General features: G+C 32.1%; 5 protein-coding genes, 3 long non-coding RNA genes and 1 other non-coding gene across 17 annotated transcripts; 4 read left to right on the forward strand and 5 right to left on the reverse strand.

The window, feature by feature from the left end:
* Positions 1-307: 307 nt before the first annotated feature.
* On the reverse strand, positions 308-11,744 carry LOC105320050 (cell death abnormality protein 1). Its single transcript, XM_066077715.1, has 7 exons — positions 11,648-11,744; positions 6,974-7,099; positions 6,332-6,472; positions 3,087-3,227; positions 2,529-2,666; positions 2,040-2,177; positions 308-1,332 (listed from the first exon to the last, which is right to left on the reverse strand). The coding sequence occupies exons 1-7, from the start codon at positions 11,742-11,744 to the stop codon at positions 1,031-1,033; spliced, it is 1,083 nt and encodes a 360-aa protein (XP_065933787.1). The 3' UTR covers positions 308-1,030.
* Positions 11,745-14,462: 2,718 nt separating this feature from the next.
* On the reverse strand, positions 14,463-17,480 carry LOC117692899 (uncharacterized). Its single transcript, XR_010711495.1, has 3 exons — positions 16,550-17,480; positions 16,259-16,393; positions 14,463-15,542 (listed from the first exon to the last, which is right to left on the reverse strand). It is a non-coding gene; the product is annotated as an uncharacterized lncRNA (long non-coding RNA).
* Positions 17,481-33,440: 15,960 nt separating this feature from the next.
* LOC105319987 (serine-rich adhesin for platelets) lies at positions 33,441-45,974 on the reverse strand. The gene is made up of 16 exons (XM_066077716.1): positions 45,835-45,974; positions 45,481-45,709; positions 43,621-43,749; positions 41,968-42,094; positions 40,836-40,963; positions 40,603-40,674; positions 40,097-40,189; positions 39,835-39,879; positions 39,619-39,726; positions 38,832-38,879; positions 38,358-38,675; positions 35,962-36,450; positions 35,679-35,768; positions 35,364-35,456; positions 33,807-33,891; positions 33,441-33,444 (listed from the first exon to the last, which is right to left on the reverse strand). Exons 1-16 carry the CDS (start codon positions 45,880-45,882, stop codon positions 33,441-33,443), a joined length of 2,106 nt encoding a protein of 701 aa, XP_065933788.1. The 5' UTR covers positions 45,883-45,974.
* Positions 45,975-46,311: 337 nt separating this feature from the next.
* Positions 46,312-48,778, forward strand: LOC105319986 (uncharacterized). The gene is made up of 4 exons (XR_004603926.2): positions 46,312-46,451; positions 46,633-46,779; positions 47,107-47,235; positions 47,546-48,778. It is a non-coding gene; the product is annotated as an uncharacterized protein (transcript).
* A 2,948-nt stretch (positions 48,779-51,726) lies between these two features.
* On the forward strand, positions 51,727-60,840 carry LOC105319988 (uncharacterized). Of its 2 annotated transcripts, XM_034483284.2 has the most exons (12): positions 51,727-51,865; positions 52,057-52,125; positions 55,643-55,717; positions 55,848-56,076; positions 56,524-56,652; positions 56,961-57,048; positions 57,143-57,255; positions 57,364-57,417; positions 58,617-58,682; positions 59,251-59,319; positions 59,652-59,739; positions 60,632-60,840. In XM_034483284.2, the coding sequence occupies exons 3-11, from the start codon at positions 55,646-55,648 to the stop codon at positions 59,726-59,728; spliced, it is 897 nt and encodes a 298-aa protein (XP_034339175.1). In that variant the 5' UTR covers positions 51,727-51,865; positions 52,057-52,125; positions 55,643-55,645; the 3' UTR covers positions 59,729-59,739; positions 60,632-60,840. The 2 variants fall into 2 exon arrangements, with proteins under 2 accessions (XP_034339175.1, XP_034339176.1); XM_034483285.2 differs by lacking the exon at positions 52,057-52,125 and having other exon boundaries at positions 51,786-51,865.
* Positions 60,841-79,675: 18,835 nt separating this feature from the next.
* Positions 79,676-82,168, reverse strand: LOC117693113 (ATP-dependent DNA helicase pif1-like). The gene is made up of 2 exons (XM_034483283.1): positions 80,477-82,168; positions 79,676-79,768 (listed from the first exon to the last, which is right to left on the reverse strand). The coding sequence occupies exons 1-2, from the start codon at positions 82,166-82,168 to the stop codon at positions 79,676-79,678; spliced, it is 1,785 nt and encodes a 594-aa protein (XP_034339174.1).
* Positions 82,169-92,204: 10,036 nt separating this feature from the next.
* Positions 92,205-97,815, forward strand: LOC117680624 (uncharacterized). 7 transcript variants are annotated; one of them, XR_010711818.1, is made up of 4 exons: positions 92,205-92,751; positions 93,449-93,555; positions 95,799-95,951; positions 96,078-97,815. XR_010711818.1 is itself a non-coding variant. In XM_034483288.2 (3 exons), exons 1-3 carry the CDS (start codon positions 92,385-92,387, stop codon positions 95,868-95,870), a joined length of 546 nt encoding a protein of 181 aa, XP_034339179.1. In that variant the 5' UTR covers positions 92,205-92,384; the 3' UTR covers positions 95,871-97,815. The 7 variants fall into 7 exon arrangements, 4 of the variants coding, with proteins under 4 accessions (XP_034339179.1, XP_065934620.1, XP_034339178.1 ...); XR_010711817.1 differs by having other exon boundaries at positions 92,205-93,555; XM_034483288.2 differs by having other exon boundaries at positions 95,799-97,815.
* Positions 97,816-118,192: 20,377 nt separating this feature from the next.
* Positions 118,193-123,386, reverse strand: LOC117693114 (uncharacterized). The gene is made up of 6 exons (XR_004604373.2): positions 122,949-123,386; positions 119,824-119,898; positions 119,361-119,595; positions 118,714-118,842; positions 118,435-118,522; positions 118,193-118,335 (listed from the first exon to the last, which is right to left on the reverse strand). It is a non-coding gene; the product is annotated as an uncharacterized lncRNA (long non-coding RNA).
* A 17,267-nt stretch (positions 123,387-140,653) lies between these two features.
* On the forward strand, positions 140,654-141,928 carry LOC117691133 (uncharacterized). 2 transcript variants are annotated; one of them, XR_010711496.1, is made up of 3 exons: positions 140,654-141,029; positions 141,540-141,647; positions 141,742-141,928. It is a non-coding gene; the product is annotated as an uncharacterized lncRNA (long non-coding RNA). The 2 variants fall into 2 exon arrangements; XR_004602909.2 differs by having other exon boundaries at positions 141,540-141,643.
* The last annotated feature ends 2,251 nt before the right edge of the window (positions 141,929-144,179 follow it).

The following is a 144,179-nucleotide window of genomic DNA, read 5'->3' on the forward strand; positions in this document are numbered from 1 at the left end:
CCCCCACTTTTTCTCGCAGGAAAGATTATTGTATCTAAATTTACCTTGAAAGATTGAAAAGTTGGATTTAGAAGCATACTAGCTCCCCCCACGGATTAGGAATTTCATGATTTTGGAAAAAAAAATTTGGGTAAGTAATTTCTTTTTTTTTTGTGAAGTATAGGCATACCCCCCCCCCCCCCCCCTCCCCCCACGGATTAGGATTTCCATGATTTTGGGAATTACTTTTTTCTCAATATCTCTGAGGATCAGTCTAGCCCCCCCCCCCCCCCCCACTTTCAATTTGCTTCCGACGCCAGTGAAACCGGATTTGCATAAAAAATGTATACGACAAAAGTTGTACTTAATACATAATCTATTTTTAAATTTGTTTTCCTCGAAACAAACTTATGGGAACAAAATAATGATTAAAGGACAAAAAATCAAGGAAATGCATTGGAATACCATATTTATAATTAAATGTTTCGAATTATATCAAACTAAATTTATTATAACTATACTATTTAGGTTACAAGAGGAAATAAAACATATTCATATCAACTTATACAAAGTTGTACGATTTCCTTAATTATCCAATATAGAAAGCTTTTTGTACAAATCAGGAATATTTGTCACGGAAGTTTTCAACATGTTAGAATGTGTTTGATACGCACAAGAAACAAACATCATTTCCAAAATACTAATGATATTCAAAGTACGCAATAGATGTTGACAAATTCTATCAAAAAAGTGTATTTATGATTATAGTAACAAAATAAAAAAAATTAAGCTATTTTTTCAACCTTGTAATCTTATCTAGGAGTTGTATTTGTACAACTCAGATCACGTTGATAAATTAAGGGTTTTCAAAGATAAGTATTGGATATAATATATTTATGATGTCGGGTATTATGACACAACTTTGGAATGATATCATAGGTGGAAAATGGTGTAAATAACTTCTTTTGCAATAGAAATGAAAATAAAAAAAATAAAATTTGAGAAAAGTGCAAGCGTTTGTTCGAAAATTAATAGATAATTACATCACAAATTAATAACTATTGTGTAAATTTTCGTATGCTTCCGGATTATTGCCTCTGAAAACAAAATGGCTCTCAAAGTATTGGCTAGATCTGATGTCGTTTAACGGGCATGCCACGTACGATGATGGGTATCGAGATTCCTTGGCTCTCTTTTTCCTTATTATTTGTAGTTTTACCGTGAAAGACACGCAAATCACAACGAGAACAAATGAAATGCTGATCCCTATCACGAGGTCTTCTTGATGTTTCTCCATGAAAGATTTCTTAATGTTAACATTTTCATTGAAAGCGCCAGGTACAGTTAATGATTCTGTGGATAAAAAGTACACAATGATTTCGACAGGATTTAATAAGAGAACTTAATTTTCTACAAACATTTAAGCATTGGAAAAGTTCAAATTTTGAGATTTCAAGCAAAATGCATTAAATAACTAATCTTATTCTCGGAATTCAATAATCTTGGTCATTGATATTTGAGGGCAAAAAGAGCTTTACAGTTTAACAAAGAGTAGAAAATAAAGAATGCAGTGTATCTTGATGTTAAATGCTTCATGATATTGTATGCTCGATGTACTTCCCAGTACAGTTACACCGGCGCTTGTATTTTTCACCATAACTTAGATATGAACAGTGTGTTAAAAACATGCTACAAAAACCATTTTTACAGTCTGAAACCAATTTTGAAGATTGTTATTCCACAAACACGCATATGTGTACTGTTAACAGAGAAAAATTTGCCCCCGTTTTATTTTCTACCCTTTCACCCTCGTTGTCATCGGGCGAATTTAGGATTGGGCGAATTCCAATGTTCCAAATATCCCTATTTAAATACGACTTTGTCTTTGCGAATTCAAAAACCGTGTGGAAGTAAAGAGGGGCGAAAATTAAACAGGGCTAAAAAAAACACTGTATAAAGTATTTCACTTTGCAAAAATAGAAAGGTTTATAAAGGTTTACGAAGGACTTAATTAATATGTTTAAAATACTCTGCGGGCAATGTTCTCCAACAATTACAACCTTGTTGATACATAATACATCCTTGGGTGTGGTCGCAAAATTCTTCAGAGCAGTTGCACTTTCGCCGACATAATTCACCATAGCTTGGATATCTGCAGTGTGCTGTACAATTTACACCATAAAATCCAGCAGAGCAGCCTATATTAATATACGGAAACATATCACAGTCTTCAATGGACAAAAATATTTTGTAATATATTTGCTGTTTAAATATGTAAATTATATTTTACTAAGATATAGATGATTTTATATGACATAGTTTAGACAATAATAGACTTAATTTACAATAAGATTGGGAAACATGCGAAAGACTTGTACAAATCCTTCTCCTGAGTAAAGGAAATCGGAAATGTGCAAATTACAGAGAGGCCAAAAATACCAAGAAAACTTCTTTTTAAGTAGAAAAAAAAACCAGTCGATGAAAAACACAAATTTATCTTAACGTTCTTATTAATCGATTTGCATGTAATGATCTTCAAAATTTACAACCTTGTTGATACATCATACATCCTTGGATGTGGTCGCAAAATTGTTCAGAGCAGTTGCACTTTCGCTGACATAATTCACCATAGCTTGGATATCTGCAGTGATCTATACAATTTACACCATAAAATCCAGCAGAGCAGCCTATATTAATATACGGAAACATATCACAGTCATTAATGAAATCAAATAAATGTCAATGTCTTTTATTCAATCTCAAACACAGGCATTAATAACATATGTGCATTTTAATAACCATAACTAATTACATGACTGCTAAGAATCTAAACACATTGTGATAAGCAACGACTAATCATTCAGTCAGTTTTTTTTCAAACTTTATTGCTACTAGGATATACTATAATTAAACAAAACACAATCTACACGAATAGACAAGTTTACATAATATACGTTTAAGTTATATACAGATTGTATGCATTATCAAATTGTTTCTATTTTGTATGAATATCTAATCTGCTCGAAAGATCTTTTTACCATTAAAACGTTATTCTAGTTTGAAGTTCTCCTTAATCGATGTGCATGCAATGTGTTTTCATATACAACCTTGCTTTTTATTAATCCTACATCCTTCGATGTGGTCGCAAAATTGTTCAGAGCAGTTGCACTTTTGCTGACATAATTCACAATAACTTGGATATCTGCAGTGAGCTGTACAATTTGCACCATAAAATCCAGCCGAGCAGCCTATATTGAAATATGAAAACCGTCACAGTCTTCACCAATATTTTAAGAAATGCTTGTTTTTTCTGTTAGAATACGTAAATTATGATTTTCCTAAATATTGATAATTTCATTTGTTGATGACGTTTACTCAGGGTTAAATAATATACTGATGATAATGAAAAACCATATATTATACAGTTATTGATTGGGTTTAAGGGCAACATAATTATAAATTGTTAGACCTGAAGGTGTTGTCGGGGGCCAAGAGCCGAGGGCAAAACTTTCACTTGCAGATCCAACAATTCATATGTTGCCAAAATCCCAGTCAATAACTTTTTTGCTATACCCCTCACTTAAAATGTTTGCCTTAAAATGCCTGCGACGCCATATTTCGTATCATATCAAACGACAACTCTTTTTGCAATTAAGTTTGGGTATTTCGGTTTTTTCGAGTTCGCACTAAAACTAGTTAGCTGTGACGTAGAGGTCAAACAGTTTCAATGTTGGTCCGAGAGACAGGTAAACATCGAAATTGTCTGACCGGTTGAAATAACATACTTTTTTTTTTACCTTTTAGTAGTAAGAATTATACAGAGGAATATTTATAAGGGTATGACAATGTATGTTACAGACCTTTCATTGTAGTGTTACTTATCACTTTCAGAAAAGTTTGTCAATGACGTATTTTTAAATTTTTTAAAAGCATTTTTTTTAAAGCATGGCGCGCAGACGTTACCACAGTAATAAATTTTGCTATATATTCACCAAAATTGCGCAACTCTAGATACAGATTAAAAATTCAAAACAAACTTCTGGCAAAATATCCTTTTGACAGCCTTTTAAACAACACTTTATATACTATCTATTAGCAAAAAGCAAAGCGTGATATTTTGTTTACGTCGATGTTACACATAAGCTTGAATATTAAGCCCGGGCCTTTTCACTTCCTCCGAAAACAACACGAATTAAAAATTCAAATGACCTCCCATTGTTACAAAACTGTGATAGTCAGACATCTTAAACATTGTTTTAATGTCATAAAAAGTCAGCTTCTGTCTTTGGCGAAAACACCCCAAATTCAAAAGGGGAATTCGGAAGTTACATTGCTTTAGCCATGTTTTGACGTGAACCTTAAGGGAAGTACTGTAGTGACACCTAAATCTTGAAAAGTTAAGAAAATATCTTTAAATTTTACACAATGGTTGAGGCTTTCTTAATTGTAAAACTAGTACAAATAATTAAATTCTTTAAAAGTTTAGAAATGACCGTGGCACTAAACATATACAAAACATTTTTTCAGTAGCAATTTTAATAATTTTTCAGTCCAAATCTGCTCATATTTTAAATTCCTAACCATTTTTGAATTAATTAGCATGTAAGAAAAAACTATAAAATGATAACATTAAAACATTCATAGTTGAAAAATACTTATAATAATTCAATACTGCATAAAATGTATATGAGGTCAATGATAAAAAGTTTACGATATGGGGTTTTATAGCGTTTTTTAAGCAATTTTCAATATTTCTGCATTGTTTATCATACGATAATCTTATGAAACAAGTTAGATTAAACCGACAGAAAACATGCAAATTTATATTGACTAACAAATAAAATCTTAACTTATATCATTATGGTACTGTCAAAAATGTTCCAATGAAAAACTAGAAACTTTTATCCGAATGTCCTCTGTTTTTCTATAAGTCCACAAGTCTTAATTTCATAATACAATAAAAATATCGTATGTTATGGCAATAATTATTTCTTTTATACATACTTTTGTGTTTAGCGCAAATACAAATTCCAAACGCAGGCGTAGAGGCGTATGTTAAAGAATAAATAACATTTGCTCCCTAAGGACGTTGTTTACTCAGGGTTTAAGTTCTCATATTCCGATTGTTATAAAGTTCAACGTCAGGAGCAAAATCTGTTCTTAACACTAAAAGTATCTATGAAATAAATTATTATTGACAAACCATTCGATATTTTTACTATATTATGGAAATATGCTCAAGCAAAGTTGGACTTTTAGCAAAACTGAGGAAATTCGGACTACAATTTTCAGATTTTGTTTTTCACTGAAATATTGTTGGTAGTACTGTAATATTCAAAGTTAAGATTTTATTTGTTATTTAACATTATTTTGCATATTTTCTGTTGGTTTTATATCACTTTTTCGTTTAGATATTCGAATGGCACACACTAGAACAATATTGTAAAATGCTTAAAAACGATAAAAGACACCATACCTCAAAATTTTGATCATTGACCTCATATAACTTTTATGCCTGCAGAGTCAGATCAATATTCCTAGTTTATTGCTATTAATGTTTTTAGCATTATCATCATTCAGTTTTTTGTAAAATTGAATCAAAAAAGGGTAGGAATTTGAAAACTGATAGAGGAAATTCGGACTGTAATATTTATAAAAAATGTAAATGAAAACTTATTGCTTTGTGTCTGTTTAGTGTCACTGCCATTCATAAACTGTATTTCATTTTTAAAAGAGTTAAGAAATTTGTATTATTTTCACAATTAAGAAAATTTCATTCATGGTGTAAAATTTTTAGGGACTTTTCTTAAATTTTCAAAAAGATTCAATGACCATTATCTCAAAAAGTAGGTCATTGACCTACTTTTTTGAAAGTTAAAAATAGCACTACCATGATAGGTATTTCACACACAATAGATGGTTTTTCATTATCATCAGTGGGATTTTTTTTCATTCTGAGTAAAGGTATACTTTAAAAAGGCAAGAACCATTTACATTTCTGCTAAGGATATTAGCACAATGTAATAAGCAACAATTTAATAAAAATACGGAAATTTATCACAGTCTTTAATAAACATAAACATCAGGGAATATATTTGCTGATTTAATATATACATTTTGTTTCCTAAGATATTAATGATTTCCTTTTACTTAAACGTAAGTGTCGTTAATTGGTTTAATTAACTTAAGCAGCGGCTAATCATTCAGTTTTTCAAACTTCGTTGCCACTAAATACTTAATCTTAATACTCTTATAAAAAAAAAACCACAATCTTAATGTATAGACAATGTTTAAGTAGATATACGTTAAGTTACATACAAATTTCATGTTTTAATTATATGGAAGATACAACCTTGTTTTTGATATATCAGACATCCTTTAGTATGGTCGCAAAATTCTTCAGAACAGTTGCACTTTTGCTGACATAATTCACCATAGCTTGGATATCTGCAGGGTGCTGTACAATTAACCCCATAAAATCCAACAGAGCAGACTTTAATATAAAAAAAATGTTCATTGCCATCATTTAATTTTAAAAGAATTGAATGTTGATAACTCTTTTATCAATTTTATTATGTTTTACTTTGAGAAATAAAACTATGATGTCCGTTTTCAATGTTTAAGCGGAAACGCCTAGTCAAAGACATGAATAGTATCCAAACATTCTCGAAGGACACAAAATTACGTAAACGATGCATATTCTTAGGTTTATTTAATCATCATTTTTAATATCTTCAACATCAATTTACATTGTATTAATCTATCACAGACAACCAATTAACAAAAGAAATTATTCCAAGATATCTTCATTTACACATACCTTCTTTCACTCACAAGATTGACAAGATGAAAACAAATCTATAGGACATTTTTCGGTAGGAAATTCCTTTAGATGCTTTCAAAAATTATCAGAAACCTCGTAATTTTATAGCAAAATCATATGGATACTTTTCTGTTGTATGTATATGCAAAACATTACAAGAATACATCATACCTTGTTGTTGGAAACATCCTATGACATGATCGCATAACTCCTCAGTACAGTTACACTGGTGCTTGCACTGGTCACCGTAATAAGGATATATACATGGTGTTGACCAATTGCTACTACTAATGAATCCTGGAAATAATTTTAAACACTAACTTAAACAAATAACTTCATGAATATGTATGCCACATTGTCAAAAGAAAAGAGTTTTCAAAGATTAAAAACCGTTCATATTGAAAACTTACTTTGTTATCTTATTTTAGGTTGAATCTAAAGACAAGTACATCGATGCCTAAAGTTTAAAGGTTTATAAAGTAACCCATCCTATTAAACTCTCGCAATCTTATAAACAAATTTGTACGCAACATCATTACAGATGTATCCTTGTTGATACTGTTTTTAGGGAAATATTCGCCCTCGTTTTATTTTTGCCCCTTTCGGTCATTATGCCACCTAGCGAATTAAAGGGACTAAGACCCGATTTGACTTAAAATTTTCAATTTTTATTTTCCATTTTCAATGTTTATTATCGTAATTATAAATATAGCAATTTATAATATCATGTCAAAATCTGAAAGTCAAAAATGAAGTTTTAGGCAAGATACGGAATTCATAATTCTTTGTTTTGTAAACCAAGCTCGAATATTGTCATTTTTACATATGTGTTGTATTGGCGTAAGTTTCAATCAAATGTAACTTTCTTTTGTTGATAATAGTATTGATAAAGATATTGAGTTAGTTTGAATTGTTTTTTACAGGTCATTTTGTCCAAGAAATGGTAATGCTACCCATTTTATTTATTGTAAACAACAATAAGACTCGAGCTTTGTTTACATAACCATCAATCTTACCTCTGTATCTCGCTTGTAACTTGACTTTAACATTCGATATTTTGGTCAATCATTTAAAATGCACCAGTTAACCATTTTATACATAAAAAATAAAAATAAAATTTTTGATCTCAAATCGTGTCCAAGTCCCTTTAAAGACTGGACGAATTACATTGTCTCATATAATCTTTTTTTAAACACACCTTTGTTTGGGCGAATTCAAGATTGGGCGAAACCGTTTGCAAATGAAGAAGGGCAAAAATAACACGGGCAGAAAATATCCCTGTATATTGTTATTCAGACATCTTAATACTTTCATCGGCTTAAGATTTTCAAATTTACAATTTTTCACCAAAAAATACGTTTAAATTTTTTTTTGGAAAGGTGAATATTTTAAAACTCCAAGAGGTATTCGAAATCATGACTTACAGATTCGTAGTAAACGCTCGAACCCACTGTGCTACGCTGTTAGGTGACAACTGTGGGAAAGAATTAAGCTATTTACAGAATTACACTTGATTTTATTGTATATTTCGGTAAAGAGTACGACACAAAATGGAAGTACCCCATACCACGTTAAGTGCAAAAGCAGGTGCCGGGAAATAGGCGTTAATTAAAATTCTAAATTTTGAACCTGGCTTTCAGTCTGTCATTTTGTTGATATTACACTTTAAAAACGAAATACGGAATGACACCAAAAAACTATCAAAGGTATATTTAAATCACTGTGACGATCGATAAGATACCTAAACGCTATTACAGGAAATGGTATATTTGTAAATAAACTTCGTCCACAAGACAAGTCACTTGTTCACATGTGTGTCCTAAACTTCCTTGTACATTCGACAAATAGCTGATGTATTACGTACCACTATACATATTCAAGAGGGTAGGATATGTAAAATGTGCGATTACAAATTTGAAATATATGATATTTAGGGATTTTCCCGAGATAGATTTTAAAATGTAAATGACGTCGAGGTGACCTAGGTATTCAGCCAGCAGTAAAACTTTAGTTGTACATGTAACTATTGAAACATTTATGCACCACGCACGTTAAATATCAGATACTGGTGGATAAATTGATCTAAGTTCATAAAACATGCATTTGTTCACATGCCTCAACGTGCATACAAATATCCCAAACGAAACTATGACGTAAGCGCATGTTAAACATATCAATAATATTGAATGATATGAAACGATTTTCATTCCTATACTTTTAATAACAGATGTATGCATTGTTACGTACATTGTGTTCTTTTTTATAATTTTGAAATTAAACAATGCGTTGATTTTTTTAGGTAATTGTTCAGAACTTAAGTAACATTTAGAGCAAACAGGATTTGCAGACTTCCAGACTTCCCTAAACGTTTTTAAAACTTTCTATCTCTCAGAGAATAAAAATATGATTGCGAAATAAGAATATAAACATGAATATCCTTTCTTTTAGTGGGTGAAACAGTAAATTGTTCAATGTATTTTTCTGCAATACTTGCTACATGTACCTTCAGCCTTTAATGAATGATATGCATGAGAAAAACATTAATTTTTTTTACAGATATGTCAGCTTAGCTAACAGGTGTTCATGATGCAAATTTTTGATATTTCATTTATTATCTCCAAAGTAAAAGTCCTTCAGACTAATTGGTTCAAACATTTTGATTAAAATGTTCGGATAGTCAACTAGTAATAAACATAGTTTAGGAATGTAGTGTAAACATACCACAACTTATTTACATATATACAATATAACACCTAAACCTTTTGCTACATTTTCAACAGTTATTTTATTCAGCAATGATTTTGGTCCAGTCATAGAAAGGTCAATAACCAAATGGAAAAACTATAGTAGTAAACGATAAGTAAAAGATATCTGACAAATAGATTTACGTTTTAATTGAGTATGATAATTTCAAACGTTGCTTTCTTATTTTATCCATAGATGTAGAAATCTAATTTTATACATAAATGTAGAAACATTTAATAAATAACTTGAGTATATTTCTATCCTTATATCCATAAACGGAAGAAAAAGTTTTGTACGCTAATGTAAAAGGAAAGCTTAAGGAATTCTACTTTTAAATGAAACACGAAACATTGTAACTCTTTTTCCTCTTCAACTGAATCCCAATTAAAAGCACCTAAAATTAAAAAAAAAAGGCAAAAACATCGAAATAACACTCGAAATTAAGGAAAGAACCGTATGACACGTACATGTACATAGGAATCTAAAACCTTGCATTACAACACTACCCCTATCATCGTACGATCAAAAAAAGAAGGAGATATACAAAATATACAGAAAGATGTACGGCTAGATTGAAATATTCATGTTGTATTCATTATATGCGCATAGCAATGTTATTTATTCAAAGATCAATTAAAGCAATATGAGCTGCATTATTCATGTTGAATTTTTTTCTTTTATTAAAATGTTTTTTCTACTGAAATGACAAAAATATCATGGTTTTTGAAATTTCTGTTAGCCATATTTTTGTGAAAAAGGCCGTTCAGAAGCCTTATTTGGAGCGAAATTGAATTATTGTCGACCTGTACAAAAATTGATTTGCTTTATATTCCTTAGAAAAGAAATATTTCCTTTGACGAAAATTAATGCTCTTTTCAAATCTTATTTATCATAAAAGTTTCAGTTATGTGCAGACCTATCATACTAGCAGTTTTTTGCAGCAAAATAAAAATTAAAAAAATACAGCTCAGATTGCTTTAAATAGGTATAGAAGTAATTCTTTTTGAAATTACCTTGAGTGAAAACTTCAAATGTTGTAATAAAACATGTAGCAATAGCATATTCCATTATACCAAACGAAAAGTGAATTAATAGTATTTTGAAGAGCTGTGGTAATACAATAAGAATATTTTCCTGTTGAACAAATTGTTTATTTTTAATAAGGGACGTCAGGCAATCAGTCAATCATTTTTGAAGGAATAACAATATACAGCTGTATCTCTATTTGTGTGTCTGTTAATATCAAGAATACACCTTCGTTTTTTCATCTAAGTAGGATTTTACATATCTATGATGTCTTTATGTTTTTCAATATATAGGCCACGGATATATAATTATATAAAATATATGATAGGTCAGTTGTACAGTTATTTCATAAATGCACCATTTTGTATATATGACTATTAAAAGTTGTGCCATTCATTGTGCAGGATAACCAATCCAGTGCCAAAGTAACCTGTCTGTACCCGTCTAAATAGCAAAATCTGGTTATGCCACACTTCCTTGAATGCATGTAACCACTTAAATCATGTGAAATTTTAGTCAAGTTTAAGTTGAAGACTCACTTGACAGTTGTGATTGTAGCCTTGAAGAATGACAGATTATAGGAAAATGATAATTTTAACAATTTGGATATGTTTTCATTAAACGTTATAGAATCTGATTGACTTGAATAAATACTAATATTTGCTCTGTACATTTTGATGTTACCAAGCATGTAAAACTGTAGACCTAACTATGGATTATCAACCTTTCAATTGAATTTTTCACGGCTCTGTCGGGCTTTTTTTTAACATTCTCAAATTCAGGATCTAATTCTTTTTTAAAAGTGGGAAATCCCCAGAGATATCTTCTACACCTATACATTAATAATTTTAGTATTTATGAAAAGTAAGTTTATGATTCATTATGGGAATTTTAAGACGAAGCAAGCACCTGACAAACAAGTTGATTAAACAGGACTATCAACAGTCTTGTTTGAAGTCACTTTTTCGTAAGTTCTATGGTCGATACAACGACCTTGTCAGCAAATACCATCTTCCACTGGGTCGCATACTGACCGACATTTTTCATACTAATTGTTAGACCATAATTAATCACCTAATTGTCTGCGGATTTTTCTGATTTCCCCGATGACGACAAAGAGCACACGGCGGGTGTGACCGGTCAGCAGAGGATGCTCACTCCTCCTAGGCATCTGATCCTACCTCTATCTATTTGGAGGTCCGTGTTGCTTTACTTAGAATTAATATTTCGTTTCATGGATTTTTTAAATGGTTCAGGGTTTGTTATTGTCATTTTTTTTATGTAATTAGATTTTTGCCTAAAAGAACATTTATTTGTTAATTGTCAGGAGTGACCGAGGACAGTCATAAAGGTATTCAATGTATAATGAAGAGATATTAAACAATTTTAAATCATTTTAAAATGGTTAGGTGTGTATTGCTAGATAACAATGGAAGTGGAATTAACCAAAATCACATTATTGACACATAATAGAAAGTTGACCATTTTGCACCTTTAAATGTTTGAAGTTCCTTTGATGAAAAGAAGATAATTTAAATATTGTCTTAATATGTACTGCAAATAATTCATTATTTTTTTTATTTCAAAAAAGAGAAAGTTTAGAAATATATTCACTAAGATGTTTGTATGGATTATATCATTGTTTCTGTACCTTTACCAACATCTTTACAATCTAAGCGCCTTTGAACTTTAATTAACCTGTCCCCAAATCATGCAATCCCGATCCCAACTCAGATAAACGTGTGTTCAGCTATGTTAAGAACTCGCGTTATTTAGAAGAAATTGTATAAACCCCTCTCCTTATTTATGAGGCCTTACGAGAAATTGTATTTCGGTAATTAACAAACAAGGGAAATTTCAAATAATGTGCAAGCTCTACAAAGATTACTGAGAGGGTCTGGATCGAAAATAGACAAGATTGTATTGTTGTTTATGTAAATTAAAGTTTACATGTGTTATTTCAGTAGCCTTCTTTTATGAAGATTACATGTATGTATAGCAAAATTAAAGTGTTGAACTGAATGTCCACACATTTTAAAGAATAAACATTTGATAATGCCTGTTCTAATAATACTGAAATTGAAACTATTATCAGCATGAACAAAAATAACTATTTTTTTTATTTTCGTGTTATCTTTAGCACAATAGTTTGCTAATTATGTCACATTATTCAATTTCAGGGTTGTTTAAGCAGTAAATGGTCCATTGGAGACACTTTTTTTGGGGGGGGGGGGTGTCTGGTGTTGATAGGAAGTAGGTACTCTTTGAATTAAATTTGACATTGATAAATATTCATCATTTCAGGCATTTGTTTTCTTATCAACTGCATTGCCTCCTTTTAACAAAAAGACAGTAGAGAAGTACATGTAGTGTGCAAGAAGAATGGTCAATTTCCATAAATTCCAGATCATTTAAGAAATAAGGTATCATTCTTTTTAATGTATAATGGATATAAATACGGGAAAACATATACAAGTATGTTTTAAACGCCTTCCAGTTGATTTCAGTCGGATTTGTTTTCATAGTAAAAGTAGTAACCTAGTTCTCACGAGGTCATTGTATTCATACGCGGTTCAAGCGTGACGTCTTGACCCATGCTGCTGGTATGCAGGAATAACAGCAGATTGTGCAAACAGTGTTATAAAAGGGAAAACATTTACAAATGTAAATATTACTGAATATCACTAAAAGTCAGAAAACACTAGTTTTATGAAAGTTTGCAACAGAAGAACAATCTCGATAGTATTTGTCAAGTGGATTATTATAATAAATTTTTGATAAATTTTTTTTTCAAGCTTTTTTTAACTATTACAAAAATTAATAATATATTTATTTATGGTATATGTATCGATGGATATTTGACAATTGCGTAAATAATAGTACATGTTATTAAAAAGAGGTCAAATGATGCACACTTTTAAGCAAAACAATCATTCCATACATCATTTGCTTCAAAGGTTTATGTTTGAAATGCATAGAAGAATAATATATACCAGTGAAAAGGAAATTAATTATCAATAGAAGACAGCCACAAATGCTCAAAAGTAGACATGTAAATTGTATTGAACAAAGTGTAAAGTTAAATAATTACAAATGTATCTGTCATTGCTAGGAGTTTTTTTTAATATGAATATTGAATTTATAAAGATGACCAAGTCGTTTTTCATCACACTTACATCACATTAAAAGTAATGAATGGATATCGAATCACCTGAAGAAATTTGTCAGATCAACTTTATATTTAGAAATAATTTGATGAAAAAAAATAGAACAATATTTTATCATTTCGACATTTCTTTAAATTTTCAAAGTAAAAATATGCATTCTTTAATTTCTCTGTTTCATCTGCATTATTTGCAAATATTTTAAAAGAGCAAATAGATGTTATCTAAGAATATTATCAAGTTTTTCAATGAAAAAACAAATAAAGTAGGCATAGGCAAATATATCCTATCCCACAGCGTCTAAAAAAAATAACAACAGAGTTAATGGGCAAGCAAGTTGTAGTCATACTCTTATTTGATAAAATGGCTCAAATAACATGAAACAAAGAAATAACGTTTTTCTAAATAACTTAACAATTTCTGCTATACGTAATGATCATGTAAAAAGCAAACGTTATAATAAATTATATTCTAAATTCACATAATAAAATTATTTTAAAATTAAAGTTTGATTCATTTCCATGTTTTCTATAGAACTATATCAAATTAAAATATCAATTAAAAAATTGAAATAAAAGTAAAATCAATACAAGTTTTATTACTATTTATAAACATTTGTTTAATTTCCTCGAAGAGAGCTGACTTAAACAAATGACAATAAAAAGACCAAAAAATCCAGGAAATGCATCAGGATGTCATATCTTTAAATACATTTTTGTAGTATTGCTTATGTAAAAAGGTTTTGGAATGTTACAAAATTCAATTCGGAAGATAGCAAATTTAAGACTTCGCAACGGCACAATTATCTGACATGTGATAACATAAGTGAATCAAAGTACTATAGTACTGACGGGAGTTGATTTATTTATTATTATTCATTCCAAAATCAATGATATGTAATTTTGCATGGCAAGTAGTTCATTGCTGTATTTCAATAATCACGCAATTTTTGATTCTTTTATGAATTCTCGTGCTTTTCCGACAAGAATTCCAAGCAAAAGACAAAAACCGAATATAAATCATGTTGTGTAAAAATAATAGATATAATTAACGCCATAAAACTCAACGTTGTATCAGTAATCGAAAAACTTCTAGAAAATTGTATCAAAGCAATTTTTTTTTTATCAATTCTTATTTATAATACATATAGGAATACATATGACTGCAAAAAATATCTAAATCGTTCGTATCATTTGAAATCTGACTATTTTCAAGGTACTCATAAATACGTTTCCTTCAAAAATAATGCTTCTGAATACTACATCAAATTTATTGTTTATCTTCAAGATAGAACCAAGTTTTTTCAGCGGTGATGTTTAAGCTTACATGTAGGTCCAAACACTGTTTTAACTTTCCTTTTCCCAGAATAACTGCATAGGAATATTGATTAATATCAACTTCCAAAAATGAGATAAATAACCTCTTTTGCAGTACTAAAGAGTTTAAAAGAAAACAAGCGTTTCATTAAAAATTAATGAATTTGTACATAGTGAATTAGAAGGAGTTATTGTAGCGGGTATTTTCGTATGCATCTGGATCGTTTCTTCTGTTGACAAACAGACTCTCATAACTATGACCAGACCTCATGCTGTGCATTGGACACTCCACATATGATGATAAAGTTTGAGGTGTATCTTCTTTCGTTTTCTTTGTTCTGCGAAGTTTGATTATGACGGAAACACTGACGACAACGAGTACAACTGAGATGCAGATCCCGATCACATACTCTGTTTGATGTTTCTCCATGATCGTTTTATTTGTTATGTTAACATTTTCATCTAAATCTCCCGGCACCGTGAACAATTCTGTGAATAAAATACCCACATATTTAGAGAGATCTTGATATAAGACATTTTACATAGATATATGCTTAAACAGTTGTATTTTGATATTTTATGCAATGTGCACAAAGAACAGAACAATCTAATAAGAATTCACAAATGCTTCTTACTGGTATATATATTAAAAATGTCAGTATAATCTTTTTTGATTAAAGGCAGAATAAAAAATCTAATAAAAAAGTAAAACACTATAAGAAAATCACTTTTTTGATAACTAGCTCACTTTTAAGGCATACTGTTTCAATTCTCTGAATTTAGTGACTAAAATAATTTACTTTGCTTAGAGTTTAGATCTGACTAAAAGAAATTCTAACAACAATTACAATATTTGTTTAATATGATAAGTGAGGGTGGTTCATTATATTGTATCCTTTCTTTATCTGGCAATAAAGAGAAAAAAACTCAAAGAAAAAATTTAATTCCTTTTTCTGCCCCTAGAACTTATTTAGTCAAGGATATTATTGTGAATAAGCTTATTTCCTTTTATTTGAATTAGGTCATTAACACAACACCCCCAATTGCAACAACTAAAAAGCATTTGTTTCATCTATATGACCCTATGTTCATTGTGAATTTGATTTACATGTAGTATTACATTTATTAATTATCATTTCAACATAAAATACATTTAAAATATTCATAAACAACATTGTGTAGAATATGACAAAAACATACTGTACCTTGCTGTCCTGTACATCCTGTAATATGATTGCATAACTCCTCAGTACAGTTACAGCGGTACTTGCACTGCTCACCGTAATAAGGATATATACAAGGTGTTGAACAATTGCTACCACAAAAACCATCAGGACAGCCTGAAAAAAAGTTTTCAAAGAAATTTGGTAATATATGTCTTTGCACAAATTGTAGATTAAAACTTTAATAATTCTTCTCTCAATTATATCAGTTTTAAGGCAGTACTAGTATACGTATTGTTATAAAATAGCACTATTGATATTGATACTTCGTACATCCTTCGATGTGATCGCAAAATTCTTTAGGGCAGTTACACCTTTGCTGACATCGTTCACCATAGTTTGGATATCTGCAGGATGTAACACATTTTCTCCCGTAGAATCCAACAGGACAGCCTCAAATGAAGCACATAAATTTATATCAGTTATCATTTGACATGAAAGATTTAGAATATATTTTTATTTTAAAATATTAACTATGTTTAACGTCGATAATTATCAATTAAAAAACGAGATTTTGTTTCTTTTAGACGCTGATTTACGTTAATGAAAAGCATTCGCCTATTTTTGTGGACGCAACCAATTATATAATATTATTTCCAAGTATCTATATCCGAAGGTATGCGCCGACTGGTTACTTATTTGAACTTCATTGACACTAAATGCTTCAATTATCAAAATTAACTAAATCTAAAGACGTGTTAACTAGTCGCATATTTGTTAAACACAGCAACCTTTTGAAGACAATGGGACTTTTAAGATACAAGTTAATCATTGTTCATCAATTCCTGAATGGGGTGAAAACAAAAGTGTATCAATATGTGTAATGGTAGTTTAAGGTAGTAAAGCTATACTGTAAACGCGAAAAACATTTTGAAGATTTTAAATTTAAACATTTCGTCCGTTAAAGTCTACTTGTTTACTTGTACAGTTTGAATGATTGACAAAAATCAAATGTTGGAAGTCAAGCTACAAGCGAGTAACAGAGGTAAGATAGCATTGATATGTATACGAAGCTCGAGTCTGATTTTTTTTCCAAATAAGAACAGAAAATGTCCTTTCTTTGATAAATCGACTCGTGTCAAACAAGATTAACCGATTCAATGTAAAAAAAAAATATCAACAAAAAGCAACACTTGATCGAATTCATACCAATATCACACATATAAACAATAACAAGACTCGAGCTTTGTTCACATAAAAGTCGAATTAAAACCATCCTCTCTCCTTACACGATGCAACGACATTGTAAGCAAATCTTCCAAACCTGCTGACTGACTTTTATAAAAACTGTTGCTAAACCACAATCAAGCACCTGACTGTTTACGGATTTTTCCGTTACCCCAATTACGACAAAGAACACACGAAAGGTCAGCAGAAGATGCTCCCTCCTCCATGGCGCCTGACCCTATCTCTAATGTCATTTAACAATCGTCAGAGTCTGAAAGTCATCTTCACTCGACCTTTACATTTGCATAAATTTAAATTATCCAAACCAATCACATACATTCTTTAATTTGTTTGAAGAGAAGTTAAAACTCTTAAGGTGGAATAACACACCTGGAAAAAGTCACTCAAATTAACATGATATTATTTGATAATGAAAGATATAATGATAAATAAACTGAACATATGTCAGATAAGCGAAAAATTTGCAGTTTGGGGATAAAAAATGAATATCTTAAATAATTATTTCAGTAAGTAACAACAAAAGACCCTGCGGGGCTCGAACTCACGATGTACAGATCACAAAATACTGTGGTTTCATCAATATTCGTTGAATACCAATTTTCATGGATTTCGTTGTTTAGTTGATCCACGAAATTAAATGTTCATTGAAGAGCGATTTTTATTAACATTTTGTATTGTTAGGGTCATCGGCCACGAATTTACGTATCCTTGAAACTGTGATTTTCACTTTATCCACGAAAATTGATGCCCTTGAAAATTAATGAAACCACAGTAGACCCTTTATCCACTCGGCTATGGAGTAAGTTACATGTTAAAGTCGATAGAATACTTTTAATATAACGAAATGTCATTTCGATCAGCGGTCAGCCATTTTGTGATGATGTGTTATTCCACCTTAAATACTGGACGTCATAGAAAACAAGCATATTTTTTAAAATCTCTTTTCGATTGTCAGTTCTAATAGATTGTTGAAAGCAGTATAAATCCTTTGCTTAACCTTAATGCTTAAGAGCATGTGGGGATGACCTCCTATCGATACCTCTTCAACCCTGCCGAGTGAAATGAGAAGGAGGATGGCTTTAATCAGACTGTTTACCTAACAAAGAATTTCAAACTCTCTATAGTAACTCAATTTGTGATTTTAAAACTTTTATGATTTATTACAAATATTCATCTATACTATTCCAGCTACATATAGATTCTTAAAATGGAAAGTTTTGAGCTCATATCGTGTCGTTTAGGTTCCTTTAAGTCGATGTTATATTGTAAAAAAATGTTATTATGTAGGCATAGTATGTAAAGTCATACAGCATATACCTTTGTGCTTTGATAAATGCATATCTATTTTATTATTGTAACCTGACATACATCACATACAGTGTATGTTAACATGAATCTATTCTAAGGTTCTTGCAAATCAATTTTGCAGATAATAAAAAAATACAACCTTGTTGATGGTTTATACATCCTTCGATGTAGTCGCAAATGAAGCCATCGGAGCAGTTACAAAATTGCTGACATAGTACACCATAATTTGGATATATGCAATGCTTTGTACAATTTACACCGTGAAATCCAGCTGGACAGTCTAAAATGAAACATAGAAATAAACTATTGTTATTATTTGATCTAACCGTTTTGATTGTAAATTTTCTTTTACTATGTTATACAGGTGTTTACTTTAATAAAATACATTACAGTTAATATTGCCTTTTAATCATTCCTAGATTCTCATTTAAATGGATACGAGGAATGTAGCTTTGTTAAGGCTGTCCAAAGCTAAAAATAATATATCGTAAAACTGTACAGTTTTAATTAATGAGAACATACTCTAACCAGACAAATTTCTGTAAATCTTTATTACATAAATTAATGCGACATCCAACACTAGACTTCATGCCTTTTTGTCATCTGTTATGTACTTCTTAATCACGTTACGTTCCTATCGTAACACGGCAAATGTTTACAAAAATTGCACCTGCGCTTGATATATGACATTTAATCTGAAATATCTTAATGAAAACTCTTTCAAAAGTAATGTATTTTGAAGTTCTTAATGAGAATTAATATCAATATTCCGTTTATATTTTTAAATTTCCAAAATAATTCGCGCCACTTTCAAAATAAGACACATTTTCACTTTTTAAGCTCGATTTTTACATAACTGGGTAAATTGGTATGTTCCCCCAGCATGAGTCACATCGGTACTTATTTGCTTTTCCAATTTCAAAATATACTAAGATTGTATTGATCGTTCATTGGCGCCAAGCGTTTTTTACATGCATTAAACTATCTCTCTATTAGTTTACACGTAGCATGGAGAGTCTCCAAACAAGTAGTTAATAGTCAAGAATCGTGAATTCGATAGGGAAGCCTTTAAATACCCGCGAAATAATTGCATAATATTTTATCTAACATCTTAATTTACCAAGGGAAATTGATAATCGTAAATGCAATTATCGGGATATTTTCCTGTCGTTGCAATATGACAAACTTTAGTATCTAGTATCTATACATATATTATGCTAATGCTGGTCACTTATTCTAACCACATTGTTACTAAGTTCTTAGAAGCATTAAACAAACAAAAGTCAAATGCTAGAACATCCGCATATTTGTAAGAAAAATTGATTTATTGTAAGGTCAACAATAGTAACAACAACAGTCTTTAATGTGGTCGCAAAACGATCAAATCAAATTGTTAAATTAATCTGTGCTGGCCTTGTACTATCACAACAAAGAGAACCATAGGATTAGTCCCAATAAACACATCTTATTGAAAAGTTCAAACAAAAAGATATGACATTCTTATTAAATATGAAGCATTTCTTTTGTGCAAAAATGTAAATAGTAAATTCAAAATGCGATGATTGTGACATCTCTTAAAAATGAAGGATTAAACATCTTATATTTATTTTTAATTGTAATAAGGTCAAAATGAGTGGCATAATTTGAACACTGCTTTCAATTTTATTGCTAATTGGAAACATTTTGTACAGGGGTGAGTTGAATACTTTCAAAAGTAATCTTTTAAACTACAATTACTTTGGATTCAAAAAAGTAATACCCCGGTAGTTACAAGCTGATAACATCAATTTTCAGAAAAAATGTTAAAAATCGATAATTTTCCATCCTGTAATAATGATTACTGGTGATTACTATCGATTACATTAAATGTCGGTTGGGGTTTTTTCTCGTGTTTTGTTTGTTTATTTTTTATGTTTGTTAAGAAAGAAACAATGTTCTTTGACAGGGGTACTAATTTAATATCAAGTTATCAATTTTTACAACCTTTTTTCATTTTACTTTATCTAGGTCTAGATCTAGGTTTTATATGAATCTTAGGTCTTATAAGTACTATATATATTTAATGTGTTTGAGATACTAGTACAAAAAAACACATTTTGTTTTGAACGTATTAAAATTAATTTTAACAGAGAGATATAAAAAATGATAAATCCATGGTGTTATTTTTACAGTTTCATTTAAAGTTACTATCTATATTTATAGTTCTTTTATGAGACTACATACTTATTGTATTTATTTTAATTATTTTGTACTATGTAACACCAATTAACATGTAGAATTTGAAAACGTATAATTATGTATTAACATCGTTATATTTAACGTAACTAAAATACATCATATCTTGATGTTGAAACATCCTGTGACATGGTTACATAACTCCTCAGTAGAGTTACACATGTGATTCCATTGCTCACCATAAGTTGGGTATTGACTTTGTGTTGAACAATTGCTTCCACAAAAACCATCAGGACAGCCTAAACCTGATTTTGAATTGTAGCTTAAACAAACACGTCACACATAAACTGTCAACAAAACAAAAATTTTACAAAGTTAAAATGCTATATATAAAAGCATACGCAAGTGCGGAAAATTGACGCAAATTGTCGTTCAAAAATTTACATCTGGCGTGCAATTTATCATTTTGTCAATAATACTTTTATTTTTTATCATACTGCCAAACCTCATTACAGCAAGGTTTTTGTTGGGTATAAAATGAATTAACACCCATGTAATGATGAAATATTTCTTGTATTGAAAATGACCAAATTTATTGAAAAAAAAAACTGAGAAAAAATCAGATTTATCGAGTCAAGTACACAAACCATGGACAATATAGTAGAATAAAAATATGAACCGATTTTCAAATTTTACTTCAGATATAATGTTAAACATTGAGCCATTTTGAACAATTGGATAATTTCAAATTCATATCACATAATGAATATTGCAGTTATCAAGAAGATCTTAAGCAAATATCTATGAACCTACATCAAACTTTGAGTCCTTGGTGGGGGTGGGGGATGGGGGCAAAAAATGTCCAGGTGCTAAGCAATTGAGAATCCAAAATATGTCAAGATGCTTGCATTTTAGAGAAACCATGTATTTTTATATTTAAGTTCACAAGCATATGAATTATTTTTTAAATCTAAATTTGACCCCTTCCAACATTGCGGCCCCAGCCTACCCCGGGGATCATGATACATGTACGTATAAATTTGAATCAACACTATATGAGAATTATTCCACGCGAGTACAGCTTTTCTGGCCAATTTGTTGCAGAGAAGACAATTTTTAAATATTTTTTTCTATACATTTCTATAAAAAAATATCATAATGACCCTAACTTTCCCCTGGGATCATGATTTAAACTTTGAATTTACCCTACCCGAGAATGTTTTGAGAAAAAGATTTTGAAAGGTTGTTTGCTATAGTTTCCTAAGTAAAATTCAACCACCCCCTCATTCTAGCCACATCCTACCCGCAGATATCATGTTTTGTTGTTTTTTTTTACAAATTTAAATTTACATTACCAGAGAATGCACATAAATATTAGCATTTCTGGCCAATTGAGTATTGAGAAGAAGATTTTTGAAATTTTTTTTGTTCACTAACTCATTATTAACTCCCCTTGAAAAATCGCGTGGTTACGTATTTTCACAATTTTGAATTCCCTTTGCCTAAGGGTATTTTGTGCTAAGTTTGGTTGAATTTGGCCCAGTGGTTCTTGAGAAGATGTTGAAAATTTTAAACTTCTACTGACTGACGGACGACAGGCAAAATCAGACAAGCTAACTTTCACTCTCAGATCAGGTGAGCAAATACTTAATAAAATGACAAGAAATAAAACTCCAAGTTTTTTTTTAAAATACGCAAGTGATCTATTTTATGCCCTTTCTTAAATCTATAGAATTTCATCGTGTTTTTTTTCAAATATATACAACAAACTAAGTAACAGACAACAAAATTGCACCTCAAAACTTTTAAAACAAATTACATCAAGATACAAAACAGCTATGATATGCATTTTTAAAGATAAGAGACCTAAAAGTGAACAAGAAAATAGTACATTGCTAAATAAACTACGACAACAAGACGAGTTCATAAGTCCACTTGAATGTCAATTGACTTTCTGGTACAGTCGACAAATAGCAAAGTTATATATATTAAAGAGGGTAGGATATTTAAAATGATGTGCTATGTAACATAAATGTATAAATACAAGATCAATTACGACCAAAATAAAGTAAATGATACAATTTTGACGTCATAATTGACATGGAGAATCGTTTTACCCCGTACTTTATGGTTTTAAAGGAATTATGCAGAAAATAAACAATTTCTTGACGCTCTATATTAAATCATGAAATGAGTAATTCCGATACCTATATTCAATTTGGCCTCAATTTAAAGAGGAGGTTAAGAACTTGTTTGTTGCCGTTTCTGAAGAGACTGTAGGTATTTAAGATATATTTCATTAGCCAAAAATGAACATGTACAAACATAAATATGACAAAAAACCCCTTTAAGGGGTAAATAATAAATTTCATTTCAGTTGTGTCCATGAAAGGTCTACATAAACATGACTGGAGTTGACGAAAGTGGGAAAAATTTAGCATACAGCAGGCTTTCACCGCGGAAAACTGGCTATAAAAGGGGTTAATACCACTTGCCTGTATTTTGCAAGTATATTTTGTTTATTAAATGTATTTAGATTATATCTTCTCAAAAGGTTTTTGAAATAACCGCATAACCACACAACACGACATTACGGCTAAAAATAAATGAAATAATTATACTGAAACTTTTAAATGCATACATTAATTATCAAAATAGAACTTAATAAAAATGATTTCATGATAAATTACCTTGACTGAAAACTTCAAATGCTGTAATTATAAATGTAGTTAATATTATATCCATTTTATCTAATCAAACGAAAAGTGAATGGAAAGTACATTGCGGAACTATGATATATATGCATATTTTCCTATTTATCTGATTGCTATTTGAAACAAGTGACGTCAGGCAAGAGGTTTTGAAGGAAGGAAATAATAAATATATGGTACTGTTTATTTATCTGTTAATATCAATGCATATGATATTTGACAGATTTTACATATCTATGATACCCTTATATATTATTTTAAATATAAGACATATAGAAGATAAATTTGTCAAGTCGGTGAATAAAGCATGTTTTGTCGATTGTTCAATAATTTCATTGATTGCATTATTTTGTCTATATAACTAAGAGAAACTTTAACAAACAATGTGTAGGATAACTATGCTAGTACCAGGGTATCGTATTCATGTTTGAACCCGTTTACGGCGCATTACTGAAAACTATGCATATACCACATTGCCAAGAATATGTTATTATGTAATCGCTCTATTCATATGCATATATCCCCTTACAGATAATTGCCTTGAGCATTAACAAATTATAGGAAGATAAAAACCGGTCTTCCGTTTCCATCGGAAGATCTTATTGTTTTGGCTTTGGTTTTTTCCTCATTATAATTATTTTTTCCCTTTTTTTACTTACTTTTGTGCACGCAAGTTTTCGGAAATGGCTCGTCCGATTTTCATGAAACTCTCAGATCTGATAGATGTTGATCTGAACCTGATTGGAAATTTTTTATATTGATGACGTCATTTCTGTTTCTGAGATATTGACGATTTAGTGATTTTTAAAGGGTCTGATTGTACATTTAACTCCTCTTAAACGGTAAAAGATATTGAGTTCACATTTTCAGGGATGATAGACGATATATTGTAAATATGGGACCCAGAGGGGTCTAAAGTCTTTTATTTTGTAGATCTTTGCTGAGGGGTATTTTGTAATAGGTTATAGAAGCGGAAATGTTTATCTAATAGTTATGTACCCATACAATATAACGACTTTCTCGTGTGTGGCGTATTTCGCGGTTTTAAGGGGCCAGAAGTTCAAAACTTTAATCATATATATCTAGTAAAGGAAACATATTTTGATAAGCATTTAAGAAAAAAAAGATGCTCAAAATGATGTACTAAACAATTTTTAACCCTAAAATTTCATTAAAGGGTCCCGATAAGGAGATAAGGTGGCGGCCCCTAAAATCTTCTTTCTTGGATATCTTAAAAACGATTACAAATTTGTAAACACTTGTTGTAAAAAATGTGTGTAGTTCAAAGTCACCTTTCATTTAATACCAAGAAAAAGTGGCTGGCCCATAAATTTAGAGACCCAGAGTGGTCTAAAGTATTTTATTTGTAGCTCATTACTGAGGGGTATTTTGTAATAGGTTATAGAAGCAGAAATGTTTATCTAATAGTTATGTACCCATATAATTTAAAGACTTTCTCATGTGTGACGTATTTAGAGGTTTTTAGGGGGCAGAAAATATAAAATTTTAAACATCTTTATCTAGTAAAGGAAAACTATTTTGACAAGCAGTATAGAAGAAAAAATGCTCTAAATGATGTACTCAACAATATTTATCCCTCAAAATTTCATTGAACGGCCCCAATAAGGAGATAAGGGGTTGGCGGCTAAAATCGTCTTTCTTGGATATCTCAAAAACGAAAACAAATTTTTAAACACTTGTTGAACAAAATGTGTGTAGTTTTAGGTCACCTTTCATTTTATACCAAGAAATAGGGAATGGTCCCTAAAATTAAGGACCCAGAGGGATCTAAAGTTTTTTATTTGAAGCTCTTTACTGAGGGGTATTTATTAATAGGTTATAGAAGCAGAAATGTTTATCTTATAGTTATGTACCCATACAATATAATGACTTTCTCATATGTAACATTTTAGGGTTTTTAGGGGCTTTTACGCCCCTTCTAGTTTTTAGGGGTTCAAAACTTTGATCATCTATATGTAGTAAAAAATAATTTGATAAGCAGTATAGAATAAAAGATGCTCAAATGATGTACTCAACAATATTCAACCCACAAAAATTTATTAAACGGCCCCGATAAGGAGATACGTGTAAGAGTCGGCCCCTAAAATCTTTTTTTTCGCATATCTCAAAAACGATTACGAATTCGTAAACACTTATTGAACAAAATTTGTGTAGTTTTAATTGGTCGTCAGCTTTTTTCTCTCCGCCTTCTTTTCTCTCATAAATAAATATATGTACATGTACATGCTAAATATTATGTTCATGCTGGTGTTTGTGTATATTATAATCACATATTGGAAAATCCTTAAATTTAGAGCTGTCAATTTATAAGTTGGTGTGCATGTTATATTTTTTATTTGCTTTTCTTCTTTTGTTTCTTTTGTTTGTGTTTATATGCATATTATTTCACTCAATGTGTTCTGTCCTTTCTCACCCCCACTAAAAACATAAAAAACAAACTTTCACACCATTGTGAACTATTATATATCTATTCTTGCATGTATATTGTTTGTAAAAAAATGTTGAGATTCCAAAAGAAATGTATTATGTAAGAAAGCTGTGAAAGTCATGAATAAAAAACATAAATAAAAAAAAAAAAAAAAAAAAAAAAAAAAAAAAAGTTTTAATTGGCCTTTAATTTAATATGAAGATTAAGGAACTAGCCCCTAAAATGAGGGGTCAAGAGTAGTTTTTTTCAATCAAAGCTGTTACACCTAAAACATAATACTCTCTGATATTTAGAATAAAGACACTCCTTTCCTATAATTTTAAGGGGGATGTCTACGCCAAATAAGTGTCGGAGATTTTTGTTGCATGCATTTGTAACTAATAATAGGCACAGTATTTGTTGCATGCATTGGTAACTAATAATAGGCACAGTATTTAACAATACTCTATTTTTAAGAGAATTTTCAAAATATCAGTCTGCTTCCAGATAACCCCTTATATGTCAAATTTTTAAACATTTCTGTTTTAAAACTCTAATGAAAGTGAAATGTTATAAAGTTTGAAAATGAAAAACAAAATAATCATGAATGAAGTTTGTATGATTTTTTTTTTTTTGGAATCCACATAAATATGAAACTAAAATATTTAAAAATTCTTTTAAGGCAAACTGCTGGATGAAATCCCACAATAATCTGAAAATAGAAACAATATTCGTTGGTTAATTAGATGGAAAAAAGAAATTGAATGAAATTGAAAAATTAAAAGAAATACTGAATTAATTAAAAAAAACTTGGTTTAAAAGATCCTATTTAAGAGTTGTCTTTCTTGATTTTACTTGGTCTCAAATATCTTGGGACCAATTTTCTAATTTAAAAAATTCACGAAGAAAAATTTAAAAAAGGTAAAAGTATATGCTAAAATGTAGGAATAAGGTTAGTAGTGCTTATTATAATGTTTGAATCTGAAAAATTATATTTTTGATGAATGCATTATATTTATATTTAAATCATTAAAACAAAATGTTAGTAGTTACATTAATTTTTATATACAATACAAATTATAAACAACCATATGCATATTTTATACATACATTAGATGTCCATAGTGATACACATGTACGTGTGGTGATTAAAAACATGCTCTTTTTCAAGATTCTATCGTTCCCTCATTTGGCTTGCAAATCCGGCTTCCACTGCTATTGCTAGCCTACCTAGCTATATCTATTTTAATTAAAATACATGAGTTAAGTTTCAAACTTTCAATGCAAGTCTTATACTTCAAATGCTTTTAAATTTGGGAAGTTGGAATCAATTAATACAAGAGATTGTACTACGGAACTTAAGTTTTATATTAATCATGCATATAGGTTTCATGTGAAAATTATCTGCTCAACTTTATCGATAATCCCTCACATATTTATGATCTTCTTTTGCAGATGACATGACAAATATGTATTGTCATTAGCAGGGAAACAGTATTTTATTTCGATTTCACGTTTTTTCTACATAACAGCTGATAATCAATGTTAGTTGAAAGCTTTAATCACGAAGGGAATTGACATATTTTTTAAACGTTTTGGTGATTTCATTCTTATCTCATCTCCCTCGTTAGAAGAGTTCAATTGAACAGTGTATAGCTATTTTGTACCACGACATAATGCTATCAATCCGGAACAAAATGGCGTTTCAAACGGATGGCAGACATATTGTGACGATGTAGCCGTCCACCTTAAGTTATGTTTAGCTGGGTTTTTTATCTAGCAAAATCAAGATTACAAGTGTATCTCGGCTTCTAAAATCGGACGGAAGACCTCCTCGTTGCTAGCAACGAGATCGTGTCTAGTATTATTTACAATTTGCTATATGTTATAGAGTGTTTTTACCTTAGGAATATGGATATTTTTTTTGAAAATCGAATTAGATAGGTAGTTTTACAACAGAAAGTGACCTTTTCTACATGCTTTTAAAGCGGCATAGTCACAATTTTTGTCAAAAAATATTTTTTAACTTAGATAATTACAACACTTCAGTTAGGCATTTGAGTATTTGAGTATCATTTGTTCAGTAATAAGATAGTTACAGGGCTTCTATTTCTCTGCTATGTAAACAAAGTATTTGTTTACATTTTGAATTTTGAAGTGAAAATTCCAATTTTAAACCTAAAAGGAATATGTTAAACGTTAGGAACTGTATATAATATTTCATTGGAAGTATATATTGCGATGCAAACTCCCACTAACTTAGTTCTGCCAAAGCTTTTCAACAACCTCACTCTCATTTTTGCTTTCTCGGGCTGGTTTATCGAAAATGAAAGTGATTTATACAATTGTTTCTCCTCATATAAAATTCAGTTATAGCTTCCGGCACTCATATCACAGGTATTGAAATACCAAAGGTGTAATCAGTTACTCTGGTTGAGGCATTTAACAGGTTATCGGCAAAATGCCTTAATACTACATATATGAGTATCCCTTAAAAATCAATTAAAACAAACATTGAGTAAATAAATATTTGAAAATCTTAAAAAAATATATGATTTTACGTCAGAAATTTTGAGCAGGCCAACATTTGGAGCCAGGCCAAATTTGAGGCCAAAAGCGAGCCCAGGCAAATTTTATTCATGGCCAGACCAGGTTAGGCTTTACATTATACCATGTGTTCTCTATAATCTACATTCTCTGAAAAACGAAAGAAATATTAAATGATGATGCTACAGGAAGATAGCAAATATAAATGACCTCCATATGTAAGTCTTCATACTTCCGGTTGTTACGTATACTTCCCGTGTTTCATTGTACAGGGTGCATGGAATTTAGATATTAAAATGTTTATGTTATTTTCTAAACAAAACCAATAAAGTTTTAGAACAAGATTAGTCTTGTCGATCCTACCTAAAACATATATATACTAGTATGTCGATCGAAACATTTTTGTGCCTTTTACTTTTACCGATTTTAATGGGTGTAAAAAGCTGCCGAAAGCCTTTTATTGTTGGAGGCAAAACATTCTATTTTACATTGTATATGTTTATTGTCACTTGTGACCAGGGATAGACAATTAAAAGTTTTATGATACTTGGTGACCTGCAAATATGGCTGCCAATAAATTTAAAAGTAGTAAAAGGAGATGAAAATCATTTTACTACACAAATTATATTTTTAGCAACAACCATTCTTTCCTCATAAATTTCTTTTTCACAATTGCAAAAGCCAAAATAAACAAATCGATATTTTTTGTTCTCTTGAATATACATGCATGATAATTTTCATAATCTGTTTTATATATTTATTTCAATGTCATAATTACAAAAATTAAATACACATATAAAATGAAATCGATATAAATTACGCAGTAAACAAAATACTCATATCACAATGTTTAAAATAATGTAAAGTTTGAATTATATTCCTGAACAAACATGCCATTGAGAAATGTACAGGTCGGTTGTAGTTGTCATTATCTAAATTCAAGTCGAATACTTTACTTTATTTTAGCCGAGTCTCTGGAATATTTTGATAAAAAGTACACTTAAAATATGCAGTGTTTTTTAAACTTGTTTAACATGTACGTTATTTTTCAAAGCTTTAAAACAAAAATTACAAAAAAGTATATTAGCGCTTCAGTAATCATGTTATTAAAGATTCTACAAAACATTATTATTATTATTCACAAACAATTATTATCATTACAAATATACATTTGAATAAAAAACAAGAGGCCCATGGGGCCACCTCGTTCACCTGAGCAACAATGGCTTTATATGGGTGTTTAAAGGATATTGTGCCATATGGCCCCTTGGTAGAAAAAAAAAGAATACCATAAAATAAATTGTATCCAAATTTTACACTTATTTTCCTATACTTAATCTTTGACATTGTACCCTTATGAAACACCATTTTACCAAAAATAAGATCCTATGCAAGAAATAAAGCTAAATTTTTGGTAGGGGTACAATCTTAACTTTCAATTCCCTTTACATGTATTTTAGTTCTGCCCCCTCACTTTTTAAAACAATCAAATTATATATGAGAACATGCATATAGGTACATATTCATCTTCAACTACATTGTACTAGCTAGTTATTGTATTTTATTAGAAAAAATTCCTATATATGAAAGAGGAAAATTGTACCCAAAGGTGCTCAAATTAATCCTCCGCATTATAAACGATTGTTGTTTACCAGGCGTGAAATCGTGCTACGTTTTATAACCTTACTCACTTGGTCGATAAATACGCTCGAATGAAAAATGTTGGCACGTGATATGTTAAAGAGCTATTACATATATACCGGTAATCAATGCATAGGCGTTGGAACTGGGTGGAGGGCCCCACTTTGTTTTTGCAAAGTTAGATATAGCCGTACTCAAAATCTTTTTTTTTGCTTGTCAAGATTTCTGATAAGGTCTAGCCCCCCCCCCCCCTCCCAATGAGCCTCAGACTGCAATGTTTTGACAGGCATATCGCTCTATTTTACTAAGGCCCACCCTTTATTCAAAATCAACGTTAACAAATCAATATGATTTTCCGCTGTAATTTTTTCTTAAGAATAGCAATAATACATGTATCCCTGTAACAGTAATGTTTTTAACTGTTTTGAAGAGGTCGTTTTTATTTAATTGTGTCTGAAAAAACAACAAAGCTGGTGTAGATTCATCGTATAAGGAGGGGGCCCAAAAAAGTTGTTGCTGCATATCATTCTTTTCTGTACAAGTATTTAACGTTTGGTGAGACATTTCTAGTGATAAATCTAAATTTCAGCATCTATATATAACAAACAATCTCCGTTTAGACTGAAAATGCAGAGCATCTTAACAAAACACGTTGCATTATAATCAACCATAATGTAGAGATCGTACCGAATTACCAAAAGAATGTATAGTATTTATATAAGGAATCATTCTGAGGTGATAATTTTGGTTGGAGCGTTATCAAATCCAATAAAGCCCGGAGGGCTTTATGATAGATTTGATCACACCCCTACCGAAATTATCACCTCATAATATTCAAGAATGATTCCTTATTATTTATATTTATATAATGTTTTGCCATCGTACGATTAAACATTTAGATATAAATAAGCAAACCCCGCTGGCGCCTCAATTTGGCGTCATTTGTATTATGGGTTATATAGTTCAAAATCGATACGTAGTGTTATCACAGGCAAAGACACTGGGTAATGTAAATATAATATAATATGTTCTTAGTGCATCAGATTTTGCTCATTTTGCGCAGGTAAACAATTAACTGTCTGGTTTACTGAAGTCTATATTTGATTCGATACGTAAAAATTCCAAAATACAGGCGATATTTCCCCTCAAGTTAAAAAGTATGAACGAAATTCAAAACAACGTAAAACCACGGTTACGAGTGGAAATGTCATTTAACCTCAATTCACTTCACAAAATCGGCACAAATATGTTAAGCATGTTTCAAGTATCCCTTCGCACGTAAACAGTTGCACAACAAGCAAATACATCTTTGTAAGTTTGACCTATTTGTCATGTGTCAACATTCAAACATGGCTGCTTTATACAAAGAACTTTCGTTTTCGATATGGAATACCGAACCCGAAGTTATAAACTGATTGACCGCGATTATCTCTATTTTTAATTTCGTAAATTATTCTAATTTGAAACAGAATTCGCCGATAATTTTTGCAATTTATATTTTCCTTTCCATAAGAATTATCTATACAAAATTACGTTGAATTTGACTCAGTAGTTCTTGAGAAGAAGATTTTTAAAAATGCACCCACCTTTTTCTACAGTTTCGAGGTTTTCTCCGTTTTAAATAAAGATCGGTCTTTTACTTCTGCAATTTATAATCACCTTTCTATAGGGATGCTTTGTGCCAAATTTGGTTGAAATTGGCCCAGTGGTTTAAAAAAAGAAGTTCAATGTGAAAAGTGTACAGACAGACAGACAGACGGACAGACGAACAGACAGACGGACGGCAGACAAAATGTGATCAGAATAGCTCACTTGAGCTTTCAGCTCAGATGAGCTAATAAAAAACGAAATTTGAATATGTGTCATACATATTAATTTTTCTTAATTAAGTTTATTTGTGTTTATTTTCTTAGTATTCAATATCTAAAAAATGTAAAGATACCTAGTTTTGAACACAAATAACCAAACGTTTCATGCGTTGCCTTTGTTGCATGCATTGGATAACCTTAGATCATAGCTGCTTTGAAGTGCCTTAATAGCAATCAACAGTAAACATAAACGGAACGCTATTGCACTTTCTTATGACCCTGTCACTAAATACCTAATTTTATGATTTTGACCTATGTACCTGTCTTGATTAACTATTTACTGATAATTCAGAAAATTTTGCTTTCCATTCCTATCAAACTAGAACCAGTGCAGCTATATGTCTATAATTTTACAGCTTCGAAATCATCTTTTATACTTGTAACGAATCAAAAGTCACTTTGTATAGCATTAGATATTCATCAAAATGGCACATAAATTACGATTTTCTAGGTTGTCCGGGTAGTGGTGGTGGTGGTGCTCTCCATTTTTTTCCCAACCTTTAAAAATATAGAGACAGCTAAATGTAAAAATGTAAACATGTCTAGAATATTGCATATATTTAATTAGATTGAACACTACAATTAAAAGAGACAATCTTGCATTTAAGTCAATGAATGCATAAGTCATAAATAAATTGGAATAAATTTGAACAATATTTTTTGTTTAAGATTTAGAATTTAAATATCTTTAATCGAGAGCAAGAGAGTGCCAAATACTGCGATGTCAATATATTATAAATGATTTGATATTCGATTTAAGCATACATGTATAACTAAGGTTTCTTTTATAATACCCAGGCGATTTCGTTTGTAAATACAAATTATACAAATTATATAGTCAAAGATTCCTGTGAATACACATACCTTAATATTCCCTTGCCCTGAATCTCATAGTTATGCGAATTGTGTGACAATTATGAAACTTGGAAAACTAATTAAAACTTTGAATTATTTCCTTTTTTCTGTTAAACATAAATAGTTGTGAGTGCAGATCAATGAAAAGTCAAAAATCGGAATAGGAGGGGCAAATACAGAAATATTGCAATAACCCAATGAAATCAACCAATACTCTCAGCTAAATTTGTAACTAGTAAATTATCAAAATATGTATTCAACGGTTATTCAATGAGTTCTTCTGAAATGGAAAAAATAATAAATCCGGTTAGCTACTAAGATGGAGAATGCATAAAATCAAATGGAAATAATTCATTAAATATCTTAATTATCTTATAAAGACACTTTATGATGACTTCAATTTTATGCATTTTTTTTTCAACTTATGTAGCAATTTTCTTTCATCACCTACATATGGAGTTTTTGTCTCTAAGTTAATTAGATACTCTAGGGCACGCTCTATGTATGAACAGTTTTAAAGGCGAGGCAAGCTTCTGACAAACAAGTTGATAAAACAGGACTGTCAACAGTCTCGATTTCAGTCATCTTTTTGTAAGTTCTATGATCGATACATATGATCTATGATCGACTTTGTCAGCAAAAACAATATTCAACTAGGTCGCATACTGACTGACGTTTTTAATATTTATTATTAGACCAAAGTTAATCACCTAATTGCCTACGGTTTATTCCGTTTTTCATATTTTGACAAATAGCACACAAATAGAAATTTAAATTTTAATTTAGACGTTTTATCTTAAATAACTTACGGAGCATTTTGGGGTACATGTATGTCAATTTTTGTAACGTGAGGGTAAGGGGGACGTCTTGGTGCTTCTCTCTTCTTTCTAGATTCTAAAAATAAAGAGAAATTCTACAGTTGTGCGTCATATCATAGTGCAATTCAAGTTGCATTTAAAGTTATACGTACATGTATTTCACAACACCTATTTGTAAATCATTAAATTCTTATGCAACTAAAACCAGATTTGATATTATCAATCTAGAGTTTGAATAAGTCGACATTTGTGCTCTGCTAATTAATGTTGATCAAAATGTTATAAAACGTTATAACTATGAAACTGCTTATTCCTCTAATAACGTAAATGTACAAGTTATCAATTTCTATATTTTGTGACAATTTCTGAAATGGTAAAGAAGACTGAAAAACAATTTTATATTCACTATCTTTCATTGAGTCTGTACATATAGCTATTTCTTCTTATCGAAATGTTTGTTTTATTTACCTGAAAGCGTGATATCCTCATCGAATGGATTGCATCCAGAATTTTGATTGTGAATTAAAACTTTTATACAGAAGATATTGACAGTTGTTTAGATACATGTATCATGCCAACGCTAATCTTTTTAAACTAGTATCTCTTTCGTCGTTAAATAGCTAAACATTCAACAACTCATATAATCCTTTGACCGTTTGAGTTAGTTTTGCATGATTTGTAATCATTCTATACCAAGCATCTATCGTGATACATAATTTTAAGTAAATTAGCAAGAGAGACACGTTGAACGAAAGCAGTCAAGCTTATCCCTTCCCCGTTCAATACTAAACAACAATTCCCTAAGTTTTCTTTCAAATAAAAATACGATACGCATTCCTCTCTGTTACATTAATATTGTATAAATATTCATTAGCATTTAAATTTATTTAGACTCTTTGAAACTTATGTAACGTATATTATCGAAATATGGTTGGTGTAAAATCGAAATTCTTTGAAACAAGTTAACATATTTACCTATATATTTCGCACTAATAAATCGTACAAAAAGGAATTTGACTACATTTACATCAACTCTTATGAAAAAAAAATCGTTTAGTTTGTGCATTATCTTTATTTATTTTACACCTCATTTTCTTTAACTTTTGATGGAAATTAAAATTCCTTGTGGAGGCAAAACATGGATCCCATCTTATCGTTTACTCGTTAAAATAAAAGAGTGCATGGCTACTTTACTTGTCGCTTTTCAATATAGATCAAGCATATTGTAATACAAATTAGAGCAATATCTTTTCATAATTCTAATCTTAAATATCAATTTTGATTTTGCATGTTAAATCAGAATCGTTTGTTTGCGTTTTTTTTATCGTTATCGTTCGTGTATCGTGAAAATGTAGTAAGTTAGTGGTCGTCCGTGTATCCTGCGTAAACATTCGTGTATCATGCATGATCGTTTGTGTATCAGAATCGTGTGTGTCGTTTGTCACCAATAACGTTACTACCACTGTGTCAACATAATACACAATTTCATTATCTGCCTATTGTCTAATTGCCAAAATATTCTGTTAATCAAAATAAAATTGTGTTAACCTGAAGGTGGGGTGTCTTCCTCGAATGGATTGTTTCCAGAAATTGGTTTTAAATTAGTTGAATCATTAGGAGCAGGGTCTTTTTCGGACGTTGCTGAAAAACATTTATATACATAATTTTTTATATTTATTGCACCTAAAAAACAACGAAATCAAAATAATGTGAAAAATAAACAAATATTTTGAATATAATTTTGGTATTCTAATTAATGAAAAAAAAATTCACATCAACTCAGGTAAAAACTATAAATTTATTCGATTTCAAACAATAAAAATTAATCAACTATCCCTCAAATTCATATCATATTTTTTTAACCTGAAGGCGTGGAGTCTTCATCAAATGGATTGATTGCAGATATCGGTTTTGAAGCACAACTATCAGGAGCAGGATTGTCATTTGACAAATCTGAAACACAAATATAATAATTTATATATATTTTATTGCAATTGGAAAATGAAATATCTTTATCATATCATTTTTGTGTTTTCTAATTTGTGAAAAAGAATAATTAACCCGTAAATAAGTTAAAATACATAATTTCAATATCCGATAGTGATCTTTTAATCCTTAAACTATCAAATCAAAACTAAATGTTAACCTGAAACCGTGGTGTCTTCATCAAATGGATTGTTTTCAGACATTGGTTTAGAAGAACTATCATTACCAGGAGCAGGATTGTCGGTTGATAATGTTGAAACAGGAGCATCACCTAATGCAGGAACGTCTTTTGGTGTTGATTTTGCAGCAGCTTGGTATTGTGCAATGGGTTTGGGAACATCTGTCCCATTTTGAGATAGTTGATCAGAAGAACTAGCACTATTATCCAGTGCTTTTGAACCAGAAGTATTTTTCATACTTGTTGGTATTGCTTTTGTGTCATCTATAACAACTTTTTTCGTATCCTCCTTAGTACTTTCAAACGGAGACACACTGATCGACGATGTGTGCGATGCTGAAAATAGATCAGCAGCAGCTTTGTCATTCGATACTTGTTGTGAATCAGGAGCCTCAAGTGATGTGGATTCGGATGCAATGTTCTCATTCGATACTGGTTTTAAACTACGGCCATTATTTGATTTGGGTGGATCTAAACAAATGATATAAAAAAGTTAAACTTAACACATCATTTAATTTTTAAGTTATCTAAACAGGTCTTAGCGTGATATTTTCAATCACTCGAATTAAAAATAAAAAATGACGCAAACGCAGAAGTCAACACAAAACTCTACAATTTAAAACTATCAATAAAAGCTAAGGAAAATACGATATGCCTTTCGGAATCGTAATAATTTTTTTTTAAATTTTCTTTTTCTCTCCATTGCCAATAAGATATTTGTTTTAAAAACACCAAGCCTGTATAAACGTGTATGACTAACAACCGAGATTTCTTTCCGGACCCATTTTAATGGATAAAACAAATTAAAAGTCCTTTGTAATGATTGAGTTTTGGATTAATGGATCCGTATTTTTATAAATTTTCTATCGTTTGATCAATCAATCGATCCCTACAAAAATTGTGAACCTTACAATGCTTACAATGACAAAATGGTAAGGAAAAAGATAACAATAAAACTTTATCCTTGTAATACATTTTGCCAAATTGTGTTCCTTAGAAAGGGTCTTTGAATTTTTTCGTTTCAGATATCATGTCATCAAGGTTTGTTTCATACAAACGTAAGTTTTCATAAATCTATTTAGTGCACGTGACAAAGTAATGACTCCAAATAAAAATTATGATTATACAGTGATGTATGTCACAATGTTTAAATTATGCGAAATATTATTAGAATGTTTAGCAACACTTAAATGTCGTTTGGTTGTGATATTCGAAGTGCAAAAAACCCCCAAAATAGTCAATAAAACTGATTCCTAGAAAACGTTAAAAACAGTAGAAAATTTACGCACTACCCCTTCTATTTAAACCAATTACTATAAATATTAAATATTAGCACTTATTTTCTACCATAGAAAATAGGTACCTTTATTTCACCAGAAAATATTTGAATTACTGTATGCAAAACAAAAAATGAAGTCGGTTTGAAGCCCCCCTTTCAACCTTTTGAGATCGGGTTCGTCCTTTCAAATCATCACTCTGAGATTCAACATCTAGAAAAAGGTGGGCAGTGTATTTTCCAAAAAATTAAGCTCGTTTTCTGCATCTGTCAAAATCCCACCTTCCCTTCCCTGACAGTCATATTCTTCCTTTTTCTACTGTTGTGTTCTTTATGTATTTCAGGTCATTAATGGGAACGAAGATGTTCAATTTTGTGAATTTTAAAAAGTTCATTATTCGTCGTGGCATATACCCGTGTATCGTTTGTGCGCACCAAATCAACTGATGCCTATGTATTGTTGTGCTGACTTGTTGAAAAACATTGTGACAATTAATTTGTGCATGTGAAGTTGAGTTGCTGAACTGTTGAACCTGTGAATTGTGTAAAATTGTACTTGTTTTATTATATCATTTTTATTAAACAATAATTCAACATAAATTGTATAAAATAAGTTTAAGTACTTTAATATATGACCATCCGCGGTAAACCCGGGGTGGTCAATTTCAAACTATAATATTGATGACATGTTGATTGTTGATGAATATTTGTTGTGACTTTTGTTTGAGTGGGTTTTCCCAGAGTTGTCAATGTCATCCCACATTTCATTTATGTCATGGCCAATACTCGCCAAATAAATCTTTAAAAATAATATTTTTGGTAACTTTTCTCTGTGTTAATAAAACAATATAATTAATAGTTGTAGAAAGTATCCATTGACTATTTTGGGACAATTAAATAAGATCACTCAAATGCTTAGCAAAATCGTACAAATTAAACGTGATGTAAAAGTGAAAATTAAGTTAACCGAAAACAAAATATATGCAAATGATATTTTTCAAAATTACTTTATTTTTTAATTTGATTTAAAATACGTAAAATGGCAGTATTGGTATAATCGTCCAAGTGTTTTAAAAAAGCATAATCTTATATAACAACTTACTTTCTTTGAATTTCTTTTCATTTGCGTCTTGACCAGGAATTGAAATCTCCGTAGGCTCATTCTCGGGCTTTGAAGGTTTCGAGGTATTCTTCGCATCTGACTTTATTTGTTGCAAAGAAACGTCAGCTGGCTTTGGTTTTGATAGGCTGTGGTCATCTGACTTTGCTTTCATAATACCTTCAGTATCTGAGTTGGAAGTTGAATTAAGAAAAGTATTCGACTTTTGTGTGGAAGCAGTCTCATTATCTGGCTTTGGTTTTGAAGAAGCGTCATCCACTGGCTCTTGTTTTGAAGCAGTAATAATATCTGAAGTTTGTCCTGAAGTACGAACATTGTCGGAAATGCTTGTAATAATATCTTTATCTGAGTTCAGTTTTTCCAGATCATCATTAACTCTTGGTGTTGAAGATAGAACTTCAGAAGACGGGGAATGAGTAACATTATTAGATATGGTTGCTGAAGCAAGAGCAATACCTATTACCGGCATTGCATTGGACGAAGAGTTTGACACGACAGCGAAATCTGAAAAAATATTTGTCTTTTAATTAATTGCACCTTGCTTGAATTTTCAAAATATATCTGTAGTTAACTGTCACTGTAATAAGATGTCTTATTGAAATCAGAAATAAAACAAACTTTATCGTCAAGTTCCGAACAAACGTCAAATTCAGACACTGCCACAAAACTATGGTTTCTTAAATATTGTTTTAACGATAACATACATTTTATATAAACTTTGAAACAGATTCATGAGCAGGTTGCCACATAATAATGACAACTTTGAGGCAAGCGGACACATGGCATGTACTTTGAATTTATGTAAACATACCTTCAAAAATGACAATATTGATACATGTATAAGACAACATTTCCACATGAAATAAGGAATTTAATCATATATTCCTTTTTTCAACTTAAAAAAAAATATATTTGTCTGTTATTACCAAATGCGTACTTCTACATGTAATATTGTTTCATAAATTTGAAAGCCTTGTTTATTTGAATATATATTAATGATAAGTTTATTTTTTGATAAAAAGAATGAAAAATTATTATGCATAGAAATTTAACAATTGTGTTATCTATTTCATTTACACATCATATTCCAAATAAAGAAAAAAAACTTAATTGTAAGGAAAATCATGTACAAATATCTTATCACAATTTTATATGCTTTATCAACATGATACACAATTTCATTGTTTGCCTTTTGTCTAAAATCTCCAGAATATCATGTAAATCAAAATGAACTTTTGTTTACCTGAAGGTGGGATATTTTCCTCGAATGGATTGTTTCTAGAAGTTGATTCCAAACTAGTGGAATCTTTACGAGCAGGGTCTTTATCCGACGTTGCTGAAACACGTTTATCTAAAAAAATATATATATATATATATATTGCACTTAAGGTCAGACGACACGTTCCTCAATTTTATATAACTTTTTCAAGGAATTTGTTGATGGTTATACACTGGTTACCTTCTTGATCTGGAGCAGTTTCTTTTGAAAGCAAAGGTTCTTTAACTAAAAACAAAATCAAGTAATGAAGTTAATTAAAGATTCCGTAGGCCTTTATTATCCATAAATTCTCAACAATGAATTATCAAACACAGTATCAATTCATTCACCATAAAAACGTACGTATCATTCCATAAAATAAGGTCCCCATGAACAATTAAGCAATTGACAATCAACGAAAACTAATCCATAAAATTGAGTACACTACGTATTTTTGGCAAACCTTCATTTTCTTCATCTACATGTACATCTTCATTTGTATTTTTTTCCATTTCTGCTTTATCATTAGGACCAGTTTCCACATCACAAGTCAGCACTATAAAGTAGTATTCATATACACATACTGGTAACAAATACTTGCAATGATATCGAATTAAACGAATTAATTGATAGGTGTGATCGTATTTAACTCACATGCATCCTCAAAATTCTCGGTCGCATAATTTTTTTTAAGTTAATTAAGCTTTACTGTTAAAGCATTTGAAAAAAAAACTTTCATGCATAAAGCTTTGATATAGTAGTATAGTTAGATTCTTTGGCCTAATTTCCGTGGATTTCGTGGGCCATTATTATCCACAAATTCTCGCCGTCAACGAATTATTAAACACAGTATCAATAATAAAAATGTACATATCATTCCATAAAAAAGGTCCCAATGAACGATTAAGCAATTGACAATCAACAAAACTAATCCATAAAATTGAGTACAATATGTATTTTTTTACAAACATTGCTCTTCATGTCGTGCATTTTCATTTTCTGTTCCATCATCGGGACCAGTTTCCACATCACAAGTCAGCACTGTAAAGTAGTATTCATATACACATACTGGTAACAAATACTTGCAATTTCATGACCATTGGATTGATGAGTAACAGTACTGCTTCGTTTCGGAAGAATCTGATACAACTCAATTAACTTTATACAAGAAGTAGTATTTAATGTTTGAATATAATGAATACCTTTACGAAATCTTTCGAGAATGGGAGAGTCCCTCTTATAAAACAAAATGAAGAACACAATTACACCAGCCAGAGCCAAAGCAAGTATCACAAGGAAAGCCGTTTTGATGTAATCATCGGTGTCATTTCTGAAAAAAAGCATGTTATTCTTTATACATAATGAACAAAATTAAGAAATTAAGTAAACTCTAATCCTATACAAAATATGCATGCTATTATACCTTGTTCTATTTTGAAGAAAGTTTTGGCGAGTCTAATCAAATACTGTAAATTCCTTTTATTACGCGAGTACTTAATTCCGCGATCCCGCTGGTCTGTATCAAATCGCGAGAATAAAAAATCGCGAACGTTCAAATTTTCTCCTTTTTTCTTATAGTTTTCAACTCTCAGAAAATAATGGCGAGATTTTAAAATCCGCGAGGGATGCCTCTCGCGATTTTACGCAGATATTTATTCCTCGCGTTTAATTAGGAATTTACAGTATAGCTATTAAAAAAAGATCATATTAAAATATTTTAATAAGATATTTAATAAGGAAAAAAGTTAGGAGTTTATTTGTCTTTAATTAAGAAATATTTCTTTATTTGCACATAATAATGGCGTGAGAATAACGAATGATTGTCTTACAAATGAATACCTAGTACGAGCAAAAAAAACTGTGCGCATCAGAATGTACATTCATAAAATACATTTTTGTAAAAGATTCTAATTTTGTTTGTAGCAACAATCTTTAGATTAAGAATAAAATGCTTAAAATAGAGAAATCAATACCATTTAGGTTCTGAGACATAGGTATTGGCAACAGATAACTCAAGGCAATTGATGTTTTTGTTTGATTCTTAAATACACATGTACATCTACTTTACTTGTAAAAGTGATATCAAAGTAACAATGTGATATTATCTGCCGAAGATTACAGGACTAAAATGTATTTGCCGGCATTATGTAATACTGATTCTGATAGGAATTTATAAATTCCTAAAATCTAACCCAGATATTTTTCAGGTTTTTTTTTAATTCAAACTGTTTAAATTTGAATTTCATGAAATGATATTTATTGAACTTGAGTAAGAGTATTACAATTAAGTTTCACTTATGTTTTTATCAACATTCTTTCAAAAAATGTACATACCTCAAGTCCTTCTTGGTCACTATTGGTGCTGTTTCCGATTGGGATGATGGTGATGGTGATGGTGATGTACAAACCGGACAAGCAGTTTGTGTCGGTTTTTGATATTTTAGTTTGTAACATCTTTGATCTAAAAGAACAAAAATGATTAGTAACTAGTAATTAGTAAAGAGTATTAGATTTTTATTTTTGACGGAGAGACCCTGCCAAGAGGTAATAAAACTAGGAGTAACAAATTTTACACTTGAAAACAATACGTTTTGTTTCTTCCCGCTGTGCTGTTTGTTTGCTTCATTGAAGTTAAGGGTTAAATAAGAAAATTCTGCTTCCAATATGCTTCTATTATTAGATCAATGAACTTCACCCTGGCACTGGAAATTCTTGGAAACCCTTATCATTATATTCTCCCTCACTACGTTCGTCCGAATATAAAACATTAAAGTGCTAAATGAATAAAAATAACAGATATTACATAGATACGCTGCTCGCTAGCGTTATTTTATTTACACAAAAACACATATTAAACAACCACCTGTCAACCCAAAATCAACATTTTCCATATCATCTGCCATTTTAACTTAAATCGCAACTAGCGAGCGACCTTAGAGTGCCAAGCCACCTCATGGTCCTACTATTTATATTACCTTATCACATGACCCGAAACCCATTCGAGTACGTATGAAAACCCATCACGCACATTATTTTAATAATCATTCACACAGTCTGAGTCGAGATGTGAGAAAATTATAGTTTAAGCACGATCGGATTGCAGTATATTCTCCTAATAAAAGCCAGAGTTCCGCCAACATCATTTATAACCTTTCCCATAGACTTAATTGATTTCTTAACTTTAGTGAATGCTCTTTAGGCCAAAAAAATATTTGTGTTCCGGTTTCCCGACCTACCATATTTTAATGCGCCGACCTTATGACACTTTTTATTCCAAATGCAAATTACCAACCGCAATTGGTTTAAACAATAGAGTCTAAAAAACGCTTGTAACAATTCAATAGAAAACACCACAATCATATCAAAGCGTTTTAAAGATTTTTTTGTGCAGTTTGACAGCACGAATGAAAGTAATCCTGGGGTTCTTTAGCTATATTGTTATAGATGAGATTGAACAAAGAGCAAATGAATGTAAAATATATCCGAACTCTTTTGAAAATGACTGAATATTACTAGTATATATTTACATTCAATTAATATTAATTTTTCTATTCTATTTCTTAAGACAACCGATCTTAATTAATATCTCTCTAGAAACTGACAGGGCTGAAAACTACGCGTCAAGTTCAATAAGTCATTTGATCGATCAAGACTTTCAGCAGCATACAACAAATCCCGGACTGCACGAAATGACGCCAGATTCGCTATTTCTCCTATCTTAGGTTAGGTTGTACATAAATAGTATTTTAGTTTCTTTTACATTCTCTTTATGATAAATTCAATAATGAAGTATATAAATGTATACGTACATGCATAAACATCAAAATGTATTACTTTGATGATCTGCACTGGCTATTTAGGTGGCAACCAATGCAGAATGAACTTACATATGTCTCGTTATTGGATTATGTATTTTTTTCAATGTTCGCTACCTTTATTCCATCGTTAATCACTAAAGAAAGCTTTTCAATGTTGAGGTATATTTACATTTATATGCGTCGGTGGATGGGTATCTAGTTGGACATTTCTCCCTTCCATCAAATTTCAGGCATTCAAATCCATTCTCATAATTTTCCTCAACTCGCTTTTTGTCACTGCTGTATCTAGCACAATATCCTGAAACAAAAATTAAAAGATACATTATATATTGCAACTGTAACCTTGTAATTTACGATGAGAAACAAAAAATATTTAATAGTGGAAAAAATACAAAAATTATACTAATGTAGGTATACCAATATGCCTAAAAAACATCAGGATTTCACGTAGTTAATAAATTGACTTGAAAATTGATATAAATAGACAATTGACCTCTTACATACATACCCCCCCCCCCTCCAAAAGGATGCCATTATTTAAAAGCTAACTGATCAAGTTTTTTCAAGTTCGTTAAGATGAAAGCTTTAAATAACTCTTTGTTATCCAAGTTTCCGGCAACATAAAGACCTGTGCTGTCAATATACAACCGAGCCCAGGCATAAGCCGAGGCTGTTTTATTTCATACAACATTTCGAGACCGAGGAGACTATCATGCAACAGTCACGATAACTTGTGCTTTATTTCTACGCAACTCAAAGCTTTTATATTTCCTCTTATTTTTTTAAAGAGAGATGAACTAGGTCATTTTGAGTGCTGTTCCGTCTAACCCCAAAAGTTTCATAATAAAGATATATGTACACAGGCTACCGGTCAGATAGATATGCAGACGACCTACATATAATATTTTCTTTAAAACTGAATACACCTCTCTTATGAATAAAAGTTTTGGATCAAATTTCTTTCAATGAAAACAGTTATTAATACTATTTTATTTCATATAAGAATAAGCAAATCTGTTAGGGAGGTCCTTGACAAATCCGCATTAAGATCTTTGAAATAAGCATCGTTTTGACTGGAGCTACTTTCATTATCGTTGCTAGAAAAATTGGAATTTCTTATCAGATAATCTGTTGGTGAAGGTATATTGATGAATAATGTCTGCGGCATCTCACTGATTATGTGACGTAAAGCATTCCAACAAGAATAATTTCTGCTTTTTTCAGCTCTTGCATGTACATGTAGTTTGAATTCACCCCTTGGAACATTAATGATGTTTTAAAGAGTACTCTTATTACGTTACGATCTTTAGTTTACATCTACTACCTACCAGCAATCTACATTTCGAGTTTAATTACCTGAAGCCTGTAACTCGAAGTCTAATATATAAATAGTGCCCGTTTGGGAGGGTAACAGTTGAAATTGACACCCCGAGAAAACCATTGTCAACCGACGCGAAGCAAATTAAGAAAGATTTACTGCTTTTATATAGGAATAACGTGAATTCTACAGCGAACTGTACGCGCATAATTTTCGCGCATATGTATGTAACAATTTGTAATGTTACCCGTTGCCAAGTGCGTTGGTAACGCTGAGGGTAATAGAACGGATTATGAACTGCGTCTTCACCAATCAGATTGCAGTATTTAACATGAAAGTATAACAACATTGTTTATCTAACCCTTTAAATACTAATAACTCACTAGATGCACAAAAAAAAGAAAGAAAAAAACCACGCACGCTCTCCAAAATAATTTTTCCCAAATATACAATGATAATGAAACCCGAAACTGTCCCTTGCTACCAAAGGAAGGGTTTGACCGAATTATAACACAGAAAAAATGAAATATCTTACAATGCCTCCTACTTTTTAGATTAAAATGATGTAGAGGCCACGATCTTGTTCAAAAACATTAATAAACTTTTTAACATGTATCACATAACATGTGGTTGATTATCATCCCAATATGAGAGAGAGAGAGAGAGAGAGAGAGAGAGAGAGAGAGAGAGAGAGAGAGAGAGAGAGAGCACCTTGCAAATAGAAAATTGGTGCACAAATCTCCAGTGTCATGGTTTGCCGTTGATTTTCCAAGCAATGATATTGAAAGTTTTCTGGTTCTGTGCATTTTTGTAAACCTGCCAAGCTGTCGCAGTTTTTTCGCCTTGCAGCAATATTCCATTCTGTTTTGTTTTTTGGACAAGATTCAACGTACGAAATGGTTGGTATCGACTCATTGCAACCGTACAACCCTTCGCAAATCTGCGTTTAAAAAAGCTCTAAAAATTATATATTCTTAAAATGTCAAGTCAGTAATTCATGTTCTGTAAATTAATTTGAACAAATAGGCACTTTGTAGAAGTTTATTTTATCTTACTGTACATTACCTGTATGTAAACAGCAAAACTTAATATGAAATAGATGAAGGTATCCATATTTCCTGGATCAATCTTGTAAACAACGAATATTTGGTAAAAAACACACTGTGAACAAAATACATGTAGAAGGCATTATATATTTTATTGTAGAATAACTATCAGCTCGAAAAATAAGCTGAAACCTAATAATTTGTAATAAAAAAAATAAGAATAATAATAATAAAATTCAAACAATGAAAAAAGCTGATTTCAGAGGATCGTTTGAAGTCGCTTAACTTAACTATTTCTATCTTTAAAATGGCATACATTTATAAAACACATTAAAAAATATCATGTTTTGTGATATCTCGAAAGATTCCATAAATAATGGTTTTTTTTTAATTTAATCAACGATATCTTAAATTTAATGAGTGCAAACAATTACATAACAGTCCTAACTTAAAGTGGTAATGAGTTGTTGTAATTCTGTGTTCATCGATTAAAAAACAAACACGTGATCAAAGAACAGATTAACAGGAACTACCAGAAATAGGTCGTTAGCAATCCTTCCGCAATGAGTTATACATAATTCAAAATGGATTTGGAGTATGTATGTGTATTTATTTTTGCCACGAGATTCATATACGGTAAATACTTTGACATTTAGATTCTCTTTTTATTATTTTTTTTCATTAAATGGATATATATTTTATGCCGTAGCCAAAATCTACAATAGAGGTTTTTTTCAACGTCAGGTAAATCAAAATGCTTAAACTGATACAATGTACAATGTAAATATCATTATGACAGGCATGACTCTCTTTTTAGTGTTAACAGAATGTCAAGTTGGTTATCATGGTTTAAATTGTTCAGAACCCTGCAGACATCCTAACTATGGAATTTTATGTCAACATATCTGCAATTGCACAGATGAATTGTGTAACCACAGCACAGGGTGTTTTCAGCAGGTTGAGGGTAAAACAATCGTTTCATTGTCTGAACATCTAATTTCTCTTGTTTAAATATGCATATGTAAATTAAATTTATTTCAGATATATGTATATGTTATTATTTTTAAATGCATTTAATTAGCCTAAGGACGTAAATCCAATAGTACGCTTTTCCTTATCAACTGAGTCACGTTATATACTGCATTAGTTATAAGTATAATTATGGACTTTGCTTATCTGTTCCGTTAAAGGAACAAATATATATATATATATATATATATATATATATATATATATATATATATATATATATATATATATATAGACAATAAGTTTTATATTTTTGTTTTAGAATGTATAGATGGATACTACGGGAAGAACTGTGTTTCTCCGTGTAGATACCCGAACTATGGACAAAGATGTCAATTTAAATGCAACTGTAACATTACAAATTGTAATCACAAAACAGGATGCAAAAGAGGTAAATCTATTGTACCAAAGTCTGGCGATAAGTTATTGATGATGAATTGGAATTAAAAAAGTGTTTTAATGATATCGAACTAAACGAATTGATTGATAGACGTGATCGTATTACCTCACATGCATCCTCAAAATTTTCGGTCGCATCATCAATTTTACCATAAATCACTATTCTTCAAATTCTATGTTTAGTTAGACAGTTCAAAAGAATAGCGAAGGTGTGTAAAGGCAATAGCGTAATTAAATGTTTCAAAATGTTAATACTATATTTCATGTTTCGATAAAATATCTTATTTATATTACATCCTCAGATAACACTACGAAAAGAGTTGATTCAACAGACCTCTTTCAAAAGCACCTTGTAATTTTTATTATTGGCGGATCAGTATTGTTATTATTTATAGTGATAGTATCATGTGCAGTGTGTATTAAACTGATTAGAAAATGCAGAGCAAAAAAGAGGGAATGGGAAGGTAACTTTGATTCTGAATTTAGTTCCTTTTCGTATCACGACGATGCTAACACTAGGGATCCATCTGTCAGGTATTGTGATAACATGGAAGTCCGGAACAACAACAAGTTTGAAATATACGAAAATACAGTTTTTTAAGGAAAATGTTATGTTTCTATATTCACCAATATATGGACGTGTCGTGTCTAACGGTGCAATCGTGTGAAGAGACTTCCTCTTTATTTAAAATTATACGGAAGAAGACTGTCTGTTACTATATATAAAAAATATTTTACATACTATTATGGAAATGTGTTTATTTTTCCTTACAAGCATGGTATGGCGTTTAATATCATTCAAATTTAGAAAATTCAGGAGGGAACATTGTTATAATAATAACCGAATTAACTTGTGGTCAAATACATGTACATTAAAGCCTTCCTCGTTTCTCTAAATGGGAATGCACTTGAAAAGAAGATTTTAAGTGTTAATTATCGATTTGAGAAATAAAAATAACGTTTTGATCTTCCTAGTTCCTTAAAAATTGACTGAGTTTAATTTTGGCTATTTAAACATGCATTTGTTAATCAATGATAATAGCTAGCCAAACACTTGTGCTACTATTGAATTAGATTGATTTATCCTTTATACTGATAGATGTATACTTATAAAAATGTATTTGCAGTTTTCTTATAATTCGAATATAGTTGGGTAACTTTAAAATTAATTATTCATATAGACAGTGTTCGAAAGTTTTGATTTTTTTGCAAGAATAAATCACTTGGTTAGTTTTGATTTTATGTTTAAGGTGTTTTTTTTTGGAAAGGGGGGCGAGGTCGTAAAATTATTAAATTATGTCATGACCTTGCAAATTTCATAAGCATTATCCTAATATTTTATTTACATGTGTTCATTATTTTTTGTTTGATAGCAGGTGTATTTTCCATGAATTTCAAGTAGAAATTGTATTGATTTTTAAAGTATTTAATTGGGTTCCATTTTTCACATCTTAACACTTTAAGGATTCATTTCCTGAACTGATTTTGGCGTATTGTTTGTACATTTTTAATTTTTTGAACTTATAGAAAATGCATTGTTTTTTCCGATTCTGAAAAATGATTATGATTCCATTACGTGGTAATAAAACCATTACTTGAAAAAAAAGCAAGGAACTTTTGTCTTCCTTATTTATATAGTATTATATCATTCTATTGCAAGGTTGCCTGAGGTTTAATTATAGTAAAATGTTTTGATTCCTCTGTGATTTTCTCATAACTATGTTCTAGATGCACAAAATGTTTATGACATTTTGATATGGCAAAGAGACATATTAATCAGAGAGTTTAACTTATATATATATTTGATGATACAGTGTAGCTATATACATTATTTCTTTTGATTTTTTTTTTCACTGGCTACTTATTGAACAGATAAATGTAGTAGCATGGATCGTGTAACTTAATTCACAATAATTTAGGAAAAGCACGGATGCCAACAATAGTCCTTGGCTCCTGGTAGATAGTGAATATTCATTAAAAAATTTATCTGAAAATTATTTGTGGACACCAAACCTATGCAAGCACTTTCCATCATTAATTACCACATAGCTATAATAAATAGCTAGATGTTTACAAATACAGGGCTAAGTGAAATCTTCATCAATATGCTTTTAATTTGATATCAAATCAATTTAAAAAAATTCGAAATGTTCCATACACAAGATGTCCTTCTAAACACAGAAAACGTACTGACTGAACTAACTTTGGTAGGTGCATTAATTGTGTGGCTCTCTGTTGTAACTTTATACTGGGTAAAGCATATCTACATGTATATCCAACTGATTTAAACTAATTTCTAGTGTATTCTATTTCTACACATGTTCTGAAAAAATGAAGGTTTGGGCAGTAGCCTAAGGCATTTCTGCAATTGCTGTTATAAGTTACCCGTGATCTCCATGAATATCTTTAAAGTGTTTTTTGTCATATCGCAATTCAAACAATCCAAATTATTTGTAATTGTCAGAAAAAAACGAATAAGCTCCCCTTTCTGTGTATGGCAGTTAGATTTGACATTTGTATTCAGTTTTCCAGTATAAACTAATTGTTGCTTTACTTTACATAACAGTTTATACTAGATATACCTTTATTTCCTGTATGCACGTACTGATTTCATGTACATACTACTAAGTTTCATTTTGTGTAAATTATCATAATTCATAATAATTATGAGTTTTCTTATACTTGTTTTTTATATCGTTACTTTAACAACAATGCTTTTTTGATGAAATATATATCATACGTAAATTATTAATTACATTAATTATATACCATTGAAAATATGGCACTAAAAATTTCTGCCTTACCTGGACTAATCATGGACCCCGAAACACCTGGAATTTACCCAGGTAAACTACTCTACTTTCGTTTTAGCAAATGTTTTTTTAAAGTAAAAGATATCGATTACGTGCACCCATGCGAATGTTATTGTCATTTAAATTTTAAATCACGTGGCTTTATTTGACCCTTTCAGTTTCGCAGTAACAATCGTGCCTCGTGTTAATAGTCTATTTCAGAGAATCTAGGTACTTGTAGTCAAATATAAATTCTAGAGGTTTATTGATTTTAAACTTTATTTTCATTAATTGGTGCGTAAAACGTGTCCTAGGAATAAATGTGACAATACAAATATAGTTTTTTTTCTGCTGTTGCGACAATTTACATGCGTAGTAGACATCCCCCTAAGAATTAATTTTCTATCCGCGCCTGACCTAGTAATAACACTAATAGTGAAACAGACTGTACTATTTTATGCAGAATGTTCCTTGAAAATGGCTCGATATACTAAGTTTTTATGCAAAACATTCACCCATTATTTTTTTAAAAACATGGTACTGCACACCACAAGCATCAAACATGGCTATGAATTTATTAAGCAGCCCAATGTTTATATTATCAACCACTCTACACGTGGTTGAACACGAACGGTAACTCTGTTTCGAGTATCATCGTTTAATTTAAAAAACCGCAAGATAATGAAATAAGACATACATCTTAAAATATACCTTAAAAGATGTTGATGTTTTAACATAAATCAAAGTAGGATATGATATGAAAATCGACCAGTACTTACGTATTTTGAGAAAATTATCCGAACACTTATACTTCCGCTCGAAATTTCACAGGAACTGAATAAATCTCGGTGAAGTCTCGTGAACTTTCATTCGACAACCTCTGGATTTATTACATACTTAGAAACGATAAAGAAAACATTCCGAACACATTCGCAGGGGTGACGTGGTCAGTGTTTCTTTTTTAATTTCTAGTAGACAAGTAATTTATCTAAATTCTAAGATTTCTCTGAGAAAGTATATCATAATATAAATCCCATGACAATATGAAGCCTTTTTTATTCCTATAAATATCATCTCACGTACGTCTGGGACAGTTGCACCGATATGAAATATCAACGTATACAGGTAATATTTTTCCTAAGACAATATATAACAATAAGTTACTCTCAATGTTACCACGGATATACATTTTTCTAACAGATAACTAAACACATAAAATGTTTATAACAAAAATGCACCGATTCGGAATTGATTTGAACAACAGGAACGCATTGTTGCATGTCGAGAAAAATACCTGTTTACCGGAGGTCAAATTCTTTCTGCTCTGTTCATTTATGCTACAAGTTCAATAGGGCCAAAAAAGCATTACATCGTATACCTCCCACCCCTCCTAAAAAAACTTAAAATATATACATCCATTTTTATGTATGTGATCTTAAGTATCTTTATACTTTTCAATAGAACTTTATTTATCTAAACGGCTGGTTTATGCAACATTTTTTTAAACTGTGCCAGTTTTGTTCTCCGTTTTTTTATTTTGTGTAGAAATTCTACACTGAGTAACCAGTAACAGGTATGTTGAGCCATTCATTTAAATCCCAGCTACATAAGTTTTTTTTTAATTTCTGCAGATTTACCTGCAGGTTAGACTGCCCAAGTTAAAAATAAACTTATGGCGGCTGTGTGTCTTATTTTTTTCTTGAAGTTCCGCTTTCAAAACAGATCAAGAGTCAATTGGAAACACAAAATTACGGGTCAATAAGCATCAAGGGTGGTAGTCTGCGGAGGATGATGGTGTATTTTTATTAACTTGACCGGAAATCTAACTCCGTAAGTCTTTGGAGGTTTGTTTAAAATGATATTTTTTTCCTCGTGGCGTTATCTAAGAAACTATTGGAATAACAACTGTGAGATCTTTAAATATGTTTGTCAATCTATATATAAACCAATCGTCTTTCTTGTATAATAAAAAATTCGGGTTGTATCGATTTTTATCATGGTTTTTTTTTTCAAATCGAAAGTACAATACCAGGGCGACTATGCGAAATTCTTAGATTTGTTATGATTTAATTGCCAGTTTTGAGTACAAGGTAAGATATACATTATATAAAAAATCTTAATAGTTTGTATCGGTTTGTTTTTAAGAAAAATGTGCATAGGTATATTGTCCGCAGGTAACATAGATTTTCGTGACTTTCGTTAATAAATAGTAGTCAAGTTATTCGTTCAATTGATTGAAGAGAATATATTTACATCTTCCTGTGTCTTTGAATGTGATACATTACGAGTCGATTTTGTAATATATAGTCCAATACAATACGTCAATGGCTATTTCAATATTTCATTGCACAATTGAAGTAAAAAAAATTCAGGTAATTTTTAGCTTGAAATATCAACGTTATATGTATCGTCCTTTTGAAGACTTTTTATTAAAATTAAAATGAATCTCACTTTGATTCATGAATGCCAGACTCATATTTCTGACCGTTAAAAGTCTAACAAATTCCTACATTTGACTAATTGTCCATACGTTTTATTCGTACAGTTCATGGAATCATAGTTTATAGACACAGTTTATATCATTATATTAACCTTTTAACAATGGATTATTTTGAGTTGACAATAAATCAGCTTTATAAAAAAAACATTTTGACAATTATATATAATAAAAGGCATACTCTAAAACCTGGCCTGGCCTGGCTTGGCCCTATTGGCCTGGCCTCACTTTTGGCCTCAAACCTGCCTTGGCCCCAAGTTTTGGCCTGGCCTCAAATTTGGCCTCTTCAAAAAATTTTGGCCTCAAATTTATTTTTATATTTTCTTTACTTATTTGATGATTTTTATTGATTTTTTATTGATTTATTTTCAATCCATAAACATCTTACTTGGTGGCTTTAGTGTCTTATTGTGATAGTCTTTTAAAATATTAGGTACAATTGAAAATATAGTACTAACAATGTATATTTATGACCAAAGATATGTCGAGTTATCCATTCTACATTATTTTTATTCAGCGGCGATCAGCCTTTTTGAAATTCTTAAGAACTTATTTTTTTCTTAAGAACGTGCTTTTTGCCCTGCCATTGTATAAGCATGGCATATTTTTGCAATGTATTTAGATCAAACTGCTCTCAGGATTGGACACTATCTATGTAACTTATCTTTAACCAACGACTTGTTTGAGAAAAAAAATATTGGAAGTGGCCAATATTTGTTCTAACCAACACCAAAGGTCACAAAATGTTTTCCTTTGTTCAAATTCTGATAATGACAATTCCCCACTGTTTCCTAAATATACAAGCAACACATGCATGAAACTCTACTCTAACTAGGAGGTGATGATTAATGACCATTGCTGAGTCAAGGTATCGGAGGATGCAATGTTGTTCACAAATGCCATTAATTAAATTAAACCGTGTGAAATGTTAAATGACAGGATAGGCGATGAATCTGACCCCAATGTAGCAGATTAGCGACAGAAAAGATTAATATTGAATTTCTGCTGGGGAGGGAAATTTGGGCTTGATCGGTGTTGACAGGTAATGTAAACAAACTGTAAATTTTAAAGTGCATTACACAGTGACAACAATTTAATGCTATGAACCAGTTTACACATGTTTTGGATATCAATGAGGTTTGTCTCTTAAAATGATGTTTAACATTTAAATGGGACGGGGAGGGGTGGCGACTCTTAGTTTTAAAGTAAATAGCTTTGGTATTGGCATAATCTATTCCTTAACAAAAGTAAGAGCAGTGTTGTACATGCATGTCTTAGGAATTTTCTGTGTGTTTAGACACGGATTAAATTAATCAAACTTGAAAAATCGGTCACTTATCGTATATATTTTTTTTTATATGATTATTCTTTTAACATAAAAAAACACTGAATTTTCAATTTCTAAAAGAAATAAAAAAAAATCCATCAAAATCCAAGAAAATGGAAAAAAGAAATTTTTTTAAATTTGAGGCCAAAAATTTTGAAGATGCCAAATTAGGGACCAGGCCAAAATTTGAGGCCAGGCCAACATTTGGGGCCAGGCCAATTTTGAGGCCAAAAGTGAGTCAAGGCCAACTTTGAGGCCAGGCCAGGCCAGGCCAGGCCAATGGGGCCAGGCCAGGCAAGGTTTTAGAGTATGCCATCATAAACATGCACTCTCTACAATTAGTGATAACCCCATGCTATGCAATTGTTTGTATTGCCTATAAGGACAACAACTACCCCTGTTTCTAAATACATGTCATGTAGTATGGCTATCGATGTAAAACATTTCTTTTCACACTTAACCAGTCTACAATTCATTACTGTCAATGAAATTCAACTGTATATATACTATAAATTCTACATAAAGTTCAACTGTATAAAAACTATTTATACATTAAATTTCACATTAAATTGAACTGTATAAATTCAGTGAATTTTACATGAAATTCAACTGTATATGTACTATAACTTTAATCGTCACTTAAGTATTGAAAGTTAATGAGATGTTAAGCAGTGCACAAGCGTATTGCATATGACGAAAATAATGTGAGAAAAAGAGATTATCGTGTCGACTTGAAAAAACCCCCCATTTATTTAGTGCCTTATAGGGTACTCTATTTTACAGATGTCGCTTCCTACAGTTTTCAAAATAGAGCATGTTTGTTTCGCTAACCTATGGAACATATAACAGAAATGCGATGATGATATTACTTGGTTTTAGATTTTTACATGCTTTGGTCTCTTTTGAGTCACACATGTATTTTGCATGATATTGCACATAGGACACTGTTGTTGTACACATAGCTCCTAAAGTTATAACATGGAAAAGTATTAGCTGTCATCTTTTGACAAACTGTTGTATAAAGGGTATCCGTTTTGTTCGAATAACTTTTCCTAAAGTTTTCAATATAAGCATTCAATTTTACACATAAGCATAAGAAATCGTTTGTGTAAATACATCTTGTATGCAAGATGTGTATATTTTATTTTGTTTTGTGAAATTATGACTAAGTACTTTCGCCTGAATATTGCACAGAGGGAGGCTACATTACCTGTCTAGATAAGCCCCAATACAGTTTTCAAGATAGGAAATTATTTGCAATTTATTTATACAAATATGCACCACAGAAAATTAGCATCATACTTTCAAATTTGTTTTTGTCCACAAAAAAGAAAACGCGGTTTGTTGTATTATTGACAGTTTTCTCTTGTTAACTTTATAATATATTAGCTAGATATTTGCCATAGGCTTTGTAACATCTCTGGTTATCTGTACGAAATATTTTATTTCATTATTTTATAACGTTTATACCAAATCCTACCTTAAAAAAGAATAATACCTTAATCGAATCAATAATTACTATATGGTAGAATAAGTATAGATGATAAACTTTTTAAAACCCTTCCATCCACTTTTTTAATGCTGCATAAAATTTATATAGCTATAATGTTATGTCTGTGGAAATTTGGTCTTCTTCGAAGTGAATACAGTTTAAGCAAATCACTGACTGTTCAAGTGTAAATTAGGAATGGTAATTACTATTCTGATACATGTAGATCCATTTTGTGATTGATAATCACATGGTCTGCATCATAATTAGTCTCTGACTTTTATGTCTTTGTAGGAAATGAAGGAACGAAACATACATATGGAAACCGTTCTACAAATAATAGTTTATATCACATTCATAATTATCCAGGTAAAATACTTTTTCATGTGTGTGATTTTTAACAAATAAATTTTCTCCTACAATTTGTACGTGTATATTTTTTTTCATTAAAAAAAAAAAGAAGGGAGAAAACGTACGTAAAGAATGATTTTCATTTTAGATAGCAGATTGTTCGTTCATCTGTCCACTCTCAACACCAACTATAGAATACGTCACTTCCTGTCCACACAATAAAACAGAATGGGAAAAAGCAGTTCAACGGAAAAACTGTGAAAGTATGGCGCATCATCAAAACTGTACGGAGCCTAAGAACTTTCAATATCATTGTCTCATAAATCATTTGCGAAACGCAACATTAGAAGTTTGTGCACCAATTTACTATTTGCAAGGTAAAATTTTATTTTTTCTCAACCATATTTTGTTATTGTAAAGTCACAACTCTCAATAATGGCGTTCAAACTCTTTACTCAATATGATCACGTGACAAGATGCTTACATCACAGATAACCATTTGATACAGACTGTCGCTTATGTCAATAAACAAATTATAATGCAATAACATAACAGTTTTGATTTTGGTAAAACGTGAATGTGTTTATAAAATGTATGTATACATATTCTTCTGTTCTTACTTTTGAAAATGTACGCAAAAAGAAAGAACAAACCCGTATGAAAAAATAGAATTGTTGTAGATTGCAATTATAACCAAAAAAAGGCATTTTTTAGATTTTAGAAACAAAAGTTAATATAGAGTTTTAAAGTTTCTACGCGACTTAAGGAAACGACAAAAACAAAACTTCTTCAAATTTACACATTCTATTTCACAATGTTTTTAGGCTACTGTGCGTATTATAACACAAATAATAAAGAAATTATGGAGAATTATGACCAAGGATTCGAGTGTTTGAAGTTTCCTGCCGGCGAACGATGTCCACCAAGATACCCATCATCTGAAGCATATAAATGTAAATTTTCCTAAATAGATATTTGAGGCATAAAGATGTAATGTTTTCTAATATGTCCTCTTAAGATTATCAGCTTCATGATGCCTATGATTTGGACTGAGTCTAATGATTTCTAAGTGAATACACATGCAATGTTAGTTATTAGCTCGGATGAAGCATATAAAAGTAAATATTTTTTTCTGCTTGAAATTATAAATGGATATAATATTTTAGGCATTTAATGTAATAATAAATGTCTTTATATTTCTCCAATATTCTTACCGATGCATTTGCCTCACTTTTATCATATTGTATTGTAATTTGAATAGACATACGTTGTTATGTTCCCAAAAACCAACCAAAACCAACAACAACATTACCTATAGCGTCTTCGGCAAATAAAGCTCCTGAATTAAGGTAAAACAATAATACACCGCGTTATGTATATATCATTATAAAGGATGTGCTTTATTCATAATAAGAATTGACATTAAACTACATTCTTTTTCAGCTCAGAGGTGGTTTACATTATATTCATTACCATATTATCAGTGGGATTGGTTGCCGTTTCTTCACTCTTTTTATGGTGGGAGAGAAAGTCAATAATTAGCTTATGTGAAAAAGGTAGATTTTGAAATTATATTATGTGCTTAATATACTAAGTTTTAATAAAACTGTTGACAAACCATTATTCAAGAATACAGGTTAACTTTTTGTAATCTTTTTTTCTAGGATGTAAACCCAAGGACTTAAGCAATCTAGAGAATAACACTCCAGAGGAAACAGGTTTATTTTGTAGTTTATTTGAACTCAAATGTGTTTTTTCTTTTGATGCACCATTGTACTTTTACTTTTAAGAATATGTTTTTTATTTTAAACATGGTCAGCCAATTGACCAAGATGCTACATTTCAAACAATAAAAGAATAAAGTATAAGAACACAGCGTTGATAGGCAAAATGAAAAACAAAAAACATATCTTAACGTAGATAAGTCATGTACAAGTAAATAAATATTTTAAAGTATAAAATCATGCATGATTTGTACATGTCAGTTGGCATCACGTACGTTTGTAAACTTGTATGAAACATACATACTTAATTTAAATTATGCATGTATTTGACAAAACATTTTCACATTTTTTTCTATATGCTATGGTGGCATAATTATGCCAAACTTATCAGATTGTCAAATCTTTAACTGTCTTGTTATATATATGATTATTAGTTATTGTGTTTAAAAAATTAAAACTTCAACTGGTACATACCCAATATCTGACATCTAGATATCACTATATTTTTCTGACGAGCGGACAACGGTTGGTTTTAAAAGCGTAAAAAATGATTTTCTTGCTAGTATAATAATCTTCTGACAAGTCAAAATTACGATCTTTCAACTATCATAGTTGCTAATTATATATATAGTGGCAGAGCTTGCCACCATAAAATGCATTATTCTAGTATACTTCCAAAGTTGTTTGTCAGTTATCAAAAGTAAAAATCTTCTATACTTTAACTATAAAGTATTAGAAGAAAAAGTGTATAATGTGTAATGCATAGTGGTGTGAGCTTTGATAGTGGATTAGGAATATAGTTCCAATTTTAAGGACAGCCAATTTGAAAAATTGAATCAGCTTGGTTAAATGCTATGTTGTGGTTCTGTTAAAAGGGTTTTTGTTTCAGTTTTAAAGTTTATATTTTTCACTGAACGTATAACTGAAAAGGATATTACTGTAACATTTTCTGTCCCACAGATTTTTTTTGCAAGAATTTAATGTTTTTTTTTAAATTTAGAATATTTAATATCAAAATTTTCACCAACTAAGCGTTATTTAATATCAATAACAGTAAAAGAAGGGTTCATTAATCATTTCGTATTGATATACCTAGTAATTAATCATTTCGTATTGATATACCTAGTAAATTTCTTTTGTGATATTGTGTTATTTTGACATGTATTTATGTTGAAATGTAATTTTATTTTAAGGGTTTCTTCCACCCGAAAGCAATGAAAACAACGCGGACTTAAAGGACAAAGATAAGGATGCTAACAGTTCGTTTCATCAATTCGTACTCATTTTTTAATGAAAATAATAGTTATGAATTGTATTTAGATAAATAATACAAGGAAGGCGCTTCAGAGTCTTCTATCGAAGTAATAGTTTTATGAAAAAACAAACTCTTATTAATATCACCGATAGATGGTTTTCCAGGGGTTACATCCCGTTTACTCTCTTTGTTATCCAATAAATTTTTTATTTACTTTTAAAAATGGTAGTGCTTTACTAGTACATAGCAAGCACTGTGTGTATGTGCGTTTTTTTTATTTTCTTGCGTTTAACTGTCCAACGCCTGGGTAAGAAATAAAATATCTTTTTTTTCGTTTTTACAGATTGTGTATCACACAATAAAAATGTCAATGTGAAATTATTTTTAAAATCTCACAGAGTTGTGAATTTTTTTATTTATCATTGATTATAATTGTGGATGAAACAGTTGTCATAAATTAGATACAATAATTACATATTTGTGACATAAGATAAAAAAAATTTGAATACAAACTCTTTGAAAGGCAATGTAATGATATTCTAAATATATTTTCCATTTGGTGATATACATAGACTCCTCGGTTGCATGTAACAGCGAAGAAATCAAACTAGAGGTGACAGATACCAATGAAAGGTCAACCAGTAAGTTGTATCTGATTTGTTAAAAACTGGGTTACTGCTACTTTAAAATAATAACGTAACACAAAACAATTTGTATTATCTAATGTAATGAAATCATTTCTTGATGTACTTAGGGCCGTAGGGATATCCGAGATATCACACCTTGGGTACTTCTAAAATGTTCTGCATTTTATATGTACTCATGTACTACTTTTGAAAAAGTTTAAATAGTAAGATATTTGTACCTGTATTTATCATTTTTATAGTTATAATAAGTTTAATTTAGAGACCGTTGATATCAAAATCCTGCATTAATATGTCATTTATTCATGTTTGTTCTTTTTAACTATCAGAAAAACCGCCACGACCTGAGCGTCCGCCTAGTTTCGTTAAGACTTCTCAACCCTCTAAATACAAATACTGGAAATAAAAAAAATCTGAGTAAGTACTTTTAAGGCATTTTTTTTCAAATTTGGGAAGAATTATCTTTTTGGACAAAATGTGGAGGCATTAATAAAAGTAATTGATATAATATTTTTAAGAAAACAAAAACCTTTTGATAGAACACAAAAGGCAAATAGCACCAGCGTTGGCCGTAAGGGGGAGGGGGTGCGGGGGCGTTGCTGTTCCTTTTACATTTTCCCAAAGCAAACATATCTCTCAAATTACACATTGATCAATGAAATGTTAAGAAATCCTTGTTAGGGCATACCGGTATAACAAAGGTAGCGAAATAAACATTGGAAAAGAAGTTTAAGGTAATACGCACCTTACGGAATAAGATTTCTTGTTAAGATTTCGGATATGTCTAAACCCCCTTTTCCAAATTTAAACTGATACTACATGCTTGCTGAACCATGTTTAATGTTTTAAGACAAACAAACCAGCATTTCTTGACTGATGTTATCATACATAATATATAGATTATTATATGGCATTTTTTATCGAATCCTTTATTGGACTGAGGTCAATGTATATCAGTTCGTCGAGAGCCTTTGGGTTCGAGAGCTAAATGTAATACACAGAGATGGGGGTATAGAATAGCTCCAATAAAATGAACTTTTCTGTTGTTTTTATATCTAATATATTCACTTGGTCAGGTCAATGTACCTGAGAATTGGATGCCTTTTTGGGTCATCGCCATATTTAATGACGGTAATCTCAGTAACGGACAGTCGCTTAATATCAGTGGCTAAGTTTCGTTCGCTATCGGAAGTAAGATAATTGTCTTGCCTAGATGACCAAGCGGTTAGTGCGCTGGCTGTTTGCTTTTGGGAGATTGGGTTCAGAAGGTTATTAATAAGTACAAATTAAATTTTTTTTTATATTTCAGATGGTTTGAAAAAAAGATAACGACCTAAATGGCATGATCAAGCCATATTTAAAGGCTATCGACAATTTAATTGATATTTGGACAATGCTACTAAAATAACAACAGCATGTTTAAGTGACAGAAAGGTGTAAAACGTGATTTGCATAATTATAAGTATTAATACCCATTTCTGCCTTGCAACGCCATTTTTAAAACTGTTTTTATTAGTGATGAATGATTCAATTATCATTTGTGTGAAGATGAATTGTAATTGCTGTATTTAATTAAAGTGTCACGACAAAAAAAATAAACTTTATGAATGTGTTATTTTTTCAGGTGTGTGTGTACTTATCATTTACTTTTGATCAAATTGTGGTATGTTAGATGTTAACATAAGGCAGATAATTCAACAGAGCCGTAGTATGTAATGAGATTTTGTGATCACCTGTATCGGGTTTTCTGCTGCCAAGACATTCGGAGTTTATATGTAAACTCTTCTTTCTATTTTCAATCTTTGCTATGAATTTAAAAATAAGTTCAGACTTGTCAGAAGAATATTTGTTAAAGGTTTGACAAATTCAACTAAAGTTGCAAGATACTGAATGCAGAATTCTTTTCGCCCCGTTTATTTTTGCCTTTCTTCACTTGTAATCGGTTTCGCCCCGTCTTGAATTCGCCTAGACAATGTTGTGCTCAAAACCAGATTATTTGAGATATTGGACTTCGCCTAGATTGAAATCAGGTTGCTGACTACAGTGGCGAAAGGAATCAACCCCCCCCCCCAAAAAAATGGAGCAAATGCATATCATATACGTAGTAGTGAATCAGCTCTGATACATGTGTTTTGGACTAGGCACCATGCGTTTATTCTCCAATACCTCTGTTTTAATTAAAGAGGCATGGTCACGAGTTTGGTCATAAATTATTTTTCCGATTTTATTTACAATGCTTTAGAAAGGCATTTCTAGAAGGCAACCGAAATATGAGTGTCATTTGTTGAGTTATAAGCGAGTTACAGAGCTTGAGATTCTTCGCTATGTAAACAAAGCGATTGTTTATATTTTAAACGTTGAAGTAAAAATTTCAGTTTTAAACCTTAAACGAATGTATTTAACGTTAGGAACTGTTTATCTATGTTTAAAACAAATAAAAAGATAACAAAATAGATAAGCTTGAAATTTTTTTTACTGGTATATTGAACCTATGTAAACATAAACAGTGCACGAGCCTTGTTTATATGACAAAGGAATTGTGAGCCATGTATCTTGCTTATCTTAAAACGCTACATGTGACTCTTAAATTTTATTTCATCATTAGAAAAGCATTTTTAAAGCTTTGTATTAAGACTAGATTGTAAAATAACGATAAAATAACAAAAAAACTGTATAAAGCATCACCTCACACGTCTAAATATTATTATTCATTGCTAAAAAAATAACCAAAAAAAAATTAATAATTTTAAAAAAGCGCCAAACAGTAATATGTATCTTGTCGAGGGGGGTAGCCTACACAGGGGTTGTGTATTTAGAACAAAAACACGGTCTATTTAACATCAATCAACATTTAAATATAAATATGAAGGATATCGAAAAGAATGGAACACGAGACTAAATCTTTAAAAAAGGATTTATATAAATGTTAATATTTAAATAGTTAAAGGAATGAACACGCTGAATGTTTGAATGTTCTCAAACAACTTGCTTATGGTGTTGGTTTTTATAGAATGGAATTTTACAGAAAACTTGCGAAATTCCAGTCAAAGAATTAGACTCAATACGAAGTTAAACAGAAGAAAAGTTTTATTCTCGATAATTTTTAAAAGATAGTGCTTCATCTCAAACGGGAGACCCCCTTGAGCTTAAAATCAAATGTAGATGGCTTCTCAACAAAGTCCGAGAACTCTAAGACTAAAAAGAAATAGAAATAATAATAAATATATATAGAAATAAACGAGTTTTGTACATCCGAAAAAGATCTAAAGCTTCTGTATAACAAATTATATTTCTTCTTTAGAATCTGAATAAAAATCTTTGATTTTAGATGTATGATATAAACAACATCACAGCGGTTTTTTTTTATCTCGTCCCCTATATCAGCCCTCGTTTAGTATCGGCCCGCGCTCTTCGGGCTTAAACCGATACCAACGGCTCGGGCTGACACCAGGGCGGAGGTCAAAACAACAAGTCGATATTCTATATATATCATATACCAAGTGGTGTATCAGCCCTGGTACATGTATACGTGTTTTGGATTAGGTGAGACAGCAACCAAAAACTCGGTCAGATCTGTTTCGCCCTCGAGGCTGGTATTTTTCGGTCTCAGCCCATCGTCAAGGGGTTTATTGCCCTCAAATTTAAACTCCCAAATATCTCTGCTTTGAATAAAATTAGTTTGTGAAAACAAGATTGAATAACAATGTTGAAAAATGAAAAATAACAATTCCAAACTAGCATCAAAAACCGATATGCGTCTAAGTAGGTTGCGGCAACCTACACTATGGTTGTGTATTTAGAAAAAAAATAGCACACTCTTTAAATATCAATCAACATTCAAATAATGGAGGATGCAGAAAAGGGTAGAACGAGACCAAATTATAGAAAACCAGAGTTTAGATTGTAAAAAACTAAGTGGCTAAAGTAATGGACGCGCTAATAAACGTTAGCTTATCAAACAACATGCTATAACAGTACACAGGCAACTATGACCCACGTGAAAATCACGTGGAATTCATGTGAATGTATTTCACGTGAAATTCATGTGAATGTATTTCACGTAAAATTTTTGTGGAAAATGCGTGAAACTTTTATCTGAAATACACGTGAAACACATTCACGTGAATTTTACATGAACAAATTCACGTGAAATTCAATTAACGCGAAATTAAGTTGAAGTTCTTGTGACAATAAATGTGAAATTCACGTGGAGCCCATTTGACGTGAGGCACAATTGGCTGTGTATGGATTTTTATGAATGGAATCTGAAAGGAAACTCACAATATCTCGATGGAAAACATTTGACTCATTATGAAGTTGCATTAGATGGAAGGTCCTCTCTCGATAATTTCGAATTCTAGAAGATATTAGTGCTTTCTCTCAGACGGCAGACTCCCTTCTTCTGTATTTCAAAGGACAATGGTTTGGCACCAAAGAGTCAGGCAACCCTTACCTTTCTAAACACATATAAAAAGGAATAAAACGAACGTGTATTGTAAATCCGAAAAAAATCTATACTTTAGCTTCTTCATAATAAACTATCTTCCTTATATAAAAAGATTTGAATTAAAGTCTTTGATTTTAGATAATAATATAATATAAACAACATCACACTAGTAATATTGTTTTGATCTCGTCGCTGGTATTGTATGGTATATGCAGCCAGGATATCTGCAAGGTTATGCACAGTTGTAACCGAAAAATCTAACCTAACACTCTACAAATCGAAAAACAAAACAATACAAAATAAGAACTGTTCATTTAACATAGACAATGCCACAACATGTTACATTTCATAATTTTCGGTAAAATGTATATAAAATATTCCAAATTCATCATAACAAGGATTCCTTAACCCGAGTTGTACACGGAACTAAAGCAATATTATAACTTTCCTTTGTACATGTAATGCTTTCCTAACTGATAATTTTCACGTTAGTGAATTATTTTGTTTTAAATGAATAAATGTTCTATACTAAAAACTGGATAGATGAATAATATTGATTCGCGAACCTTCTAACTGTTAACTTAACTTTAAATCAATATTTGATTTGAGTTTATGGTTTTTGAAAACAAGAATGTTACAAAAGTTGGTTGTGTTCAATATAATACCTTGTTTACAATGTACTGTACATGTACATGCATATCTGGTTATTTTTGCGTTGATTTATATTTTTCGCAAACAATTGTTCAAAGTAAGAAATAAAAATGTAAAAAGAAATAATTTCTTTTACTGAATGCTGTTTAAACTTATTAAATCTTGAAAGATACTTGCTTTAGTAAATGAAAAAAATATGGATTTTCTTTTCTTTATGGCATTTTCTCAAAAAGTGTTCTGACCAGTAAATTTCCTCAGAAATAAGTGATTGGCGTTATAAAGAATGAATGAATTAAAGGTATTTGTGATTGAAGGGAACTAGGGATACATGTACTCTAGTTACAGAGTTCCGAAGACACACAATCCCTAGCTACATGTACATGTACAATGCATTGCATAAAACCAAAGCCCAATCACGGGTCGCACCAACAAGATATTTGGCAACACTTCTTGCCGCACAGATAACTGCATCTATCTCATCAGTTGCACAGTCTGCTCTAAGCAATACGTTGGTGAAACAGGTGACCTCCGCGGAAGGATCAATAACCACCGCTCTGCCATAAAGACCAAAAAAGTCAAGGAGCCCGTCGGGGAACATTTTGATAGAAGTAGCCACAAATGGGAAGGCATGACAGTATTGACTATTGACCATAATCCTCACTCAGGACAGACGCGGAGAGGAAAAGCAAGGAAAAGTTCTGGATGCACAGACTCAAATCATTCTTTTTTAAACTAGCTACGCTGTATATAAAAATAAGGGTAAGAACCAATCAAACAATTTTACCTTATGAAATTTATGTGAAATCGTAGGGAAACATTTTCTATGCAGCTAGATCATCAGCAAATAATGAATACGAGTTTGTCGCGTGATCGAATCCCATAAAACGCGAATGGCTTATGAAAGATTTGATCACATACACACCCTGAATTAAATCAAAATGATACCTTATTTCTTAAATAACTTTTAACTTTGACAAATTGCAAATGTAATGATCAGTGACGCTTTGTTACTATGTTGACCCGCATTATAAATAGTAGCTGCTTTTCTCGCTTCATAACGTCAGAAGCAAATGTGCTGCCCATCACCTCAGATGGATCAGAAGTGGTCTGTTGAGTAGCAAATATGGTACTTTCTTGGCGCTGAGCATTGAGAACAAGCCGCTGTCATACTCTTGATTGCTTTGTCTATATCCATAGCAAAGAAGAAGCCTTTCATATCAGTCTTCATTTGATTCGTACTGGGATGAGAGAGTTGTAAATGATGTAAGGAGTCCGTGAAGTACTGATTTTAAGATTACATCTTTATTACAACCATGAGCTCATTTGCTTGCACAGATGGCTCATTTCGCTTGATAACAAGCATTCTTTCAGTTGCTATGGTTGCCTTGTAGAGCCATCCATAATGTGTTACACAGAAGCAGTGCGCGAACATGATTGGTTAGAAGGCAAGCTAAAGATAGCTGCACCAACAACGTGACGAACTGAAACCTGGTATCCGATAACAGTTGATAAGAAGGTATATACGCGTGGGCTCGCCAAGATCTAGAATTCTTCACGGCATAGTTTATCACAAACCATCACACATGGTTTACTGTCTGAGAGCGCAACAGTGTCTCAGTGATTGGACTATGTATGGGATGTAGTGTTTGACTGCGTTTCCTATTGACAGAGCCTCTATTTCACAAGGCAAGAGGGCACTTTCGCAGTTTGCATTGAAAAATTCAGAAGGTAGTAGTTTGTTGTCCTCTCTTGAAACGTATAAGTGGCTCCAATTTCAGGATAATGCAAAGCACCATCTGTTACTATCCAGAGAGTGACTTTTGGATGGGATATATGAATGGTTTTAGTGTCCTGTAGAGCTTGTTGGGGACATCGGAACGCTCGAACTAGATCATGAGACCTTTGAGTCTATATCACCTATACCTTCCTCAAGGCCAGCAATGATGAACAGCCAGGTACTTGTATTACTCAAGATAACACTTTGTAGGCACCTACATGTAGGAAGCAACACATTGCTTTCATGTTTGTTGGCAATTCACAAGAAGCTAAAGTAGCTCTGCGGTGAGAGCTAGCACTGGGTGTTCCGTGTTGCCAAACACATCCACGAATTGGTCTTACGTGGTGCAATCACAGTTTGAGGCCGACGACTTGAGGTTGCATCTATTATGAGCGACTAGAACTCATGCAAAATAACAACCAATTGTTCTGGTTGCTCCGCAATAAAGATCATCTAGCAGTTTAACAACTATGCTTTCTTCAAATAAGTCGCCCAACACTCTGCATGTGAGGTCTTCCAAAGCTGTCTCAGACCCAGGCATTCCCTTGACTGAACGTGTATATACTATTACGCCTATAAATGGTGTGACAATACCACAATGCTTCATGGAATCCCTAGCAAGAAGGATTTAGTAGAATACCTTCATGAGATCTGTCACAGATTTCTAATCGACTTTTTAATCGAAAAAATTCACAGGATCGAAAACAGATTTCTTATTTACAGAGATTCATGATGGGAAATGTTGACATCTTTTCTCCATTCGGAAGTACACTCAGAAGACCTCGAACGATTTTTCAACGTTACCATCCGGGTCTGTTGCATTGCAAAACCCCGTAGACGTCTTTATTTTAGCCGTGTATTGAAACCTGATAAGCGAAAGAGGACGTTCTAAAGAAGAGATCTTGTAAAATTTGCATACTCCTGAATGAAGATCGCTTGAACCCTGAGGAATATAAAAATATCAGCAAAATGTGAATCGCGGATATTTTCAGACAGAGTTTAGTAGTAAATGCATTTACTGTTAATTTTGAGAAAATCATATATTTTCTGAATATTAAGATAACCTCATATTAAAAATCTTTAAACTTACATAAAGTATATCTTTTTTAGCATGATTAACAGATTTATCAAGTAAATAACAATAGATAAGATTTACCGTTTTTCGTTTCGTTCCGCTTTCCGTTCAAGTTTTCTGTTCCGCGTTTTAGCAACCCGTATTTTCATACCAATAAATAAACTTCATTCTCATTGGCTGATAGATTTCAGGTAGTTCAGTGGGACAGATCGATATACATGTATATTGATTTTCTTCTATTGTTTAGTAAGTGTATAAAAGGACAGTCTTGTCCCATTTTTCAATGAGTTGTCCGGCAGAACACTCCAGCAGATATAGTCTAGTCAATCTGTCAAAATTTCAGCAAAACTTCAAGAAAATTGCTACAAAGCTAATTACCGCTGAAATCAAAGGTGTTTTAGTGATATTGGTTAACTAGTACTTAGAACTATTCCTAAAGTAAAGTCTATTTCTAAATTCGTTCAAAACTTCTTTGTATTTTCTAAACCAGTTTTTAGTTGATAAAATATCATTTTTTAATTATTTTTTTTTTTATTTGATAAAATAAATCAGAATAAGAATATTTTTTGACAGAGTTTATATTCCTAGTGTATTAATATTTTTGGAGTATTTTTCCACTTTTTGAGACTTAGGCATATTTATTAATATTCCTGAAAAATATTTATTTCCAACCTTTCCCCTGAATTTTTTAAACTTATATTTCTGGCTAATATTCAGATTTTCTGATTTTTGTTTATTTACAAATTATTCATATGTTGAGAATATTATTCAAATACTTCAAATTTTGAGTTTTTCATTTACAACTCATATTATCGCCATAGCTGTTTTCTCATATTGTCATTGTTTATCTTTTCACGTTTCATTTTGTAAGATAAACCATTAATTTTCAATCAGTCTTCTGTTGTCACTCTCTACCAAAGCATATCCAGATATTCGAACTGTAGCCTGTAAGGAAGTCATTGTTCTAGCACATAGCTAGTGGACAATCTGTGACACGGCCATATGAACAGCAGATTGTGTAATGGTTTGCAGGAGCGTGCACTCCCTTCCTTACGACAAATGTATTACGACCACATGTTGGACCTATTAAATGAATGGTCCGATATTCTTAATTATGATATTATTTTGAAGGTTTTATCGGAAAAAAAATTTAAAAAAGAAGAAATTTTTAAAATTTTGATTATAGTCCAATTGATTACACCTTGAATTTTGAATTGAAGTCAACGGGCAACGCTTGTTTTATTAATATATTATAAAAAAAATACTTAAATTTCGTAAAACTCTCTTAGTTAATACATGCATAAACTTTCTCTTGATTAAAATATTAATAAAATGAATCATTTACTGCAGATATTTTGACAAAATTAAAATGCTTTTTTCATTAAGGGTGGATAACTCTTTAGAAAAATTTAAGGTTCAAAATGACCGGCTTCTCATTTGTTGTCAGTCATGCGAATTTGATTCCATTCAATTCCATTGCTATCTAACAATACATATTTTTAAACTAGTTTAAAAGTTTAAATTAGTTTAAAAAATGATTCAAAATTGTTCAATATTCCTTCATTACACATTGAATACCTTAATGATATTTTATGCTATGTGATTTAAACAAAAAAGCCCCCATACACAGAAGAGTTCCACACATTTCGAAGTAAAATAATAAGAAGCGAAAGTTTACCACAAATCTCCGAAGAGAATTTTTTTTTTCAAATAAAAACATTGAAAAGAGTTAAAATAATGCTCTGTGCTATGGTATGGTATGCTATGGTATGATATGATGAATGAGATTCTACGAGACTGTATGCTATGGTATGAGATTCCAATGCTATGCTATGCTATGATATTTCAATGCTATACTATGACATTTCAATTCTATGCTATGCTATGGTGTAAGTTGTATAAGATATGCTTGAACTGACTGTACGGGGTAAATACTGTGTCGTTTTATAAGCAAGTGAATATTTCATAGCCTGAACAGTTTTCCGGGTAAGAATGTCACCTGGATCAACTGTGACTAGTGATGAGTACGGAATAGATGGTTTGACAAAGGTTCTTGAAGTGTTCTAGTTACCAGCATGTCATGTCACGGGTTCAGGGTCTGTATAAGGAACATAATTCAATTGTAAACTTAACGAACTTGACAGAAATGTTCGTCACATGTTGTATCTCTGCCATTCAGTCAATTGAAATATGACTGAATGGTCACTGAATGGTGATTGAATTGCATAACTATGCCATTCAGTCACCTTTCCAGACCATTCAGTTACCATTCAGTTGACTGTGCGTGCTTGCGTAGACTGACTAGGTTGCACTTTATGTTTTTTTATGCGGATCTTGGTTTCCACACTATGTAATATCGGAAGCACAACAAAGGAGCCGCGGGATGGTTTGGTTTCACAGCATGTAGACAGTCATGATCAAGTATATATTTCGAAACATCTACTTCGAAAAAGTCCCCAAGCCAAACGCTTGTAGAGGCTACAGTACAGTGCACATGAGCTTTAGAGTCGCATTGACCAGTGAGTTCTGGGAGATAAGATCCATAAGTGTATATGGTGTAATCACCAAACAGCTCCTGATGATTTTATGGTCGGACCGAAGTATCTTTTGACTCCATTAAAGGAATTCCCATAACGACATAAATATCAACTTTTTTTTATTACAATAGAGTCTCTGAAAAAATGTAAGGTAGTCTCTCCTACAACTTCAAATGTTAGCAACTATCTGCTTGGTAGGCGGACCGGTTTGTGGAGGAGATCTTTCCATTCAGGCTGGTGATGGTTGATGCTTTGATCGTATTGCCAATAGCTAGAGTCAAAAGTTCAGCGTACGTGGGTGTGCTGGTGGAAGACGTTCAAATACGGCAACTCTGATGGACACAAGGTTGCTAACACAAATAACGGTTGGCTCGAAGGTATGCGTCTCTTTCGTGTCCTCAATATCCGAGTCTGTGTCCGAAATATCCTGGATCTGTCTAGCTTTCGCTAAGCATTTGCGATCACTCTCAGGTAGAAAACGGCACTGTCGTGCCGTCCGTCGTTTTTTGATTCGGGGACCTGGTCGTCGTAATACTTGAATCTCGGTTAAGGTTAGTTTTCGACTTCTTCGTCAATTTTGCGCCATGTGATAGGTTCAGTGCAAAACTTAGGTCAAGGGATAACAAGTGAACAAAGTTCTGTTTCCAGTTTTGAAGGAATTAACTGTCTCTGTTTTAGAAATATACCACTGTTTTGTTGCCCAATGTGTATTAGCCATGTTCTCGAGAAGACGGATTAAAATAGCTCCTGCGACTACACCAAGCTTAATGGAACCACACCTAACGCGTTAAAAACTATGTCTAGTGAAGTTTATTCAACTCACAAAAAGTAAACACCAACTGAATACAGGTATGGTGCCTGAATAATGATGCACAGAATGTCAAACCCGATCGTAAATAGGTTTACTCTAAGACATGTGTTGGCGCTGCAAAAAACCCGATCGTAAATAGGTTTACTCTAAGGCATGTGTTGGTGCTGCAATTAATTTTATGTTGTAAAAAAATAAATGAATAAACTTTTGTATTACAAAATATACCAAGCTGATACGATTTTTTCTTAATTCCTAAATTATGTGTTTTCATTATAATTACATCCCCCGCAAACGAAGTTTTGGGGGGTATATAGGAATCACCTTGTCCGTCTGTCCGTCCGTCTGTGCAATCGTGTCCGGTCCATATCTTTCTTTTGGAGAAACATTGGAAGTTCTTACTTCACACAAAGATTGCTTATGACCTAAGGGTGTGTCATGACCTTGACCCAAGGTCATTCGGGCAAGGTCAAGGTCACTGGCAGAAAAAATACAAAAATCGTGTCCGGTCCATATCTTTCTTATGGAGAATTATTGGAATTTCTTACTTCACACAAAGATTGCTTATGACGTAAGGATGTGTCATGACCTTGATCCAAGGTCATTTGGGCAAGGTCAAGGTCGTTTGGAAAAATAGTGCAAAATTGGTGTCCGGTCATTATCTTTCTTATGGAGAAGCATTGAATGTTCTTACTTCACAGAAATATTGCTTATGACCAACAGTTTTAAAAAAAATAGAGCAGTTGTTATTTATAGAAAATGGATGGTGAAATAGATTCATCCAATATTTTCTATAATTGGAAAAATACACGCATTATGAATTTTATCTTAGCGGGGAGTATCAATTGTGAGCTTGCTCACAGTACCTCTAGTTTTAGGTGTGTTTTAATGTAAATCTGTTAGAAAAAGTAGTGACCCAGAGTATGCATGTGTTACTTTAAGCTTTTTTGACCCAGGCTAATGTTATGCAGGAAAAAAAACGGCGGATAATGCAAAAAGTGTTATATAAGGGAAACATTTGCAATTATTATACTTTCATGTTAAATACTGAAACCTGATTGGTTTGGACGCAGTTGATAATCCGTTCTATTTCCCGCAGCGTTAGCAACACACTTAGCAACGGGTAACACAACGAATTGTTACATGCGCGTAAATTATGCGCGTACGGTTCGTCGTGGATTCGCGTCATTTCTATATAAAAGCAGTAAAAAAATCTCTAAAATTAATACATTCAGTATAATAAATAAAAAGTGCCTGTTTGAGAGAATAACATTTGAAATTGACACCCCTTGAAAACCATTGTCAACCTCCGCTTCGCGTCGGTTGACAATGGTTTCCTCGGGGTGTCAATTTCAACTGTTACCCTCCCAAACAGGCACTATTTATATAGTGTAAGTACTAATATTTTTACCTAAACAAAATACAAGACCTTGCATAATTATACAAAGTACCATGATTTCTTATGTAGATTACATAACCTTTTGATCCCACTATGAATCGACTCACTGAACCAATTATTCTTGTTTTATGATATAAAACATCTTGCTTATCAGAAGCATTTGACAGGACATAAATGTCATATCATTTTATAAAAAAATGGGATCAGAGGAGAAATACTTCAATGGATTGAAAACTATCTTACTGATATCAAAACGTTGCCATAAGGGGCTACTTTCCGGAATTGGAGGCATTAATGCTGGAGTTACTCAGAAACATGTACTAGGGCCCTTCCTCTTTTTTATCTACATTAATGATAAAGTCAAAATCATAGGCAACTAAATTTAACTGCAAATGATATATTATTATTTGTACATGTACTTTTGTAGTTGCTGATGAGGATTAGAATGAAGTAAGTTATGAACAACTGAGTTTAAATAATCAAACAAATGGTCTGATCAGTGGTTATTAGTTTTTACCCTAAACAAAACTATAAATGTTAACTATTCTAGAAAACAAAAAAAAAACATTTTCAAGTCACACACTAAATGAAATATTGCCAAAAAATTATTATCACTTTGGACTTAAATTAGGGGTGGTTAAATCATATATCAAATATTTATGTTAAACCATGCCAAAACTTCAGAATGCCACGCATTCTTAAAGGCCGGGGTCGACCTAGATTTTCTGCCACCTGGTAGACAATTAAGCCTATAAGGGCAAAAAGGCGGGGCTATCTCCATCACTGTCAGTGATGCTGATAAGAGTAAACATTGCATGCGGCTGAGTCAGCTTTGTTTATACACTGGGGAAAACCCGATCTAAACACAGTGCAAGAAGACTCAATTAGAGTATTTCATATTGCAATTTATTCTGTATATACACAAAGGAAATATTATTCTAGCAGCCTGTAGACTGTAAACTGTTACCTATTATGAATTCTATTTCTTTTTCTAAAAGCAGATTTTACATATCTTTTCCAAATATTTTCCCGAAAAATGAATGTGCATTTTTTGTAGTTTTTCTTTCCTTTAACACTTCGTGGCATTCTGTGATTTGGTTTCCAAATTGAAGTAAATTCTCTTTCAACATTTTCATTCCAGTGACAGACTGCTAAGTTTGTTCTAGCATTATACTGGGCATTTGAAAATGATATTCTTTTATCTTGGTAAACATTTACAACATTATTAAAACTTTCTACGTAAAATGTATCCTTACAAAGTCTGTAATCATGAGGATGCTTAAATATAACAGAATTTTTTATGACACCTAACAACAATTTCTCAGCTCTTGGATCTGTTATAACTTTTCTAGAAATTTCATAATTAGGGTCTTTTTTGCACCTTGATGATCCATGACAAGCTTGATGATTATTTTTGTAATGTTCAACAATGTTGAGAAGAAGAGATTTCAATTTTTCCGGGTCTTCATCACAGTTTCTGATGGCCCAATGGAAATGTGTGGATATTGGTTCAACCTTGTCGTCTAATTGGGATGACCAGGTTTTTCCATCTAAATAAGCTGGTCCAGACGAAATTTTTTTCAGAGCTGCTTTCATGGACTTTACAGCATGCCATGTGTCATTTTGGCTCTCTGAGTCGCACTCCTCACGAATAAATTTGTTAATTGACAAATTTCTGTCATGAGCATGGACTCCGATGTTGACCTCTTGATCTTTAAGATGTTGGTAGATTTTAACTGTTCCCAGCTTTTCATGTCTCTGTGATATAACATCATCGGATTTGGTCACATGCTGACATGACAGTACTTTGTGAGACTTTTCTCCAATTGCCACAACACTTGTGTCTTTGGCATTTTTTCTCCATCCATGCCTGGCATCAGACATAATGTTGATGGTTCCAAGTTCTTCATTTTCATAGGCAGCCACTTCCTCTAGTGTTGCTGTATGTGTTGAATCATCATATTCCCTTTGTATATGATCTTTCATTTCATTGAAAAATTTTTGTCTACTTTGTTTGGAAATCTTTCCAATTCCAGCTCCTTCAGTAAATCGAACATAATGTGATGGCAGCATACCACTACATGTGAATCCATGTTTAACTCTGTTGTTAACTAAGTATTCCTGATTTGGTAAATATGGAGAGGATGACCAAAGAAAACTGTGGTCATTTTGCTCATCACAGAAAAAATGTGTGGTAACAACGTGGCCTTTCTGGTGTATTTTTTTCACTTTCAGGTGTTTTTTACAGCGACTTCCATGGTGCTCAGCCACCTCTACAAGTCGTTTTATAGACTCCTCGGCACAAAGAAAAATTCTTTGATTTACATCTTTTTTCTGTACCTTTATATACGTACTTGGTACACTCGGTTTTTCCTTTTCGGCAAGCTCATTTTCAGACTCCTTTGCCTTGTTAGACCACAGTTGAAACAGAGTTTCAATAACCTGTAAATTTCCGACAGGTTTGTTAAGTTTTGAACTTAGTTCACTCCTGATTCTTTGAAAACTTTCAAGCACACTTTGTTTTTGTCCATCATCTCCTGCAAACTCAATTCTAAAATTGGGATTTCTTTTTCTCTTTTTAACTGGACTTGCCATAATTACAGGATTGTTAAAATGGTACATAGGCTTTTGTTTCATGACTGGAGTATGCTATTTCTGAAGGGGGTTATGGGTGTTCATAAAATTATTAATTTGAAATAATCATTTGAATAAGAGAAATTTGTAAAAAGTGTTATAAATATGAAAGACAAGTGAAATCCTATTATTTCTGTATTGTGTTGCATCGCATATGAGTAAAAATTTAACGGTATCAATTATGATCATTCTTACTTCATCAGATAATTTGACACCCCTGAAACAATAATGGTTAAAACCTGAAACTTGATCCTAGTACCATTTAGCAGAACCCCGCCAAAACTCCTGATCTATGATCATCTATAGCTAGGTGACATAATCAGGCTTTTAGAGGATGATCAGAGGCTCCTTAGGGATAATACAAATATAACTGTATATGATATCTAAGTAGATATGGGTTTCAAATTTGTAAAAAAAAATATAAGATATATTATAAGAACACTTTCAATTCGAGACAAAAAAACATATAAGAACTTTTAAAATTTGATTTTGATAACAATCAATCATATTTGAATGCCCCTTTCTATGCCCACATTCATCCTGTGTTGGGATTTGGGCCAGTGTGAAAATGGAGGGAAATCAGCAAATGTCGGAAGAAATGTCTGTGTTAGCAATAGAAGTATCAGAAACGCAAAGAGAAACCATTCGTCAGCTGTTTGCGCATAATGACTGGGAATTTAATGAAGTTCCTATTGAGGAAAACAGAAGTAATTGCCAGGCATTACAGGACACTGAAGAAAGTGACCCACATTTTGAGGAGTATGTGATAAATCAGGATCAGGAGGCTGAAAAATGTCAACATTGTTTGTGTAGTCCCTGTATCACTCTCGAGACCAACAGACAACTTTGGTGGTTAGTTGAATGTGAACAGCCAAACAGGAGCAATTCACACCGCCGAAAAGACAAATACAAACGTTTTTGGACAATGTTGTTGCACAGGAATGTATGGAGAGATCCGAGGTATTTAGATCGGAAAAGGAGAGCTCTGCAGAGAGACCCGCGTCATAGACATTACATCTACCACAGACGGGATATAATGCCAAAATGTGTTGTAGACTTAGTGAGAACTTGGTTACCAAATTTAAATGACCAGCCATATCTGGGACATATGTGGGAGTGATAACAGTTTTGATGTTTTAATAAATTTCATGAACTTTAGTAGTGTTTTGTGAAAGATTTTCAATCAAAGGGTATGTAAAATTAATAATATATATTAGATTAACAGTGAGATGAGTCATTCTGTTTAGCTCTTACTGAGCACATGGCTTCAGCCACTTCCTGTGTAAACAAACACAAGCTAACTCCACCTACAATGTCAATCACTATTCTGGATTTCAAAATTTTGAGCTGCTTCAGAACTTTATGAGCTTAATACTCTTTTAATAAATTTTAGTTAGACACAATTTTTACAGCCATTGTAGAGTGTCATGGTGGCAATTTCCACACCAAAAAGTAGAATTTATTACTCCCATATAATGCATATATTTTCAAATTAACCTCTCTGATATGAAAGCTGCAGAAAAAATTGAATTTCCCATTCATTTTGTGATTGGCTGCTATTTATACCCGGTCCCCGGCCTTTAAACATAATATAAATAGGAATTTATTAATTAAAATATTCTTATTCGTACTGTATTATAGTATGGTGATGTACTTTGGAACTACTGTACTGATGAACAAAGTTATGTATTAGAAAGTATACAGATTAAAGATGCACAAAAAATCCCTGGTCTTAGACAAAGCTCAACAAACCAATTTCTACACCAGGAGCTAGACTGGGAGCACTTCATAAACGTAAAGATAACTATTCATAAAGATAATTGTTTGAACTATTAAACAATTCATTCCCTGAATACCTATATATTGAAGAGGACTATGAATAGGGTTTTATAACGGTTGGACGCATCTGACGTCCTGATAAAGAGAAATCCGACTGTGATTTAAATTACAACTGTGTAAAAGAAACAGGGGAATGGAAAAGTAAATAGAAATCAGTGGACACTAGTGAGATAGAAACAAAGAATATGGAAAAACAGTAATGTATAAAAAACAAGAGCCCCATGGGCCACATCGCTCACCTGAGCAAACATTGATAACTATTTTGACTTAAAACATTTGAAATAATAGAGAAATTTAATTTTTAGCATAGTTAAGTACTATAATTTTCTTATGTAAGATTAAATATTTTTTATAGAGGGGTGGGGATGAAAATAAATTGTGTCATTTAAATTAAAATGCATTACTGGTATGTTAATTCCAGCAGTTTTTTTTTTTGCACACATTTGAAGAGTAATGGTTCTTTAAAGATAAAATGTTCATGCAGCTGCTAAAATGTATATTAGTTTGAAATTTAGCACTTATTGTGGGCCGACTTTATCACCTGTAGTCATAATTTGAACAAGTTAAATGTAAACATGTAGTTTCTCAGTGTCTTATAGTTATGCATATTGTACATTAAATTAAATGAATATAATGATGAGAAAATACAATAAATCATACTTTAAAACCAGAGATATACATGAATATATAATTATGTTAGTCATATATATACACAAAGTTTAAATAAATTAATTTAGAAGTTTCACTGTTTTTTTCATAACCTTTCTCCGAAAAAGCGAAAATAGAAAGGTTATGAACAGTATTGATTTACAAGACAAATTAAATGAAAATTATTTGTCAATAGAATTTAATACAAAAACTAGTAACATGATTATTCTTGTGTCATTTACTTAACTGTAATGAAACAGAAAATGATAAGATAAAGAATGATTTGAAAATACGAGTTTTATGATAATTTTGTCATTTGAGCAATTGTAAAAAATAATTTAATGCACTTTATACTTTAAAATGAGCATTATCAAAAACAATAAACTTTATGACACTTTTATGACAAGTTCAATATAACCATACAAGATGAAGACATCTTTTCTGTTCTATATGATACAAATAATGTTTCGATCATATATATTTGCATATAAATGCATGCACAACCATATGAAATAATACTTTATTTGAGTATATAAGCGTTGAGTGTGTGTGAATGATTTTGAAAAATTTAATAAAACTTAGATGAATATTTGTTTGAAATTAAATTCACTTTTAATGCAATGTATTTCTCATTTTTTAATTTCTTTAAATGAGATTTTCTATAAAGTGTACATTAAGAGTACACTGCATCAAATAAGCAACCAGTATGCAATATTTCTTTTGTTTTTTCTTTATACATGTATGCCATATTGTTTATAACTATGAACTCTGTCCATAGATGTGAATTTATTAGAAAAGGCAGGTTTACCGCCCGCTACAGGCTGGCCAGTGACCTCCTTTCTTTATACTTACCTGTCATTTTTGAACGATTGGAGCCAAGTTTCTTTAAATACAGGTGCTTTTGTATTTATAAGAGAAATACATGCATTCAAGTAAATTAATAACATTGCATTAGTAAAATATATATAATTTTCATTATAAAAATCATATTAACTGGGTAGTTATATAGATTACATAAAAATGATTTGGCCTTAAGTAATATAAGAAATCCATAAAGGACCAGTTCAAATCAAAAAAGAGAAGGAAGTTGTCATTACAGAAAAGATGTCTTCTTTTTTTGCTCCAATATTTTCGACTAACATCGTACATGTATTAACATGATTTAATATACATATAACATGCACTCACATGAAGGATTCGTACATATTGTGTGTGTATTGTCCGTATAAATAAATATTAAAGAATTTTAAAAAATGAAGACAGATTCACATACATTTATTGTATTGTAAGACACCAACTTTTGCTTGATATAATACGATATTATTGAATGAAGTCATTGATAACAGCTATAAAGATAATAATGAAATAATATTAAATTCAAAGACATATTTGAAAAATAGTTTTTCTAGAATATAGGGTGTACGGTAATTATTCATATGAGATGCAAACAATTTTGATGTGATTTATATAATCTAGTATAAACTGTATAAATATATGAGTACAATTAAACTTCTATCAAGTAATTATGAAAATACAACAAAAAAAATATAAATAAAGCATCAGTATTCAATTCTTTTTAGGAACAAATAAGTGCAGGTGCATGATTAATCAGTTTTTTTTAATTTACTCTCTTCTCTTCTCTTCTTCAGATATTGCCACATTCTGTTTTGTTTTAATATGAAGGAAAAGTTCAATTTTTAATGTGGCTTGTGCACAGTATTGAAGTTGTTTACATGACTTCCAGAACTGCAATTCACAATTAACTCGCATGTAGTTCATTTATGGAGCACATGGCCAGTGGTCATTGGCGTTAGGCCAGTAACCCAAAGGTTGCTGGTTAAAATCAGCTGTGGTCACTTGATGTTTTGTTGTCCCTTACACAAGGTACTTTATCGATCTTTGTCTCAGTCCACCCAGCTGAAATTGGGTACGAGCAGTAAGCTGGGAGTTAAGCTGTGATAGACTGGTGATCTATCCATGGGGAGTCGGTGACTGTAATCTGCTTAGCACCTTGGAAAGTGAGTATAAGCACCAGTCTTATGCACCTTCATGGCTTGGAGAAGGATTAAATTTAATTATTTTTAATCAGTGTCTTTCCTCTTATTGATGCAAGTCTGCAAATTAATATTATCTTAGAATATTGAAGAAATACACAAATTTACACATGTTCACTGTACAGTAGCTTTGAATATAAGACATAGGCATTTTTTGGTTCAATATATGTATATATAGATATAATACAATATAATGTATGAATTTAAAAATATTGGCATAGTCATGTTTTAGATGGGAGGAGGAGTAGAATTGATGAAAACAACATCAGTGAAGTAGATGATATCTGTGTAAATTTGGGCTAGAAATTAAAAATTGAGAACAGATTTAACAAATTCTCTACATTCAGAAAACAGTGGAATTGTTACAAATCAAATGCTCAATTAATGATTTTAATCCCCATCCCCCTTGAACCACTGAATCTATGACACTGCCAAAAGCAAATAGTTGGTGTCTTACAATACCTATATATTAATTAAAAGACCATTAGTCACCTTGTAAAGGTGACAAATGGGATGAGGGAGGGGGCATTATTTTCACAGCTCCCTCTGATGAGTTTTTACTTTGGTGCCCCATTCTCTTTAAAACACAATTATTTCATTCAAAAGCGCAGTATATCATTTTATGATCAGACCAGTATGCTTCAATCACATCTGTTGCACATTGGGCCATGTTTGTAAAAATCAGGTCCAGCTGAGAACCGGTATTATGTGTAGCCTTTGTTACCATTTGTTTACATTTAAAGCATTTCTCAAAAAATGTTAAAAAGTCAATATGCCCAGCAAACAAATCGAAATTGAAATCCCCTAAAACTACCAAGTCATTCTGGTGTTCAGTCAAAGGCTTAAGATGTGTGTTTACATGTTGCTTGAAATTTTCCAAAGAACATGATGGGTATTTATAAAGTATGATAACTTGTACATCTCTACTTTGGCTTAAATGTACATTTGCAGTGATGAACTCCAAGGAACCATTGTTAAACTTTGAGATATACATTATATTGTAGTCATTTTTAACATACAGTGCTGTTCCATGATGTGGACGTCTATTCAAGTGACATGAAACCTCATGATTAAATATTGCTGTGTAGCCGTGTAGTTGAAAATTGTCTTCATCTGAACTGCATAGTCTTGTCTCGGAGAAAACAAATACATCTGATGCTAGAATATTTGGCTCACTTTTTACTTGTGAAAAGTGCTTATGAAGTGATCTACAATTGTTGAAAGCAACTTTAAAACAATTAGAATTGATTTGATACATTGGAACATAACAAAGAAGCAATGGCACCTCAGTTTTCATTCTTTCCATTTCCTCAAGCACTTTTTCATCCATAGCTAATGCCTGCTCATTGAAGTTAAGGATGTGTAGATTATCTACTGACCGTACTCGACTTAGAGCAACATAGTGAATGTGTGGAGTTTTCCTAATTTTAGTTTGAGACAAGTCAATTACAATTTCATCAACAGTGCACCCTTGAGCTTTATGAACTGTCTTTCCTGCAGCTGGTCGCAATGGAAAGTGAATTCTCTGAAAAGTATTATGATTCAATACAAAAGACCGCTGAACTTCAAAAATAGGTGTCCAGTCATCATTTATTCCATCATGAAACAAATGCTTGTATTTTTTGCGAGTTGACTTTCCAACAGCAGAATCAAACAAATTGACCCAAACTATGCTTGGTCTTGATATGCCTTCCATTTTGCTTTCAATCAGTTGAACTTTACATGATGACCCATTAGTAAGCCCATCAGAGACATCAACATTGACCGAGATATCGTAAATCATCCCAACAGCAAGAATCCATATTTGCATTAAATTGGCAGTTTTGCTAACATCATCCTCATTTACTAAAGACCTTAGAAGCTTTTGTTTCACTTCCTTTGAGTAATCTTTGATAACAGTATCAACTGATTTCACCATGACCTTTTCTCCTTCAAGTCTCTCAATCAACTGATTGTTGTATGCATCTACTTTAGAGTTCTGAGTAAAGAGATGTGGAGCATGGTTTGGATAATTTTCATTTGTTTCTGTTATCATGCATCTCTGAATTACATTCTTGTCTTCTGGTGTTAATTCATTATAACGAAGGCGATTAAGCAGTTGGGCAAACTCAATATCATCTTTTTGTCTCATTATTTCATCCAATTCAAATACACAAAAGTGTTCCCTCCAAAGATTGTTTGCAAGAGCTTGGGCATTACATTTTAAATCCTGAAAGATCCAGCTGTCCATCACAGGTTTGAGTTGAAAAAAATCACCAACTGCTAAGATACTAATACCACCAAATGGCTTTTTGATGCCTGTAAGAAGTTGCAAACGACTGTCAATCAGAGCCAAAGACCTATTGCCTACCATTGATATTTCATCAATTATGATTATTTTCAGGTTTCTGTATTTGGTACGAAAAGTATTCAATTCATCGCAGTGTAAACTTTGTTGGCTTTGATTATTTTGTTGATGAAAAGCGGACGCTATGGTTGACCCTCCAATGTTATATGCTGCTTTTCCTGTGTACGCACAAAGAAGTATTCTAACATCATCTGGGTTTTCACCTTCAGTTGAACATAGATATCGGTGCAAAGCTTGATAAAGTGCTCTTATCAAAACAGATTTGCCAACACCAGCACCTCCAGATAAAAAAGAATACATCGGCTCTTTTTCCGTTTTGACCCATTGCATGACATGATTGAAAAATTCCCTTTGCTTCACATTTAAACTTTCCACCAATTTCAAATATTCATCCTCTGGCAGTCTCACAGAACTTTCCTCTGTAATTTGTCTTGATGGGATACCAACATCTGCTCCAATATCATATATTCTTTGTTCAACTGGTCTCTCAGGGTTAAACTGAACATACTTTTCTGATTCAAAAGATCCTTCAGCTTCATCTTCTGCCTCTGTTTGCTGAGTATTAGGTGCTAATTCATCAAAAGCATCTGTTAATTCATCATTTGCTATCTGTAATGCTGCATCTAGCATTTCAGCATTAAACTCATATTGCTTGATTTTGTGAGCAAAAAAAGACTTTCTAAGACTAAATGAATTTTCAAAAGTGTCAGTTCCAGACAACAGATCAACTGATTCATCTCTCCAGGGCAAAAACAACATTAACCTTTCTCTATAGTAATTTTCAGGGTCTGTTTTTAGATTGAACCGGACTTAAAAAACTTCTATGACGTCACCCATTGTATTTAGTCAACTTTTATTTTCACTATTCAACCAGCAGGTGTTGGATATATAAATATCCAATTGATAGGAGTTGGATATTTTTAATATCCAACCGTCAATCAGTTGGATATTCAAATATCCAACTGGGCATTAAACATAGAAAACTGAAAAAATGTTGAAACGTGTATTTCCAACATAAATCCAAATTTATAAAACAGAATTTTGTCATCCATAAATGTATATCCGATAAGCCATGAATAAATTTTTTGCAGAAATATCTCCTTTTCTTAATTTTTATAGATTCGGGATCACATATAAATCACTTTCATAAACTTTTAGACTTCCTCTTTGAACCTTGAACAATATCACTCCTTCTAATTAGTTTAACAATATAGGAAATGTCGCACTATGACTTCATAAGACTCCTATAAATTTTTTGAGATAAATCATCGTCTGTTAATTGACGTCAAAATTCTGATTTTTCCTTTCTCCTTGCAAGTTTAAAATATCATTCATTCAAACGGTATCCATGTCTTTCCAGGAACTGTGGATCTCTATAAACATTGTACAAGTGTGTACTTTTCGTTAAAAAATTCATCTTCTAAATCTATGTCTGCTCAGTACAGCGATATGGTTTTCTATAACATGCGCACCTGTTCACTCGTCCATGATTAAAAAGGTGTGTTTGGTTAGGCTATTGTGTATGGTATTGCTGGAATTATACTTTTGTATGACATCACAGTTGGATATATGAATGGGTCAAAGCTTCTTAGAGGCTCAAATGGGGGAATTTTTTTAAGTAAGATAAATAACTCGATAGTGTTGAATAGTTTAGAGAAAACATCCCCTCCTCGGGCCTTCGGCCCTCGGAGGGAATGTTTTCTCTAAACTATTCAACACCATCTCGTTATTTATCCATTACATATCTAATCACTCTAGGTACTTTGCGACGTCTGATGATAATGCTATTCTTTAGAGTAACAAGTGTATCACTCTCATTAAAGTCAACATCTGACTCATCATTTTCATCATCATTTATTTCTGTTTGATCGAATGTTTCTTCACTTTCTTTTGGAAACACTACATCAAGTTGAGATACATAGTCAGCTAAACACCAGTTTTCAAGTTGTTTAGGTCGTTTTGCGTATCTTTTAATAACATAACTACATTCAACATCTGTAGAATTTGGTGTCAACTTTTCCAATTCAGCATCTGTTTTGATGATAATTACTCTATCATCAGAGGGACTTGTGTTGATAAAAACAACATCTCTTGATGCTTTTGTTAGAGGCATTTACAACACTAAATATGCAGCTTCTTGTGCTCCAACTTCCACGCTATTGAGGAAATGGTTTCCCATATGACGCACTTGTCTTTTTATGTCAAGATTTCCTTCTCTAGCTTCTTTTGCAGCTCTGTTCAGTAAATCACTCATTCCTCTTTGAGATTTACTAATATATGAAACAATATACATTGCACAGGCATATGGATCCAAGATAAATTGCATGTCAATGTTTGCTTTCCAAGCATCTAGAGCAACACTGTTGTAAGAATTTACTCTCATATCGCATGGCTTTCTTTTTAGAAAAACCTTTGGACCTTTCAATGAACTCCTAATGCATTTGATGTAATCTTCCTCAGATATTTCTAAGACTGAATCTAGGAGTTCCTTGTATGATAAATCACAGCCATTTTTCGACATATCATTCAACTTTTTCTGAATTTTATCGTACATTTTCCTGTACTTGTCAACATCAGCATCTAAAGGTTCTAGAATCAGACTTTTCTAAAGGAGGTAGTGGAAAGCCAAATCTGCATACATCTTTTCCTCCCTTTTTGCATGTTTGAGAATGTTTATGTACTTTTAATTCTGTCAAGTCATCATCTTCATTCTTTTAACATTTCAAGTAATGATCTACAAAATCCAAAATCTCTTTTTCATCATTTTCTTGATATTTTGGGGCCTTTTCAATCCAGACAACCATATGGACATGGGGTGATCCTCTCTGTTGAAATTCAATTCTATAAAAACAGAATTCAGGAACACCCGAAACCTATGGTCAAAATATCTGGTGCATGTAATTTGATCTTTCTGTACCATTTTTGATTTTTGAAACCATGACATATTGTCAATTTCTTCATCTGTATATTCCTTTAAATTGTTTAAAATGCCCAGTTCTCTGATTAGATCAGTCCATCTTGTATCAGCAGCAGACAGAGACATGAACCATGTTGGTAAACCTAACTGTCTGATCATGGCAAATACATCTTTTTTCCGAGTTTCAAGAATTGCAGGTGAATTTCGTAACTGTCTAAAGATAAAATAACCCTCATTGTGTCTAACAAGACTATCGACATGTGTAGGATTTTGCACATCGGTTGCTGTGAATGTTTTTCCCTTAGTTTTACATTTCCTCAAAGCTAAATTGCATTTGTCAGTAACTTGCTTCATTTATATTTTTTTCAACTTAAAAAACAAGTCTGGAACAAACTGTGCTGCACGTCTATCAAAACTTCTCAATTCCCACTTAGCTATGTCTGCATATGAAACACGCAGTTCTCTTTCTTCATCATTTAATCTTTTCCTTCCACAAAAGATTGTAGAAAATGATAAATATTCAGCAGCCTGATCTTGATATAAGCTTAGTGGACGTTGTCCTTCACCAGGGGCAAATGTGTAAACCTGATTTATGTCTCGTGATGCATCATCTAGCAACGTATCACAATTTCCATCTCTACCAATTCCATCTACTTCACAAAATTCATCGTTATCAGACTCCAGACAATCAGTATTTTGGTCCCTTCTTGACTGTGTCTGAACTAATTCTTGAACAATTTCGTTTGCCGAGGTTGTGACTTCTTGAAACCAGTTGTCATCAACATTGATATTTGCGTTCTTGTAGAATTCACTATGGTTCATAAGCCAATGCAGTGCTATCAGTACTTTTGCTGGTCGTACATTTTCATGATAATCGCATTTTTGATACGATAATTTTTTCTTCAATTTTACGGGAATTGTGACATTTTCATCTAATTTTCTAGGTAAGCTATTTATTGTAGGCTGAATATCAACTGGGACATTCACAACATTTCCTCTGGCAGAATATTGTCCACCTCTTGGTAACTCTCTAATTTGCATGAAAGGAATTCTCAAAGACACAAGCCTTTCCTCTAAAGGGAACAAATCTAATTCCATTGGTTTTTGTGGCCATGTCATACCATTAAAAACAGACAACTTTGGAGTTTTGTTTTCTTTTAACGATGAATAGCAAGTATTGCAAATCCACTCCTTATCTTGAACAGAAAGAGTACTAGTAAATAATTTGTTTTTAATTCTTTCATCCAGTTTTGTGTTCTCCACTTTTAATACACTTTCTTTAAACCACGTTTGCTGACAACAAGAACATACAAAAATGGGACCATGCCTGATCTGTTCATGAAAAGTTTTGATACAGTTATCTATGTCTGCTCCAAACTTGAGCTGTCTTTGTCGTTCATTTGCTTTGTTACAGTATTCAACATCTGTCCTCTTCTTTTGTTTCTGTTCCCTATTATGAATTTTTTCAGTTTCATGATATGAAATGATTCATCGTTTAGCTTGCCTTTTCAATCTTTCTTGTTCAAGGACAATTGGGTTCTTTCTCTTCAATTTTCTGGCTTTTGTCTCTCGTTCATTCTCTTTATTTCTTACATTAATGTTTTGTCGTTTATTCCGTCAAGCAATTTTGTCAATCTCTCTTTCATTTTCTTGAATTTGAATGCTTTGCCTTTTAATTTTTCTTTCTGCTGTAGTTTGAGTTCTTTCCTTTTCTTTAACATCGATACATTGTCGTTTCAACTTTCTTCCAGCTGTATTTTGTGTTCTTTCCTTCTCTAACACTTCAGGATTTTGTCTTTTCAGTTTCCTTGCAGTTTTGTCCATCTCTCTTTCCTTGTCCTGAATATCAATACATTGTCGTTTTAATTTTCTTCCAGCTGTATTGTGTGTCATTTCTTTCTGTTACACTTCAGGATTTTGTCTTTTAACTTTTCTTGCAATTTTGTCAATCTCTCTCTCCTTTTCTTTAACATCAATACATTGTCGTTTCAATTTCCTTTCAGATGTATTTTGTGTTCTTTCTTTCTCTCACACATCAGGATTTTGTCTTTTAACTTTTCTTGCAATTTTGTCCATCTCTCTTTCCTTTTCTTTAACATCAATACATTGTCGTTTCAATTTTCTTCCAGCTGCACTTCTAGTTCTTTCCTTCTCTGACACTTCAGGATTTTGTCGTTTCAATTTTTTGGGAAGAGCATCTTTGCATCTTTGTTCAGTTTTAAATTGTGCGTTCTCTCTCTTTCTTGACATGTATTCTCTCATATAGCGTTTTATGCATTGCTTCTCACCATTTGTAATAGATGGAGTTTCATCCATTTTGTAGAATTTTTTCTGCAGTGGGTCTCTCTCTGGAAAACTGTGATGCAAAGTACTAATTGAGATTGATAAGATTTCAAACTGCATAGAAAAATCAATATGCATGCTGTTGTACATATTGTACAAATATGTCACCAAATCATCAAGACCCTTGTTCATTACCAACACAGATTTGCCTTCACATGCAGACATGCCATCATGGTCATGTGAATGAGAATCAAAGAAATAATATTCAGTGTTTGACATTTTGTATACACCAGAACAAATTGCTCCTATCATAATTAGCAAATATCTAGAAATCTGGAATGCCTCATCTAATGCTTGATGCAATGATTTCACAGGGCTATTTTGATCTCCCGAGACAACTAATCCCCAAATGGTATCAAATTTGTGAATGACGTGATGATTTTCTCCCAAAGTTAAGTTAGTTGGTAATTCATCAAAGTTGAGAAGTTTGTTATGAAAGATTTGTTTTTGCATCAAACTTTTGACCACTGTTGTATACACCTGGTCTCCTGCTATTAAAGTGTTATCTAAAAATTCAGTTGTGAACGAGAATTCTTCATAACATTTGATCAACATAGTAAGCGCATTGCAAGTACATTGACTGCCCCTTGAAAATGATGAAAATCTTGTATCTCCTTGATGAAATGACCCAATAACTAATTTCCTTTGATAAGCCAGGTTATCTTCATGAGGTTGCAAATTATTTTGCATAGTTTTAGTCACAGAGTCATTGTTTGTACGATTTTTTTTCACATTGTTTTGCAAATTCATTTCAGCAGAGTTTTGACACAAAATTGTTTCACAAAGTTCATTGAGCAAATTCATTTCGAGTTCATTGTGCAAATTCATTTCCAGTTCATTGTCCAAATTCATTTGACAAGTTTTTTTTATTTTCCTGTTTTTTTTGTAACCTGAGGCAAGGCTCCTCAGGATCAACATTAGTTTTACTGTTTTTCACGAGGCCAGTCTCCTCAGTCATTTTAATGTCGGAAATTGTTTTACTGTTTTTTACGAGGCCAGTCTCCTCAGTCAAGTCTGGGTCAGAAATTGTTTTACTGTTTTTCATGAGGCCAGTCTCCTCAGTCATGTCAGTCTGTAACTCTTTTCTGTTCATCCTCCAATACTTCCGCCGTGGCATCTACAAAAAATATTCTTATATATAAAGATCACGAAATGTCATGCAAAGACCATTTTTTATTAGAGAGTTTGGATTGTGAAAATAAAATGAACTAGATGTAATTATAATTGGGGTGGTTATAAAGTCTCCAAAACGATCAAAGCTATCATTGGGGGTGGGGATGACCAACATGGGTCAAACTTTACAGACAAAAAGAGTTAATACTTAAATATTTCTCTTTGTGAAATTTTACGAGGTTCATGATGGGTCATTCACTGTTTATCAAGTGAATCGATATGACCTAAGGAACAAGAATATATATGATTTAGCAATGGGGTTTTAAACCGTTTTCAACATATTCCGGCACGTCCTGTTTGAGGGGGGTCAGGACTACCCCCAGGCCCATGACCTACATAGACCACTTGATGCCCCTTAACACAAGGATCAAGAATATATATGGTTTAGGGGTGGGAATCTCAATTGTTTTCAAGATATTGGGGCACTTCCTGTTCAAGGGGGGTCAGGAGTATCCCCGAAGCCCATGACCTACATAACATTTGATGCCCACTTACAGAAGAAACAAGAATATACATGTATATGATTAAGGGGTGGGAATCTCAACCGTTTTCAAGATATTGGGGCACTTCCTGTTCAAAGAGGAGTCAGGACCACCCCCGGAGCCCATGACCTACATATCTTTTGATGCCCTTTAACACAAGGATCAAGAATATATGTGGTTTAGGGGTGGGGATCTCAATCGTTTTCAAGATATTTGGGCACTTCCTGTTCGAGGGGGGTTAGGACTACCCCCGAAGCCCATGACCTACATAACATGTGATGCCCCATTACAGAAGGAACAAGAAAATATATGGTTTAGGGGTAGGGATCTCAACCGTTTTCAAGATATTTGGTCATTCCCTATTTCTGGGGGGTTGGGATGACCCCAGGGTTAAGACCTATTAAACCTCATATATTGCCTATAATTCAAATGGTCCCCACCTAATAAACTACTGTTGTTTACCTGGCATGAACTTCTGTGACTTTTTGTAACCTTACTTACTTGATCGATGAATACACTTGTTTGGGAAAAATGTTGTCGCATGATATGTTAAAGAGCTATTTAATGTATTGACAGGCATGTTAGTAATTACTCTAGTGTACTAACGACCACCCATTATTTTCATCTTTATTAAAAAAAAACAAAAATAAATGGCTACAAACTAAGATGATTTTCCATTGCAATATTTTTTTAAGAACAACGATATTCTAGATATCTCAATGAAAATGAGTCAGAACTATAGAAACTGTTTAAAGGAGATTGTTTTTGTTTACTCTTGCAAATTACCAGTGTTATAAACTCGTCAAAAAAATAACTAGACACTCAGGGCTGACAGCTTGTATAAGTTGTTAGCCCTGTTAAAATTTAACCGGCCTGGAGAAAAAATTTGACATCTGTTTATGTTTTTCATTTGCATGTAAACCATTCAAATATCTGTTCTGATTTTGTTCCTTCATAAACTTGTCGTTCTGTTATCGTCCACTAATCTCAGCTGAATTTTTTACATACGTCTTTAGGAAATTTCTGTGAGTATATATGAACTTAACTGGAACTCTAAAGCATTTTTGAAGGTGTAATGCATGTGGATATGAATTAAAAACATAAACAAGTTCATATGATATAGCTTTCCAAAAATGTTGTGAAAGAACTAGGAACGTTAATTGCCAAAATTGGACAATATTTTACTGAAAAATAGATATGAATATGTAACTTCCTTAATCCTTAAATAAAATAGTTTTCATAATTTCAAGTCTTCTTTATTTTTATGTGTGCCGCTGCTCAAATACTTGACCATTTCAGTCATGTTTTAATGAAGTCTCATTTAGCATAACAATAAACAATTATCGCATTAATATGAAGCACTTCATAATGGAAAAACCACATGTGCAGCTGAATTTCTATAGGAACAGAACTTTAATTAAGATTTGAACCATTTAACCAGAACCAGAAAACTAACATTTAATGTTGATAGGAAATTAAACAATGTTCAAAGTAAAAAGTTGAAGCAGGCAGTCGATGTAATTCAGCATATTTCTATCCTAACTAGCCAAAGTTGGAGCAAATTTTACAAAATCACTGTGTGTTGCACTCGTCTGCGATTTGGAAGAGACGTACCAGCGTCAAAATGTTTCAGCCTCAACGAGATAACCCTATTTTATTCCAAGCATAAATGCAGACTCTACTTAGCCGTCATGATTACATGTCAAGCATAGTCTACGTGAATTAAATGCTTGTATTGACTGTTGTTAATTGACCATACAAGGAAGGCGATAGTGACAAGAATTAGTTTTAAAAAATTGAAAACACCGATCCCAGTTTTATAAACAATTGGCTCAAAAAATATCTACGTCCAGTCGGACGCTCGTACAAACACAACTTTCTTCGCCCGTGCCTTAAGTTATGCGTCTCAGGCGGTCAGGCGGACAGTTATTTCAAACACTGAAATTACTATCAGAATTTTTTGTAGATTTCAGATAATTCTTTGGAAAAGAAGGGCCTGCAGTTTTCATTTTTCATTGTCAATTTCAATATAAGAATTTGCATTAAAAATCTGATTTTCATAATGAAAGTTTAAAACTTTAGTGGACCGACGGTCCACCAGGTCCTGAACTGTTGGTGGACCTTCTCAATTTTTTAGGAACTCAGGCCGCCTGTCTGCCATTAGTGTCGAACCCTGATAATTCTGATAGGTTTGAGTCACAGACACCTGAAGTTATATTACACCTTTCATAAATAAAAATCGCCCTTCAATCTGCATGTACTGCCTTAGATATGTGACAAAAGACTAAACGGTGGACGGAAGTTTACATAATTGCAGCATACTTTGGGTAATCCCTTCCAAATATAGTACTGATACGTCTAACGAATATCCAAAAGGCGTTAATTTTGAATTCCATCAACAGACAAGTTATATTTTGAAATATTGAAACAAAACATAGCGTAGGGAAATCTCATTTACATACAGGCGTCAACTTCCGTCCACCCTTCAGACATTTATCACATATCCAAGGCAGTAAATGCAGATTGAGGGATGATTGTTATTAATGACAGTTGTGATGTACCATTTTGGTTGAATTGGTTGTAAACTTAGATGTTGAATGACCGATCGGAAGACAGAAAGGGTCGCAAAATAATTTTACAGATGAGTCAAGCAGAATTTCCAGCTGATGTGACAGTTTGAAATAAATCCAAGAAGGCCACGATGGGTACCTTGTGTGTCATTAGATAAAAAGATGTTTTTAATATGAAAAAAATATATAATGTCAGGTGCCTGTGGTTTGGGTAATGTTTTTTGTTCACATGAGTTTAATGAATTCAACTTAAGATTTTTAAACTTGGTATTTACTATTCAGCATTTAAAATGTAAACAAACAAAAACATGACCTAAGCTCTATGTACTATCAAAGAATTGTGAGCAAAGCTCTACATCTTTCTCATAACTTGAGTCTTGAGATTCAAATATGGTTAGTAGTCAGAAAATTGTAAACAATAAAAACAGAGAAAATGCACAATAAGAAAGGCGGAGCACAATTTATTTTTTAAATCATACATACACCTACATGTATCCCTTCAGCGAAAACAATGTCTGTTTAGACTGAATAGACTCTAGAAAATGCTAAGCATATTCACGTAATACAATGCATTATATATCAACCACTGCGCAGAGATTACACCGATTTACCAAATGCATGAATCGTCTTTTCACATGTTGTTGATACATCAGATTTTGCTCATTCTGCGCAGGTAAACAATCAGCTGTCTGAATTATCGAAGTTTATGTTTGATTTAATACGAAAAAAATCCAAAATATAGGCGATTGTTCCCCAAGTTCAAAAGCACAATGAAAATGAAACAAACTAAAAACCACCGTCACGTCACAACTGAAAATGTCAACGCATTGAAATATTCAACCTCCATTTACTTCACACAATTATCGGCACCAATAAATCTTGCAAGTTTCAAACATTACCTTTGCGCGTGAACTGTTCCACAACAAACAAATTAACCGTTTGTCAGAATGTTTCGAAAATGGCCGCTTGGAACAAAGAACCTCGTTTCCGAGATGGAATGTCGTCAAAAAATATATCTGGTATAACGAACCCGAACTTATAAACAGATTACACCCCCTTTATTATTTTTCGTTATAACTCAAATTTGGAACCGTAATAATTAGGTTTATCAAATATGGATAAACCCTGTTATTTCATACAGTTAAGCATATTGTTTGGGGCAAGAACTATAACTGTAGTAATGCTAATTCAAGGGCAATAACTCCACACTTCCTGGTCTTGGAGCGTGCGCGTTAAGCTCTTCCTTTTATATTCAACTGTTCCCTGAGTCGGTCACAAAAAATCAACTAGAGAAATAATCAAGTTTTATCGTTTTAATCGGCGAGTTTTATTACTTTATACCGGCATATTATTTCAATATCATGCTGAGAGTAAGGAACCAAAGGGCATCTAAGGCGAGAAGCCCATACGCAGCCGTGCCAAATGGAGCAAATACAGTTGCCTCGAATAGTGTATTGGCACGAGGTCGTCGCGGAAATCGTCGAGGAGGTCAAGTGAGACAGCCCGTTGCAAACAGCTCCAATATTAATGCTCCTCCGACACAAGCGACTCCTCCAACACCTGCGGCTCCGACGACACCAGCGACACAGTCGTCAACTGAAGCAGGCCAGGGAATGTCACGGAGCGGGATGATTGGGATGATTCCTCACAACATGCCGCCCATAGTTAACCCCACCCCTGACGCACCAAGTGCCTTGTCGTCACATGTTCCCACCAACATGAATCAAGGTACAGAAAATTATTTGGAAAATAATATTGACACGCCAAACCCATTTAACAGTGTTACTTCTATACTGGGATCCCATGTATCCCAAGCTCTCAAAGATAAAATTTGGAATGGCGAATTTGTTCATTTAAACAAATTGTTGCTTCAAGAGCCTTGCACAGAAATGCAAAATCAAATTGTTTTCGAGGGGGGTGTTTTCCAGGTCAAACCAAAAAATAAAGAAACAAAAATTACAAACTTCTCGCAATGGATGGATGCATTTTTCATATATGCTTCTATATACTTAGAAAAACATCCACTACAAGCCATTTCACTCTTGAGGTATATGTCAACAATTAAAAGGGGGGCTGCTAGTAACAATTCAGGTTGGTTGGATTATGATGTGCAATTTCGCTTAAAGAAGTCTGTAGACTCCTCTTTAAACTGGGGATCTATTGATGCTGAACTATGGTTGTTTTACATGCAAACAGTTAATAAAACCCAATTGTCAAATCAGTCAACTCGTAGGTATTTGAAATGTTATGCCTACAATTATGAAGGTGTTTGTCAGAAACAATATTGCAAGTATTTGCATCAGTGCATCACATGTAATGCATATCATCCCTCCATTAACTGCTTCAAAAATAATCAATCTAATCAAATTCCCAAAAATGCACCTGCTCGTTCGGAAAATTTTAATTCCAACAACAAATTTTTCAGGAATCGACAACAAACCACAGGACGGCAAACCTACATGTAACTTGTTACATAAATTATGGGATATTGGCAGCACTCCAATCAATACATCTAACTTCGATTCTTTACTGGTAAATTACCCAAACAAAGAAATAGCAACAGTTCTATCAAATGGGTTTAAAAATGGGTTTTCACTTCAATATACAGGCATTAGAAAAAAGGTTGAATTTAAAAACATGATATCTGCAGAGGAACATGCTGTTGAGTTACATGAAAAAATAAATAAAGAAATAAAATTGGGTAGAATTTTAGGCCCCTTTCCCTGTCCACCTATTTCAAATTTGCGGTGTAATCCTATTGGTATCCTCCCCAAAAAGCAAGGGGGGTGGCGTATGATTTCTAATTTATCACACCCAGTGGGTAATAGTATCAATGATCACATTGATCAGCAATATTGCTCAGTGTCGTACTCTACATTTGATCAAGCCTTGTCACTGATTCAGGAGATGGGGGAGGGTGCATTAATGGCCAAAATGGACATTTCAAGTGCTTTTAGATTGTTGCCAGTCTGTCCTGAAGATTTCTGCTTGCTAGGTTTCAAGTTTTTAAATTCATATTATGTGGACAAATGCTTGCCAATGGGTTGCTCAATTTCATGTTCATTATTTGAGATGTTCTCTTCCTTCCTTCACTGGGAGCTGCAGCAAAGGTCAAATTCAAGGGGGATCATTCATTATTTAGATGATTTTTTATTTATAGGTAGAGCAAACACAGCTGATTGTGAGATGTTAATGGCTCATATGATAAAGTTATCAAAAATTTTAGGGATCCCATTAGCTCCAGAAAAAACAGAAGGTCCATGTACATCTATTTGTTTCTTAGGATTAGGCATTGACACAGTTTCAAGAACTATTTTCGTTCCAAAAAATAAAGTTACTGAACTTTTGGAAAAAATTAATGATGCTTTAAGTTATAAAAAGGTCACCGTTAAAAAATTACAGTCATTAGCAGGGTCACTAGCATTTGTGGTTAAAGCTTTGCCCTCAGGAAGAGCATTTTGTCGTCGTGTATATGCGGCTTTAGCAGGAGGTAAAAAATCTTTCCATTTCATAAGAATTTCAAAAGAAATCAGATTGGATTTAGAAATGTTGGTAGAATTTCTTACAAAGTTTAATGGATTAACCCCTTTTCCATCTTTGACATGGCAAGATGATGAGATACTCAAATTTTATACAGATAGCTCAGGTTCAAAAGGGTGTGGGGTCATATAATTTGGCAGTCAGTGGTGTTATTTGGCTTGGCCTTCACATTGGTTTTATGAGACAACAAAAGATATTACTTTTCTTGAACTTGTGCCTATTGTTTTGGGAGTTTTTATTTGGGCAGAACAACTCTATGCAAAAAAGTTATTGTTACATATTGACAATCTCTCATTAGTTCATATTATTAATCAAAAGTCTTCAAAAAATAACAGGGTCTAACAACTGTTAGAAGCCAGTATATCTAAAAACTCAAGTAAAGTTTACAAACAAGGCATCCAAGCATTTTTTAATTTCAGAGTTCAAGCTTCCTTTGAGCATTTGTGGCCACCACCTATAGATCATATAGTAATGTTTATAGCTTATATGAAGGAATCTGGGTTTGCATTTTCAACAGCAAAATCTTATATGGCTGGTTTGAGTTTTGTTGTAAATTTACATGGTTGGCAGAATGCTACAGAATCCTTTTTGGTAAAAACGTTGTTAGCAGGATTTAAAAGGTCATGCAGAACTCAGGACATTAGACAACCAATTACATTGTCTTTATTAACACAAATTACCAGTATCATTCCACATTTAACTATTTCTTCGTATGAAGCACATTTATTTCAGTCAGCATTTCTCATTGCATTTTTTGCTTTATTGAGAGTAAGTGAACTAGTGGCGTTGGAAAGAAATCATGTTCAAATGTTTGAGGATGAGTTTATAGTTTTTGTGGGTTGCTCAAAAACAGATCAATTTGGTAACGGTTCATCCATTAGAATACCCAAAACACCAGATTCTTTTTTGATGTTTCAAATTTTTCAAAAATTTCAAAGTCATAGGCAATGCATTCAAGCAACACATCTATTTGCCCACTGCAATACTAAACCATTGACTCAATATCAATTTTCATCCATGCTGTATAAATCCTTAAAATTCCTAGAGGTACCTACAAATTTATTCAAGTCGCACTCATTTAGGATTGGAGGTGCAACTTACCTGTACTTAAAAGGGGTTTCTGAAATACAAATCAAGCATATGGGTAGATGGAGTTCATCGGCTTTCAAATCCTACATAAGACCATGTTAATAGTATTTTTAGTTTTATGCTGTTAAATCATACATAAATTTCAGATTCAGTTTGGATCATTGGCTCATCTATTATTCATTGGGCACAGAAATATGCAGAGACCACAAATCAGTTAAACCTTGGATTAAACCACTTTACCATTAATTGGAATGGTAGAAGGGGAATGGTTTGGGAGTACTTGTATACAACTGTGTCAAGTATGTTAATAGCTAATAAACAACCAACTATTTTGATTATTCACTGCGGTGGTAATAATATTGGGGACCCTCAAAATACCTTAAAAGGTATTCAAAAATTCATGAAACTAACTTTATCTCAAATAGCAGACCTCTTGCCAAACACTCTCATTGTATGGTCACATATATTACCTAGAAGTAATTGGAGGCAGTCTTTATCAACCATTGAAGGTGAAAACTCTAGACGTAGAATAAATAGTGCCATTGCAACATTTGTCTTGAAAAAGCTTAATGGTGCATCTATCAAATATACAGATATCCAGATAACTCAAAAGAGATTATTTAGATTAGATGGTGTGCATTTGTCAGATCTGGGTAACAATATATACATAAATTCCCTGAAAAATGCTATTGTGCAGTTTGTGACATCTTCCTCTCGCACCTATCCTTAAAATATACTAGCTGATATATCTCTGGCAAGTCATGGTCCGTTTACTTATCTATCTTATTATATATCATATACATATATCTGAATCTAGAATGTCCAAGTATAGACATTCTTATGTATCATATCTACAGGTGTCATTGTTGTCAAAATTGCCGCCTGGTATTGGCGGATGGTTCACGTGACAGTGTCCGTGATCCATTTGGCATAATTTTGATTAGAATACTGTCTCCGTGGGGCACTGTTTTTTCCAGGCTCCTCGGGTCAAGAGAGTATTTCTAATATTGTATATTACATATATATATTTGATATATGCTGCCATATTGTTTGAACGGCGCATGTCGAGTTCAATGTACATGTATGAAATCTATCTGATGTACATGTACTATATATCTGACTGATATCTATCTGATATTCATGTACTTATCTAATTTTTGCACATTTGATTAAACGGCCATGACAACTACGCCAAACAAACAAAAGTCTATTTAGTTTTGTATATACATCAGGGTAAATATCTGAATCATAATTGTCTGTTGTTTTGATATTGGTATTAGCTAGAAACATGAAAAGCATATTTATTTGGGCAAAGGTCATGAAATAATTAGGTTTATCAAATATGGATAAACCCTGTTATTTCATGCAGTTAAGCATATTGTTTGGGGCAAGAACTATAACTCTAGTAATGCTAATTCAAGGGCAATAACTCCACACTTCCTGGTCTTGGAGCGTGCGCGTTAAGCTCTTCCTTTTATATTCAACTGTTCCCTGAGTCGGTCACAAAAAATCCCCTCCCACCCAAACCCATTATTTAGAATTAGGTTGCATGGTTATAAATTATTATAAATTTCCATTTAAACTACTTGTGAATAGTTGCATAGGTATTGTTTTTGTACAATTATAAATTGTGAATAGCTTTTTCGGGTTGAGTTTTCTTTTGCAGCGTCATGGCCATGAAGAATAGAAGAAAGATGTGCTGGAAAGTGAATATGGACAAGGAATGGTTTTGCAGGTCATCTGTATTCAAGAACTCGGCAACAAAGTGCATAATTTTGATTAGAATACTGTCTCCGTGGGGCACTGTTTTTTCCAGGCTCCTCGGGTCAAGAGAGTATTTCTAATATTGTATATTACATATATATATTTGATATATGCTGCCATATTGTTTGAACGGCGCATGTCGAGTTCAATGTACATGTATGAAATCTATCTGATGTACATGTACTATATATCTGACTGATATCTATCTGATATTCATGTACTTATCTAATTTTTGCACATTTGATTAAACGGCCATGACAACTACGCCAAACAAACAAAAGTCTATTTAGTTTTGTATATACATCAGGGTAAATATCTGAATCATAATTGTCTGTTGTTTTGATATTGGTATTAGCTAGAAACATGAAAAGCATATTTATTTGGGCAAAGGTCATGAAATAACTCTTAATTTTTGCAATTTATAATTTCCTTCCCATAAGGATTATTCATGCTAAATTACGTTGAATTTGAATCAGTAGTTCTTGAGAAGAAGATTTTTTAAAATGCACCCCCCTTTACAGTTTTGAGGTTTTCTCCGCTTTCAATGGAAATTTTTCTTTCATTTCTGCAATTTATATTCATCTTTCCATAAGAATGCTTTGAGCCAAATTTGGTTGAATTTGGTTAAGTGGTTTTAGAGAAGAAGTTCAAAATGTGAAAAGGTTACAGACGGACGGACAGACGGACGACGGACAAAATGTGATCAGAATAGCTCACTTGAGCTTTCAGCTCAGGTGAGCTATTAAGCTATGGTAGTATCTGATTAGGGAAGTGGTGAGAAGCAGATACTTATATTGATAATAATGAAACTAATGATAGTAATTATAACAAAAATAACACTGTTACAAAGAATAATATCATTTATCAGGAACACATTGTAATGTGCAATTTAAATACCGGTATTGATATGAAAAAAAGAGGTAATTTATAAAAGCAAACCAAACTATGTTCCACAAACAGTCCATGTTTAATTTAAGTGAAGACGATAATTGTTCATTAGACAAGTAAACATAATTGGCTCTCAGTGTTTAGAATCTTCCATGACACATTAGCGTACAATTTCCATCTTGGCTTTGTCCATTCCTCTATAATTGACTTTGTTCTTGCTCAGTGAGTTCATGATAGAAGCTGTCGGTTTATGCAAAGAAATGAACTTTGAGTATTAAAAACATCAAATTTGAGGGCTTATATAAAGATTTTTTTCCAAACACTTTTTAAACAAGGTACATGTATATATATATATATATATATATATATATATATATATATATATATATATATATATATATATATATATATTTATATATATATATATATATATATATATATATATATATATATATATATAGTGGTAGCAACGTTATTGTTGACAAACGACACGCACGATTCTGATACACGAACGATCACGCACGATACACGAACGATCACGCACGATACCCGGACTATCACTAACTTACTGAATTTTCACGATACACGATCAAAAACGATAAAACACGCAACCGAACGATTCTACACCATTAAACACGCAAAATCAAAAATAATTTTTAAGATTAGAATTAGGAAACGTATTGCTTTAATTTGCATTGCTTTATGTTTGTGTTTTATTGAAAAGCGGCATGTACTTTAGTCATGCACTGTTTTATATTTAACGAGTAAACAATTTTACACATTCATACACAAATATATAGGATTCACACACAAATTAATTATTTTGTTTACACAACGAATATTAACTTCAATCATAAGGTAAAAAGTGTAAAAGAAATGAAGATAATGCATAAACTACTCAAAATTATTACCGTCTTCCTTGGAAGACGGTATAAAGAGTTGAAATAATTTACAGTCTCCGGGCTGTGCACTTCCTCTCCTTTGTGATTGGTAGAAAATACATGATGTGAAAATTTACATTTATTTCATTGTTGGTTGATAAACTGATGATTGATTTTACGTACGACTTAACAATTTTCGTAGATTTCAAATCTTAAAAAATGAGAAAACGAAAGAACAATAAAAATGGCTCTTAGTGAAATTCAGGCTTTCATTTTTCTGTTAACTAGTTGAAAGCAATATTCTATAACATCTCTTGAAATAATTTGTTCTTTTCTTTTTTTTTTGATTATATAAATACCAATAAAATTTGATACGATATGGCTAATATCAGTAAACAAGTTTGTATATTAGATACGGTGAAACTAATATCAGTAAAAATGAAAGATACTAAATGCAGTTTTATTAACTTTGATTTTACTACAGTGATACAACCCTTCCTAAGATCTCTTTTTACCTACTACATTCGATTTCAAATAAATAACACGCTAAAAATAATTTTCAATTTTAGGCACGCACGCTTAAAAGGCGTGATGTTTTTAAAAAAAGTTCGGCACGCTATTGCATGGAGAAGAAGGTGACATTAATGTAAAAAAAAATAATTAAATTGTCTTTGATATCTTATTGCTGTTAAGAGTTTGCTCTAAAGACGGTAAGCTTTTTTTAAAAAGCTAAACTTGTTTACATACGAGTTGACTGTTTATATAATCCAATTCCCTTACGTACGATTTAATTATGCGAGATACAGGTAAAATTGTTATGTTGATCCATAGAATTTCGATTTTTCACATCCAATATTTTCATAATTTACTGTACATAATTGATTTATTTCTATATATTCTAACCGCTTTCTTTCAACGTGTCGCTCTTGCTAATATGATTAAAATTATGTGTCAAGACACAAAAAATGCTTGATATAGGATGATTATAAAATTATGCAAAACTAACACGACCGAACAAAGGATTGAATGAGCTCTGGAGATACTCACTAAATGTATTTAACGACGAAAGAGAGAATGCATTTTCTTCTACAAAAAAGGAGAAAATCAATGTTCTATTAAAAAGGTTTAATTAAATTCACATTGTTTTACAAAAACAACTTGTCTTTGTTTTTAGAATAAATCCTGGCATTGCGTAAAAAAGGTTACAAAACGAAAAAACCGCACGATCACGCACGAACACGCACGGTAAAAAACGCAAACCAATTTCCCTGATACACACACGATCCCGCACGTACACGAACGATCACCAACGTTACACGAACTATTCAACACGATTGGCTTGTCAACAATAACGTTGTTACCACTATTTATCTCATACGTGTGGTGTATATTACCCGTGTGATAAACCTTTGCTATATCAAACGGGTGATGCTTTATCAAATACTTCCGATCCGAACTATTTTTGACACAACCCCTCGCTTCAACGCTTCAGTGACCTATTTTCTAAGATTTGCTAGTGTTTTCAACATAACTATATCTACTACAAAAATTAATATAAAATTGATATTGTCAAAGATTTAAATTGCAAATATGAAGGAAAACACATAACTGCGTAGCACAGGCGTCGGAACCGGGGGGCTATTGTGAGTGTGTGTGTGTGTGTGGGGGGGGGGGGGTATTCATAACCGTAACCACAAGACCCTTTTTTCTTGTTTGTCAAGAGTTTTGATAAGTTTAGCCCACTTCCAACTTTCAATTTGCTTTGTGAAGTTTATAAAACTGCAAATTACGTTAACTATCAAGGAGTTCACCCTGACGACGCGATGAAAACAGAGCGCTCTGGTTGTGTTTATATACAAGAACTTACCGAAATAATGTTTCATAAGACTTTTATTCCACCAGCAGTAAGCATCTTTATTCACTATTTTCAATTTCGAATCATAAGGCTAGCCTAGTGTTTGATTTATTAAACATCAACAACTGTTCCTCGTTCGAGTCAATTCAAACTAACGAGCATTCGCAGCTTTGTGTACATGTCAACAAACTTGATTATTCAAGTCTTCTTATCGGAATTTTCATTTAATCGAGTGAATAAGCTCTAAGAAAATCTATTTAGAGCTAAAAAATTATTTTAAGGTTTATTTTAGTGAAACTTTACATTAGTTAGATTTATCTCAGGAATGACGTACTAAATTGTATTGCGCAAGGTCACAATAGCCGCATAACACAACGTTGCATCATCGTTTTTAATCTTTGAAAAAAAAGAATTCGGGTCACATAAGGGACTGTTTCAAAAGTTTCATAATATAAATCAAATTGTATTAGATAAATAGAACATCTATAATTGTGTGATTTTATATTTGCTTTATCCAACTCGTTGAAATGGTTATATTCGCTCGGCAAGCCTCGCGAATATATACACCTTTTCAACTCGTTGGATAAAGCAAATATAAAATCACACAATATAGATATCCTATATATATATATATATATATATATATATATATATATATATATATATGAAATATTTTTTTTATAATTCAATCTATTGCTTTTGTATTATTGACTCATATAACACTGAAATCATTTACCTGTATTTTTGTTCTGCTCCTATGCACGTTGTTTTAGCCATAGAAGACGTTACAGATGTGTAGTCATAGCTTTACCTTGGCCATCGACGTTATCTATGATACAAATATCAGGGTTGTTTATTCCTAGCTACGTACAATTGATATTTGAATATGTGTTTCTATATTGTTTAAACCCCGTATTTTTATTGAGCTCTTTAATTTTAATTTTTTAAAACATTTAAAATCAATTGCAGAGCCAGTGTCTAAGGAGCTTATTCAAAAAACAAAACGTAAAATTGCGAGAAAAACATCGTTTGCGACAAGAGCAGTGTGCGAGTTTTAATGACACTATTTTTCGTTAAATAGTGCATCTTCTTATGGCAAGTTTGCAACTTTCCTTTTTTTATATTGTAAAATTGCACAAAAGTTCGTTTTCATTGGTTCGCTTTGACAAAGTCTTACGAAATTCAAATGACTTTGTCTGTCTAGTTTTAATATATAAAACTAATTATTACAAATATCATTTGTTCAGCCTGGTGTATCATAATAACTTTTTAACTTGCATGGCTTCTTCAATTTTAATATGACCCTTTAAAAGACTTCCTTTTAGAAACGCACAAAAAAAATGCAAATCATAATCATAACAGCGAGTTGGTCTTCCGTTCGATTTATGACGATGAAAAAATGACAATAACAAAACGTAAACAATATCAAAAATCCATAAAACGAAATACAAATTCAAAGCAAATTCAAAGCAAAGCAACACGGACCTCCAAAAAGATAGAGGTAGAATCAGGTGCCTAGGAGGAGTGAGCATCCTCTGCTGACCGGTCACACCCGCCGTGTGCTTTTTGTCGTATTTGGGGAAAAAAACCCGGAAAAGTCCGTAGACAATTAGGTGATTAATTATGGTCTAATAGTTAGTATGAAATTCGTCTTTCAGCATGTGACCCAGAGTGGAAGATTGTATTTGCTGACAAGGCGTTGTATCGACCATAGAACTTACGAAAAGATTACGTCAAACGAGACTGTTGATAGTCCTGTTTTATCAACTTGTTTGTCAGTAGCTTGCTTCGCCCTAGAAACTGTTCATGCGAAGAGCATGCCCTTGCGTATCAAATCAACAGAGATGTGATGAGATAATTTTGTAATCCAAGCACAAACCAGAAAAAAATATATTATTCGCCTCTCGAGGATAGACCACAGTTCGCATGGACATATGTTCACGACTCTAACAATTTGTATGAGCTACGCGGAATCTCGTTTCAGGGCTTTGATGAAATATTTCGAGAATGCATTGATCTTTTGGAAACAAACTACATATTCTGAATCAATGATAAAGTTCTTTCAGCTCTAAATGTATATCAGAAAATATCAAAAAACAAAAAAGTCGAAAAAATACATTTTTAAAATGTCCATCCGGTGACAACCGGAAGTAACAATGGACCAAGGTACACAAAAAAAAACTCAATCTCTATCATTGCTGAACATTTCAGCCCTCTATGTTTTCTTGTTTTTGAGAAGGTCGCAGACCGACCGCAAGTAAATATAAAAAAAACTTGGGCAGTGGCATAAGATTTGAATAAAATCGAGTGAGCTATAACCGAGAATTTGTCTGCAAAAAATGTGTTTGGAAAAAAACCCAACTAGATTATTCTCGTTCGAGCAACGACTTAGATAGGATAAGTCAACTCCAAGCGATCGATTGAGCAAAAGTTCTTTTAATCAGTATGACATCACAATAAGCAGCATGATATCATATTTCACTCATGAAACATGTCATTTTTAACTTTATCTCTTGTCCAAGTTAGAAACAAGAGCCACATCGCTAACCTGAGCAACAATAGACATGATAAAATCAGCTTAATGAAGACGTAACTAAACATATTTGGACAGTGTGGTATAATACATGTAGATCCTGTATTTAAAAAACTCCATTTTCCCTCTGGTTATTCTTATGTTTATCAATTCCCTAAATTAACAAGATTATTTTATAGTCATATCACATGTACATTGAACATTGCAGTTCTCAATTTGAATCTACACTACCTGAATTTGCTTCTACCCAAGTTCCTCAGCTTTCCTGCCGATTGGTTTCCGAAAGAGGATTTTTACAGATTTACTCCGCATATTCCAATGTAAAAATTCGACCCCCCCCCCCAGTTGTGGCCCCACCCTACCCCCGAGGACCATGATTTTCACAGTTTTGAATTAACATTTTTTATAATAGCTACCTGAAGATGCTTCCACATAAGTTTTAGTTTTCCTGACCAAATGGTTCTTTAAAAGAAGATTTTTGAAATATCCCAAAATTTTTAAATATTCCTTGTTATTTTCCATTGTAAAAGGACGTGTTCCTAAATTTTCGAAAATTTGAATCCCCTTGCCAAATAATGTTTTTGTCAAGTTTGGTTGAAATTAGCCCAGTGGTTCTGGAGAAGATTTTGAAAATGTTACAGGTTTACAGACAGACTGACATACGGACGACAAACACAATGTGATAAGAAAAACTGACCTGAGATTTCATCTCGGGTAAACTAAAAATAATAGGCGTAAAATTTCAAAAGAAACTCTTCTAGACAAATATATCTTTAATTTTTCTATTTTACGTGTCATATTCATTGATGACGTTACAAGCATGTTAATTATAGAAGATTATTGTCGGGAGACAAATCTTCGGAATACAGTGTAAACGATGCCGAAAAAGACTTATTTCATACAGATACTTGAAATTTAGACGAAGTTCAGTTAGGATATAATCTAGATAATACAGACATGGATATTTTGTTTCATCACCACATGTTACATGTATATTATAAGGTAAACAGAAAGAAATGATTTTGCTTGAACGGCGTTGCCTTTGTCAGTGTGTACTATAAATTAATTTGAAACATTTTTTTAGCCTTTGGACCGTGTTTTATGATACATGTACCTTATTACCGGTACCTAATTTACATATTGAAAGGAATTTATAATGGTATTTTGAAGCTATTACATTGTACTTTTACAGTGTTTTATAGACAACAAGAAAAGAAAGGATTTGGAAAATTGCAGACTATATAGGATGGAACCCTGGAAATGATATGAATGTTCAACATATAATTATATTAATAATATTTTACTAAATTCAAACTTATTGAAATCCCAAAGCAAAATCTTCTTTTTTCTTCATATATAGGAAGTAGAAATGAATTATGGGTAACCAAGTGATTACCAAGTGGTTAACTCAGTTAACACAGTGTTAGCTAACCAATGCGTTAAATTGCTTTTTTTAACCACAGCGCTAGCTAATCACTTGATTCGGATTTAACATGTCGTTATCCTTAACACAGTGTTAAATTTAACCACCTTTCGAAAAACCGGGCCCTGGTGAGATATATCAAATATCTAACGTAACTTTCCTTTTTACAAATTTAATACCCGCGAGATTTTAATCACTGTAAGTGATTGAGACACGAATCTTTTATAAATAATAAACATTTGTTTGAAGATGTGTCTAACGGATTTTATTTTGTTAACCATAACTTCCGGTGTTGTATAGTAGTTTTTCCCCCATAGTAGCTTCTTCCCCCGGAAAACCTACTATATAGTAGCCTTTCCCCCTGGGGGGAAAATCTACTATAATATAGTAGTAGATTTCCCCCATAGTAAGGTTTCTCCCTCACGTTTTTGGTTCAGATTTTATAAAAAATATTTATGGAAACCCAGTAATGATTAAGAAATAGAGTACGAGTTTTCGTGAATGTTGCAGAATAACCTCCGAGGTCGAGAAATGTTGTTTTGAAATATAAAAGCCGAGGCGTTAACCGAGGCTTTTATATTTCAAACAACATTTCGAGACCGAGGAGGTTATCCTGCAACATTCACGAAAACAAGAACTTTATTTCTATTCCACTAACAGCCCAGTATTTCTACAGATCGTTTCTCCTATAGAGAGACGATCTAGGTCATTTTGACGGCTGTTCCGTGTAACCCCAACGGTTTTGTTAGTAATGTTTACATGTGTAGGCCCTATCGATCAAAGGAATCACATGCAGACGACAGACTTTTTCTTAGGATTGTAATACTCTTCACTTATTTATAAAATATCTTTCAAATCACATTCCTAATATTTTAAGGGCAATTTAATACAATTATTACTACTACACGTTATATATTTTATATAAAACACGCAGTGAAAATGTGCTAGGGAGGTCATAGGAACAGCCGCATTGATCTCTTAAAAATAAAGATTCGAGGCAATACACATTGTTTTGACTGGAACTAACACGTGAAATTGACATGGTTTTAAAACTTTTTACGGTTTGAAATTGTACTTCCATGATCAGTGCGAGACAAATAGGTATTTCTGATCTGATAATTTACTGATGACGTTCGTGGTATATTGGAGAATAATGTCCGCGGCATCTCTTTGATCTCGGCAATAACTGTAGTAGAATTAAAAATAATGTCTCTACACTCCCAGGTTGTATATCTGCATTCATCTGTACAGGCTAAGTTTCGTTTTGCCGATTATTATTTTTATAGACAATGCCGAAAATTGAACATGTGTGTAATGGAATAATACGTAGAACTTAATTAATGTAGGTAATTAATTGAAAAAAGTACTTGGTTTCACAAGATATACACTTACATGTATATGCATAATTCTGTGTTCTGAATTTGTAAGTGAAAAATGTTTTGAGAATTTTTTAATAAATCTGTCTGTCTGTTTGTGCAAATTTTATCCAGGCTAAACCTCTGTTTTAGAGAAATTTTTCCGATGTTTCAGAGCCCGATGTTTAAAATCCTACAATAATGAATATAGTGCATATTCTTTATGGTCCCATATCTCATAAACTATAGATAACCACATCACCATATATTCACAGTGGCAGTGGTTAACCACTTGTAGATGACTCTGAAAATTTGAGCCCTCAGAGCCCGATGTTTAAAACACCATTATAATGATTGAATAGTGTTCTACATGTATAAGTAAGGTCCGAATATCAAATTCTAGAGATGATAACCATATTTTCTCAGTGGTAGTGGTATAGCACTAGTATAGGACCCTGAAAATTTTAGCCCCCAGGGTAGGGGGCCCTCAATGTTTCCGAGCCCGATGTTTAAAATCCAATTATAATAAATAGTGTATTTTTTTAGGGCCATATATCTAAAAAAAAAACTAGAGATGACAACATCACCATATTTTTACGGTCATTAGAAAGTAAAAATATCATTTAAAAATACACACTCACTCATATATTTCCTTATCAAAATGGTTAAAAATTACGTTTAACCCTGCTTTTCTTTTTAAATTTACGAACAAAAATTATAAAAAAAAAGTACGCGGGTAAAAATCATTATTCTTCAAAACATTTAATCGATTCATAAGATGACTACTGATATAATAAATAACTAAATAAATAAATCAATAAATTTTAATCATAAAAGTAGCAACCCAAAAACAAAAACAAATAACCAACAAAAGCGCACTTGATAAACGGCTTTTTATACTTGCCAATTGAGTAGAAGAACAAGCTTATATTAAAAAAAAATAAGTCAGCTCATCACAAAATGTGTAGTTAGTTTTAATTTTTAATTACCCTTGTTTCATTGTTCGAAGAAATAATATGGTATACAAGTAGATCTTTATTGCAAAAATATGAAATAAATAGTATGATACGATTTTTAGGTAAGTGAATCGTATATTTTTTTTATATGGCATCGTTTTCAAAATTGTATATCTATAAATCACGTTGCAAAATAAAAAGCGGAAAAATTAGTACGCAGTGAATGATATTATATACATGAGGTTAGTTCAGGCTCCATTTCACATTTTCCAAAGTAACCAGCAAAGATACCGACTTTGTTCAGGTTGTAAAGTTACATTAAAAAAACGTTTATACATCAGAAAACCTCGCGTTTCGTAAAAAATATGTGCTTAAAAACATGAATATGAATATGCGTGACTTTAAAACAAAATTGTAAATACTAACTTTACACAAGCCTCAATACATAATCAATTACAATACCCCTTACCCATGATTTAGCCCCCATAAATCGAAGTAAAACATTTCAGTTTCTCATCATATCATATGCACCCTTTCTCTCGTTTGATATTTAGAAGTAAAATATACGATTATATTTAAGATCGTCAATTCTAACGGTATTAATTTATTCTTATTACCTTCCTCTACAAAATTAGGTCAAGATTGATCTGTTAGTGTCCTGGGAGGAGCTAATACATAGATGATAATACATGGGAAAATTAGAGTTCAAAACCGGCATAGTTTCACTCAAATGTATTCTGACGTGTTCTGTGAAAAATGTCAATGTCATAACGTCGAAGTCAAAACTGTAGATAAGCATCGATTAGATGAAAAAGATTCGAGGTATTCCGAAATCGGTGTAAAAAGGTGTTCCAAAAAGGTGTAACAAAATGTGAAATAAATGGTGATGACACAGGAATTTTATAAAGGCGCGTGCCTTTGTTCATATCAGGGGTTAAAAAAATCATGTATTTTATTGTATGTATTAATAAATGCCATAATTATCCTTTATTATGAGAAATTAAAATCATATATTAAGTTATTGCAAATTATTGCCACGAATGGTCCGCCATAAACATGACCGGAATTTCAAAAAACGGGAAAAATCTACTATATAGTAGGTTTTCCGTGGGGGTAATCTGGCTATAAAAAGGGGGAAAACCCACTATATAGTCAGCTTTCCGTGGGGGAAAAACTGCTATATAGCCATTTTTCCGGGGGGAAAGATGACTAGGGGGGAAAGGCACTATATAACACCGGTACTCACCGGAAAGGTTCAAACAAATCATGTTTTTAACCAGTTTAACAGGTTTTATTGGGTGTTTCATGTATCCTGATAAACTGTGTATACACTAAGCAAACGTACAAAAAATGTCAGCTTTTGTTTTCATTAAACACTTCCGTTTGTTCATTTCCGGTACCGAGACAAAAAAAACCCTAGTTTCAACAGGATCTCAGATTTGGCAGAGAGTATCGTTATTTCATCGTATCATATATAACAAATCGGACAGAAGACCTATTTGATACTCGTAACGAGAGCTAATTTAATCTTCTATTTTTCTATCAGGAAAGAAATGCATTTTTACATATTTCAATCCATCACAGAACATCGACAGCTTTTTTTTGTACTAATATGCAAAACTGAGTGAAGGGTCAACACCTTCATAATTGGTATTGTTTCTAGAGGAAAATGTATAAATTCTTCCATAAAGCATAAACTGATCCCGCATAAGAAAGATTAAACAAAAATGAAAGTAGGTTTATACTTACTTGGAATTATGAAACATGAGATTTTTCCTAGAGACTAGACTCAATCCATGCATATCGTTTACAATTTTATCTTTTATGCTATTCTATGCTATGATGGTACATGTACGCCTTTCAATGATATGTGAGTAGATTTATCTGCAATGTTGTTAGATTTACATTTATGATATGGTATGAAATATTTTAATGAAAATCTGAATGATAAGGTTTGCTATGGTACATGTATGCTAAAGTATGTTAAAATTTGAATAAGAACACTTCCGTTTGCAGGAAAGTTCCTAAAGTTAAAAGTAAATCTTAAATAAATGTTTACCACTTACCTTAAGACGGATACTTTCATGCAATTATTTTCTCGCAAGTGAATGATATAAAATATGGTATTTTTAAATAAATGCTTAGAAATATTATTGATAAAAAAGAGAACCGTTCTGAAATAATTAGTGTCATAACCAATTTAACCTAGTAAACAGCAAATGATTTATTAACACCAAGTTGAAATTATGCCGCATTTTATGTTATGGTATGAGGAATGAGATTTAATGATATATCATGAAATTTGTATGCTATGGTATGGTATTCAAATGCTTTAATTTCAAATCTAAATGAGATTCAATGTTGTGGTGTATGTTGTTAAGATTATCCTTCAAAATACTGTATTCATAGTTTGTACATACATATTCAGGCAGGAGTGTATGTAAGGATTCAACACGCATATAAGCAAACAATAACAACCTACATGTAGCTGCAGGTCTGTAGCTCCCATGTTGACCTGGAAGCTACAGTGCAATCCATTGAAAAAGATTGTGTAAATATTGCGCACAAAAACTTGCGCTAGTTTTGGACTTATTAACTTAATTTATACATAAATTCTGTGAAAATAATTATTCCCATAAATTTTTTGATGCAATTTATAACTGAATGCGTTTCTTTACTTGCCTTAGACTTTCTTCGGACATGCTAACGACCTCGGAAAATCAAGAATGCTAAATTCACATCGAAATCGAGAGTCGCCATTTTTACATGTTAACATATTGCATCACTTCTCTTTACGAGACTGATAATGGTGTTTAAAAGACTATTAGAGTCAAGGATAGAGACGATATCAGTAGTAAACTGCATGAAAGTTTTAAAGGTAAAAATTGTTTTCACAGAATTTGCATATAAATATGGTTAATCAGTCCAAAACTAGCGCATTTTTTTTCAATGGATGGCACTGTAGCTCTCAGGTCGCCCATCCAATTTTTTTTTTCAGAACGGAAGCTACATACCTGACGCTATTAACAACCATCTGATATCCCGCTGTCATGCGCATTTAGGTTTGTCTCGTGTTTTTTTTTTATCAATAGTCATGAAAAACCCCCAAATAAATTCCTAATTGCAAGCAATACCACACTCTGCCGAAGTTTCTGCTTTAACCTAATTTTTTGTTACATGTACCCTATCTCGATAATTATACATTTAAATACCTTGGTGTCAACACTACAATCAATCACTAAAATGAAAAAATATCCAGGTTGTCTGTTTTGAAATGCACCCTCAATCGCTTCAAGTTTAATAACACTGTTCAAAATAAAACTTCTCCTATGATTTTGCATTGCAAAAACACATGAACGTTTCCCGGATAGTAACGTTAAAAATTGTACAGAGTGTCCCAATGTCATCCTAATGAAGAAATCTTAAATTTTTTCTTAGATTTTTCCCCCTTAATCGATTTGAATTGTACTTCATTGATGGGTATGTTTATGTTAATTAAAAATCATCAAAATGTAACGGAGGCAATAACTTAGGATAGGTTTTTTTGTTTTCCCTCAGACTGAAATGTCAGATTTTCATTGGATTAAATATGGCACGTGATTGCCTCATATATCTCTATGTAGGTTCTGTGAGGATTAATATTAGGCAATATGGCCGTCATTAGCCGCCGCCTCACCTACTCATCTCGATATTTCATATTATTTAACACAGAAATCGTGTTCAGTTAGTCATTAAAATATTTAGAGTAGTGTCCCTTTGGAATTATTTTTAAATTAGAGTAGTTGCCCTTTTGAATATTGACGTCATTGTTGTGTCTGGAGCAGAACAAAATGGCTGCGTCTAAATTTGCTCAAATCTCTGCAGAGGTTTTAAATTAAATAGCAACAAAACATTGTAAGTAATATGGGTGAAGCAACGAATTTTTAAGTGTATTTGAAAGGTGGTATTAATAATTTTGAAGAGTTTAAATGAGTTTAATTGGACAAGATGAAAGGCATCTTATACATGGCTTTGCGTAGATCACCGCTATTTGTGAATGAATATGTCGCTTGATAGTCCTCGAGAAAACAAAACACTTATAAGGTTAGTAACTGACTCACTACGGAAATATATTGGGTCGATCAACCTCATTGACGGCTCGGCTTCGCCTCGCCATCTATGAGACTGGTCAACCCAATATATTTACGTAGTGAGTCAGTTACTAACCTAATAAGTAATAATAGCAATCATATAAATATGATATCAATATTTCTCATATTCAGTAGTGTATTCTCGCTTTATATTATATATACATGTATATTACATGCCTTCGAGAGCGACACACCAGAATATTTGCCCAGATTTGAAAGGAATGCCCTTGTGTTTTGCCGAAGTAATAGAGTTGAAATAATTTACAGTCTCCGGGTTGTGCACTTCCTTTCCTTTGTGATTGGTAGAAAATAGATGATGTGAAAATTTACATTTATTTCATTGGTTGAAATACTGTTCGGCGCAAGGGAGATAATTTTCTGATGATTTTTTTCATGTACGACTTAACAAATTTCGTAGATTTCAAATCTTAAAAAGTGAGAAAACGAAAAGCAATACAAAATTGCTATGAATGAAATTCAGCCTTTGGTTTTCAGGCCCAACTAGTTGAAAGTAACATTCTATAATATCTATTGAAATTATCTGTTTTTCTTTTAGCATTGTTTATTCAAATATTTATACAAAATAAAAAAAAATGATGCGGTATGCCTAATATCGGTAAAGTTATTTGCACCTTAGATAGATAAATGCAGTGGGATAACTTTGATTATAAAAAATAATACGAGTCTACGACCCTACCTAAGATCTCTTTTACCCTATAGTCGATTTCAACTTACAAGCGCGGGTACGCAGTTCTCAATTTTAGACACGTAGGCTTAAACGACACATGACGAAAAATGTTCCACTCGCCATGCTATGTAGAGGAAGGTGATATTTATATAAAAAGAATTAAGCTGTCTTTGATAACTAATTGCTGTTTAGGGTTTGTTCTAAAGACGGTAAGCTTTTTTAAAAAAGGCTAAACTTGTAATATAAAACGAATCGACGACATTGTTCTGACATTTTTATTTATTTTTCGCAGAACTGTTCCTTAGCAACTGACTCGTTGAATCTCGAACCCAACGTTATTAATATGCAGAATAATTGCACGCGAGAGTGATATAACAGTTTAGATATAACAGCTTTCGGCATGATTGAGCAGTTTTTGAGGCAAAGTAATAAAATTATCACATTTGAGACATAACAGGAAAAGTTATTTAAAAGTGATATATTACTCTTTATACAATTTTCACTTATTGAACATTAGCATGTCCGAAAAATAATGACCGGTCAGTATTGTTCTGTTATTATAGATCTAATACAATTATTGCTGTTTTTTGAGGTCAAAACGATGATAAAGCTAGTACCTGATAAGTACAATATTCAACTTGCATTCTGTGAATATTGTACTTTTGACGGGTAGCCATCTCATCGTATTGATCGAAGAATCAGCAATAATTGTTTTAGTATATGATTCAGCGACAAATTGAAAGAGACATTTAATTACATAAGTGCTATCAAGTGAAGATTTTTATTTGAAGCCATAGCCGAACAAATTCAGAAACACGATATTTCATTGTACGATCTAATTTTATTTGATTTTATTAATGTAAAGAAAACTAAGTGTTAAATTGACCTCCTAGGTCACGTGCAGGTGAGTATTTTAACAAAATATTGACTGGGGTTGAGGGCAACATTAATTATACTTTATTAGTCTCAGAAGAACAAAATATTGCTCGATGCGAAGTGGAGGGCAATATATTCGTCTTGAGGGGGCTAGTGTAATCAACGTTGCCCGAAAACACAGTAAACATTTGTTTTCTAATATGACGAAACAAATAATAAATTAAGGATTTTGAAACAGATTGCCGTAATTTTCTCAACTCAACATAAAATTCACGAATTCAGTTTTGTGCAAAGTTTTTTCAAAATATCGTCGGCATTAAACGATCACTGGTTATATTTCACCTACCGTGGGATGTAGGCTACAGATGTTCTACCTGATTAATAAGCAAATCCTTAAATTCGTCTTTATAGCAAACCGTCGCATTGCGCATGTTTACTTGCGTTGACTGAATACCTTTAATAATGACGTAACCTTGTTTTGGATTCGCGAAGATTTATTTACGCCACCATTTAGAATCAACGAATTAGAAGCGATTAATTGAGGGAATAGTTTCTAGATTATATTACTATCCGGTCAATATTTTACAATTTTCGAGAGGTCAATGTTTTTTGGTCGAGAAAATATTACAATTACTGACTATTCGTATATATAGGATGACATTTCACACGAGGAATCATTTGTTCAATATTCTTCGGTTGGAGATGCCATCAGTCACATCAAGAACTGTGGAGTTGGTGCTTATTGTTGCAAAACGGATATACAATATGCTTTTAGGATAATCAACTTAAACAATTTTCAATTTAAATACGTTTGTTTTAGATGTAAGAAGAAGTATTATGTGTACACATGTCTTCAATTTCAAGTTCTTCATGTAGGATCTTTGAGCGTTTTTGACGGCGCTAGAGTGGATAGCGCAAAAGAAACTGGGTATTTCGTGTATTTCTTATGTATTAGACGATTTTATTATTGAAGGAATGTAAATCAATGTGTGTTGACATAGGTGTCCAAATATCCTGGAGAAAACAAGTGGTCAGACTAAAATTTACTTAATCTATAAATAGATTTGTGTAAGATGGAGTCTAGGAGTCTAATGACAAAATTGTGAAGTGCATAGATAAAACAAAAAGTTTACAAAGACACAAAAGAACTTGAGATTTAAACAATTACATTTGCTCAAAGGTTTACTCAACTTAGCATGTATTGGATTTTCGTCCGAGATAAGTGGTCATGTTCGCATGAGCTGAAATTACACACAGATGCTTCAGGTTCTATCGGATATGCAGCGGTATTCGGTAGTCAGTGGTTTTATGAAAACTGTGATACTAATTTGCAATATGAAAACATAGCAGTCTAAGAGCTTTACCCAATAGTTGTCGCAATAAAAGTGTGTGGAAAATGTTCACTAAAAATTTTATTTTATTTAACACTGACAAGCAGCCATTGAGTAATGTTACAAACTATAACAAACATGTATAGTAAGGATAAAGATATCATGGCTCTTGTTCGCCAGCTCGTTGCTAGTTGTCTCGAATTTAATGTTCATTTTAAAACAATTAACATAAAAGAAAATATACTATGTGCTTTGTTTTCTCGTTCCAAGGTACAACAACTTCTACAAGATTCCTAGTCCTCCGCTATAGCCAAGTTGACCATGATTGTGAACAAACTACTGAATTCCAGGGCTGCGTTTTACAAAAGAACTTACGACTTACGACCAAACGGATGCTAATTGATAACAAACTAATCAGTGTTTCAATTTAGTGCCATTAAAATAATTAAAGAAATCAAAAATAGTTCGTAAGCTGAAAACGACAGCTGGTGTACAATTGGTTTCAGCTTACGAGCTCAACTTAATACTTTTTATACAACAAATGACGAGAGTAGCATGGATCTTGGAGACCATTGAGTTAATTGACGTGACTGATGGCCGAAAGATAAAATTTCATCGTCAATTGTGCTTAGTCATGTGAGAAAAGAATAGCAACATAGAAAAACCAATATGTGTTGTTTAAACGGGGATATCCATTCGTAAACTGTAATTTTCCGCAAAATTGCGTAATTTTTTAAAAAAGTTAACATTACGTAATGCTACAATTGAAATTTAATTGAATTATGTCACAGCTGGAAAGTGTAACAAAAGCTGCATTATTTGTGAAAAAACGGTCTTCCTGAAATGCATTCCAAAAGAAGCAAGAATGGACATTTTTATAAATTACTGTATTCTTGTTCATGTACCACTTGGTGCCCGGTGCTTCCCTTTAAATAGTAAAATAGAATTATTTTGTATAAATTGGATATTAGTATGCTGATAAGACAGGAGATTGTGCAAGAATAATAGAATCATTCATTATTACGAGTGTGGGATAGTGAAATTCCACAGAGGGGATAAGATTCACGGTCTAGAACGAGGCTTTGCCGAGTCCTAGACCGTAAATCTTGGCCCCGACGTGGAATTTCACTATCCCACACGAGTATATAATGAATGATTATTTTTCTCGCATTATATTACCTTAAAAAATGATGTTTGACAACTTTCTGTAATGACGTTTAAAAGATAACTTTCGGTTTATCCCTCCGCGTGCTTCAAATAGTGCAAGTCAAAATGAGAGCATACGACAGTGTTTTAATTAAAAATCTGGTAAATTGTAACTAATTAAGCAAAACAATTAGTGAAGAGGTAATCTCAATCCACCATTTTGCATTTCTCTAGAGCAAACAACGTTTGTTTTCGTTTTAAAACGGCGTAGTAATACACAGTGTAAGACAGAAAAACCTCCCACTGCTGTCTCACACCGGACAAACCGATTTCATACCGGTGATAATGCGAGAAAGCCCTAGAAATTAATTGATATTAGCTTGTCAATTATAGCATTATGTAATATTAACTTATATAATTTTATGTAATGTGTTAGCATGTTATTTTAAAACAATTAAAGTCACGCTTGCGGCAAAGAGCAGAAATATACCATCTCTTGTTTTGTTTATAATTCACAGTGCGAGTGAATTTGAACACAAAGCAATTGAAAGCTGAGTTATCTTACGTGAATCATGATCATTTATCACCGCAAGTAATGTTATATAAAGTAAAAAAAAAGGAAAGAACAGAACTTCGTATAGCAAAATACAAATAAGTTTTTTTTTACTCCTTATGCCAAAATTATGTTTTTATTACGATACTAGGTGTGTTTTATCGTAAGTCAGATAGTCTGAGTACGTAGAAAAAGTAGTGACGTCGACCTAGATTATTTATGTGCTACTTTGATCTTTTGACTTAGGCTTGTGTAATGCAGGAATAACAGCGGATTGCGCAAACAGTATTATATTAGAAAAAAAATTTGCAAGTGTAACTATAGTCGTTTAACCGGTAACGAACCAGTATGCGGTTTCGTCGTGCATGCGACTATTATGATCGGAATTCCAAATGTTTTTATTTTTTGTTTAAATCACATTTCTTTGTCCTTCTAAATTGTAGTATCAAACTTCCGAAAATATAAAGGATGAATTACGGAGATAGTAATTTCAACACCCCCTCCATTTTCCTAATTTCGAATAAGTTTTCCAGTAACGAATCAAGCGCCCTCTATCACTTCTGACCGAATATTTTGGGTCGGATTAATTTCAAAAATGCTCCAGAGGTGCATGTCAATATACTTATTGATGAAGAAGGAAAAATAATTGTGGAAATATTTTATTTAAACAAATAATATGATCGTACCGTTTTCCCGTCAAATTGAAACTGGACTTGAACAGTTTTCATTTTGCGTTACTTTATGAAATTGAATTTTCATGAAAACACTTTATAATAGTAATTAATGATAAGTAGTTGCCATTTGCCTTTGTTTTGCCTGTATATCTATCAATATATCCAGCCAAATAATACTTCTGTCGCAATGAACCGATACTAGGAAAACTACACGTGGTTCTATCTGAAGTCGTAATTTCATTTAAAGCTCAATTATTATTTGATATGATGCATAATCTCATTAAATGGATTACAATTACTAATTATCCTATTAAAAGGGTTCAATAACAAACTTATTTTCATAGTTAGGTTTAATTGTTTTCACACTTTCGTTTTTTCTGGCTTGCACTTCCGGCAGTTCATATCTGGGTCACCTTTTTAATTTGTAAATAATTCGGTAAATAATCGTGCAAATGTCAAACAACTCCACAGACCGATAGAATATTTACTTCTGTATTATTATTACCTAGCTTGGATTTTTTTAAAACCTTAACTTCGTTTTTCACCAATAATTTTTCTAAAAATTATTCGATACTGGCAAATATTCGTTACCGGTAAAACGACTGTATATGGTGATACTATACTAGTAAATATAACGTTCTATTTTTTCTAGATTGTTGGATATTAGCCAATCAGAGGACTAGAAATTAATCATAAAATAATTGTATTGACAGACAGGGGGTGATATGGAGGAGATTCCTTTTCATATCAAAAAATTGTTTTTATTCTTTTTATTGTTGACAGTGACGTAAATACATGTCTTCTCAACTCCAAAACAAGATGACGTCAAAATAAGCAATCAGTCAAAGTAAAACAAACCCGGACGCGCAATGTGGTAGTTTGATAGCATACCGGGTAGAAAAAGAATTGAGATTTGGTAGGGTGTAAAAGTAGCTAGATCATCTCTTGCAATTTCCTACAAGCGGCTAAATACCACAATAGACCGTTTCGAGGATGTTTAGGAAATTGATTTAAGCTCAAAATTGAACCGGTGGATTATATGTCGAGTTGATAAAAAGAGCACGGCGATTTGTTTTCTAATCAGTATTTAATGTTTGGTTTATTTCTTCATATAGCAAAACAAATGTTGATTGCGTTTTCGGGTGACATCGATTATGTTAGTCCCATCCCCCTGGGAAAAATTATTGACCTCCGCTTTGCGTCAGGAAATATTTTGTTCCTCGGTGGATAACTAATATGCTCAATATTTCCCTCAACCCCATGCATTTTTGCCATTAAATTGCAATATGCTGCAAAAAGTATTGGTTTTTTTTTTACGATTTAACATTTATTTTCTCATTTTACGCATTCTTGTTTTACTGCACAACAATTCGTGTTTTTATCCTGTTTTAAGAATTACTATGCTATCATACTCTATAAAAAAGTTGTTATAGATTAATCATTAAATAATAACTTAGTTAATACAAAATAAACTCGTTTCTTACTGGTATTTTCATCAACCTGTATTTGTGCTGGGAGAGAATTCCTTCTTCTCCTTAAAAATGCACGTAAACCTGATACTGTGAGAAAAAGAAGCAGCAGTGTGACAACTAATATTGTAGCAGCTCCGATATAGACGTTGACTCCAATTCTATAAATAAAAGAATCATTTACATTTATATATACTTTTCTAAACATTGAAAAAACTGAACTGTGTATTAATCTTCGATAAAAAATACAATGACTCTACCCAGATACTTTATCGGTTTCATCGGTTGATTCTGTTATGGACATGATTGTTGTTTGCTCAATGTTCTTTCGGACAAAACATCGTTGATCTACATTATATATGAATAAAAATATCCATGATATCGATTCCTAGTTTTTCTCTAAACTAATTAAACTTAGCTTGAAATTCAGTTAAACATACAAACGAATTTTAATTTATCTCTATTTTGAAAAAAAAATACGTACGTCGCAAATACCACTTTCTATTTAAGTCTATCACTTTACATTTATCATACGTTACATTTGAATATTTCAGATGATGGGTATCTGGATGGACATCGCTCGGCTTCAGGAAACGTCGAACATTCAAATCCGGCTTCATAATTCTCCTGAATTTCTTTAAAGCTAGTATTATAGTAAGCGCAAACACCTGCAATATATATATATATATATATATATATATATATATATATATATATATATATATATATATATATATATATATATATATAATTTAAAAATAATAATTATCCAGAATGAAATCACAAAATGATCCTATTTACTGCAAAGGTTTTCGCCATTCCTGGCTCTACAGGGAGTTAAAATAGATAAACACACTGGACTTTAAGTGTGTGCATGTGGTAAAAAATCCTCTTGTAAGATAGAAAAGGTGGCTTATTTTTGTTTATATAAAATTATATATATATATATATATATATTATTTTATATAAACAAAAATAAGCCACCTTTTCTATCTTACAAGAGGATTTTTTACCACATGCACACACTTAAAGTCCAGTGTGTTTATCTATTTTAATCGACTCTTATAAGTGACAAAAAACAAACAACTTAGCTTCCTCAGAAACTCCCCTTAGAGGAATGTTCATTCTAATTTTTGCAAAACAAAAATAAAGTCATAATTTCATAATTATCATCAAAGCATTATACCAGGCAAATATAAAATTGGCGCACAAATTTCTAGCGTCGTGTTCAGCCCCTGATTCATCAAACAATGAAACTGAAAATTTTTTGATTCCGTGCAGTTCTGATGGAGTGCTATAATTTCACAGTTTTTTTGTTTGGCTGCTTTTTTCCATTCTCTTTCATTTCGCGGACAGGATGTGACGTAATGTATTGTTGGAGTCGAGAATGGACATACATGTACAATTGTGCAGTTTGTTATCTGAAAAAAAATCCTAAACATTCAGGTGTTTGCATTTTTCTTTGTGTATGAGTTTTAATAGTATGTCATATATATATATATATATATATATATATATATATATATATATATATATATATATATATATATATATATATATATATATATATTATTCGTATAATCAAAAATGTTTGTGTGTTATGATAATATGTAAAAAAAAATCTATTTTTCCTTATGCCAAAAACATACCTGTGATATTATTAATGCAAAATATATTATTCTCTGTATGATTATTTCCATATGTATGTCTTGTATGTTTTCTTTCTACAAAATATAAAAAAACAATTATTAGGTCGCCATAACAAACAAATCCTATCCATATGGAAGCGTATTAGAGCAACATTGTAAAAAAGAATCTTTAAATAACTTGAAATTGCCAACTTTAATGTTCTTCTTAAGGTTGAACATTCCAAGATTAAAGTTGGAAATTTCCAACTTAATATTGAAATTTTCAACTTAAAAATTGATTTTTTTTTACCTTTAATCTTGGGTTTTCCAACTTAAGAGTTGAAATTTTCAACTTTAATCTTGGAATGTTAAACCTTAAGAAGATTTTAAAAATTTTAAAATTGGAATTTTCAACTTTAATCTTGAAATTTCCACCATTAAAGTTGATCAAACTTAAATCTTGGATTTTCCAACTTTAATATTGGAATTTCCTACCTGAATCTTTGAGATGGAATCTCCAACTTTAATCTTAGAATTTCCAACATAAAAGTTGATTTTCCAACTAACTTGATTTTCAACTCTAAAGCTTGAACTTTCAACTTTAAAGTTGATTTTTCCAACTTTAAAGTTTGATTTTCCAATTTTAAACTTCTGTTATTTTTAAGATATGTTTTTATAATTTCGGACGAATTTCTTTTAAAAAGTGGTCTTTATTATCGTCATGTAGATACAAATTCAAAGGCTTTATTCAAAACAAAATAATAAAGAACCATCTTCATATGAAATAGTCACATAAGCAGCTATTGCGTTCCACACAGTCGCACCAATGTCTGTGGATACGATCGTCTATAATTAAACATGGTTTTTAGTAACAAGGGATGTAACACTATTGCATAGATAATCCTTCTTGTTTTCAACAATTAATGAATACCAGACTTTGAGTTAATCGATGTTTGTGTTTTTGGAAGACATACTAAAATGTATACTTGTATCGGACATTTTGACAACATTAACTATTACATGTATATTAAGACAACATCTTAATTTCAATTTTTCACAATTTAGAAAAAGAACAGTCAACAACAAAAAAAGCAAACGCTAAAACCTTGAATTTTACCCATATTAAAAAAAATTGACATAAGAAACCCGACCGAATAAAAAATGTATGAAGAGGGAGATATCTTTAAGAGAAAAAAACTTTCAGCAATAAGGTATATCGGTCCTATAAACCCGAAAAATAAGCCACTTTTCTATCTTTGTCACTTCACTACATGTTTAGCATCAAGACACGGAGATACAAATTGACGACGATTAGATTGATTAGTAAAGCTCACTTGAGCTTTCCTAAACAAAAATTTATTTTAAGGTGTACATGTAATATCCCTCTGCTATTAATTTCACCATATATCTTTAAAAACATTTCGTACTGATTTTCATCAAAGTCAATATAAATAGATTCAAATGACATAAAAGAAAACTAGACATAGTGATTAGAAAAGGCAAAATTTTAACATCACAGCATAAAATTAAAAATATTAAATTTATGTATATGAAAATGATATAGTTATATACATTGTCAATTCATATTAGAAAACATAATGTAGCGCTGCTCCAGAATAGCACTTTGTTGTATGTTACAAAATGTGCTCCAATTAGCCAGAGTTATTTTTATTACCAAGAAAGTAACAACATAACATCGTTTCCCTCGGCTTGTACAGAAACACTCAGTTTCTAAAATTCATTGGCTACAATGTGTAGTTTGCGCATGTGCCATGTTATAAATTACAGAGGGAAACGTTCTACTATTGTCGAGGATTTTGAAATATGTATGCTTGGGCTTCAGTCTGCCTTTTGTCTCGTTGGATATCCCTTAGCAGTGCACTGGTTGTCATATTATTTTTGTTCAAAACGCATCCCTACAAATCTTTATCGTCCAGTGTAACGTGTTTGGGTGAATGAAATACCTGAATGCGACGAAGCATGAATAATACTATCTGCCTTATATAGGGGGTGTGTAGCGATTAGCAGGCCAAGAGAAATCAACAACTAATATAACTGTAGTTTGGGATAAAAATAGAAATAGTGCGTATTTATGAATTCATGTCAATTTTAAGGCAGTCCTGGTGTTGAGTAATAAAAGGTTGTTTTGAAAAACACCCGAACAAAATATAAAAAACCTTAAAAGGGTCATGTTCACGATTTTGGTCAAATTTTATTTTCATGTTTTTAATTATTTACAGTGCTTAAGAAATGCATTTCTTATGATCAAATAAAATTTGAGTCATTCGTAGAGTTATAAGCAAGACTCAAGGCTCACAATTCTGTGTCATGTAAGCAAGGCGCGTGTCCTGCTTTTGTTTACATAGATTCAATTTACCAGTAAAAAATCTTTTTCGAGGCTATTTGTCTCCTTTTTTAAATTTATTTCAAGCATATATACACATTTCCTATAACAATTAACACATTCGTTTTAGGATTAAAACTGAAAGTCTTACTTCAACGTTCAAAATGTAAACAAATGCTTTGCATTTAATGTAATCTGAAGCATTGTAAATATAAAAATCGGAAAAATAATTTTCGACATAAATCGTGACCATGCCCCTTTTAACGCCCAAATGATTTTTTTAAAGGTGGATGCAAAAAGGGTCACTGGCTCTGGTGTAACTCTTTGGATATACTAGAGTATTTGGTATTTAAAGGTTTCATGTAATCTATTTTCAAAACATGAGCAAGTACATTGTATTGTGTTATGATAAAACAATGTCTGCATATCTCGTGCATTTGTTTCTACGATTAATAAGCTTAAGCTAGTCCCGTAGTATACATTGCGTGTTACCGACATCAAATATTCCCTGTCTGGAAAATGCTAATCAAAACCTTGATTTTGATCACCGGCTTTACTTTTGTTGCGTATTTTTGGACAAAAAAGCCTTGTCAGTCAGTTTTAGTCAATTTATTAAAACTACATAAACCTTTTTGAATATTTATTTACTAATAATCGTTATTTTTTAAAGTTTATTGCATTTTATCTTTTGATGATAATTTTCAAAAACTTATATTATCATGAGTCTGGCTGTTAAATGTTTTAATTATTAGTATACATTTTAGTGAAATTTGGACGTTGTTTTTACTGTTTCAATACTTACCATAGCACGATGTTGTCTTTAAAATACACTTTTGATGATGTATAAGTTTCTGTCTTAACCTTCCAGAAGTACCGTCCAGGCGTGTTCCTTATATTACTATAGAACAAATTGTCTGAAAAAGATTCCAATGTATTCATGTATTTAGAATAATTTTGACGAACTCGCGTAAAAAAAATCAATAGTTCTCTTATATAATAATAGAAGCCTTAGTAGGTTAATTGCATGTAACGCTCTGTGGTCAATGTTTTAAAAGGACTGACAAAAGACTGAATTCGTGTGGTGTAATTCGTGTGGTGTTCATTAACAAGATAAACCGATACAGTCAACCTAATGATAATAAGTCAAAATATATGATACAAAAGTTAGATGAATTAACTACATGAACCTTTAGATTACTTCAGACAACGTATACCGTGGGTTTAAACCAGGATAAAAATTTAATTCTGACTAAACCTTTTCTATGATTGGAACAGAAATGATTTATAAACAGTATTAACCAAATAGAAACAAACACAATACTTATTTTTAATTTAAGATATAATTTTCCTCGAGCTATCATTGAACAAGTTTCGTCACTTGGTATAAAACGCCGTTTCAAACGCTGTTCTAAACAAAGTCCAATCTCTTTATTCTGAGCTTATATACTCCCGGACTATGTGATATGGTCTAATGAATCACAATGTCAACTCGCAGTAATTTAGGGTCCTGCAAATGAAATATAAACCGTACCTACAAGTACTCTTGCATTTCTCTCCTTGTTGAGATCTTCACCCCTCTGCGTCTAAAAGGGAAGACTACGTGTAACACTGTTACTCATCCCCAATGCAATTTGATAAAAAAAATAACATTTATAAAATGGTTTAATCAGAATGGGCAAGAAATATTCTTGATTATATCTAAGATTTGATAAGAATTTTTCCTTCGATATTTTTTATTTTCAAATGTAATTATAAGAAATTTGAAATGAAATGAATCATTTTTGGGGGCATTTTTCTTTCGTGAAACTTGAAATCCACGTAGAATTAACCTTTTATAGTACATGAAGACGTTTAATAGGGATTTAAGATAGTCGTCTGTCACTTCCAAAATTGAATTTTTTCTAAAAAAAAAAAAAGAAAAGAAAAAAAAAAAGATTCAGTTTTGAATTATAAAAACATGTTAAAATATTAGAAAGACCAGTTTCAGTTTCTCATCAATTTATTATAATTCTCCCCCGGTCTCTTGTTTAATATTTTGAAGTAGATATATATAATTACGTTTAAGGTCCTCAGTTCTAACGGTAGAAAATATATAGTCTTTGGAGACAAAGGGGGTAATAAGTTTTCACTCCAAAGACCTTAATCTTTCCATTGTATAATTATGTCAAAAGTGGTCAGGAATTTTCCTAGGAGGAGCTTAATACATGTCCATAGAAAACAATACATAGAAATAACGTCAAAGTTCAAACTGCAGATATGAAAAAAAAGAAAGAAAAAATCTTAAGTTTTCCGAAATCCAAATAATTAGGTGCAAAGGTGTTCAAAAAAGGTGAAACAAAGGGAGAAATAAAGTGTAATAATGGCGCCTGCTTTTGTTCGTATCAGGGTGAAAAAATATATATTGTACTACCTATTAATAAATGCACTATAATCCTTTATCAAATGTATGAGTAATCAATATCATCTCAGATATGTCAAATTATTGATACGAATGGTTCGCCATAAACATAACCAGAATGTCAAACGGGGGATGGGGGTCTACAATATTTAGTTGGTTTTCCGTATAGGTAATCTGGGAGGGGAAAGTCCACTATTTAGTCAGCTTTCCATGAGGGAAACTGCAACATAGCCATTTTCTCGGTTGAATAACTGGTATTTAGCATTTTTTTCGGGGGAAGGAAGATTGCTTAGGGGAAAATGCACTATATACAGACAGAGAGAGAGAGAGAGAGAGAGAGAGAGAGAGAGAGAGAGGGTAGATGTAACGCTTAGATAAGACGCATGGTCTACTATTTATGATGTTTATCAGTATGTACATACGGTATTTTGAACTTCCAGCAACTGTATTTTTGTTTGTTAGTTTTTGAAGGGTTTGTAAAATAAACGTTGCCCCCCCCCCCCCCCCAATATGACTTGTTTGATGACAATAAAGGTTGCTGTTTATGTAACATTTTAAAACAGTGTACGTATTATTACTTATTAGGGTAGTTACTGACTCACTACGAAAATATATTGGGTTGATCAATCTCATAGATGGCGAGGCGAACTCACTACGAAAATATATTGGGTTGATCAATCTCATAGATGGCGAGGCGAAGCCGAGCCTTCTATGAGATTGATCAACCCAATATATTTCCGTAGTGAGTCAGTAACTAACCTAATAAGTGTTTTGTTTTCCCGAGGACTATCAAGCGACATATTTATTCACAAATAGCGATGATCTACGCAAAGCCATGTACAAGATGCCTATCATCTCGTCCAATTTTACTTATTCAAACTCTTTAAAATTTTCAATCTCACCTTTCAAATACTCTTTAAAAATATTTGCTTCACCCATGTTTACTTTCAATGTTTTGTGCCTATTCGATTTTAAATGTTTTCTCCCTTTCCTCGGCAGAGATTTGAGCAAATTTTGACGCTGCCATTTTGTTCTACTCCAGACAAAACAATTTGACGTCAATATTTTAATGGTAACTATTCTAATTTTAAAGAATTTCAAAGGGCAACTACTCCAAATACTTTAAGAACTTACGGTATGCGGTTAATGTATTAAATACTATGAAATGTCGAAATGAGTAAGCGAAGCGTCGGCCATATTGCCTATTATTATTTCTCACCGAACAAATATAGAGATATATGAGGCAATCACGTGCTATGTTCAAACCAATGAAAGTGTGACATTTCAGTCCAAGGGAAAACAATTTACGTATAGCTGTTCGTATTTATTATATATGTTATTACAAAAATATGCATTATCACCACCACCAAAATACGAAACAGAAAAAAATGAAGAAAAAGTAAATGTAAATACTAGTTCAAAAGACAAAGACTTTAGATTCTTTTCCGGGTGGGGGTTGTTTGATGATGTTCTTTTAATTTTAACTCAAGTTTCATTTATAAAACTAATACTAAGGCCTTTACAAGTTTCTAATTATTTATACAGTCAAAATTTCCGATTTCAGAATGTTGATGTTTCTGCCAGAGTCAGGCTGTATTAATAATTTGACAGATTTCTATAAATGATCCATTGATGTGCTTATTACAGAATCTGAAACAGCTCTAAACTGTATATTTGGACTTTATTACACTAATCTATGTGTATTGAATTTATCGTAGTATTAATCAATGTTGATAATGGAATAACCCGACACCCCTTTCCAGTGGACTGTCCCATGTGTATTTAAGTGAGAAAAGCTGAGAGTCGGTGTCATTCCTTTTTGAGCAGTTGAAGGAGAAGGTAACAAAAATTATCTATTTTTATACTATATTAAACTTCTGGACCAACACAAATAGATTAGTGGCCCAGACAGAGCCGAAGCAGTTCTGTTTTGTGGTATTGTACATAATGGGTGTTTGTAAACCACTTTACCGACGGTTTTTCAGGGAGGGTAGCAAGTGTCAGGGCTGGGAGCCCGAATAGAGCCGACCTGTCCTTGGAACCTGTATTATTTTAGCAGAAGTTAGGTTTTCCTCCTTCATTGCCAATCGTTTGTTATTCGTGATCAACTGTTGGTTATATCCAAAGTAGGGACATTTTGATATTAAATATAAATCTAATCAGTGATTGAAAAAAATATTATGCCTTTTAATATTCACATTGACAAGCAAAGAAGCGACTGAACTCATTTACACATTAAATATGCATTCTTTGAATACTGTTAATTTTACGCTAATATTTGAGAAGTATTTTTCCAGATTTTGCTTTAATGTTGGCTGCAATGCATTTAAACATTAAACGTATAAGTGTCATACATTTTATGTTTAATTTTTTATTTAATCTCTATCCTCAGCTTCTTTCTTTTTCCTCTGTTTTTTCTCGTAAATTCCATTATGCGATAAAATATCGAAAACATTTGCTTTACTGTCGTTTTTATTAGCTCACCTGAGCTGAAAGCATTTTGTCCGTCGTCCATCTGTCCGTCTGTCTGTCCGTCTGTAAACTTTTTACATTTTGAACTTCTTCTCTAAAACCGCTTAACCAATTTCAACAAAATTTGGCACAAGGCATTCTTATGGGAGGGCAAATATAAATTGCAGAAATAAATGTTCGATCTGTATTCAAAGCGGAGAAAACCTTGAAACTGTAGAAAAGGGGGGGGGGGTGCATTTTTCAAAATCTTCTTCTCAAGAACTACTGAGTCCAATTCAACGTAGTTTAGCATAAATTATCCTTATGGGAAGGAAAATATAAATTGCAAAAATTAAGTGATAATTCTGTTTCAAATCTGAGTTATTACGAAAATAATAATGAAGGAAAGGCGTGTTTCAATCAGTATAATAGCTTCGGGGGGAAGGCAAGACTTGGCCTGGGCAAAACAAAAGATTGGCAGTTATTAATCTGCCAATCTTATTTAAATTTCAGGATATTTGATGGACCTGTATATTTGTATTCGCTGTAAATATTGCTGCAAAATAATGCGTATTTGGAATTGACGATTGCCGATCTGCCCCGGCTTTTATTTTGCCAAGGCCCGGGTTAGCATACCCATTTTACCAAGACTCGTATTCCATACTTCTAAACGAGCACTCAGTTTCTTTGTTTAAAGCAGCCATGACATTATACGAAAAAGGGTCGATCTGACTATGATGAATTTGCTTGTTGTGCAACAGTTCGCGTATGAAGGGACATTTTTGAAACATGCAAAATATATTGGTGCCGATTTTGTGGAGTAAATTGAGGCTATTTAAATGCGTTAACAGTTTTCACACATGACGTTGGTGTAAGCTTGTTCTGATTTTCGTTTCGTTTTCGTTATTTATGCTTTGTAACCTGGGAACTATCGTCTGTATTTCGTGATTTTTACGTATCAAATCAAACAGAGACTTCGATAAATGAAGCAAAATCTGATGTATAAAAAAAGTACTGAAATGCAATTCATTCTATCGGTAATTCGGCATTATCTTTTGTGCAATGGTAGATTTATGCAATAGGTTTAATTTGTTAAGATGCTCGGCATTTTCTCGAGTTAATTCAGTTTAAATAGAGTTTGATACCGCTGACGGAAATATGTAGGTATATATACATGTATATATATGATTCATTTCGAAAAAAAATTGTGTTATTTATTTGTTATAGTGCACGTTTCTTGTGTTTAAATGTTTACAATTTCTATTTACTAACCATATTTGAGTGTTAAGCTTCGAATTATAAGCAAGATACAGAGATTTGCTCACAATTCTATGTTTGTACACAGATCTTAAAAACTAAAGATTAAAAAAGTAAAAAAAATTGTAAATATTTTTAAAGAAAATTTTCAAAGTCTGTTTTTCCAGAAACCAACTTTAACAACTTATTGTATTGTAAACTTAACCTTTTTTCGTCATTATTACTCCTACTGTACACGTGATCCTTGACTGTGTTTTTTTACATTTGTATAAACTGATTTCGTACCTCAAATACCAGTGAACTGGTCTTGAGTGAATAAAAGAATTGAAAATCTTAGACCATTCTTTTTTTTCCATTTTAAATGCTGAATAGGAAATACCAAGTTAAAAATCTTAAGCTGAATGTAATAAACTCATGTGAACAAAATATGACTCAAACCTAGGTGAACTGTGAGCTCTGTATCTTGCTTATAATTATATGATTGACGCTGAAATTTTGGTTGAACATTAGAAATTCTATATAAATTAGAGTATGTTAAATACTTGTACAAACAAAATAAAAGAATGATATTCTGTATATACCTACTCTCTGGGGCCCCCTCTTTATACAATAAATAATGTGAAATCTACATCAATTTTGATAGTTTTTCAGACACGAGTATATATTAACAACATCTTTAAAACAGTTTCCATAGTTCTGACACATTTCTGTTGCGGGGATAAAGTAATTATTGCTATTCCTAAGAAAATATCACAGCGGAAAATTATCCTGGTTTGTACGCGAGGTAAATAACAGTCAATTAATTTATAATGGAGAAGACAAATTAAATTTTTGAATGTTTTTAATTTGAGGAAGTGAGCACATTGAGGTACAATTTTCTTTTTCACATATATACATGTAGGATTTTTTAAATAAAAAACAACAACTATTAATTTTTTTTTGAAAATACAATAACTAATAAGTAGTTGATGAAAAAAATGTACCTATATGCTCTCATAAATTTTGATCGCTTTACAAAGTGGGGGGGCGGGGGGGGGGGGGGGGGCAGAACGAAAATATAGGGAATTGGAAGTTAACAACTTAACAGTGTACCCCTACCAAATGTTTAGTTTTATATCTTGCGTGGGATTTTCTTATTCTTGTAAAAAATAGTATTTCATGAAGGTACAATGTCAAAGATTACGTGTATGCAAAAATAAGTGTAAAATTCGAATACTTTACAATATTTATTTTTTGTTATTCTACCGAGGGACCATATGGCACAATATCTTTTGAACGCCCATTGTTGCTTGGGTGAGCGATGTGGCCCCATGGGCCTCTTGTAAACTGTTTATGAACAACTTTACATAATTGCATAAGCACATTTATAATCCAAGTTTAACATGTATACCGGTAAGTACATAAACTATAATTTGCAAAATTGTTCCAACACATATAATCATTGTCTAAAAGCAAAACCAACTGGGATGTGCGAACGTTTGGTTCTCGACTCTCACATTTTAACAAAATTTACAGCTCTTTTAGAAAGTCAGTTTAGACTCGACTAAATGTTGGCGTAACTTAATTGTTACTAGTCGGACTTTAAGGTCTTTTTTGAGAAACGGTCCAATAGATTAAAGACCGGGGTTAACCTAGTTGAATATCCGCACGGACGGCAAATGGCAATTAAGCATATAAGGAAGTAGGCCACACCTGCATGTTCAATTAAATTTGTATTCATTTTCATGTCATATAATATTTCTAAGCTAAAAAAATTCCCATTACAGTCAAACAGATCACTAATTAGCGTAAACCCTACTCTAAAATATTTTTTTTAAAAATACTGAGGAGTTTCCTATATATCTGAATGTTTGCGTTGTCCCATAAAAGTTCATTGTTATATATTGAAAAAAAACATTTTCAGTTTGCTTACTTGATTTTACTACTTTTGCTCAGCTAAGTAACTCTTCTTTCCAAAATAAACTTGGTATTCTTCTAATCATTTCAAAAGTAAAATCCAATCCTCTTTTCCATAAATCTGATATTTCAATTTCTAAGTTTTTTCTAAAAGTTTTACTCATTTTGTATTAGAATTAATTAATCTTTTCATCAACGCTGGGTGATCAATCATTTCAGCTCTGCATTATACGTTATAATCTTGTGTTATTATAGTGTTTTTCTTTATTTTATGCATGTTGCATCCCCATAAAAAGTGGTACAAATCATTTTCCAATTTTTTTTTTACAAGTTTGTATCTGGAGTTGGTAGACTTTTTTTCCTTCAAGTATAGTTTAGCTCGGACATTTTTTTCAAGATTAATTAAAAATTTGATTCCGAGAAGGTCAAATGTTGTGTTGTTTCAGTCTAGCTTCCATCGGGTATGATGAAAAACATCTTTAGAAAAATTTTTGCTACCTATCCATACCATTTTTGTTTTTTGGAAATTAATTTTAAGACCAGATATATTTTCAGAGAAGTCTAATTCTCTTAGAATGCCATCAAGTGTTAGGGGAGAACCATCAGAAATAAGATATTTATCATCTGCATATTGGGACAGCTTATAGTTATATTCTACATCATCAATTTTAATACCTTTTATGTCTTTATTATTTCGAATTATTATTCCAAGAATTTCTGCACAGAGAAGAAAGAGATGGGGCGATATCTATAGGATCTCCTTGTCTGCAGCCTCCTTAAGGGTATATATAATCTGAGCTAAGTTTCTTCTGTAAAACACATGACTTTATTCCTTTATAAAATGTGTTAAACCATTTTTAGCTCACCTGAATGTTTACATTTTCACCTTTGACGGTGGATTTAGCTTGTTTTGATTTTCGTGTCGTTTTCATGAATTACGGTTTGTAACTTGGGGGAACTATCGCCTGTGTTTTGTAATTTTAACGTATTAATCAAATATAGATATCAGTAAATAAGACAGCTGACTGTTTACTTGCGGAAAATAAGATGCATTAACGGGTACGGTACATTATCAACTGGGTAGTTGTCAGTATTTCCTCTAGTCTATTCAGTTAAAACAGAGATTAATTTCGCTGATGGAAAAACAAAATGTACGTACTTGTAGCAGAGACATACATAATTATTAGGTCACCTGAGGTGAAATATAAAGAGAAAAGTATTTTAAAATATTCTTCTCAAAAATCATATGCCAGAAAAGCTGTAACTTGTGTGGACGCATCATCAGGTAGTGAAGATTCAAATTTGTCCAAACCATGATCCTCTGGGGTACGGTGGGGCCACAATGGGTGATCCAATTTTTAGGTAGAAATATATAGAGAAAATCATTAAAACTCTTCTTCTCAAAAACAAGTTAGCCAGGAAAGCAGTCACTTGTGTGGAAGCAACTTCAGGTAGTGTAGATTTAAATTGTTTTCAAATCATGATCCCCGGGGGTAGGGTGGGGCCACAGTGGGGGGTCGAAATTTTTACATAGGAATACATAGAGAAACATCTTCAAAAATCTTCTCAACAAAAACCAGTAGGCCAGAAAAGCTGTCACTTGTATGGAAGCATCTCCAGGTAGTGTAGATTCAAGGTTGTTCAAACCACGATTCCGGGGATACGGTGGAGCCACTGTGGATGGGTCGAAATTTTACATAGGAATACATAGCGAAAGGTCTTTTATAATTAAAAAATCTTCTCAAAAACCAATTGGCCAGAATAGCTGTAACTTGTGTGGAAGCATCTTAAGGTAGTGTTCATTCTAGTTTGTTCAAACCATGATTTCAGGGGGAAGGGTGGGGCCACCATGATTGTCGTATTTTACATAGAAATGTAAAGAGTAATATCTTCTTTTCGAAAATTAATTAAGTAAAAATGTGTAACTTGAGTGGAAGCATTTTCAGGTTGAGTAATATAGCTACATGTATAACAATGTTACATGAATAACAATCAAATACAAAAGGATGAGACTTTAATAAAGGGATGGCCAATTTTTACATAGAAAATAAATTTGATCGTTCTCTAAAATATATAGTATTACTAATATGCAAACATATTGTCTTTTAATTTGATATTTGTTGATTCTCAGTTGTTTAATTAGGCTGTGGCCCTAGATAATTCTTGGGCCACACAAGGGGTTCAAAGTTTGATGTAGGTTTATATTAATATGAACAGTTGTTTAAGGGGTTTTTTTGAGAATGGTAATGCTTAATTTTTTATATAACTATGAAATCATCTAGTTACAAAAGGGTCTCAACATAAGAACATGGGTAGAAACTTTTGAAAATCTTTTAATACAGAATCTGTTTTACTCTTTCATTGTCACAATATTTTGTATATGACTTCACGAAGCTGATCTTATTATGTCTAATGTTGCTCAGGGGAGCGATGTGGCCCATGGGCCTCTTGTTTAGCATTTTACCAAAGTTGAAAAAATCGTATGTTTGATAAATAAATTTCCAAGAAATTGTGTCAAAAGTCTTATAAATCTAGTAGCATTTGCAGTTCAGGAATTTGTTTATGATCTGTATATTGTATAATGTCATAGATTAGTCTTATATTTTCTATAAAAAAAATATTTAGTGGGCTTTTCTCCTTCTTTAATCCATTTAGCTCTGAATCATATACATTGTCCTTTTAATATACCACTCCTAAATTGCTCTCATTCATTCTGTTTCTCATTAAGTTCGGCAATTGTGTTTTGGGTTAGGTTTTGCTCGATTTCCGTTATTTCTTTTTCCAGTTTTAATTTTCTTTGATTTGTTTTTTCTTTTTGTAACTAGCATAAGAAATTGTCTTGCCCCTAATTTCCATGAGTAACGTGTCAAGAAATAATTGATCATTAATTGTAAGGCAGAGACGATACTTTCTTTTTTATATATTTGACATGAGTATTGACATATTATGTTATTTATTAGTTTTTTAAATGGTATTGATGTAATCTTTATCAGTTAGGAGTGAGTTATTAAATTTCTCAAAACCATTTCCTTTTATAAATTCATTTAATTTACATTAGAATAAAACGGGGGAATGATCAGAACGATAACTGTTTTCATGTTTAATACATGGTGACATAGTTTGTAAAGATTCCCAAATTAGGAAGAAGTCTAGCCTAGCTTGCATAACAGGGTTTTTTTCCCTCCAAGTGTATCTTTTCAGAAAGAGACAATGTTCTCGGAAGACATCTTTTAGGTTGAGTGTGTCAATTAACTTCAAGACTTCAGTTCTGGCTTTAGGATTATTAAGATTTTTATAATTCATAGAATCAAGATCTTTATCTAATATAAGATTGAAATCCCCTCCTAAAATAATGTGCTGTGAGGTAAAGATGTCTATAATTTTGCTCTTTAATTCTGAATAAATTGTGGTCTGTCATTATTGGGACCGTATATATTTATAAGTATGAATGGTATATCTTCAATTTCTGCATCTAGTATCAAGTAGTTTCCCGAGTCATCTTGAATGACATTTAAGGATTTAAATTAACAACAATTATTCACCAGATTAGCAACTCCTCTAGCATTTGATTTAAAAGAACTAAAAATTACTTTATACCCACATTGCATTTTAATTATATTTTCATTTTCTTTAGTAAATTAGGTATCTTGTAACATATAAATATTACAGTTCTTTGATTTAAGATTGTTATAAACATCCTTTTGCTTATTTATATCCCCCACGCCAATTTACCGTAATTTACCGTAGAGAAGGTAAACAAGTCAGAATGTTGACAAAGCTATACAAGTTCAAGTTCAGGCAAAGTATTGAGAAATGCTGTGAGTGTTGTTAATATATATTATGATATTGAATGAGTTTAATTCCACAAAATTTGCCCCATCTTGTTAGTGTTATTCACTATATTACGTATTGAAGTTTGATGGAGACTTGTATCTAGTCTATAAACCGCTATTTTCTGTCCCGATATATCTAAGCAGCTCATTTGGACGATTTTTAATCAAAATATACAAACCTGTGATAGAAGTGCAATTAAAATAGATGAAGGAGTAATTTTCCAAGATAATTTCATTCACAGATTATCATATTTTACTCGAAAAAATCCACAAAAACGAGAACTGATTTCTTACAAAGATTTAATTCATAATGGGGTATGATGTCCTACGGACCCAGTTTGACCTGAACGTAGCCTGGTCACGGTACGATTATTCTTTCTATGTTGAAATAATTCAGAATTCACTAGGAATGCCTTGTGCAATTTTTCATCGTTATTATCTGAGTCTGTTGCAATAGACATCGCATTTCTGTACGTGTATATTTCACTGGCCATCTATAAACCACTCTGCAGATGTTAAGGTTAGATTTCTATAAGCATTAATTTTGACTGTTTGAATTTCTGCAAACAAATAATTGTAAAAGTGAGTAATTGCACACCTTTTCAATGTGATTCGCATTTAAGGTGTAATATCCCTCTGCTATTAATTTTGTCATAAATTTGTTCAAAAAAATTTATATTGATTTTCATCAAAGTCAATATCAATCGATTCATATGAAACAAATTTTAAGTGATGAAGCGCTGCTAGATTTTTCAAAAATTGATAAAATGTATAATCATGATATAAAGAAAACTAGGCATAGTGATTAGAAAAAACAAACTTTTACCATCGCAGCATAAAATTAAAAATCCAAAATGTACTATAGTATATGAAAATAATATATAGTTATATACATTTTCAATTCTTATTACAAAACATATTGAAGCGCTGCATTTTAGTTCAGAATAGCACTTTGTTGTATAGGTTTGCAACAACATTTGCTGCAACCAGCAAGAGTTATCTTTCTTTATCATAGACTAATGAAGGTTTTACATACATACAGTTCAAGAAAAATTGCCGCAGTTTCTTAAATTTTAGAAAAGGTTATCTTTTTTAAATTTGGATAAGATAATAGTAAATGGATATATATTTAAGAAATCCTAAAAATGTAAACGAGAGCATTTTGTTATGTAACACAAAAAGGGGATCAAGTTAATAATCTTCCAGTAATTTGTATGATATCAATACAGGGATATACTTTCTTGAATCAAATGAGCTGAGATATTAGGGTTTTTTTCAATTTGTTTTCCCATATCTGCTCCCTCAGATCAGAAAAGCTTTATTCAATTTTAAACATTTGAAATGTTATAATTTTTATTAAACGATTTCAACTAAGTCTAGAATTTGTAATTGTCTTGGTCACATTTTCCCTAATTGTAATTCATTCAGCTCTGTGAACGAGCTATAGATAGAGAAATAAAAATATTCAATCAAAATATTCTCTGGCCTAAAACATCAAACATGTACCGAACATGTACTGAACAAGTACATAAAATTTAGTTATATTTAAAAAAAGAATGAATCCATCGGGAGGGGAGAGGGGAGAAGGGGAGGAATAGTCATGTAGATATTGCCTCATAAATACTTTATCATTATGATACATTTCTTGTAATATTTTGTAAAAGTTTTCTTTTCGTCCCCCCCCCTGCTTCAAAAGAGCCATGGGGTTCAGTTCTAATTTTCTTTTTCTATCTTTGAATTTAAATAAGTGTATCGCCTTCCAACATAAATTGGGACCATGCACCACCTCCCTTGTTGTTACATGCATTAATAATTAGCAGTTTATCTCCTCTTGGAAAAAATTAAAGTGTGTACCTTTTCTTAAAATTATAATAAAGTTGTAAAGGAAAAAATGAGGTGTTAGGTTACCCTTTCCCCCGGGGATCTCAACCTGCGAAAACCGCATATAAATATAAACTATAAAAAAGTTATCCCAAATATTAATATAGATATCATAATTTATTTTGTGGGATTGTTATTTGGGATGTTGTTTAATCATAACCCATCATTAGAAGACCTGCAGGCATGTTCACGCAGCTATCTTAGGACTATCGCGTGTCCTAAGTACGTCTTAGGATATGTCTTTGTCTTAAGTCTGTTTCTCAAAGCTCTCCTACATTTAGGAACCGCCATAACTTTGTCCTAACTTTAAGACATCGCCTACCTTGTCCTAAGACCATCCTAAAGCTATAAAATCACGTTTTTAGGTATATGGGGATGTTGTGAAGCCTTTTCTAAGACCGGTAGAATAAGGCAATATTTTCCACAGTTCCAGCATTTTCGACAGACGCCAAATTCCTAATCCGGGGGGGGGGGGGCATAGTCAATTATTCTATCATGTATGTTCATTTTAACAAAATGATGTGGAGGGGGGGGGGGGGGGGGACTTTCACCACTTCTCCGTTGCTACATGCCTGCCTTGGAGCTGACAAATTAAGATTTTTTTTTTTGCAAATACTATCTCTGTTTGACGAATGAAAGTTATTCACTTATTTTTTTTATCTACATTGTACAGTAAATGAGTTACATTCATTGTTTTGATTATAATAATTTTGGATAACAATTATTTAAATGTCCTTTGCTATAAAAAGTAAATTTACATCGGGTTACATATACCATGTATGATCATTCCTAATTTTTATCACTTTAGTCTGAAAAAAATAATCTTAAAAACATTTGTAATGTTGAATGAACTGTATTTATATATTTTCGAAATATATTACAACTCATTTCTTATTTAACATGTTCGTGTATTCTATATATTGCAGAACAGTTATTTGAATTGTTGGGGGCTTGTAATATTTTTATTTTGTTTTTCTTTAAATGACCCCCATTTAAAGAAAAACAAACTAAATTGTTATTGTTAACTGATATATATTTAGGTAAATGTAAAATTATTAAAATGCATACATTAAAATAACTGGTTTTTAGGCCTTTTGTGTTAACTACCGAGACGTACAATTTTCTCTGGCAAAATGTTTAATGATTCATCCCTACACAAGTCTCTCAAATTCGATCTGAATGAATAATTGTGAAATATAAGAATGGTTGTAGAAGGTTAGGATATCCTAACTTAAGATGTTCCTAAGTAAACGTCGAGCTACATCTTAAGACGTGTCCTAAGTTGATCTTAGGATGTTCTTAACTTTTTTCCTAAGTCATATCTTAGGAACACACTTAGGTCATATCTTAGGAAAGTTTCGTGAACATGCCTTCTGGTCTCAGAATTATGAAGCAGTTTAATAAAAGAGTCAAAATGTTTTCACTCTCTTATTGTCTTGTGATTAAAAAATATTAACAAAATGAAATGCTACTAAATGTGTCTCTATATTATATTACGATGATATTATGCTGACATTTACAAATTTTAAGCGTAATTTATGATATGGTATATTTTTACTAACGATTTTTCAGGCTTAATATTGGGTCCCTCCACCCCTCAAACAATAAAAGTTCAATCCTTTACACTATACTGTCGGACAAAAATAATTACCAAATCTACCTTATTCTATGATCATTTCATGTGATGGACATTCATTGGCAATGGGTTCCACACCACTTCCACATTTTAAAAAATCGTCTGTTTAATTCAACAAATATATGTTCAATAATTTTTTTTTCCATGGAGGTGATCTTTTTGGTTTTGTTTGTTTGCTTGTTTTTTTTTTTTTTTTTGATTTTTTTTTTTGGTTTTCTTTTGTTTTTGTTTTTTTTTTGGGGGGGGAGGGGGTTTTGAAATTTGGTCCTACTTCCTGAATTAAAAGATCACTAGTTCTACTATAAAAAATGAAAAGATCAATACATGTATCACTATGTTTATCGAATTAGCAGAGAGAGAGAGAGAGAGAGAGAGAGAGAGAGAGAGAGAGAGAGATTGTCAATCTGTAGCAAACAATATGTAAAATTACACACCAAAAGAGGCTTTAAGTACTTTGAATTTTGTAGGTTTTCCCCTGTAATTATTCATTCGTGTATCTAATGGGTACGTACTCTGCCTGTCTTAATGTGTAGCACTGGCAAATAATGGGGTGTTGGGGTATGTAAGCTTGCTTACTTTTTCTTTCATTAATAGTGAGATATATAAGATTTTCAAAAAATAGTTAAGTCCACTTCAGCTTACATATATATTCAAATTCCCATTTGCCCATGATTTCTCGTGTTTTAATGGCATTGATTTAAACAAAAAACCTGAAATGTGTTGAAGCAACCCTTCCGTTCAGTAAAATATTGTTTTGCTCGCGAATAAATATTTTTCCCATAATATAGATGTGACAATGTAAAGCTAACGCTAAACTACAGATTCTGGAGAGTTTTAAAAGTAGAAAAATGTCCAACTTTAAGACAATATATTTGCAATATTATCGAGAGTCCAAAGACAGATTTTTGAAATATTGTAAATATAAATGTCCTTTTATAACTAGAAACAGATTTTAATTAGTGAATTTAAAGTGCCACTTTCTGACTTTTAAGCTTTTAAAAAATGTATATTTTTACAATTTTACAAAAAGATGGAAACATGCCAGATTCGCGACCTATCTGCATTTAACAGAAAGAATATTTGGGAATTCTCACAAAATGATTTACACAAGTGTATCTTGTTAGTGTTAACTCTAAACGACTTTTTGAATTTATGATTAAACTAAACTCAGAATTCTTAACAATAATTTGGTGAATTATGCAAAATTTTATTCTTAAAAGGGTCAAAATGCTATTTTTAGTAACAGTGCTGCAGAACCAAGTTTAGACTGACCACATCAAAAAAATATTCTGGCAAATTAATTTATATAGATGCACACTGTTACACACAAAATATGAAGTTGATCAGAGAAGCTTGCTCCCACCACCGTTTGCATGGTTTTCTCGTGGGAAAAATTTCATGATCGGGACAAACGGAGAAAAATCTGTGGACAATTCGATATTCAATCAATAGTCCAGAGCAGTTCAATCAAGTCTTTCAATAGCGCTCGTCCTGCTCCAAATTCGCCACCATCATCGGAACCCTCGTGAGTGGAACTCGGTAAGCATATATGTTATGACTCGCACTTGAAATGGTATTGCTGCACATCACTTCCACAATAGATTTTCTGACCTGCTTGAAGGACTCGACAGATAATGCATGGCCAAAAAACCGGTTTCCATTGTCCTCGACATACTTACAAGGGTTTACCGTTGTGTTCACCCCGTCGTCGGTAATGATCTCGTCGGCAGTAGGTCGTGAACCAAGTTTGTCTCTATAGACAGAATAGAGACAGAATTTTAATAATGAAACGGCGTGCATAGTTCCTCTCCCTGATTAATAAGCACCTAAAAATTTATGTACCTCGAAATTGATCATTGAAAAAAACATCCCTTTTGTCTTTTTAGACGGTGGCTATAAATAGCCACATTCTATTGCTACAGTCCTGACCGGAAGAGTATTTCTCACGGGGACCCTAGCGGATAAGAAACGATAACTCTGTTAGGTACATGTATGCAGTGTTACAGGCAATGTTTTATCTACGTGACGATTTCAGTATGAGAATTAATTTTCATTTTATCAGATATTTTAAGCAATAGAGTTGCTAATTATTTTGTACATACATTTAAATAATGTATGATGTAAACAATTGTCAGAAACACACTATTCAAACTGGTTTGCCATTTCATATTTCAGCAATTATGCTTCATCGATAAATTCAGTAATTTTCAACGCATAAGTTTTAGTTGAGGCAGTATATTTATTTTGTTGTAGCTTATTCCAAAGAATTCACAACAGATACTGACAATGAATATCACATAAATTACATTTTATTGAACTTCAACCGATCGATGGTACACTTTCTTTTACAAGTGTGCATGTGTTTTCAAACACACAAAAAACGTTCAATTTACAATACAAATGTGTTTAATTTTGGACTGACCTGTGATTTACAATGTACCTTATTTTGTACCTCACTCAGTCTGTAGAAACATTAATTTCATTACAGGCACCTCAATATTCATCAGACAATATTTACTGCTGATGTTGACGCTTTACTTGCTGCTGACTTTCTCTCAAACACGCTAATCGATGTCGGATTGTAAAATTCACGTGCAAATCGAGTCGCCATTTTACATGTATATAAACTACATTTTACGATGTTTCAAAGATTTTCAGTTCAGATTTTTTTTACAGCTGTAAAACGTCTTATGGATTTCACGGCGTGTCAGCTTGTGTATCTCTAATTTGCAGCAAACGCTAGCTTTTTTGTGAGAAAAAAGAATCGGTTCAACTCATGCGATATTCCATATACATTTATGGTACATTGTGAACGATAATGTAAGATATAATAATTTTGTTACCTAAACAGTTTCTGTCGAATTTTTTCACAATGAACAGAATAACGCAATTCGATGAGCGAAGTACAAATAGTGACTTTAATTCATATGCGCCCGTCCCTGCTAAATGCATTAGAGAATCCTTTCTTTGATTTTGGGGGCATTTTTTTCACGAACAGATAACATTATTTACATATGTACGTAAACATCGCCCCGTTTGTTCTCAAATAATTTTCAATTCGCGAATACAACTCTATTATGAACTTTCTTCGACATTTGTTTCCAAGTGTTAGCATCATTTTGTCAACATGCATTTACAAATAGGCGGGCCTTTAGGCTGTTTAAAATTAATTCTACGTTTAACGTAACCCGCGCGCGTAGGTTTCGGCGAAATCGTCGTTTTGAAATAACAAACCAATCCGGATTTGAAAAAGTCGTTCCGGTTTGGGTTTTCATTTAGCGACTGAATTCTACATCCTGTATGAGAGAAAAACATGCTCAAAGACAGCATTGAGGTATTCAGTTTTCACAATACGAAGAACATGAGAGTCTACGCCACTAGCAAAGTAAAAAAACCAACAATAATGGATCAGACAAACACATGATCGAAGTTGGCAGTAAAAATCTTATTCGAGATTGTTTAATGTCGGTTGTCAAGTCACAGAGCCTGAACCATGCTGAACCAACTTCCGCCCAAAAAGGCAAAAACGAGGTTTGTTGTATATATTTATTTATAAGTGATCCATCAACAGGTGAAATGACTATCCATCTTATTTAACAAAAACTCAGAAGGTGTACGGTTAAATTATTTTTGCATTTTTTTTTTAGAAGGGGAAAGCTTAAGCAATTTCTTACCACCGCTTTACTGAAAAGATATAAAAAGAGTTAAAAAAATTATACCTTTCTCCATAGACTTCAATATTAGCTCCAAGATGTGATAAATTTTTTCCTTTTTAATTTTTGTTCAATTTCAAAGATGAATGATCCAATAAAATCATACAAAGATTTCAGTGTTCGAACTACCAATATTTGGTTTTAAATATATGATAATTGTGGATGTATATACCTTGAAGTGAAGCAATGCATTAAGTCAGCATAATATACTGATTTAGATAAGAGTTTTGACACGATAATGACTGCAAATCCCTTTCATTTGAAATGTATCTACATTTTTAATAACATGTTCAGGAATAATAATTCATTCTTTCACAATTTATAATAGGAAGAAACAAACAGGAGGCCCAACTAAAGTGGAAGAATGGAGAGAAGTGGAATACACTTGTAGGGTGGCAGTTATTTCAAGAACCCTGTGTTGAGTTCTTAGAAGTAGGTACAGTGAATCTTACAACACAACTCTGATAAGTTAAATTTTAAAATGTGTCATTGTGAAAATGTATGAAATAATATCATTATTTTGATTGTAGATAATCTGTGAATCACATGTGTTGTGCAACATTTTCCCTGAAAAGAAAAAGTTTTCCCTTTGGTTACTATGTTGATGTAAATCCACTGGATGTACCACTTGATGTGCTTGCAAGTCACTCCACTTCTCGTCCAGTATACATGATGTACCCACAGAAAGGATATAAACATAAATTACACAAAAGTATATGCTTTGAAAATGCAAAAATTAATATGGACTGAATCTTACCATATGTATTATATGACAGTGATGATGTATTGATAACTGAATGGTTGACTTTCAATAAATACACACCTGTTTGAAATTGTTGTTTGTTTATTTTTTTCCTCCCTCCCTCGTAGGTTTTAAATTTTCATGTTACGTTAAACATAGAATTAATTTTAAACAGCCTTATAAATGCCCCAGTTTGTTGCGACTCGCAATTGAAATACACACCGGTTAGAAAGTGTCATCACTTAACGCAATGCTACATCGGCCGCAGCGTATACATCCATGCTATATTTGCGATGAATAATGAAACATGAAGGCAAAAAAATGTGCTTCATTGATGACTGTAGAATTCTGCTGAGCTACAGAACTATAGCTTTCCGAAAATATTGCCGGGAATTGCGAACCCTAGATCTACATGTATTGTCTAGTACATGCAAAGAATAAAATCAAAAATGGTGGGTGAATAAGGCGTGTAAAATGCCCATATGAGGAATGATTAGTTACGGCAAAATTAAAATATTATTAAATCTGAAACTTTTTTAAAAAATAATTAAAAACAATGTATATTTAACGTAACATCGGGTTGTAACCTTTAAATATTTTAAATACTTGCAATGTATTGATTTAAACTGGCGTATGCGTGTCAAAACCTCCAAATAGTGTGATTTTTATAACTTCAAAGCCTTTTCTTTCATAGACTGGGTCTGAGCTTCTTATTTTTTGTCACAGTCTAAATGTGGTTTAATGGAATTAAAACTGATTTTACTCAACAAAAATGTGGAGAGATGACCCACTATAGTTAAAGAATGTCATTTTGTAGCTCAACAATTGAACGTTTTAGAAAAATAATACAAGTCCGTAAATTCGTGGCTACATGTAATGTCTCATATAGTACTTAAAAAACTCACTTTGTTGTGAATGAAATGGCTTATTGGTTAGAGCACCAGACATTAGGAAACTTTATAGAACTTGGGTTTTTAGGTTGTGGGTTCGACACTATAACTTAAAGATCTATTTTTTTCTTATCGTATTTTTGAAATATTTCAGACTGAATATAGTTAGAAAATACCATGTTGTAAACTTCTATTATAACATATCAAATATATTTAATTGAAAAAATGCTAAATTTGAAATTGTATTTTATGACTAAACCAATTTGGCAGTTGCGCCATCTTATTCCCCATCTTCTTTATTTAAAACAGCTGTACGGTCAGAAAAACGTGCGTTCAACTTGAATTTTGTTTGTTTTGGTGTTTTTAAAAACTTATTTTGTATAATTAATCAATATTTGTTGTACGTTTACTAGAAAAGTTTAATGTAGCAAGTAATTTATGCGTGTTAAAGATTAAGTGCACTGAGAAGCAATAAAATATACATGTCACTTTCCCGAATTCATTCAAAAGATTTGAATAAATCTATAGCTAAATACAACTGAACAAATGTTTAAAACGTTTGATTAATGAAACTGCCGCAACTGAATATTGTATGATATTTTTTTTCTTCAAATTTTCATTCACTTTCGTTGTGAGCAAATGGAAATAATCCACTAAAGTGGGAGATAAAATATTGATTGACTCTTCTGTTTCATGATGACGTGCATTCCAAAAGCAATACCAGTTTTATCAAACAGGTTCTTGTAAACCCATTCCGTTTTCTTTACACCTTTAACTGAATATAAGGACAAAAGCAAGTGCGATGGTCCACAAGACTGCAACTTTTTCCCCGTGAAGAAATTGAGGGAAAATGCTGTCGAGAGGGACAATAAACATACTACATGTATGCCCAAATAGTTAGTAAAAACCTTATAAGTATTTTATCATACCAAAGCTTTATTTGTTCTCGTTTCTTGAGAAATCTACAATGTATATAAAGCACAATAGTCCAATCCACACTTTTCAAAAGTTGTTCTCCTTTGCGGAGTCAACCAAACGGTCAAAAGGGAAAAAACCAAAATTCCCCTTCTTCAAACAATCAAATATTTGGGCGAACTGTAATGAAATCGCTTTGGATGCGAAAGATGACGGCTAAGAGACACAGCATTTGTAAGGTGTGGATTGAGATCACAGCTACGATTTCCACAGAATTAACCATGTAGGAAACTCACGACCAGTTGTGCGAGTAAGCGTTAAGTATTAGTACATGTATGAGATACTGGCTGTGGATTTTTGACAACAATTATTATCATACATCACTCATTGTTACATGTGATTAGCCACTTTCAAACGACGC

The sequence above is a fragment of the Magallana gigas genome, chromosome 3, assembly GCF_963853765.1.
Source record: "Magallana gigas chromosome 3, xbMagGiga1.1, whole genome shotgun sequence".
NCBI classification, from domain to species: Eukaryota; Metazoa; Mollusca; class Bivalvia; order Ostreida; family Ostreidae; genus Magallana; species Magallana gigas.

Excerpts from the sequence above, each read along its gene's own strand:
- LOC117693113 (XM_034483283.1), bottom strand. The coding sequence starts at position 82,168 with ATGCTAGATGCAGCATTACAGATAGCAAATGATGAATTAACAGATGCT. Across the intron at positions 79,769-80,476 it reads TGGAAAGAATGAAAACTGAG|AGAATGGGGCACCAAAGTAA; the intron begins GTGCCATTGCTT and ends TGTGTTTTAAAG.
- LOC105319988 (XM_034483284.2), top strand. The coding sequence starts at position 55,646 with ATGAAGGAACGAAACATACATATGGAAACCGTTCTACAAATAATAGTT. Across the intron at positions 58,683-59,250 it reads CAAAGATAAGGATGCTAACA|ACTCCTCGGTTGCATGTAAC; the intron begins GTTCGTTTCATC and ends TGATATACATAG. Across the intron at positions 59,320-59,651 it reads TACCAATGAAAGGTCAACCA|AAAAACCGCCACGACCTGAG; the intron begins GTAAGTTGTATC and ends TTTAACTATCAG.
- LOC105319987 (XM_066077716.1), bottom strand. The coding sequence starts at position 45,882 with ATGGATACCTTCATCTATTTCATATTAAGTTTTGCTGTTTACATACAG. Across the intron at positions 35,457-35,678 it reads TGAAGACTCCACGCCTTCAG|CAACGTCCGAAAAAGACCCT; the intron begins GTTAAAAAAATA and ends AATGTTTTTCAG. Across the intron at positions 33,892-35,363 it reads GGAAGACACCCCACCTTCAG|AATCTAGAAAGAAGAGAGAA; the intron begins GTTAACACAATT and ends CTTTATTTTTAG.
- LOC105320050 (XM_066077715.1), bottom strand. The coding sequence starts at position 11,744 with ATGCCTAGGAGGAGTGAGCATCCTCTGCTGACCGGTCACACCCGCCGT. Across the intron at positions 2,667-3,086 it reads TAGGATTAATAAAAAGCAAG|GCTGCTCTGCTGGATTTTAT; the intron begins GTTGTATATGAA and ends ATATTAATATAG. Across the intron at positions 1,333-2,039 it reads ATGTATTATGTATCAACAAG|AATCATTAACTGTACCTGGC; the intron begins GTTGTAATTGTT and ends TTTTATCCACAG.
- LOC117680624 (XM_034483286.2), top strand. The coding sequence starts at position 92,385 with ATGCTGAGAGTAAGGAACCAAAGGGCATCTAAGGCGAGAAGCCCATAC. Across the intron at positions 92,752-93,448 it reads TCCCACCAACATGAATCAAG|GAATCGACAACAAACCACAG; the intron begins GTACAGAAAATT and ends CAAATTTTTCAG.